This window comes from Dasypus novemcinctus, chromosome 18 (assembly GCF_030445035.2).
Source record: "Dasypus novemcinctus isolate mDasNov1 chromosome 18, mDasNov1.1.hap2, whole genome shotgun sequence".
In the NCBI taxonomy this organism is placed as follows: domain Eukaryota; kingdom Metazoa; phylum Chordata; class Mammalia; order Cingulata; family Dasypodidae; genus Dasypus; species Dasypus novemcinctus.
Window position 1 is genome coordinate 73,069,501 of NC_080690.1, and position 119,196 is coordinate 73,188,696.

Sequence of the window (119,196 nt, forward strand, 5' to 3'; positions counted from 1 at the left end):
TGATGGGGTAAACATTGTTGGGAGGGAGTTCTCTGGGGCATGTATATAAGGTACATAAAAATGTTCAGATATATGTTGGACATTTTCATAGTAGTTACTGTTACCGATGACAACTGAGGGAGTGCTGAATTCCTAGCCAGGGGAACTCTGTCACAATCCCCAATGGAATAGCAACAATCCCCCAAGTGCAAGGGCAAAGACAAGTGAAGATAGATGGTCTAATGATGAGCCCTTGATACTGATGATGATGCTTATGAGCCTGTGTGTCTGAAATTTGAACTAGGCCTAGAGCCGCAGGGTGCCTAAGAGTTACCTCCTGAGAGTCTCCATGTTGCTCAAGTGTGGCCACTCTCTAAGCCAAACTCAGCATGCAAATGCTTTACCTTTCCCACAGTGTGGAGCATGACTCCTAGGTGCCAAAGGATGACTACCAATCATTAACTGCTGATGCAACTAGAAAGAGTCCTTGAATAAAAGGGGGAAATGGTAAAGACAAATGAGTTTATATGACTAAGAGTCTTCAAAAAAGAGTCAGGAGTTCATCAGCTAGGTCACACTTATACATGCCTCAGCAGGATCCTAGAGACAGCCAAAGTAGATACAATCCCAGGTACTGTTGTTCCTGAAGGCTACAGAGACACACAGGTTCTATGATCATAGCAGTTGGCTCTGGAGTTCAGTGTCTTGTCAGAGGCCCCTAACTGGGAATTTGTGTTCCTGCATGTGATGCAGTTGGACTCAGATGTGAATTTTCTACACATCCTCTTCTATCACTTTTACTGAACCTGTGGTTGGTGCTGGAGTTGGTGTATACCCAGGAGACTTCAATCTCTGGACAGGCCATGTGCCAGCTGGGCCCAGAGCCTCAGCAGAGTTGCAGCTCCTACTCTCTGGTTTGTTGGACTTACACAGGTCTGCTAACAGGGAGGTGAAGGTGGTCAACCACCACACCATGGAACCGAGAGTACCTACAACTCCAAGCAGGAGAATTGCATCCATCAGCCACATGGAATCTAAGTCCCCTCTTGATATAGTGGTGGAGCAGACATCACCAACCCAAAGTCCACAGGATGGAGGAATAAAATATGGATTAGAGTGAACTTACTGGTATTCTACTATAGAACTATTGTGACTAGTAATGGAAGAAATTGTAGCATTGATCTGGAGGAAGTGGCCAGGGTAGTTGTTGAGGGCAGGGAGAGGGAAGAAGAGATGAGATGTGGGAGCATTTTAGGGACTTGGAGTTGTCCTAAATGATATTGCAGGAACAGATACTGGACACTGTATATCCTGCCATAACCCACCGAATGTACTGGGGGAGAGTGTAAACTACAATGTAAGCTATAATCCATGCGGTGCAGCAGTGCTGCAAAATGTATTCACCAAATGCAATGAATGTGCCACAATGATCAAAGAGTTTGTTGATGTGGAGGAAGTAGGAGGATGGGGCATGTGGGAACCTCTTATATGTTTTAATGTAACATTTTTTAATGATTTATGAATCTTAAAAAAAAAGACAATTTAAAAAAATATATAATCATGCTAGATAAGATTTTGCCATCCTGCATGCCAATGGAGCTACTTGGAAAGAGTGTAGTTTCCTAATAATATCAATAAAGATATTAAACATAAAAGAACATGACTATATCAAAATTAAAGACTTCTGATCAGCAAAAGTCTACTTAAGAAAAGTGAAATGACAAGCTATGCATCAAAAGAAGTTATTTACAATATACATAACTGACATAATTTGTTATTGCACATATATAATGACCTCCTACTCACCAGATAGGAAAGGACAAACTACCAATTAAAAAAATGGGCAATGGAGAGGACACGATTCATAGAAGAGCGATGCATATAGTCAACAAATTCATCACTGCATGCAGGGCAATTGGTAATCAAAAAAAGTAAATCAAGGCTGCAATGAGATACTATGTTATCCTGATTCTATTGGTAAAAATTGAAAAGTGTTGAAAAGCCAAGTGCTGGAGAGGTTGTGAATCATCAGAATCTCTGAGACAAAGGTGGCAGGCAGTGGGCTTTACCTTCTGTGGTAGGTTGAATTGTACCCCAATTTAGACATGCTCTGAATTATACTCCACAGTCCTGTGTGATGAATCCATTGCAAGTAGGACCTTTTGAAGGTCTTTTTAGTTAAGATGTGGGCCACCTGGATGAGGTTAGCTGTTTACCTAGCTGCCTGGGGTCCTTTAGAGGCAGAAGAAATTCAGCCACAGCCAGAGAAAGCCACGGGGAGAAGCTGGAAATCAATGGAACCCAAGGAGGAAAGAGAGGATATCACCATGTACCATGAGGCGGGGACACAAGTCAAGGGGCCAGCCAGCCCCAGAACACTACAGACTTTGGGAAGAAAGCATTCCCTTATTGATGCTTTGGTTTTCTACTTCTTCTAGCCTCAAAACCATGAGCCAGTAAATTCCTGTCTTTTAAGCAGACACATTCTGTGGTGTTTGTCAGCCTGGAAAACCAAGACACTTCTAAAGACATTCACAGGAAATCAAAGAAGACCTAAATAAATGGAAGAATATTCCCTATTCATGGATAAGAAGACTAAATATTATTAAGATGTTTATCCTACCAAAATTAATCTACATTTTCAATGCAATCCCAATAAAAATCAACACAGCATTCTTTAAGGAACTAGAAAAACTAACTATGAAATTTATTTGGAAAGGAAAGAGGCCCTGAATAGCCAAAGACATATTGAAAAAGAAAAATGAAATTGGAGGAATCACACTATCTGACTTAAAAACATACTACAAAGCTACAGTAGTGAAAACAGCATGGTATTGGCACAAGGAGAGACACACAGACCAATGGAACCGAATTGAGAGTTCTGATATAGATACTCATATATATATTCATATAATATTCAATAAAGCCACCAAACCCTCTCAACTGGGAGAGAATGGCCTATTCAACAAATGGTGCCTGGAGAACTGGATAACCAAATGTAAAAGAATGAAAGAGAATTACCATCTCACACCTTACACAAAAATCAACTCAAGATGGATCAAAGACCTAAATATAAGACTCAAGACCATAAAGACTTTGGAAAGCAGTGTTGGGAAGCATCTACAGGACCTTGTAATAGGAAAAGGCTTCATGAACTTCCCACCAAAAGCATGAGCAGCAAAAGAGCAAATAGATAAATGGGACTTCCTCAAAATTAAAGCCTTCTGCAACTCAAAGGAGTTTGTCAAGAAAGTGAAAAGAGAGCCTACACAATGGGAAAAAATATTTGGTAACCATATATAGGATAGGAGACTTATAACCTGCATATATAAAGAACTCCTATACCTTGAAAATATCTTGAAATTTAAAAAATGGGAAAAAGATTTAAAGAGATACTTCTCCAAAGTGGAAATACAAATGGCTAAAAAGCATATGAAAAAATGCTCCAAATCTCTAGCTATCAGGGAAATGCAAATCAAAATAAAATTGAAATACCATCTTACTCCCATAAGATTGGCAGCTATGAAAAAAAGAGAAGACTACAAATGCTGGAGAGGATGTTGAGGAATGGGAACACACATCCACTGCTGGTGGGAATGTAGAAAGATCCAGCCATTCTGGAGGACAGTTTGGTGGTTTCTCAAACAAGTAGCCATAGATTTGCCATATTGTGGGGAGCCATCCGCTGTGAGACTTATTTACAGCCTTCCACAACATGGCGGATTTCACAACATGGCGGAGTTCACAAATCTGCCCTGTCATTTCCTTATTCTTCTTCCTCTTTGTTTCTTTGTTCCCGTTTTCCCACCACAACTCAGGTGACCACAGCAATATGCATGCGCAAGGTGTGAAACTCCGCAGACCCGGTGCGAACTGTTGGTCAATCCCCTCTTGTGGGGACGTCTGCCACCCACAAGACCAGCCTATCACCTATAGACATGTTCCCTTCCCTCTCTATATATCCCCGTGTTTTACCCCCAATAAACAAGGCTTGATCAGAATCCTGTCTTGCCTCCATTCTTTGTGTCTCTTGTCCCTGTCTCTGTGTCATTTTCTTTGTTTCTAGATGCCCGAGCTTGGTCGGACAGGAGACATCCTGTCGTATTGGCCTGACCTGTGGGCGGGTCCAGGTCATTTGGTGCCCAATGTGGGGCAGGAACTGAGCAATGATATAGAAAATGCCAATTGATGGGCCCAAAAGAAAATATTTGAAGAGACACCACCAGGAGCCTGCGGTCAGGATCTCAGAGAACAAAGAGACACTGCCAGGAGCCTGCTGTGAGGTTAGGATCTCGGTAAGTGATCAGCGAAAGTATGGGACAAGCAATGAGTGAGCATAAAGTGTTTGTAGAAGGTCTACGTGAGGCTTTAAAGGCACGAGGAGTAAGGGTTAAAGTTAAACAGCTCCTAGAATTCTTTGATTTCCACAGGAAGGGAGTATAGATGCAATGATATAGTTTGTGTCCGCCATAGAGATGCAGTCATGGCAAATGTAATTACAAAGGGCAAAGAGATTCTGTCACAGGGCAGGATTCCCCCCAGATCCAGTCCTTCTACCACTCTTAGCAATCACACGGTCAGGATCTCAGAATTAAGGAGACACCGTGTAGAATCCCGCCTCCTATCGATTCAGATTCAGTTTCTATTAAGATAGAAAGTGAGGAGGAAATACCCCAAATAGGTAGGAGAAATAAAAATAGGTGCAAAAAGAAAACTGGCACAAGCTCAAGCTCCGAAACCTCTAATTCTAACCGCAAGTCAGAGTCAGTGAAACTCACTGCCATTGACTACCCGCCACCATATGCTCCCTCCCCCTCTGTGCCACCACCCAATTGTCCTACCGGTGCTGGCAATTTTGAAAGTCAGGATAACCAAGAAGTCATAGCAAATATAGAGAAAACAAAAGAGCAAATTCGCTTACAGAGGGAACATTTACAACTCCTAAAGGAGCTAGAGCAGCTAAAAGAATTAGAACATCATAAATGCAGAAAGGCAGTTAACCACACCCCTTTTATTGACTTCCCGCCAACCTGTGCCTGTTTACAAAGGCCACCCAGGCGTGCATCCCCTGCGGTGATAAAAAAAAAACACACTTTTTTTTTGCATAACCAGTCACCGAGAGGCAAACCAAGGGGCAAAACAATGAGGCAGATGGTGAGGTGAAGGTACTTTGTGTGCATTCCACTTTCCCCTTTAAATCTTTAAAAGAGCTTAAAACTGCTGCCTCCACCTATGGGCCCACTGCTCTGTAACAGGCTCGGGAGATTATGAAGGCACTGTACAGCATATGAATTATAACCCTGGCCTATTCACCCAAATTCAAACTGCAGCCCTTAGGGCCTGCAAAAGATTGCCCACAAAAGAATGTCCTGCCTCCTCCCTCACTAATATTAAGCAGGGACCAGAGTAACCCTTTTCAAATTTTGTAGGCAGATTGTGCACGGCTGCAGAAAGACTGTTTGGCAATACCAACACAGAAACAGACTATGTAAAGCAAATTGCCTTTGATAATGCAAATGCGGCTTGTCAGGCCACGGTTAGACCTTATAGAATGAAGAAGGACTTCTCTCATTACATCAGGCTTTGTCCTGAAATTAGCCCCGCCTACCAACAAGGCCTTGCTATGGCGGCTGCTTTAAAAGAGGTTTTACAGCTGCAGCAAAAAAGAACTTGTTTTAAGTGCGGTGATCCCGGCCATTTCGCCCGAGACTGTCCCATCCCTGGTATTTAACAAAAAGCCTAGTAGTGCCCCTAGAGTCTGTCCTTGTTGCCGACATGCAGGGCCAACCTCTCCCTCCCCATCAGGGAAACGGGAGGCAGGGCCAGCCACAGGCCCCGAAACCAAAACAAACTTATGAGGCAATCAACTTTCTTCCAGCAAACACCAATCCCTTTTGCAACTCTTCAAACTCCCTGCTGTCTACATAACAATGTAGCTCTGGGCTAGTGAAGGCTAATATAGTTAAGCCACTGGAATGAGAGAAAAGCATGGCAACATTTGTGTTTTGTTTTGTTTCCATGCTAATTCTGATTGGGCTTATTTAACCAAGATACTAAAATTAGTATAAAATTTTTATCAAGGTTTAAAAAGGAATTTTCAGTTTTAAATCAATAGTTTTCTCCAGAACTTCAAGTCTCAGTATAGTCTTACAGTAATAATCCAAAAATGTGTGTTAATGGTCTGTCTAAACTGCAAGATAAAAACTTAACTACATTTATGCTGCTCAAGTTATTTTAACTAATTGCTGATAACTAATAATGTTTCCAAGCACAAGCTTGCATATTACAGGCGACATGAATTCCAGAAGAAATCTTAAAAGGTACAATCTAAGATGTGATATATAACAGAGGATTTAAAAGCAGCTATACCAAGAAAGTAAAGAATTATGAGTCAATTGTAAATACATTGTATGTTTCTGTTAATGTGTTGTAATTGTTTTGTGTTTGTCTGTCTGTTCATTCAATGTCAGTGTATATTGTGATACCTCTGGATGGTAAATATAAATTAGTAGATACTTTAAAAAGAGCTCTATTCAAATGGCCAAAAATTAAATAAATGCTTATATTAATACTTAAGTTTATTATATTAATACATAAGTTTAAATGTTAATAAGATATCTACAATAATAAAAATTGTAAGCCTTGATTAACAAAATTACTATGCCTTTTCATAAAAAAATGGTTCTTGCCTAGATTGAAATGAATAACTTATATTTCTTCACAGGATAATATGAAGAATGCAAAACTTAAATGAATATTTGGTTAAAAGTTTGTGAAAATGCTAACTGAAATTTAATAAGTTTTTGCAAAAAGGTGTATTTTGTCCTAAAGTAGGATGGCTAATTTTTCATAAACTCTTGAAACTCAATTTGCATGCGGCAAGTTGTAGGAGGTATTGTGATAACTTTAAGTAAGGGAATGTGTTCTGTAAAGATAAAATTTGCCTTAAAATGATATAATTATAGTCTATATGGTTATAAATAATTATAAAAGGTCTTATGAAGCATTGTTTACATTAAAGTGTTTAAGTGGCTAATTCCAAAAGGTCATTATTAAACAAACCTGAATTATTAATAATAATAATAATAATAAAAGGTAATTTTATTACAGGAAAGATTGGCAGCAACCAGACTCCCCTGCCAACTTGCTTCTAGGAAACTGTTTCTGATATTGCATGCTACTAAGTTTTTAAAGTAAAGAAAAGTTCATTATTTTAACAAGCTTGTTTAGTGTTCACGGTATTATGTTATAAAAGGTTTGCTTGATAACTTTTAATGTAGGCTATATGGAAGGTGTTTTTATTATTAAGGAAACAGGAAATGATTTTGTCCTAAGATAAAATGATTGGTTATTAAGAAAGAGTAAAATATGGAACAAAACCTGAGTGAATACTAAAAGTGCAGAAGATTAGTGGAAAAAGAAATTTTACAGTTAAAGTTGAATAAGATTTGATGGGTCTATCTATAAAATTTTAAAGGCTTTAGTATCAAGTAGTATGCTGATGCAAAGTTGAAAATTTTTATTTTTTCTCAAAGCCTCTCATAATTAATCTGTTTTGGTAAAAGTTCTTATCTTCAATAATCAGTATACAAAGAAAGTCTGTTTTATCAAAATAGCTTCTTGTGTTCATCATTTAACAATAGCCTTTTATTCCAAACTAATTATAAGAGATTTGTTCTTTTACCTTGAAAGAAAAATTAAAGTGATGATTGAGTTCATTTAATATGTTGTAAGTTAAATGAAAGTTGTTTAAAAGTGTTACAAAATTAACAAGTTTTTCTTTCCTTTAACCCTCTGTTAATTAAAGTTGTATGAGTAAAAGGTTTCTATAAATGCTTAAGAGTGTATAAAGTTACCAATATTTCAGCATAATATTTAAGAAAAGTACACTGTGGTTATTTATAGTTTTAATTATTATAAAAGAGTATGTGTCACAGAAACAACCTCTTATCATAGATTAAATTAACAACACTAGTATACAGCAATCCCAAACACTGCTAGTTTGTTGCAAAAAGTTAAGTCCAGCTGTATTGCTATCACTTTGTTTTAAAACTTGCTAAGACTTCCTTTAGTTTCTTCTTACACAAATCAAGCCAGCTGCATTCCTCTATCTATAAAAAACCCAACAATAAACTTTTGCAGTACTTTTCAGGACTATGTGCATAGCCCAACCATCTCGTACAGTATTTACTGATAGTAATAGTAATAAAAAAGCAGCATACATTACTTCTTGAAAAGAACAGGCTTGGCAGACTCCATTCACATCTGCCCAGCGTACTGACCTTGCTACCATCATTAAGGTGTTAACAATATTTAAGGAACCTTTGAATATTGTCTCTGATTCTGAATATGTATGCCTTACTGTTAAGCATATTGAAACAGCTCATATCTTTGCTACTAATAAGTTATCTCGACTTTTTGCTGACTTGCAACATCTCATTAAGTTAAGGCAGCATCCTATTTACATTACTCATATACGCTCTCATACCTCTTTGCCTAGTCCTATGACAGCAAATAATGCTCAAGCTGATTTATTAGTAGGGTGTTTACAAAGTGCTCATGATTACCATGCTTTAACTCATATTAATGCTAAAGGCCTGTGAAATAAATATCAAAAGTTAACAAGACTACAGGCACAAGAAATTATTAGCTTTAACTCATATTAATGCTAAAGGCCTGCAAAATAAATATCAAAAGTTAACAAGACTACAGGCACAAGAAATTATTAGCATTTGTCCTACTTGTGGACCACTAACAGCGGTTCCTTTTCAGGCTGGAACTAATCCCAGAGGCCTGACTCCTAATCAATTATGGCAGATGGGTGTTATTCACATACCATTCTTTAGTAAACTACAATATGTTCATGTTTATATTAACACTTATTCTCATTTTTTGTGGGCTACTGCTCAAAGTGGGGAACAGTTTCATCATGTTCACTCACACCTCTGGTCTGCTTTTGCTGTAATGGGATGCCCTTTGAAAATTAAAACTAATAATAGACCTTCCTACATTAGTAAATCCTTCGAATCTTTCTGTTTAAAATATGGTATTAAACATGTTACCAGCATTCCTTATAATCCTACAGGTCAAGTCATAGTTGAATGCAGCCATCATACCCTAAAAACTATGCTTTTAAAACAAAAAGGGGGAAATAATGGTATTATAACACCAAAAGATCAATTAGCAAAAGCTTTATTTACTTTTAATTTTCTTAATGTTTATAATTCATTGACACCTGCGGAATGTCACTTTGGAAAATGTCAAATATCTACAGTGGATGCAGGAAATGAAGATCAACCAATATTCTGGAAAGATATTTTAAGCAATGAATGGAAAAAAGAGCAGGATTATAGTAAGGGGGTGAGGCTATGCTCTTATCATTTCAGAAAATGGAGAATGAATTTAGTTATCTGTGAAAAGGATTAAACCCCAGAATGAAGAGATGGAGTCTTCTACAACTTCTGATGATGGTGATCGTAAGTAATAAGGAAGCTGCCAGTAATTACACTTATTAGGCCTATATACCTAACCCCCATTACTTAAAATGTTAACCTGGAAAGATTCATTCTTTCATATATATCTGAATAAAACCCATATATTACCTGGACCAATTGATTATTGATTGCCAATTAAACCCTATAAAGAAAGATTAAGACTCATAATACCATATTACCATTTGATTATCGACCCTTATGCATTGGTAACCATCCTTCCTGTATGTATGTTAAAAATTGGGCCATAATTATCTTTAAAAATAATAATGCTCAGGTTATTGTGACTTTATTTCCCTCTTCCAATTTATTCATAACCAAAAATCCTACTTATGATTGTCTGCAAAAAGACAGTAGGAATAAAGAAGGATGGCAAGAGTGCCATATAGGAAGAGAATCTGTCATTTTTAATGATTCCTATGGAATAGTGTGGGAAAGTGCCCCTATGGGGAGTCCCATTGAATATAATAACAGATTTATTTGGTATGGTCTAAATAGTAAAGGACAACAAAAAATAATTTTTACTAAAAATAATAGTGTTTGGAAACAGAAAGGGAAATGGATCCCTTCTCCATGGTGTAATATTACATCTATACACAAGCAGAAGAATCTGTGGAAAGTTTTTCTAGGAATAGCTCCTACTATAGTATGGATTGGGAATAATAGTAAGAATGGTCAATATTTGCATTTAAATCAAATTCATCTTCAGGCATGTGTAAGAGATCCTTATGTGTTTGTGGTTGGAAAATTAACTATAACCCAAAAGTGCTCTATTTTATAAAAATGAGGCCTTGCATCCTAGTAGCCATTACCCCACAACTAACATACTATGGAGAAGGCAAACTAAAAATTTTTACTATCCCCATCTGTGTCAAAGAGAGCCACCTTCCTCCCTATATTGGTAAAAAATTAGCCTCACAGGTTCAGTCGCTGCAGCTGCCACAGCAGGTGGTGCTCTTGGTCATGGCTTCATCAGCTTGCAATACTTTAAACAACAATGACAAATTAGCCTAGAATCCAGTGCACAGTCTCTTGACTCTCTGCAGCGGCAACTAACATCCCTCACCCAAGTATCCTTACAAAACCGTAGGGCCTTAAACTTACTCAGCTAAAAAGGGGGGATCCTGCCTCTTTCTCCAAGAGGAATGCTGCTACTATATAAATGAATCTGGAATTGTTTAGCAAAATGTTAAGAAGTTGCAAGAATTGTGGGAAGGAATACTGCCTCCCAATCAACCTCCTCCTTATCTGCCTGGCTCACTTCCCCTCTCGTAACCTGGCTAGGTCCCCTCCTCAGCCCCCTAATCACTTTCCTTTTAATCTGTGCATTTGTGCCTTGCTTCCTTAAATTTCTCCAAGAAAGGATGAAGCAAATCTTGGCCCACATGATGTATCTTGCTGCTGTTCATCAGTACCAACCTATCCGGACCAAAGAACGAACAACCAACCTTTGAAAATGCAAATTTTTTATGTTGTCTCATTTGCTATCCTGTACCCTAATAGCATTTCTTTCCCTGTTTTCCCCTTACAGTCACCACCTCCCTTATCATGGCTTAACCTTCTCTGTTTAATCAATATCACTGAACAGCTTCGGCAAAGATCCAGCAGCTTGAACGAGCAATGGGCACCCTGGACTGACAAGATCGGGGTGGGTGTGGCCACACCCACCAAGCTCAGTACATCATGCTTGTCATACATGGTCTATGAGGGCTCCCGTTATAGCTTGCTGTAATTGCAAGCCATCTGTCGCTGAGGCGCTGGACTGGTTAGCCAATGATGGGCAACTGGGCTGACCCATCAGTCAACCTAAGACAGGGATGTGGCCTTTTGCTGCCATGATTCCCAATGACGGGTAAGATTGATCGCATACCGGGTAAGACGAATTGCTTACCAGGTGCAGCCCCGACCTAAGACAGGCACAGCCCCCCTTTCAGCAGGGGAGCACCTTGCAGCTGCATGCCACTACTGAAAATAAGCCCTGCTCTATCATGAGCCATTGCCAGCTGTTCCTTTCTTCAATTCATAACTCATTAAACAGAAAAGGGGGACCTGTGGGGAGCCATCCGCTGTGAGACCTATTTACAGCCTTCCACAACATGGCGGATTTCACAACATGGTGGAGTTCACAAATCTGCCCTGTCATTTCCTTATTCTTCTTCCTCTTTGTTTCTTTGTTCTCCTTTTCCCGCCACAACTCAGGTTACCACAGCAATACACATGCACAAGGCGTGAAACTCTGCAGACCCGGTGCGATCTGTCGGCCAATCTCCTCCTTGGACGTCTGCCACCCACAAGACCAGCCTATCACCTATAGACACTTTCCCTTCCCTCTCTATATATCCCTGTGTTTTACCCCCAATAAACGAGGCTTGATCAGAATCCTGTCTTGCCTCCGTTCTTCGTGTCTCTTGTCTCCGTCTCTGTGTCATTTGCTTTGTTTCTAGATCCCTGAGCTTGGTCGGACGGGAGATGTCCTGTCATATTGGCATGACCTGCAGGTGGGTCCGGGTCACCATATGACCCAGCAATTCCACTGTTGGGTATAAACCTAGTAGAACTGAAAACAAGGACACAAACCGATATATGCACACCAATGTTCATAGCAGCATTGTTCACTATTGTCAAAAGTTGGAATCAGCCCAAATGCCCATCAACAGATGAATGGATAAATAAAATGTGGTATATACATACCATGGAATACTACTCAGCTTTAAGAATGAATACACTATAAACACATGTGATAACATGGATGAATCTTGAGAACCTTATGTTGAGTGAAGCAATGGAGGCATTGAAGAACAAACACTACATGACCTCAAGGATATGAAATAAGTAAACCAAGCTGCCTCAGAGAGCTAGAGACACTGAGGAAAAGATGGAAGTAGTTGCCTTGCCAATTTGCATATAGGGCAACACTTATTGCCATGATGGAAGGCAAAACATCAAAAACAAAGCTTTTGCATTTTTAAATTTTTTGATACCCTAATTTATTTTTACCTTAATTTTTCTAAATTAATATGTATTCTATATCTAACCTTTAAACTCGTCATTGTATTCCATTTTACTATTTTGTTTTGCTTTTTTAAAAAAATTATTTATTTATTTATTTTTTAATTACATTAAAAAAAATATGAGGTCCCATTCAACCCCACCGCCCCCGCCCCCCCACTCCCCCCACAGCAACACTCTCTCCCATCATGATGACACATCCATTGCATTTGGTAAGTTCATCTCTGAGCATCACTGCACCCCATAGTCAATGGAACCTGGCAATATATTGGGCTTCACTTTTCAGGAAGTATTGGATCACAGAGGTTCAACAAGGGCAGTGGAGGAATACTAGTGTGGGATGTTATTGACAGAGGACACATGGTGGGCACGGAGTTCTCCAGGGCATATATCCAGGGTACACAAAAATGTTTGGATATTTTCATAGTGGATACAATTAAAAACAACAGCTGAGGGAGTGCTGAATTCCTGGCCAGGGGACCTCTATCACAGTCCCTAAAGGAACAGCAACAATCCTCCAAGTGCAACGGCAAAGACCAAAAAAGAAAGAAGGTCCAACAATGAGCCCTTGATACTAATGACTATGCTTGTGAGCCTGTGCACCTGAAATAAGATCAAGACCTAGAGCTGTAGGGTGCCTAAGAGTTACCTCCTGAGAGCCTCTATGTTGCTCAAATGTGGCCAGTCTCAAAACCAAACTCAGCATGTAAATGCATTGCCTTCCCCCCAGCGTGGGACGTGACTCCCAGGAATGAGCCTCCCTGGCACTGAGGGATTACTACCAAGTACCAGCTGATGATGTAACTAGAAAACGACCTTGAATAAAAGGGTCAACTTAGACCAGCAGAATATCTCAATCTACATATAATACCAGGAGTTACAAATGTTTTTTGACCTGAATAAAAGGGGGAAATGGAAAGGACAAATGACTTTATATGACTATGTGTCTCCAGAAAGAGCTGGGAGGTTATTAGAGGGGTTGCCCTTGTGCACACCTGTGCAGAGTCGCAGAGACAGATAAAGTAGATACAACCCAGGTATTGGTTTTTCTAAGGGCTACAGAGATCCACAGGTTCTATGGTCATGGCAGTTGGAGTTCATTGCCATGTGAGTTGGCTGTACTTTGGAGTTTGTGTTTCTGTGTGATGGAGCTGGACTCAGATGTGATATTTGCTCACAAGCCTCTTCTGTTACTTTTACCAGAACAGTAGTTGGTGCTGGGGTTTAATATAAACCCAGGGGATCTGAATCTCTAGACTGACCATGTGATAGCCAGGCCCTGAGCTTCAACAGACTTGCAACTCCTACACTCTGGTTTATTGGACTTACATTCTGGTTTATTGGACTTACCCCACTCAGCTAACAGGGAGGTGAAGAAAGTCAACCACCACACCATGGAGCCAAGAGTGCCTACAACTGAAAGCAGGAGAATTGCATCCAGCATCCATGTGGAATCTTAGCTCCCTCTTGATATAGATGTGGAGTGGACACAACCATTCCAAAGTCCACAGGATGGAGGAATAGAGTATGGATTAGAGTGGACTTACTGATATTCTATTCATGAACAATTGTGATTAGTAATCGAAGAAAATGTGGCGTTTGTGTGGTGAAAGTGGCCATGGTGGTTACTGGGGGTGGAGAATGGGAGGAAGAGATGAGATGTGGGGGTGTTTTCAGGACTTGGAGATGTCCTGGGTGGTGCTGTAGGGACAGTTACTGGACATTGTATATCCTACCATGGCCCACTGGGTGGAATGTGGGAGAGTGTGGGCTATAATGTGGACCATTGACCATGATGTGCAGCAGTGCTCAGAGATGTATTCACCAAAAGCAATGAATGTCTCATGATGATGATGAGACTGTTGTTTTGGGGGGAGGAATGGGGTGAGGGGGGTGGGGGTTTATAGGGACCTCATATTTTTTGAATGTAATATTCAAAAAATAAAGATAAATATTGTCTTTCAAAAATGAGAGTCAGATTAGAATATTCACAGATAAACAGAATCTAAGAGAATTTATAAGCAAGAGACTAGATTTTTAGGAAATAGTAAAGGGTGTGCTAGAACCTGAAAAGAAAAGATAGGAGAGAGAGGCCTGGAAGAGAGGTTAGATGAAGATTATATCAGTAAAAGTAACTAAAAGTGTCAAAAGAGTGTTGAAAATAAAACTCAAATAGTCAGGAATAAACTTAACCAATCAGTAAGGCACTTGTATTCAGAAAAGTACAACTCCATGTTAAAAGAAATAAAAAATGACCTAAATAATTGGGAAAAAATTCCATGTTTATGGATTGGAAGACTAAATATCATTAAGATGTCAGTTCTACTCAGATTGATATACAGATTCAATGAAATTCTGATAAAAATTCCACCAGCTTTTCTTTTTTAAATTGAAAACATGATTATCAAATTTATTTGGAAGGGTAAGTTGTCCTGAATAGCCATCTTAATAAGTAAACATCTTAATAAGTAAAAGCAAACCCTCATCTTCAGACTTTAAATCATATTACCTAGCTATAGTGGTAGAAACAGCATGGTACTGGCATAAAGACAGACCCATAGACCAATGGAATTGAATTGATGGTTCAGAAACAGACCCTCACAAGTATCATGAAGTAATTTTTGACTAGCCTGTCAAACCCACCCAGTTGAGGCAGAACAGTCCATTCAACAACAAATTGTGCTGAAAGAATTGGATATCCATAACCAAAAGAAGGAACAAGGACCCCTATCTCACACCTTATCCAAAAATTAACACAAAATGGATCAAAAAACTAAAAATAAAAGCAAGAATCTTAAATCTTCTAGAAGAAATTGTAGGATATATCCTCAATACCTGATGGTAGGTGGTGGATTCTTAAAGGAGGTAAGAGAAGGACTGAGATGAACTACTGATATTTAATGTATGTAGAAGTTTTAATTGGCTTTACTGTAAAAGTTTGGAAATGTATAGAGTGGGTGGTAACAAATAGTGAGTAAAGCCAATTTATAAATGGGGATGTGACTTAAAATGGTAGTCTAGGTATGTAAATGCCAATTGGCACAATGCTTGAGAATAGTCTAAGAACTGAATAGCACAGTAAACCAAGCGATGAATGAAAATTGTTACTGATGGTACAGATGCAAGAATGTCCTTTGTGAACTAGAGCAAATGTACATCACTACTGCAGGGTGGTGGGAATGTGGAGAAGCATGGGAAAAATACAACTGGATTCACCTATGAACTGTGGTTAGCAGTAATAATATAATATTCTTGCATTTATGCCAAAATGTACTGTGTTGATAATGGGCAGTATGGAGAATGTGTGCCACATGTACACTATGGACGTGGTAACAATCAGATGATATTATCTTATCTGTAACAAATGTTCCACCACAGTGTGGTGTGTTGGCAGAGGGGTGTTGTTTGGAAATTCTGCACATGTGCATGATTGTTTTATAAATTTACAACTTCTGTCATAAAAATATATTTAAAAAACAACGTTAGGGTGGGTTGGGATAAAAATACACCAAAAGTAAGATAAGGATTATAATTAGTAGCAAGATTTTGACAATATTCTTTCATAATTTTTAACAAACGTTTCACGACAATGCAAAATGTTGTTGAAGGGTAGATGTTTGGGACCCCTGTATTATATTATCATGTTTGCTTTGTATGCTCACAACATTTACTATACATTTATTGTTTATGTATGTTCATATATAAAATGATATAAAGATAGTAATAATATGGTGGGTGGGGGAAAATACCTCGGTTAGCAGTAATATTTTGATAATGCTCTTTAATCATTAGTTAAAAAGGTTTAACGACAATGGAAAATATTGGTGGTAGGGTGAGTTATGAGAGTCCTGTAAGATGTTATGTTTGTTTTGTAAGTTCACAACTATTACCATACACTTATTGTTCATGTATATTTATGCATGAGTGATATACTTCAATAAATTAAACAACAATAACAACAACAACAAAAATAAAGACATTCACACGCTGTGACTTGTAATTTAATCTTAGGTATATGCCCAAAAGAAACATCTGCATATGAACACAAAGAGGGGTAAGTAAGAATGCTCAGGACAGCTCGCCTGGAGTCAATCTAAATGCAAGTCAACATGAAATAGAAAGCAAGTGGTTTGTAATAACGAACTGATATATTATTAAATGGCAGTAGAAATTAATGAACTACATCTACATATAACAATAGGGATGAATCTTCAGGTTAGTTTCAGTGGAAAAAGCAAAACTCCTAAGAGTGTATTTGGCATAACACCCTTGTTAGAAAGTCACTAAATTAGCTAATGCAGTTGATATATTGTTTAGGTAGAATGATATGAGATACAGTCCAAAAAGGAAAGGAGTGATAAACAGAATTCAAAAATCGAAGTTATTTGGGATGGACATAGAGAGATCAGTAATAAGCACAGCATTCATGGAAGTTATTGTCAGGATTCATGGTTTTATACTGTATTATAAATAAATAAATGGAGTAATGAAAGAGAAGAGGGCCAAGAGGAGAGCAAGCACTGGTGCTTATTTAATGGATCCAAGTGAATTAAATGGCTACACGCTCCTAGGAGAGGACAGGGACAGGGGCAGTGAGGGAGGCAAGCAGGGCCCTGTATCAACCTGGCCCTTGTCTTGCAAGTCCCTAGTGTGAGATCCAAGCCTGGATCTGCAGCTCTGACTTGGTGAATGCACAGGACAGGGATGTGCAATGGACTTATAGGGACAGAGAGAGCAGGGAGGTGTCACAGGGAATGGTTAGAATTTACTCAGTATCTTAAAGGATAGGTTTGATTTTTCCTAATGGAACTGGGCAATGAGTGGCAATCTAGAAGAGAGTTACACAGAGCAGAGTCAGGTCTGTTGGGGACAAATGAGAACACGGAGCCCAGAGCAGATCCTGAACATGGAGGGGAGGAGAGGGCTAGAGAGGTGCAGGACTGTCTCCCAGGACCTGACACACCTGCCAAAGATTTGGATGCAGCTCCAAGCAAGCAGAGATGTCCACACCACAGAGAAATGAGACAATAGCTATGTCTGAATGATGGGGCAAGAAAGCAGGGTGGGTCAGGCATCCAGGAGAGGGACAAAAAGGTACTCAGGAGATTCTGGCAGGGCCAGGGAAGGAACCCAGTCTGAGAATGACTCCAAGTCCTACAGATGTGGGACTTGCGGTTGCAGGACACTGAGTGCTGGGTGCTACCAGGGAAACCAGCAGTCCCTGTGAGTGACTGTGATGAAGGGAAGGCATCCCCACCATTCATCTGGGAGCCAGAACCCCCACCTGGGTGCCCATCCTTCATGCCTCCTGCCATCTGAGCTTCTTTCCTCCTGCAGGTTGACACCCTGAGGTGGCAAAATTGACAAGTTGGTCTGAGCTGGGTTGGGTGAGCCCAGGCTCCAGGGCTCCCCTTAACCACAGACCTCACTCCTGGCCCAGCTGGGATGGGCTGTGCTAGAACTAAACCTCAGAGATGAGCCTGGGGTCCTAGTGGAACCCTCTCAGCTGCAACACACCACCACCCTGAGTCTCAGGGGCTGTTGCCCCAGGGCTGTCTGGTTGAGCTGGAAAAGCCATTTCTCTTCAGTGCAGGGAGGGTGCTGCTGAACTGGGACAGAGCAGCCTCAGTGCAGACCCTCAGCCTTCTGGGAACAGGAAGGTTTGTAGGAAGTTAAGAGCGGACTCAGCAAGGAGGCTGTTGCTCCTTTAATTCCATGGAGTCCGGACCTCAAAGCTCCCCACTCATGTAGCACAGAGAGGTTGATCAAGAAGTGCAAGGAGCCCAGTGGGTGCTGAGCTCTGCAGGTGAGCTCTCCTTCACTACTCCCTACTCAAGGCAGCTCCAGGACCCCCGAGTTGGAGATGGGGAGGTGTGCAGGGCTGGGGACCCCCAGAACCAGCCCAGCTGTGCAGAGGGTTTGCTGTGAGCATCACAGACCAGCAGGAGAGCCTGGCCCTCCAGGACCAGGACGGGAAGGAATGAAGCATTTCTCAGGACCCTGAGGGCTTTGGGAGAGAGAAACAGAGACAGAATGAGTGCGAGCAAGGGCGGGTGGTGGGAGGCTGAGCTCCTGCCCTCCTCCTGGCCAGGCTCTGGGCAGCTCCCTCTGGCCCATGCCAGCCTGCGAGGGGGCCGCTCGGGTCCTGGGCCTTCATGAGAGGTGCAGGCAGTTTACCTAGCTGGGGTGTGGTGAGTAAGTGAAGTTAGAGGCCAAGGGGAAACCTAAGGGAGTTGGAGTGAGGGTGGAGCTCTGCTAAGTGGAGGGTAGTGAGGACAGCACAGTACTGTGAGTGCATGGACAGCGCTGAGTCACACACTTGAAGGGGCTCAGATGGAACCTTCAGGTTGTACAGAGGTGACCATAATTAAAAATGAAACACCGCAGAACTGCACAAGAGTGAAACCTAATTTAAACTCTAGACATTAGCTAATAATATCCCTGTACTAACATTGGTTCATCAATTGTAACAAATATTCCACACTAATGCGACATGTTGTAAATAGGGAAAATCTGGGGCAGAAGTAAAATGGGCATTTAGTATTTTCTGAGTAATTTTTCTGTAAACCTACACACACACTTAAAAATAGTCTATTACAGAAATAAAAACATCAAGCAGCAGGAGGAGGTAAAACATCAGACAGAAGTAAAAGGAGCTTCCTTTGGATTTGACAACATGAATCTGTGGTGAGTGAAGACTGACTGCGGGCTGGAGAGGTGGGTGGGTGACTCTGGTGGTCCCCACGTCTGATCCAATCTGGGCTCTCACTGCAGCTCTGAGCCCGAAGGACTTGCCTGGGTGGCGGCGACCCCACCTCCATCCACCCAGGAGAGGAGAAGCCTTTCCTACCTGTGCTGCTTCCTTGGAAGACGCTGATGGCCACGTCTGGGGAGCATCTGGGACAGAAGGGAGTTGGGCCTTGGGCCTGTCCCCTGGTAGGCATGGAAATGGGTTAGGGGTGCCCCTTCTGGGGGTGACCATGAAGAGGACTGTCCCAGCCCCTCCACCCACAGGGACCCGCCGTCCTGGCCCAGCACTCACAGGAGATGTTGAGCTGGACGGTCCTCTCCACAGTCACCCCAGCTCCAGGGAAGGCCACCTGGCAGCTGAGGCTGGTGCCGTGGTCCTGGGGCCATGGGGTGAGGGTGAGCATGGAGGAGAGGAGGGTGCTGGGGCCCAGGGTGGTGAGGGCAGCTGGAGTCCAGGAGAAGGTGGGGGGTGTCCCCCACTCACATGCCCAGGTCACAGAGCAGTTTATGTTCCTGGGATTGCCAGATTCTAGGGTCCCCTGGATGTGGATGTCAGGTGTCTTTGTCAGGGCTGGAGAGTAGAGAGAGAGAGAGGCCTGGGCCCTGGAGTTGGGACCCCACATGTGCCCCTGGGTGCAGCCTCTGCCTTGAAAATGCCATCTGCTCACAGCCAGCCCATCTGTCCTGTCCCCCTGAACCCCTCCCAGGACGAGGGGCAGGGGTCCCACGATCCACCTCCATGTCCTCGTCTTGGCCTGTTCCTTACTGTCACATGCACAGAGAGCTTGTCTGATATGTAAATCCATTTCAAACTGACCATCTCCACCCTAAAGCCATACATCCATGTGTCCCCCCTCCATGCATCTCTGATGTCCAGGGAGCAGTTTTAAATCCTGGGTCCCTGAGGAGGTGGAATTGGCCCTGGGTCACACCCTGCACTTCTTGATGTGGGTTGTTTGTGGCCACTGGAGCATCCTGGTCTGTATCAGTCCCTTCCCAAAACCAGTATTAGAGAGCCAGGTCAGAGCCAGTGCAGCCAACCCACGGATAGGAGCATTTGTAGGCACAAAGACACACAGGACCTCCTCACTTGAAGCCAAAACCTCAAATTCTGACCCAGGGACCCTGTGGAAACCAGGTCAGCCACAGCTCCAGCCCAGCACCCCCTGACCTCCCCAGGGGCACTCACCTGCCCACAGCAGAGGCAGCAGCAGCAGCATCTCTGAGGAGAGGGGCCCGGGGTTGCCTCTGACTGAGATGAGCAGAGGAAGGCAAGTGAATGGGGAGGCATGGTGGGGGACACCCAAGAAGCTGGTGAGGAGCATGAGACCATGGCATTCACAGAAGAGAAACTTCAGCTCACAGGCGACCAGAGCTTGTCCCCCCTCTAATCAGAGGGGATGAAAACCCCAAGCCCGGAAACCCTAGAGACCTGCCCAAGGGGGATGGCCAGAAGGGTAGAGCCCCATGTCCTGCCACCCAGTCTCCATGGCTTCCCAGTCTCCAGTTCTGGTGCACAGGAATCTCCAGGACATCTGGGACATGGGAGGAGGTGGGTGCTGCACATGTCCTCCCAGTCGAGGCGCTCTTCTGTGCACCATTTTCCACAGGGAGCTTGTCCACTCCTGCTCTGGCCCAGAGAACCCCAGCCTCATCTAGAGCCATGGGGCAGACATTACTGCCAGGGATGGGATTCTTCAGGGTGTTGTGAGGGTCTGGGACAAAGCAAAACGAAAGGATTCTAAGAAGGGAGGCCTCTGTTCTCATCACTTTTATTCTTTGCTTCAGATGCACTTCAGAATGAAGCGTGACCTCGGTACAGTCAAATGTTGATTTGATTACAGCTCAGTGTTGCTCCAACCTGGCCGAGGCTTCTATGGAAGTGGCCCCAGGGGGAGGTGGAGGCGCACAGCTTGGTGCTGCATCTCCTGTGTCACTCTGGCCTGGGGGAGACAGAGGCGCCCACAGGGCTTTGGTGCTGCACTGGATAAAGGTTCACTGTCCCTGGCTTGGGGGTGGAGCCTCAAGTTGTGATGCTGTGATTGGTTATTCATGGGTCCAAGCAAGTGCATTGGTTAGGGTTTGGAGGCTAGATGAGCATTTATTGTTAATGAGGTATACTACCTGGGTGGCATTGACTGGCTGATTATTAACTAGGGTAAGGGAGTCTATTGGTTAACATTCTCTTATGCTATTGGTTGGCTTCCTCCCTCTGCCAAGGGGTCACACTTCGCTTACCAGCGTGCTCCTTCATTCCCCTCTTTTCCTTTTATGGGAGATGGGGTGCAGTTTGAGTCCAGCTACCCCATGCAGTACGAGCCTGTGGTTAAAAGGGGGGGGGAGGGTTGGAGCAAAGGTTTGAGCAAAGGGTCTGGCAGCCTGATCCTGTTTCCCCAGGGCAGGTTGGAGAATAAGCTGAAATGAAAGGACCTGCACTTGGGAGGAGGTGAGTGGTGACAGCATTGAGCAGGGGTGGGCCAGGAGGAGCAGGAGCAGGAGCAGGATGATGATCAAGGAGTTAAAGTGGGGGAAGACAGGCAGGAGCCATTGCTGGAGGGAAGAGTTGGATTTGTCCTCCCGCCTCCACTTGTCAGCATCTTTTTTCACTTCTTGGATTATGATCCGGATTCTCCTAACCTGTTAACCTAAAAACAGCATTCCTCTCCATGAATGCAGAGAGAAGAGAAATGGGAGAAAACAACAGATTTTGGGTCCCAGAGAGTGAAGAAGGGACAGGAAAGAGATAAAGTGAACTGGGTTACAGACTACAATACCCATCACAGATTACACTTGCATAGGTTGACTTGTGTGCTGATCCAGGCAAGGGAAAAAGACAAGAATAGGGGACTTTTGAGTTTAACTTGCTTTTTAAGCAATTAATTACTCTGTCCTTTAAGAATGTTAGGGGAAGGGGTCCCAGTTGTTTGCTGTTCTGATTGGTAATCCCACCTATCAATCCCTTGGGAACACCCAGTAAAAAAACACCTGGAGTATATCCAGGGCTTCCCCTTGATTCTGGAGGAAATCTGTTCCAAAATCTTCTGTAGCTACTTCCTGCTGATTAGAGGTAGTAAGCCCTACCTGACAAGGTGTAAAACCCTCTTGCTATTCTACAGCAGTTGAGGGAAGATGAATCTGGAATCGTAGATGAAGCTGGATGGAGTCCCTATATGGCTAACAAAATGTTAATTCTTGAAGAAATAAACTTAATTAGAATATGGAGGATACATGGTCCCATTGAAAGGATATTGGAGCATGTAAGTAGAAAAGACCAGGGGCTTTTCTGATGCTGCACCTTGCTGAAGTTGGCGGGCTTTATTTGCAGAGTTTGAGTGCTGTTTAGCACTATTTCAGAGTGGTTTCCATAAGGAGAAACTACAGGAGTTGAAAGCTGGCAAGGTTTCTTAAGGGCTTTCTGGTTTGCTCTCCCCATAGCAACAGGCCCCTGGGCTAGAGTTAGAGGAAACAGTTTGCTTTGATACAGACACTATTTAGCTGCATTTCTTGACCTAGTTCAGTCCATCAGTGGCTGGTATGCGTGCATCCTGTCATATGCTTCTGGAGAGCTTCTACTAACTTGGACAGCTGGATATACTGGAGATAAGCACACAGAGTGCAATTCCTTTAACTTTGCAAGCTGTGGGTATGATCATAGCTCAGAGTAAAGTGCCTTCAATTTTGGATCTAATTGAAAGTGAGATTGTTTCATTTTTGTTTTGTGTGTGTGTGAGTGTGTGTGTGTGTTTTGCCAGGTTTTGATCAGAACCTGGTTTCCAGGCCCTGGTGAGGAAAGGTTACCCTTAGACTATCTTGAAGGGGCTAAGATGAAGTGGGTCCTGGCCACCTTGTTTGCTGTTTCCTTCCTGGTGGGAAATGCTTAGCCCTGGCAGAGGGCATACAGGTCAGCCAGTCGTCCCCAGGATATGAGTGGGACAGGTTCTGGAATAAGGGCTAGGAGGAGACCTGGGTTAAGCATGTTCTTTAACTAATTTTAAAATGAAGTTTACTAGGACTTTTAAAAATGTTCAATATCCTGCTGCATGTGATCTAGGAAAGGTATCACCATAATTATCAGGCATATGTCTAGAATTGGAACAATAGGGGTACATAATTTAATACTAATCAATGCACTAACTAATGCATAAATTTCTTTTTAAACTGAAGTTAATAGATCTAAGCTCCAGGTTTGCAATACCATATATGCTATCTCTCCATGGGAGCAGGCCATGATGCCAATTGTGCTTAAGTTCTACTGATATCACTCTGGTAATCACTGCTCCACCTAGTATGTCCTTCACATACCTAGCATGCTGCAGCACCGTTGATCCTAGAGAGAAGCTGGGAAGGTGGACTCCAGTATTCCACCAGCCTGGTGCATAGCACCCTTCAGCATGTGGAACAGACCCAGTCTAGAGGCAATATCCACTGTACGCCTGGTCATTTTCAGTCATCGCTGGCTGCTGCAACAGTCAGAAACTGTAATATAGTCTCTTTTGACTTCAGAAGGAAAACCAGAGGTGTAGTAGATACCTTTATTGTTTTAGAAGTCAGTGACTAACCTAGCCAATAACTCAAATGGAGAGGCAAATGCAGAGAATTGAGGGCCTGTACAAGAGAGTTTGACATGCTACAGTCTATCACTTTGGATATTTACACATTTTCTAAACACTTCCAATGCCATATGGAACATATCAAATAAAGTTAACTTTGAGTGCTTTCTTTTTCCTTCATTACCTCTACCAGGGGCAGAGACAGAAGTACCATAGGGGTTTGGGATTGTGCTAGATATAGCTTCACTGTGCTCCAGCCCTGGGGTGGAGCCTGAAGTTGCAGTGCTCTGATTGGTTAACCATTGGATCTGTGCAAGAGCATTAGGTAGGGTTTGGAGGTTAGATTAGCAGGTATGTTAATGAGGTGTGCTAACTGGGAGGCATTGCTTGGCTGATTATTAATTAGGGTAATTGATCCTATTGGTTGAAAATCTCTTATCCTATTGGTTGGATCTTCCTCCTGCCTAGGGCCACACTTTCCTTACCAGCCTGCGCCTTCATCATCCTTTCATCGATCTATCTATCCATCCATCTATCCATCCATCCATCCATCCATCCATCCATCCATTCATGTGAACATTTGTCTTTTGGTGGCTGGAGGAAAAGAAGAGTTATGACCTGTCTGGTCCATGACCTTGAGATTTTCCCTCTCCAGACAAATCATGTCCTCAGCAAATGCACAGGACTGTCAGTCTTAAAGGCTGTATTGTAGTACATTGTGGCTTTTTAAAAATGTGATGTTAGAATCTTTTCCCTGGCATCCAGGATGATGATTTCCAAAGCTTCAAAGTCATCTTCAGAATAAGAACCTTGCAGCAAATTTACACGTAAAACAAAGGAGAACACAGTGGAGAATATGAAGAAGCTATCAATCAGTGGAGAAGGAACTTCTTCGCCATAAGCACTGTCTGCATTTCAGTGCAGTGTGGGCTTGCATGATTTTCTGGATGTTCTCATCATATACATCAGCACTGATATTTCTGCAAAATACCTGTTTTTCAGAGGTAAATGGGGTTCAAAAGACAATATTCCCAGAAAACATGAATATATGGTTAAAATTAAAATTTTAGGCTCAGTTCATGCACTTTTCCCTCTTGATCTATGTAGCATGTATTTAAGTCCTTGAGACTCATGACATAAGAATATACACATTTATGTATTTGTACAATCTTTACCCCAAGTATCTAGGTATATTTTCATTCAACCTTATTAATGTAGGCAGAATTTTGCATCCTCATATAATGTATGAGGAAATTAAGTGCCTGATCTGTCAAATATTACCTTGTTCTAGGTTTAAAAAGTAAGAATATGTTTGGTGGCATGTAATAGAAAAGCCAATACCTTCGATTTAATGACAAAAAGTTATACCATGTTCATGGACAAGGCAAATATTATGAAGAGAGCTGTCATTGTGTTTTTTAATGAACTTTATGAGATATAATTTTCATAAATTAAAATGCTTGAAGTGAACATGTCTAAGAATTTGGACAACTGTGTACAAGCAGGTTATAACCTCCACAATCAAGATAGAAAATATTTTCACCAAGTGTTACCTCTTCATTCCATTCCCCTTTACATTTAGTCATTCCTAACTGCTGCCCCATTCACTATGACCTACTTGCTACTGGGACTGCTTTTGCCTATTCAGAAATTTGCTGTGCATATGCTCTTTGTGGTTGTCCTCTCTCACTTAGCAGAATATTCTTGAAATCAATCCAAGTTGTTTTATATACATGTGGTTCATAATGCTTAATTACTAAATAGTATTCCACCATATGGGTATACTGCAATCTTTTATCTATAGATATGTTGTTTGTCATTTGAAATTTTCAGTGTTCAGCTCTTATGAAGAAAGCTGCTATGATTTAGGTACAAGTATTTTTATGGACACATTTCCGTAGATATGAGTGCATACCAATAAGTGGAATTGCTAGATCAATGAATAACTTCATGTTCATCTTTAATAGAAATTGCTAATCTCTTGTCAAAAGGACTTGCTGTCTTTTACCAGCCCCATCAGCTGAGGTCCACTTGCCCCACCCCCTCATCAACAATTCGATAGTGTCAATCTCTTAAATTTCTACAATACCACTAGGAGTAGAGTGGAATGCCATTGTGTGTTTTCTCTTTTTACATTTATTTATATTTTTAATGTTACCATCATATATATTTCTCCATCCCTGTACTTTTAACCTATAAGTCTTTATATTGAATGCAGAAGGATCCAGCCATTTTGAAGTTTGGCGGTTTCTCAAAAAACTAGCTATAGATTTGCCATATACACAGTAGAATTGAAAACAAGGACACGAACTGATATATGCAAACCAACGTTCATAGTAGCACTATTCACTATTGCCAAAAGTTAGAATCAACCCAAATGCCCATCAACAGAAGAATGGATAAATAAAATGTGGTATATACATACAATGGAATACTACTCACCTATAAGAACGAATACAGTACAAACACATCTGATAACATGGATGAGTCCTGAGAACCTTATGTTGAGTGCAGCAACCCAGGCATGAGAAGCAAATACTACATGACCTCTCTGATATGAAATAAGTAAACCAAGCTGCCTCAGAGATCTAGACACTGGATGATAGGCTTAAAGGAAGATGGGGGATAGAGGAAGGTTGCGAGCTGACACCTACTTGGGTGAAATCTATGATAAGCTGGAGGTAAGTATTGGTACAGGGAAGGGATAAAATGGGGGCATAGGGATGACTTTGGGTAGGGCTTTGTGGACTTGAGGGGGGCTAGGAATGGGAGGAAGGGTCAGATGGCCCAAGAAATTGGGCGGAGAGTGAGGGGAACATTTGAACACAGGAGATTGTCAGGTATGTGGTTGAAATTATAATGTAGAGAAAACTCTAGAAAATATAATAAGGAAGGTTACCTGCTTAAGATGCTTTGGGGGGGGGGGCATCTGACACAGGGCAAGCTTCTAGGGAGTGTGTGAGTGCTCATTTTGTCATAGCGGTTTATGTCATTGGGTGGAGACCCAGACAATGAGAGTGAAGGTACACCCAAATCCTGGGGAGGACTGATGTTCTCAAACAGAGGGAATTGTGTCTCTCAGGAGAATTGGTGGCTTCCAATGGGTTAGGGCAGTCAAGTATGTCAAGCACTCAACATTGTTGGAAGTATCTCTGAATATGGTCCTTCAAGTAATGAAGACTGATTGTAACTATGGTTCCTGAGGTGAGGGGGAAAGAGGTATTGAATAGATGGAATTAGTGTAACTTTGGGGCAATGGAAGTTTCCACAAGATGATGCAATGATGGATGTGGGACATGTTAAATTACACCAAAAATGTATAAAAGTCTATAGGCTAAAATGTAAACCATAATGTAAAATATAAGATAGTTAAAAATTTATAAAATTATATAGTCTAAAATATAAACCATAATGGAAACCCAAATGGAAACATGTTTGAAAGCTACAGTTTTTCAGTATCTGTACATCAGCTGCAGCAAATATAATATGAACATGTAAAAAGATCAATGCTGGAGAAGGGGCAAAGTGTTTGATATTGTATATGAGGGAGTACCATATATTGTATATGTGAATTACTGTTATCTAAAACTTTTGTGAAGACAAATTTAATAAGTAGAAAAATAAAAGAAAAGATGTAGACACTGAGAATAAATGGAAGCAATTGCCTTACCATTGTACATACAGGGCAACACCTATAGCAGTGATGAAAGGCAAAACATCAAAAAACAAAGCTTTCATTTTTTTTTCATTTTTTGATGCCCTAATTTATTTTTACTTTATTTAATTTTTCTAAATTAGTATGTATTCTATATCTAACCTTTAAATCCATCACTATATTTCATTTTACTATTAATGGAACCTGGCAATATATTAGGTTTCATTTTTAAAGAAGTTTTGGACTACAGAAAGGTTCAACCATGGCAGGGGAGGAACACTGGTGTGGGGTGTTATTGATAGGGGGCACATGGTTGGGAGGGAGTTCTCCAGGACATGTATACAGTGTTAATTAAGATGTCTGGATATTTTCATAGTGGTTTCAGTTAAAAATGATTACTGAGGGAGTGCTGAGTTCCTAGCCAGGGCAACTGTATCTATTCCCCAATGGAACAGCAACAATCCCCCAAGTGCAATGACAAAGACCAATAAAGATGCATGGTCCAACAATGAGCCCTTGATACTGATGGCTATGATTATGAGCCCATGCACCTGAAATATGAACTAGACCTAGAGCTGCAAGGTGTCTATGAGTTACCTCCTGAGAGCCTCCATGTTGCTCAAATGTGGCCACTCTCTAAGCCAAACTCAGCATGTAAATGCATTACCTTCCCCCCAGCATGGAACATAACTCTCAGGGATGAGTCTCCCTGGTGCTGAGGATTACTACCAAGTATCAGCTGATGATGTAACTAGAAAAAGAGCTTGACTAAAAGGGACAATACAGACCAGCAGAATAGCTCAGCCTACATGTAATATCAGGTGCTAAAAACTGCTTTTTGACTTTGGATAAAAGGGGGAAATGGAAAGGACAAATGAGTTTATATGGCTATAAGTCTCCAAAAAGGAGTTGGGAGGTCATCAGTGGGGTAATGCTTATGCATGACTCAGCAGGGTACCAGAGACAGCCAAAGTAGATAGAAGCCCAGGTACAGGTTCTCCTGAGGGCTACAGAGACCCACAGGTTCTATGGTCATGGCAGATGGCTCTGGAGTTCAGTGCCATGTCATTTAGCCCTACTTTGGAATTTGTGTTCCTGAGTGAGATTGAGTTGGACTCAGATATGACCTTTCTACACATGCCTCTTGTTACTTTTACCAGACCTGTGGTTGGTGCTGGGGTTGGTGTATACTCAGGAGACCTGAATCTCTGGACTGTCCATGTGACAGCCAGGCCCTAAGCCTCAGCAGACTTGCAACTTCTACCATCTGGTTAATTGGACTCACCATGACCAGCGAATAGTGAGGTGAAGAAGGTCAGTCATCACACCAGGGAGCCAAGAGTGCCTATAACAGCAAGCAGGAGAATTGCATCCATCATCCATATGGAATCTAAGCCCCCACTTGATATAGAGGGGGAGTAGACATAAAGACATAACCATCCCAGTGTCCACAGGATGGAGGAATAGAGTATGGATTAGAGTGGACTTAGTGGTATTCTACTATGGAACTACTGTGATTAGTAATGGAAAAATTTGTAGCATTAATGTGGAGAAAGTGGCCCAGTAGCTGCTGAGGGTAGGGATAGGGAAGAAGAGATTTGATGGAGAGAATTTTCAGGACTTGGAGTTGTCCTTGGTGGTGCTGCCAGAATAGGTGCTGGACATAGTATGTCCTGCCATGGCCCACTGGCTGGACTGGGGGAGAGCATAAACTACAATGTAAAACACTATCCATGTGGTGCAGCAGTGCTCCAAAATGTATTCACCAAATGCAATGAATGTGCCACAATTATGAAAGAGGTTGTTTATGTGGGAGGATTAGGGTGAGGGGGGTGGGGGTATGTGGGGACCTCATATTTTTTTAATGTAACATTAAAAGAAAAAAAATAAAGTGAATTTCTTGTAGAAAACATATATTTGGGCCTTGTTTTTTATCCAAAATGACAATATCTGTCTTTTAATCAGTGTATTTAGTCTATTCAAATTTAAAATGATTATTGATACAGTTGGATTAATATCTACATACTGTATCTGTTTTCTATTGCATTTACTCTTTATTTTACCCCCTCTTCTCCTGTGTTCTTTGATTGTTTTTTAAAAATGTATTTATTGAAGTATATCACTCATTCATAAACATACTTAAACAATAAGCATATAATAATAATTGTGAAGTTATAAAACAAACATATAACATCATACAGGACTATCATAACTCACCCTACCACCAATAACTTGCATTGTAGTTAAACTTTTTTAACTAATGATTAAAGAGCATTGTCAAAATATTACTACTAAGTAAGCAGTTTTTTCCCTCCAACCAACCCTATTATTATTAACTTTATATCATTTATATGTGAACATACATAAACAATTAAGTGTATAGTAAAAGTTGTGAACTTACAAAGCAAACATGCATAACATCATACAGGGGTCCCATACATCAACCCTCCACCAACACCTTCATTGTCATGAGACATTTGTTACCAATTATGAAAGAATATTGTCAAAATCTTATAACAAATCATAGTCCTTATCTTATATTTGATGTGCTTTTCCCCAATCCACCCTATTATTATTTTAAAAATATATTTTATATGATAGAGGGTGTAAACTTATAAAACAATCATGTACATGTGCAGAATTTCCAAGCAACACCCCTCCATCAACACACCACAGTGGGATGGAACATTTGCTACAGATAAGATAATATCATCTGATTGTTACCATGTCCATAGGGTACATTTGGCTCACATTTTCCTAACTGCCTATTTATCAACACAGTACATCTTTTGCATAGATGCAAGAATATTATATCATTACTACTAACCACAGTCCGTAGGTCACTCCAGTTGTATTTTTTGCAGCTTTTCCGCATTCCCAGCACCACGGTAGTGATGCACATTTGCTCTAGCTTACAAAGGACATTCTTGCATCTGTACCATCAAAAAAAATTCTCATCCACCTCTTGGTTATTGTGTTATTTGGTTCCTAGATTATTCTCTAGCATTCTATCTATTGTCATTTACATACCTAAACTACCATTTTCACTCACATCCCCATTTATAAACTAGCTATTACTCATTATGTGTTACCACGCACTCTATAGATTTCCACACTTTTACAGTAAAGCTAATTAAAACTTCTACCTACCTTAAACATCAGCAGTCCATCTCAGTACTCCTTTTATCTATAAAAATCCTATAAAAATCTATAAAAATCCACGACCTACCACCAGGTCTTGAAGATATTTTCCTACAATTTCTTCTAGAAGTTTCATGGTTCTTGCTTTTATTTTTAGGTTTTTGATCCATTTTGAGTTATTTTTTGGAAAAGGTGTGAGAGAGGGGTCCTCTTTCCTTCTTTTGGCTATGGACATTCAGTTATTTCAACACCATTTTTCAAGTGGATTTTTCTGTCTGAGTTGTGTGAGTTTGACAGGCTAGTCAAAGATCATTTAACCATAGATGTGAGGGTCTGTTTCTGAACCATAAATTTGGTTTCATTGGTCTATGTGTCTCTCTTTATGCCAGTACTATGCTGTTTTTACCACTATAGCTAGGTAATATGATTTAAAGTCTGGAGATAAGGGTTTGCTTTTTCCGTTTTAGAATGTTTCTGGCTCTCCAGAACCCCTTGCTCTTCCAAATAAATTTGATGATAGTGTTTTCATTTTTTAGAAAAATGCTGGTGGAATTTTTATTGGGATTGCATTGAACCTGTGTATCAATTTGAGTAGAACTGATATCTTAATGATATTTACTCTTCCAGTCCATGTGCATGGAATGTTCTTCTAGTTATTTAGGCCTTTTAAAATTTCTTTTAACTTTGAGTTGCAGTTTTCTGAATACAAATGTGTTACATTATTGGTTAAGTTTATTCCTGACTTTTTGAGTTTTATCTGTCATATTTTATTTTCACCACTCTTTTGACACTTTTAGTGACTTTTGTTGATATAATATTCACTTCTAGATTTTCATCCAGGCCTCTCTCTCTGGTCTTTTCTTTTCAGGCTCTAGCACACCCTTTAGTATTTCCTGAAAATCTTGTCTCTTGCTTAGAAATTTTCTCAGTTTCTGTTTACCTGTGAATATGCTAATCTCACCCTCAGTTTTGAAAGACAATCATCCTGGATATAAGATTCTTGGCTGGAAGTTTTTCTCTTGTAGTACCTTAAATATATCAGACCACTGTCTTCTTGCCTCCATGAATCTGGTGAGAAATCAGCACTTAATCTTATTGGATATCCCTTATATGTTATGCATTGCTTTTCTCTTGTTCTCAGAATTCTCTCTTTGTGCTTGACATTTGACATTCTGATGAGGATGTGCCTTGGAGCTGGTCTATTCAGCTTTTTTAGGATGGGGCTATGTTGTGCTACTTGGACATGTATATCTGTTGAATGAGGGGCTATAGACTCACTCCAGAGATGGGTTCATGACACATGTCTGCTTTATTGAGGAAGTTGCAGCGTTTATATAGCAGATTGGCTTACCGCGCATAGCTGATAGGTGGAGGGCTTACGAGAGGAGGGTGAGGTGGGGCTGGAAACATTTGGCTCAGTGCTGGTGTGCCATCTTTTGGGTGTGCCCAAAAGCGTGTGGACTAGAGAGTGTGCTCACTACACAGCCAGGCTGAATGTCTCTGCCGCTCTACCTACATCTCCCCCTCTGTTATTAATTAGAGCCAATTGTGCTAATTTCAGTTTTTCAGTTTTTTGGGATAAAGCTTGAAGGCTTTTGTTGGTACACCGATAGACAATACATATGACAATAATTAAAATTCTCATTATAAGCCATAGCAGAAGTTTGGGAGGTGATAGGAGGGACTGTACATGCTTTAGCATTGCAGCTAGTAAAGAGGTGTTTACTCCAGAGGCTCGGATGTTGTTAATTGATAAGATTTGGGATGTTAATAGTTGGGTGAGGTTGAGGAACTGCTGGATCCAAGGGCCAAGAAAGTGGGTCCAGAGCAGCTGTCTGCGAGTGGAGTTTGCTGTAAGGATCAAGCAAATGAGGAGGAAGAGGGTTTTGGGTGTTGCAGGGGCATGTGCCTCATGTTAGGCTTCTGTGCATAATGATTTGGTCTTTCTCTATGTGATGTAATGCGTGGGACAGGCAGGAGTACAGCGTTGACAGTGTTGTTTTACAGGGCCGCTTCCTTCTTGCTTTTCTTTCAGGGACAGGTTATTTATGTTACCTGCAAGTTGAGTGATTGTCTGGGGGGTCATCTTCGGCAGTGGAGGATCGGCCATCTCATTTTTCAGTGGGCACTGAATGACTTATTGGCGTCCGTAAAGACAAGGGTTTCATTTGGGAGTGGTTTGGACCACGGGTAAGCGTTCTCATGGAAACTGCACGGCAATTGCTCGGGGATGGAGAGAAGTTTGTGAGTGGGCAGATGATTATTTATTTGCCCAGGAAATCCTGCTACAAGCATTTGCATTTCGAGGTTGGTTTGGAGGAGGTGGGTGATATGCTCTCCTGTAAGAGGCAAGATTAGTTTTTCTGGCTTCTGGCCATAAATGACTTTTACTGTGTGATGTAGCTTTCTTCCTAGTAGGCAGATGGTTGTTACTTGGGGTGTGATTTTGCTTAGACTATTGAAGGAGAGGTGAACCCAATATAGGGGCTCATCCTGACACAGAACTCCAGTGGGTGTTCCTGGGGTTACTAACACTATGGCAAGGAGAGGTTTATGAGGATTAAATCTGGCCAGTTCTGTGTTTTGCATTTGGGGATTGATATATTTTATGACATCTTCAGCTTCAGAAGAGAGGACATGATGACTCATGGGATTGGGGTCTCCCTCTAAAAGGGAAAAGAGGGGGGCTAATTATGTGATGATAGGGATAGATGTGGTCTGATCCAGTTTATGTCCCCGGAGATTTTCTGCAGTTTATTTAATGTGCAATTTTGTGGTATTGTTAGAGATGGTGACAAGGGCTTGATGGATGTATTGACACAATATCTTAGAAAGCTGAAAGGTGATTTAGTTTGCACCTTTTTGGGGGGCAATTTGTAGTCCCAACTGTTCTAGATTATGGAGTAACAGCTTAAAACAGTTTGTTAGATGATCCTGATCAGGGCGTCCTATGAGAATGCCATCCATGTAGTGGATGATTTGGTAGTAGTTTTGTAAGAGTAATGTCTCTTTCCCTACAAAATTTTGGCATATGGTAGGACTGTTTTACATGCCCTGGGGAAGGACCATCTATTGGTATCGCTCAGTTGGCAAAGCATGGTTAATTGCTGGAATTGTGAAGGTGAAATATGGGCGGTTTTATTTGTGCAATGGGATGGAAAAGAAACAATCTTTTATGTCTATTAAAAAAATACAACTATTTTCATGTATAGCTGAGGGATGAGGGAGACCCGGTTGTGGTGAGCCCCTTGTATAAGTTTAGACATTTGGATGGGTTTTCCTTTTGGATTTATTTATTTTTTGAATGCTCTCATAGCGCATAAATGGCATTGATCAAAATATTGGGGGGGGGGGGGGGAGGGCTTGTGGCCTGGACAGTAGGAGATGTATATTGGCCTCTCCTTGTAGGGATTCTGTGGGAATATTAACTCCAGCCACCACATATCTTTCTCCCAATATTTCAGCCTCATCATAATAGAGTGCTTTCCATTGGATATAATCCCTAGTGGGTAATATAGCGTGTGCTAGATTTTTCCAATCAGTGGCATAATTAAGGTTTACACTGAGGTTTTCTAATAACATTTGTGCATATGGACTGTTAAGGCAATCCTCCTGCATGGCACGGCATAAAGTGGTGATTGCTTTTTATTCATGGGGATACCATTGTACTGGGCGGGCAGCAGTGGGGTTTACATGAACAGGATAGCAGTGGGGCCATGATTCTGCTCCTGTGTTAGAATGAGTATCTTGTTGCTGGCCAAGCTGGGAGTAGTTAGTTAACCATGGACTGCTGGTAGGAGAGCCTGAGGTGTCACAGGGAGTGCCCACAGCCCAGGCTTCCTGGGGAGCTGGGTTCCTTGGAGGGGGAAGTTGTGAAGTGGGAAGTGTTGACACAGGGAGTTCTGCGGTGGAGAGTCCCTTTGGGGTGGGTACTCTCATAGCAGAAAGTTCCTCGGCCTCGGGGAGTTCCGCAGCAGAAAGTTCATGGGCGGGGGTGTGGGTTTCAGAGTGGGAGGTCCCGGCCCGGGGGGCTTTCACAGCGGGAAGTTTATGGGCGGGGAGTCTCCTATTGAGGGACTTTGCCTCCGTCTTAGAGGCAAACCCATGCATCTAGGGGGCGCACGGGTTTGACAAGCTGATTGTTTGTGTGCTCAGGAGGATTGGTAGCATTGGGTTCTGAATTAATGGCTCCTATAAACTCTGATAGTGGAGGGTGTAAAGCAGGAGCATTGGACGATGTAGCCAAGCCCCATAACTGTGTGGGGGTTAAGGTATAAGGCGGCACTGCTGGGGAGCAGTCTGCAGGCATTATATCAGGGATAGAGGCTGGTTTGTCTACCGGAGCCCCTGTAAGGCAAGCATGAATAGCTAGGGTACAGGGTTAAGGCCAAGAGGGAACACTTTTGCTTTCATGAACCTCTGCAGAGTGCACGTGCTTTAACAGTTTATCCTAGGTCTGAGGGTCCCATAGAGATGCCGTAGAAAGCCAGGGATTAAAGCAGACTGTCATATCCCAGTACTGGTTAAGTTCTTTTTCTGATATTTTAATATGCCTACTTGTCAAGAGAGCGTTCAAGGCTCGAGCCTGCAGGGCTGGAGCAGAGGAGGGGAGGTTACCCATGGCAAGGGTCACTTATTGGAGTCATAGATGGTAGGAGCGTCGGCTGCAACAAGTCCCTGTTTGGGAGCCACTTGTTGAACAAGGGGCTCATTGGGGTAAGGAAGACAGAGATAGACTCACTTTGGAGACGGGTTCATGATGCACATCTGCTTTATTGAGGAAGTTGCAGCGTTTATATAGCGAGTTGGCTTACCGGGCATAGCTGATAGGTGGAGGGCTTATAGGCGAAGGGTGAGGCGGGGCTGGAGACATTTTGCTCAGTGCCAGTGCGCCATTTTTTGGGTGTGCCCAAAAGCGTGTGAACTAGAGAGTGTGCTCATCTAGTTGCTCGCAACACAGCCAGGCTGAATGTCTCTGCCACTCTACTTACAGATATCTATGTCCTTCTGTAGGGCTGGGAAATCTTCTGACCTTATTTCTTCAAATATTCCTTCTGCCCCGTTTTCCTTCTCTTCTCCTTCCAGGATACCCATTACACATATATTTGCATGCCTTTTTCTGTCATTTAGTTTCCTGAGACCTTGTTCAATTTTTTCCCATTCTTTTCTTTATCTGTTCTTTTGTATGTTCACTTTCAGAGGCCATTTCTTCAAGCTCACCAATCCTTTCTTAGTCCTCAAATCTGCTATTATATGATTCAAATGTTTTTTTAAATTTCATTTCCTGCACCTTTCATTCCCATAAGATACGCTATTTTTCTATGTATGTTTTCAAATTCTTCTTAGTGTTCATCCAGTCTCTTCTTGATCTCTGTAATCTTTTTAGCCATCTCATTGAATTTATTAAGGAGATTTGTTTGAATATCTATGATTAGTTTTCTTAACTCTTTTATGTCATGTGGAGGCTTATCTTGTTCCTTTAACTGGGTCATAGCTTCCTGTTCTTTGGGTGGATTGTAATTTTTTGTTGGTGTTTTGGCATCTGGATTACTAGAATATTTAGTCTAGGTGCAATTTTTCTCTTTAGTTTGGGGCTTCCTGCCCTTTCCTCCTTGCTGTTTCTGCAGTAGGAGCCAAGCATGTAGTTGGTGCTGTAAGCTGTGGAGGCTCAAGCTGCTCTCATTGCCCCAGACACTGATAAAAAGTCTCCCAACTTTCTCCTTTGCCAGGGGTAGGGTCAGAGTCACCACTGTGTGGAATAATCCAAATCATGCAGGCCTAGACTATAATTGCCCAGAGAGACTGATGAAGCTTCATGCCCCTTTCTCCCCTGCCAGGGTGGGCATGGAGCTGCAGGTGTGGGCAGCAATCTATGCAGTGTGGGTCCAAGATGACCACAGTTGTCCAGGTATACTTCTGATTTTCAGTCGTACCAGCCAAAGTTACCTGCAGTTACCTGGATAGGCTGGCCCAGGGTCCACCAACCTCCTCCCTGCCGGAGAGAAGGGTGAAGCTTAGGCTAGGCTGTGAACCAGCTTCCCCTCAGGCTGGGGGCAGAGTCAAAATGGTGGCCACTGGTCTCTTCCTCACTGAGGCTGATTCACACCAGAGCTGTTCCAAGGATTATATCTTAGCCAACTGAATCTACCAATCGTTAACCAAAATTGGCAGCCATCCATCTCCTCCTCCCCTGTTTGTGGGAAATGTAGCTTCCAATTTCAGCCATAGAATAGCTCCTGGAGTGTCTCATGCCACCAGAGTAGAATAATCACCCACCTCTGGGGCTTGGCTGGTAATTTCCCAGAGAGGCTGGTGCAGGTCCCAGCAGCCTCCTCCCTGCTGGAGGTGGCACTGGGGCCTACCCGAGAGCTGCCATCTGCCCTGAATGGAAAGAAGCCAGTTGACACCACCACCATGATTTTCAGTCCACTCTGCTTCTCCTTGTGCCAGGCCTCTTTCTGACTTGTACAGGCTCTAACTCTAGCTGTCCTCAGCATTATGTTTTAGCCCAAGAATTTACTCATCAGTTGCTGAAATGGATGCCAAACTGTCTCTTCCTTCCCTGTTTTGGGGAAGTGGAGCTTTCAATTCCAGCCACAGAACAGCTCCTGAGGTGGCTTGTACCTCCAGTGGATGATGGGCACTGAGCTCCAGGGCCTGGAGCTCTATACTTATGAGTCTTCTCTGCAGATGGGCAGTTTCCTCCTTCCATTCCTTCAAGGATGTTGCAGGATTCTCTTCTGGCCTCCTTGAGCCCCCAATCAGGTGCTCCAGCCAGCTCCAGAGAGCTTTGGGTGTTTACTAACTGTCCTATAGCAGGAACTGACTCTAGGATATCCTTATTCCACCGTCATCTTGCTGGTTCTCTCTTTTTACATTTATTTTTAAGTTTACATACACTAAAGGTGGTTTTTGTGGTGTACAATTCTGTGAGTTTCGACAAGCATATAGACATATACAACCACAACCACCATCAAGATACTGAAGACTTCCATCACCCAAAACATTCCATCCTGCCTTTTCCTGGCAATCAAAGCCCCCCACCTGAATCCCTGCAACACACTGATCCTGTGTCCATCCCTATTGTTTTTCCTTTCACTGAATGTCATAAAAAGAAAATCAGATAAAATATAGCCTTTAAAGTTCAGTTTCATCCACTTAGCATAATGCACTTGACATGCATCTACATAATTGGGTAAATACATATTTTGACTTTAGTCCAGTAAGGCCCATTTCACATTTCTGACTTCCAGAACTCTAAAACAATAATTTGTATTAATTTAAATGACAGAAGTTATTGTAATTTGTAACAGCTAAAATAGAAAATGAATACAGGTGGTAACAATTTCATTGACTCCTCCAGATAATTCAGTATAAGTATTGTTATTTTCTTCACTTTATATGGAAGAAAGTTAAGGCTGAGAGAGGTCAGACCATTTTTCCATGTGGTAATGATGGATTCAGGATCCAAAAAGGGACTAGAAAATTATGACATATGACTGAGGGCCTCCTAAGGATCCAAACAGGACTAAAAAGTATGATACCTGACCAAGGACTTCCTAATTATGATATCTTTGGTCACCTGGTGTTGGTGCACAAAACAAACACAAGCCCAGACCTTAACAATTCACTTTCTGGTATAGAAATCAGACATCACACACAAAACTAAACTAAAATCTGAGGCTGTAAATTATTATATGATGGACAGAAACCTAGTGCAAAGGAGACAATATGAGGTCCCCATCTGACCCAACTCTGCCCCCCAGGAGGTGCCAGTTTGTGGGAACTGGGCACTGAGTCACAGTACAGAGACCCAACAGGATTAAGGTGAGAGAGAAGATTTCACGGTTCATCCAGCCCCTTCAGAGCAAAATACATTAAAATGTGGTTTGCCCTTCCTCTCCTCCAGTTCTCTGGTGTGTGGTGTTATTGATGGGGGACACATGGTTGGGAGAGAGTTCTCCAGGGCATGTATGCAGGGTACATAAAAATGTTTGGATATTTTCATAGGGGTTACAGTTAAAAATGACAACTGAGGGAGTGCTGAGTTCCTAGTCAGGGAAGCTCTATTACCTTCCCCAATGGAATAGCAACAATCTTCTCTCTTTTGAACTTCCAGCCCCTTTCCCATTCAAACTGCTGCTTCTAAAGGAGTGAGTGATTTTACCTTTTAAAGTAATGAGAATGTTTAAATTCATAGAGGTGATAACAGCACAACTCTGATAAAAAAGAGAGCCAACAAGTGCGCACTTAGAATGGATTTTACACAACATGGGACTGTATAACACAGGGAGCCCAGTGTAATAGGAAACTATGAGGATGTTTTTTCCTGAATGATAACAAATACATAATACTAATAATAGTAATATTACTTGGGTGGGATGGGTGAAAAATACACCAAATTTAAGACATGAACTATAGTTAGTAGAAATATTTTGATGATGCTATTTCATGCTTTAGAACAAGTGTTTCACAACAATACTAGGTGTTGATGTTGGGGAGATATGTGGAGCCTTTTATGATGATATGCATATTTGTCTTGTAAATTCACAAATTTTAATATATACTCTTTGTTTATGTATGCTCATGTATGAATGATAGACTTCAGTGAAAAACACAAAACGTATTTCCAGGGTTAACCATCCCTTTTTCAACACTCACCCAATATATATCACATCCACAACATGGACTCACAACTCACTCTCCTCCTGGAAGAGACCTCTTCACTAGCCTCCAAGAGTGCACACTCTTACCTCACCCTGCACTCCTTGCTGCTTCTACCTTGCTACCCCTTTCTCATTGGGCTGCCCTGGGGCTTGTCCCCTTTCCTTCTGCACCTAAATCACCCCTATTTCACATTGTCCACTGTCATCACTCTACTCCAACTCCACACCATAACACCTCCAGCCTGGATGCCTCTCCTGCTCTCCAGACATTTAGACTCAACGTCCACCTTGCATCCTGCCTGGAGATCAAGCAGCCCCTCAAATCAGTGTTGCTCCTCAAAACCCTACTCTTTGATGTCTTCTGTGTTAGACAATTCCATCCACCCACTGGATCAGGGAAACATGCTGCCTTCAACCTTACCCTTCTCTTTCCCTTACCCCCCTTCACTGGGAAATCCTTTAGCTTGACTTTCAAAACCTATCAAACCTCTATCCTCACTGCCAGTACCACTTCCCTTTATAGCACTATCACCTCCTGCCTGGCAAGTCCTGCAATATTCTTCTCATTGTCCTTTTTGCTGGTGTTTATCTGACCTTTTCTTAATAGTGAAGCCATGAGACCCTGTTCAAATAAAAATCCAGTCATCTCTCTCCTCTCTCCAAGTTTACAATGTCTTGCATTGTACTGCAAGGCCATTTTCAGTCTCCACCATCAGGCAGGTGCTCCAAACTCCTTTGGCCTCCCTTTGCTCTCAGACATTGGCCTCCTTGTTGTTTCCACAACGCACAGGACCTGCTTCTGTCTCAGCAAATGCACTCACTGTCCCCTCCATTCCCTTTTCCCAGGATGCTTCCTCTGAGGTCACTTCAGAGCCTGCTTCTTCCCAGAGTGATTAAAATACCACCTTCACACATGACAGAGTGGAGAAAATCATCCTCAATGTGTCTTAACCTGCTTTCTCTGAAGTATTTTCTTCCAAACATGTATCAACAGCCAGCTCAATTTTATTTATTGTTAATTTATCTTTATTCTTCTCCTTCCTGTCTTTAGAATGTAGGCTCATATATTAGTGAATTTGACTAGGAGTGCAACTGAAATTGACCAAGTCAATAGTGCAATTGAAATCGAGCTCTGATTTCAACAGGGACAATGGGATGCTAGAGTGGTGGAAGCAGAGTGGCAACACTGAAGCCCTAGTGACAAGGTGGGCACATTGATTGTAAAGAGGTCCAGGGGTGAATTGGCAATCACCCTATCCTACAAAAGAGGCCCTTGCTTGGTCGGCATCTTTGTATTTTAGGGGCAAGGGATACTCTACTTGATCTGCTGCTCTAAACCATTTATCATATATCCCTTAAGGCTTCCAGTTTGACTTAGGTACAGAGCAAGGGAAGGTATTACAGAAAGCCCAGGTTTAAAGCTAGATGGTTTACATCTTCAGGGTTAGAATTCAGAAGATCAAATGATACTTGAAGTATCTATGACATTAGGAGTGCTGTGTGCATTCTCTGGAGAGTCCCATAGTTCAGGCCCTGGCATATTTCTTGCAAAGCTATGCTTGATTTTCAGAACATGGTGGACCTTTTGAGAAAGAGCTTCTGATGTATTACTGACCATGGGCTATGAAGTGAATATATGATATGGACCGCCCATTAGGAACGAGTTGCCTGCATTGGGAATGTGGAGCAACAGCCCATCATCAGTTAAAATGTCCATGACCTCGGCTTCAGCAGGTCCACAAAGCACCAATAAGGCAAAGGAGCAGGTGGTACAGACCCCTTCAACACCTAATTCTTGGAAGTGTCCTCTTTTATATGAAATAACACCCATCCCTTAGGGGAAGTTCTTTATAATCATTGTCGGAGGATCAGAGTGTTCCCCATCGTGGTTTATACTTTGTTTTGCAATATCTTGGAAACAGTCACAGTTTATTGAAGCCAATCCCCATGAACCCTGCAGTGCTGAAGGGAATTCTCCCTGCAGCAGAATTTCATGAATTCATCTTGTTCATTTTATCTGGGCTGAGAGAATGGTGAAAAGTACAGATCCACACTGAATCATAACTAAAAGCTTGGGAAATATTTTTTCTAGGAATTTTTCTATTTCTTACAGAATTTCAGCTTCATGGAAGTAAAGCTTTTTGTAATGTTCATTGCTTTCTGTCTGATTTCTGTAGTATTCAGAAAAGTCTTCTCCTTTATAATCCTGGATACTAGTTATTTTTGCCTCCTATCTTTAATTTTTTAAAGATTTATTTTATTTATTTCTCCCTGCCACCCCATTGTTTGCATTTGCTGCCTTTGCTATTGTGTGCAGGTCTTCTTTTCAAGAGGCACTGGAAACCAGACCTGGGACCTCTGACATTGGAGGACAGAGCCTAATCACCTGAGCCAACTCCTCCTGTCTTTACGTATGGATGAATCTCAACTGCGATTTTCAGTTCTATTTATTCACATCAAAGAAACAAGAGTTCATGATATTGACCCTCATTACTGAATATTTCCTAAGATATATGCTTTTATAAAAAACTGTAATTTTTTTATTTTTCAAAAAAGATACTTGGATTCCATAAATGTTGCATTAAAAATATGAAAAAAAAATCTAAGGGATTCCCACATGCTGCAATCCCAGCCATTCTCACACTTTCCCACATCAACAACACCCCCCATCAGTGTGGCACATTTGTTATAATTGATGAACACATCTTGGAGCATTGCTGATAAGTGTGGATTATAGTCTACATTGTAGTTTACACTCTCTCTCATACAGTATTGTAAATTATGAGAAGATATATAATAGCCTGTGTCTGTCATTGAAATGTTATTCAGGACAACTCCCAGGTCCCCAAAATGTAGGTATGCACCAGGTGAAACTCCTCCCATGAATCCCCTGCCACTGACACCCCACACCTGTGATCCTCTCCTATCACAGTTGAAACCCTTCTGTGATACAAAACTTCTTCAAAAAAGAAGCTAAGAAAATAACCAAATACAATTACTAAGAAAATGAAATAAAAAGACAAACAACCCGTTTTAAAAATGGGCAAGTGATTTCAATAAACACTTCTCCAAAGAAGAAATACAAATGGCTAAAATGCACTTGAAAGGAGGTGGGGCAAGATGGCATTTGAGTGTGTGCACCTCATAATCTCTTCTGCAAAAGAGCAGCTGAGGACAGTCAGAGTCCTGCTGGTCCGGTTGTCTTGGGTGCTTGCAGGGCAGGAGGTGTCATTGTATGCAGAACCCCTCCCCCTAGAGCTGGCAGCCTGGCCACTGTGATCCCTGAAATCTTTTTTTTTTTTTAATTTTTATTAATTTTTTTAAAAAATATTGCATTCAAAAAATATGAAGTCCCATTCAACCCCACCACCCCCAATCCCCATTCCCCCCACAGCAACACTCTCTCCCATCATCATGACACATCCATTGCACCTGGTAAGTACATCTCTGGGCATCGCTGCACCCCATAGTCAATGGCCACATCATAGCCCACACTCTCCCACCTTCCATCCAGTGGGCCCTGGGGAGATCTACAACGTCCCGTAGTTGTCTGTGAAGCACCACCCAGGACAACTCCACGTCCCGAAAACGCCTCCCCATCTCATCTCTTCCTCCCATTCCCCGCACCCAGCAGCCACCATGGCCACCTTTCCCACACCAATGTCACATTTTCTCTGTGGACATTGGATTGGTTGTGTCCATTGCACATCTATGTCAAGTGGGGGCTTAGATTCCACATGGATACTGGATGCAATCCTCCTGCTTTCAGTTGTAGGCACTCTAGGCTCCATGGTGTGGTGGTTGACCTTCTTCAACTCCATGTTAGCTGAATGGGGTAAGTTCAATAAATCAGAGTGTAGGAGCTGAAGTCTGTTGAGGCTCAGGGCCTGCTATCATATTGTCAATCCAGAGATTCAAATCCCCTAAATATATCTTAAACCCCAACACCAACTGCAATTCCAGTAAAGTAGCATGAAAGTCTTGTGAAAAGAAATCCCATCTGAGTCCAGTTCCATCACGCAGAAACACCAGCTCCAAAGAAGGGCCATCTGAAATGGCAGATCCCTGAAATCTTTGTTGTACTGTGGTATTACCAAACCCTGAGTGGGCTGTTTCAGTTGCTTGCAGGGCAGGAGGTGTCTGGATGTCAATTTGGTGAGACAGTGACAGAAGAGATTCTTGTGAAAGGTGGAATTTTGGGTTTCTGACATGAAGGCCAGATTTGTGGGTGGGAACCTTCCACCTAGGGCTGGCGGCCCAGCAGAAGTGATCCCTGAAAACTTTTTTGTGCTGTGGTGTTCCCAGGCCCTGTGTTAATCAGATGCATGGTTCCCAGGCCTGTGTCTCCTAAACCCTGGTGACCCATGCTCTAGAGACTCACACACCTTGAGTCTGCAATATCACAGACTTCCCATTCTCGAATCCACCATGCCCTGAAGCCCATCTGAGGTCCTTGATAACCCTGGCCCTCCACGGTTTCTGTTTTTTTTTTTTTCTTCTTGATCTTGGAGGAGTGTACCTGCTGACTTGGGGGAACCTTGGAAAGAAAGGAGAGGTGAATCTGCTGAGAAAGCCCAATTTACCTTAATGTCCTGAGATAGGAAACTTGTACTGGGGGAAGGTGGAGTCAGATTATCAGTTAGACCTCCCCTAGCACACCTAAGGGGGAGGGACTGTAGGAGGTGCTATCCAAGCTTCCAATAGCATATTTGGGTTTCTGATGAGGTATAGGTGCTCTCACGCTGGAAATAAAGAGCCATAGTCTTCTGTGTTGAGTTGGTTCAACAAGGGCCCACTTGAATCTCCTACCGGACCTCTCAGGCAGCTTTCTTGCTGCCCTGGGAGAAACAGAAGTGAGGAAGGGAGAAAGGGGGAAGGTCAGATCCCTAAATGTATTATTTAACTGCAAAGAGGATTCCTAGGTTGAAACGTTGGTTCTTTTTGTGTGTGTGTCATGGTTGCTAATATTGCATTGTCTCCTGGTCTTTTCTCCCGTTGTATCCCCCAAGGTTCTTTTTCATTTTTTTAGATTTTTTTTCTTTTTCTTGCAAGTTTTACCCCCTTTTTCTTTGCCCCCCTTTTCTCTTTTTTCCTTTTCTCTCTTTTTCTTCTTTTTTATTTTATTTTCTTTGTAAAATAGGTGCTACAGGGAGCACTTCACATTTGCTCTGCTTCCTCATCCTCCATTTCCTCTTTTCTGTGTGTATTGATTTTGGGCACCTACACTATCCCACTTCCCCTACATCTTTCTATCCTCCACCTATTGTTTCTCATACATTCCACCTCCCTGTCTTTGGCCCCAAATTGTCTGACTTCTTATTTCTAATACCTTTGTTCTGTTTTCTATCTTTTATCCACTCTTGATATTATTGTCTTTCTTTTCTCTTTCCCTCTCTCATGAAAACACTGGCTTTTTAATTCATACTATATTCCTCCCATTATTCAGTTGACTGTTTCATTATAGGTCCTCTACCTACTGCTATAACTCTACACAACTTACATGAGTCTAATATCCATTTTCCCAGATCTCACATTGTTGTTCTGTTAACATTTATTACCAATACTACTTTATACATTTTCCTTTCTTACACATTTTGCTTTCACTGGCCCTAATATTTTCCTTCAAAGTGAACTTAGCCAGCAACAAGAAAATAGAGCAAGAAGAACAAAGTGACAAAGAGAAGACATAATGCTTATGCATGAACAACTCATTAATCCCCAAGACTAGACAAAGAAGCTAAGGAACTGATTGAACCCATCAAGATAAAATGACGACCAGACAGCAACAAAAAATGAAACCAATAATCAGGAAAACATGGCTGAATCCAATGAACAAACTAAAAACCAGGAAGGGGAGCCGAACATCAGACGTGTAATCAATAAAGAAACAAAAACTTTGAACAGTATATTAGAGGAGCTGGATCTAATAGACATATACAGATCATTAAACCTGAATACAGCAGGATATACATTTTTCTCAAGTGCACATGGATCATTCTCCAAGATAGACCATATGGTAGGTCACAAAGAAAGGCTCAATGAGTTAAGAAAGACCAAAATCATACAAAAAAAATCTCTGACCACAGTGGAGTGAAGCTGGAAATCTGCAAGGGCCAGAGGCCCAGATTTCACACCAAGATATGGAAATTAAACAGCACACTCTTAGAAAAATAGTGGGTCAAGGAGGAAATCTCAAAAGAAATTAGTAACTACCTTGAAACTAATGAAAATGATAATACAACATACCAACACTTATGGGATGGAGCAAAAGCAGTACTGAGAGGGAAATTTATAACCATAAATTCTTACATCAAAAAAGAAGAAAGAGCAAAAATTGAAGAACTAACTGCACATTTGGAGGAATTAGTTAAAAAACTACAAAGTAACCCCACAGGAATAAGAAAGAAATAAATAACAAAGATAAAAGTGGAACTGAATGAAATAGAAAATAAGAAAGCACTTGAAAAGGTAAAAAACAAAACAAAACAAAAAAAGACCAAGAGATGGTTCTTTAAGAAGATCAATAAATTTGACAAAACCTTAGCTACACTAACAAAGAAAAAAAAAAGAGAAAAGATGCAAATACACAAAATAAGAAATGAGAAAGGAGACATCACCACTGACCCCACAGAAATAAAGACTATCATAAGTGGATACTTTGAAAAACTACATTCCAACAAAAATGACAATTCAGAGGAGATAGACAAATTCCTAGAAACATATAAGCAGCCTATATTGATGAAAGAAGAAATTGATGATCTCAAAACCAATCACAAGTAAAGAGATAGAATCAGTCATTAAAAACCTCCCAACTGAGAAGAGCCCAGGGTCAGACAGCTTCACCAGTGAATTCTACAAAATATTATGGAAAGAACTAATGCCAATCTTGCTGAAACTCTTCCAAAAAATCAAAACAGAAGGAGCATTACGTAACTCATTTTATGATGCCAACATTACCCTGTACCAAAACCAAACAAAGACACCACAAGAAAGGAAAATTACAGACCAATTTTTCTAATGAACTTACATGCAAAAATTCTCAACAAAATACTTGCTAACCATATTCAACAAAACATTAAATGAATTACACTCCGTGACCAAGTGGGATTAATTCTGGGTATGCAAGGATGGTTCAACATAAGAAAATCAATCAATGTAATACACCATATAAACAGATTGAAGGGAAAAAAAACACAAATGATTATATCTATAGATGCAGGAAAACATTTGACAAAATACAGCACACATTCTTGTAAAAACACTGCAAATGATTGGAATACAAGGAAATTTTCTGAACACGATAGAGTATATATGAAAAACGCACAGACAACATCGTTTACAATGGTGAAATCCTAAAATCCTTCCCTCTAAGATCAGGAACAAACAAGGTTGCCCACTATCACCTCTTCTATTTAACATTGTCTTAGAAGTACTTGCTTGAGTACTGAGGCAAGAACCAGATATAAAAGGCATTCAAATTGGAAAAGAAGAAGTCAAATTTTGTTATTTGCAGACGACATGATCCTATACATAGAAAACCCTGAGAGGTCTAAAACAAAGTTTCTAGAACTCATAAATGAGTTTAGTAAATTTGCAGTTATAAGATCAATGTGCAAAAATCAGTAGCATTTCTGTACACCAATAATGAGCAAGCTCAGGAGGAAATCAAGAAACAAATACCATTTACAATAGTAAATTAAAATATCAAATACCTAAGAATAAATTTAACTAAACATGTAAAAAAATTATACACAGAGAACTACACAACACTCCTCAAGGAACTCAAAGGAAACCTAAATAAATGGAAGAATATTCCTTGTTCATGGACAAGAAGACTAAATATTATTAAGATGTCTATCCTACAAAACTGATATACACATTCAATTCAATCCCAATAAAAATCAACACATCATTCTTTAAGGAACTAGAAAAACTAGCTATGAAATTTATTTGGAAAGGAAACAATCCCCGAATAGCCAAAGACATATTGAAAAAGAAAAACGAAATTGGAAGAATCACACTACCTGACTTCAAAACGTACTACAAAGGTACAGTAGTGAAAACAGCATGGTATTGGCACAAGGAGAGACACACAGACCAATGGAACCGAATTGAGAGTTCTGATATAGATACTCATATATATATTCATATAATATTCAATAAAGCCACCAAACCCTCTCAACTGGGAGAGAATGGCCTATTCAACAAATGGTGCCTGGAGAACTGGATAGCCATATGTAGAAGAATGAAAGAGGATTACCATCTCACACCTTATACAAAAATCAATCAGGATAGATCAAAGTCCTAAATATAAGAGCTAAGACCATAAAGACGTTGGAAATCAGTGTAGGGAAGCATCTACAGGACCTTGTAATAGGAAATGGCTTCATGAACTTCCCACCAAAAGCATGAGCAGCAAAAGAGCAAATAGATAAATGGGACTTCCTCAAAATTAAAGCCTTCTGCACCTCAAAGGAGTTTGTCAAGAAAGTGAAAAGAGAGCCTACACAATGGGAGAAAATATTTGGTAACCGTATATCTGATAGGAGACTTATAACCTGCATATATAAAGAACTCCTATATCTCGAAAATAAAAAGACAAACAACCCATTTTAAAAATGGGAAAAAGATGTAAACATACACTTCTCCAAGGAAGAAATACTAATGGCTAAAAAGCACATGAAAAAATGCTCCAAATCTCTAGCTATTACTGCAATGAGAGTCCATCTTACTCACATAAGGTTGGCAGCTATGAAAAAAACAGAAGAATACAAATGTTGGAGAGGATGTAGTGGAATAGGAACACTCATCCACTGCTGGTGGGAATGCAGAAGGATCCAGCCATTTTGGAGGACAGTTTGGTGGTTTCTCAACAAACCAGCCATAGATTTGCCATATGACCCAGCAATTCCCCTGCTGGGTGTATACCCAGTAGAATTGAAAACAAAGACACAAACCGATATATGCACACCAATGTTCATAGCTGCATTGTTCACTATTGCCAAAAGTCGGAATCAACCCAAATGCCCATCAACAGATGAGTGGATCAATAAAATGTGGTATATACATACAATGGAATACTACTCAGCTTTAAGAATGAATACACTGCAAACACACATGATAACATGGATGAATCTTGAGAACCTTATGTTGAGTGAAGCAATCCAGGCATTGACAGACAAATACTACATGACCTCAATGATATGAAATAAGTAAACCAAGCTGACTCAGAGAGCTGGAGACTGGATGATAGGCTTAAAGGAAATTGGAGGATAGAGGAAGGATATAAGCTGACACCTACATGGGTGAAATCTATGAGAAGCTGGAGGTAAGTATTTGTACAAGGAAGGGATAAAATGGGGTAATAAGGTTACCTTTGGGTGAGGCTTTGCGGGCTTGAGGGGGGGCTAGGGATGGGAGGATGGGTTCTATTGCCCAAGAAATTAGGGGGAAGGTGGGGGGAACATACGAACATAGGAGATTGTCAGGTATTTGGTTGAGAGTATAATGCTGAGAAAATTTTTAAAAATATATAATAAGGATTGTTACCTGTTTAAGATGCTTAAAGGGGATAATCCGGCACAGGACAGGCTCCTAGAGAGTGTGTGAGTGCTCATTTTTCCATAGTGGCTTTTATCATTGGATAGAGACCCATATAATGAGAGTGAAGCTAGACCCACATCCTGGGGAGGACTGAGGCTCTCGAATAGAGGGAATTGTATCTCTTGAGAGAAATGGTGGCTCCCAGTGCATTAGGGCAGTTGAGCATGTCAAGCCCTCAACACTGTTGCAAGTATCTCTGAACATGGCTCTTCAAGCAATGAATATTGACTGTCACTGTGGGCCCTAAGGGGAGGAGGAAAGAGATATTGAATAGATGGAATCAATGTAGATGTGTGGGCAATAGAAGTAAGTGTTCCACAAGTTTACACAAGGATGGATATAAGACATGTTAAATTACAACAAAAATATATAGGGGCTGATAGGCCAAAATGTAAATCATAATGTAAAACATAAGATAAATAAAAATTTAGACAATTATATAGTCTAAAATATAAACCACAATGTAAATCCAAATGCTACCTTGTTTGAAAGCTATTGTCTTAATATCTGTATGTCAATTTCAGTAAATATAGTATGAATAGGTAAAAAGCTTATTGCTGTGGAAGGGAATAGGGTTTTATGTTGGATATGTGGGAGTACTGTATATTGTATATATGAATTACTGTGATCTAAAACTTTTTTGAAGAAAAGCTTAATAATTAAAAGAAAAAGAAAAAGGAAGTTCATAGACACTGAGGAAAAGATGGAAGATGATGCCTTGCCAATTTGTATACAGGACAACACTTATTAGAGTGATGGAAGGCAGACCATCAAAAACAAAGCTTTTGCATTTTTAAATTTTTTGATGCCCCAATTTATTTTTACCTTAATTTTTCTAAATTAATATGTATTCTATATCTAACCTTTAAACTCATCACTATATTGCATTTTACTATTAATGGAACCTTGCAATATATTGAGCTTCATTTTTGAAGAAGTTTTGGGATCATAGAGAGGTTCAACAATGGCAGGGGATGAATACTGGTGTGGGATGTTATTGAGAGGGGACACATGGTTGGCAGGGAGTTCTACAGGGCATATTTCCAGGGTACATAAAAATGTTTGGATATTTTCATAGTGGTTACAATTAAAAACAACAACTTAGGGAGTACTGAGTTCCTGGCCAGGGGAGCTCTATCACAGTCCTTAAAGGAACAGCAACAATCCCCCAAGTGCAATGGCAAAGACCAAAAAAGAAGGAAGGTCCAACAATGAGCCCTTGATACTAATGACTATGCTTGTAAGCCTGTGCATCTGAAATAAGAACAAGGCCTAGAGCTGCAGGTTGCCTAAGAGTTACCTCCTGAGAGCCTCTGTGTTGCTCCAATGTGGCCAGTTTGAAAGCCAAACTCAGCATGTAAGTATGTTGCCTTCCTCCCAGCATGGGACATGACTCCCAGGGATGAGCCTCCCTGGCACTGAGGGATTACTACCAAGTACCAGCTGATGATGTAACTAGAAAATGACCTTGAATAAAAGGGTCAATTCAGACCAACAGAATATCTCAATCTACGTATAATACCAGGAGTTAAAAATGCTTTTTGACCTGAATAAAAGGGGGAAATGGAAAGGACAGATGAGTTCATATGGCTATGAGTCTCCAGAAAGTGGTGGAAGGTTATCAGAGGGGTAGCCCTTATGCACACCTGAACTGAGTCCCAGAGACAGATAAAGTAGATACAACCCCAGGTCCTGGTTCTTCTGAGGGCTACAGAGACCCACACATTCTATGGTCATGGAAGATGGAGTTCAGTTCCATGTCAGTTGGCCCTACTTTGGAGTTTGTGTTTCTGTGTGATGGAGCTGGACTCAGATGTGATCTTTGTCCACAATCTCCTCCTGTTACTTTTACCACAACTGTAGTTGGGGGTTAATATATATCCAGGGGACCTAAGTCACTGGACTGACCATGTGATAACCAGGCCCTGAGCCTCAACAAACTTGCAACTCCTCCTCTCAGGTTTATCGGACTTACCCCACTCAGCTATCATGGAGAGAAGAAGGTCAACCACCACACCAGTGAGCCAAGAGTGCCTACTACTGAAAGCAGAATTTCATCCAGCATCCATGTGGAATCTAAGCCCCTTCTTGATATAGATGTGGAGTGGACACAACCATTCCAAGGTCCACAGGATGGAGGAATAGAGTATGGATGAGAGTGGACTTACTGATGTTCTATTCATGAACTATTGTGATTAGTAATTGAAGAAAATGTGGCATTGTTGTGGAGAAAGTGACCATGGTGGCTGCTGGGATTAGGGAGTGGGGGGAAGAGATGTGATGTGGGGGCATTTTCAGGGGTTGGAGTTGTCCTGGGTAGTGCTGCAGGGACAGTTACCAGACATTGTGTATCCTCCCATGGCCCACTGGGTGGACTGTTGGAGTGTGCGGTATGGTATGGACCATTGACCATGAGGTGCAGCGGTGCTCAGAGATGTATTCACCAAATACAATGAATGTCTCATGATGATGGAGGAGATTGTTGTTATGGGGGTAGGAGTGGGGTGAGGGGGGTGGGGGCATATGTGGATCTCATATTTTTTGAATGTAGCATTAAAAAAATAGATAAAGACCAAAAAATGAAAAAAAATGAATATGCTCCATCAAAAAAAAATGCACTTGAAAGAATGCTCAACATTACTAGCTTTTTGGGAAATGCAAATCAAAACTACAATGAGCTATCTTCTTATACCCATTCGACTGGCAGCTATTAAAAAATAGAGGACTACAAATGATGGAGAGGATTTGGAGGAATGGGAACACTCATATTCTCCTGGTGGGAATGTAGCATAGTGTAGTCATTGTGGAAGACATTTTGGTATTTCTATAGAACTGTCATATGATCCAGCTATCTTAAGTGTTGGGGATATACCCAATAACTGAAAGCAGGTATAACATGAACAGATATATGCTCAGGACAGACATATGTTCAGAGTGGTATTATTCACTATTGCCAAATCCATCAACCAATGGATATAGAAACTGTGGTATAAATATACAATGGAATATGACTCATTTGTAAGGAATGCAGTATTAACACATGGGATAACATGGATGAATCTTGAAGACCTTATGTTGTGTGAAGCTAGCTGGGTACTGAAGGACAAATATTATATGATCTCACTGATATGAATTAAGGAAACTGAGTAGACTCACAGAGATAGAGTCTGGAATATAGGTTTATAGGAGACAGAAAGGCAGAAGACGGTTGTGAGCCAGTGACCATATGGGCAAAAACTATGATAAGATGGAAGTGTGTAGTTGTGCAATGGATGAGCATGACAGTGCTGTAGTGATACTATTAGGTTGGGTAGTACTGGTTTGTGAGGGCTAGGGTGGGAGGGTGGGTGGAATTTTCCATGGAACTGGGGGGAGGGCTGGGAGATGGACCAGGGAAACACTTGGGATTTGCTGGTACATGGTTCAAAGTACAATGTTCGGAATGTTCTTTTGGCAATATGGCAGGGGAGGGTTACTGGTTTGGGGTGTTGGATATGGGATAGGGTTCAAATGGTTCAGGATTCTAGGGAGCGTGTGAGTGTCCATCTTAAAGTGTGCTGTGCAAGTGAGTGGAGACCCACATAATGAGGAGGAAGGTGTTGGACTCCCATCCTGAGGAGTCCTGCTATGTTCTTAAATTGAAGGGCAGGAGTCTCTCGAGAGCATAGGCAGTGCCTAATAGGGGAGGACAGGCTAGTATGTCATACCCTCAATGTTGTTGCAAATAACTATGAATCTTGTTCTTCAGGGAGTAAAGCTTGGTGGTTGTCATGGGTCCCCAGGGAAAGGAGAGGGAGGAATAGAATAAATGGAACATGGGGCATTTTGGGGGCAATGCAAGTGTTCTACATGATCTTGCAATGATGGATACAGGACATGTTAAATTTCATCCAAATTTATAAGTGTGTGGTCCAAAAGGTAAACCATAATGTAAATCACTCTCCACAGTTAGTAGCAATATATCAATATTTATACATCCATTGTAACAAATATTCCATCCATTTGTAAAATGTTATTAATTGGGGAAAGGGAGAAAGGTGGAGGATATTGGGTATATGAGAATCCCCTCTATTCTGTACAGAACTTTTCTGTAACCCAAAGCTTATTTGAAGGCAAAATTTTAAAAAAAAGTAAGACACTGGGGGAATAAATGGAATAAAATATCATTGTACATACAAGATAACAGATCTTACAGTGATGAAAGGCCTAAGGTCAAAAAACTTTCTAATTTTATATTTTAAATTATTTTTTATTATTCCAAAATTTTAAAAATGTTTGTTTTTTATTTGTTATTTTTACAACTACTTTTATTATTTCATTTTCTTATTAATTGTATTTTGGTTATTTTTTTAGATTTATGGGTTTTTTTTCCAAGGATCTATGGTTTTATACGAGATCTACGGTTTTATACAAGGAAATTGTATTTCTATTTGCTAACAGTGAACTGTTAAATTAAAAGCTATAAAAATTAATATTTACAGTAGCAACACAAAACAATAAATACTTAAGGATTAACCTGAAATAAAAATGTGAAGACATGTATACTGAAAACCATAAAAAAAATTGAGAGATTTCAGAGTATTTTATATAATTTGAAACACAAACTGGGTTCACAGTTGGGAAATATTAATTTTTTTGAAATGCCTTTTTTTTTTCAAACTTATTGTACAATTTAACATCAATCCCAATCAAAATCCCAACATAGCTTTTTAGACGCTATTGATGAATTGTTCCTAAAATTCATGTAGAAATACCACAAGAGGAAAAAATAAAAGCAAAAATATAAAAGAAAACTATATTTGTTAAAACACATTTGAAAAATAAAAAAGTTAGAGGAGAAAAATACCTGATTCAAGACTTACAAAATTGGAGTAATCAAGCTAGCATGGTATTGGTGGAAAGAGAAACAGAACAATGAACCATAAAAAGTCCTGAAATCAATCCTGTGTGTGTGTATATAAATGACTTTAAAATTTTTTATTTTTCTATTTTTAAAAAAATACATAGATCACAAACAATGTTACATTAAAAAATATAAGAGGTTCCCAAATGCCCTATCCCCAACACTCCCCAGTCCTCCCACATCAACAAGTTCTTTCATTAGTGTGGTAGATATATGCTTTTATGATTTGATATATCCTTCCTTCAAATTCCTTTTGGGGAAGTGGATGTGGCTCAAGTGGTTGAAAGCCCACCCCCCACATGGAAGGTCCTGGGTTTGGTACCTGGTATCTCCTGAAAAATCAATAACAAAAAAACCCCACAAAAACATAAACAAAAAAGGAATTTGAAAAAAAAACACAGCAAAACAAAACAAAACAAAACAAAAAACAACACAGGGAAGCTGATGTACCTCAGTGGTTTAGTACTAGCTTCTAACATGAAAGTCCTGGGTTCAATTTCTGGACCTCAGTACCTCAACAAAAATTCCTTTTGTTTTATTTTACTGTTCTTTTTTCTAAGTTCTTGAGATAAAAGCTTAGCTTAACAAATCTTTTTTTTTCCCCCATTAGTAACATCTTTATTTATTTATTTTTCTTTTTTTAATTGATTTTGTAAAAATATTACATTAAAAAAACAATATGAGGTCCCATTCAACCCCACCACTCCCCCCCCCCCCCCCCAACAACACTCACTCCCATCATCATGATACATCCATTGCATTTGGTAAGTACATCTCTGGGTATCTCTGCATCTCATGATCAATGGTCCACATCATGGCCCATACTCTCCCACATTCCATCCAGTGGGCCCTGGGAGGATTTACAATGTTCAGTGATTGCCCCTTCAGCACTATCCAGGGCAACTCTAAGTCCCAAAGGCGCCTCCACATCTCATCTCTTCCTGCTATTCCCCATACCCATATCAGCCACCATGTCCACTTTTCCCACTCCACTCCAATGCCACCTTTTCTCTGTGGACCTTGGATTGGTTATGTCTGTGGCATCTCTATGTCAAGAGGTGGCTCAGATTCCACATGGATAGTGGATGCAATCCTCCTGCTTTCAGTTGTAGGCACTCTAGGCTCCATGGTGTGGTGGTTGTCCTTCTTCAACTCCATCTTAGCTGAGTGAGGTGAGTCCAATAAATCAGATTGTAGGAGCTGAAGTCTGTTGAGGCTCAGGGCCTGGCTATCATATTGTCAGTCCAGAGATTCAAATCCCCTAAATATATCTTAAACCCCAACACCAACTACAATTCCAGTAAAGTACCATGAAAGTCTAATGAAAAGAGATCCCATCTGAATCCAGTTTCATCATGCAGAAACACCAGTTCCAAAGAAGGGCCATCTGACATGGCAGTGAACCCCATCTGCCATGACCATATAGCCCGTGGGTCTCTTTAGCCCTCAAAGGAACCAATACCTGGGGTTGTATCTACTTCATCTGTCTCTTAGATTCTGCTCAGTTGTGCATAAGGGCAATCCTTCTGACAGCCTCCAGACTCTTTTTCAGAGACTCGTAGCCATATAAACTCATTTCTCCTTTCCATTTCCCCCTTACATTAGGTCAAACAGCATTTTAAAGTCATGTTATTATATGTAGACAGGGATATTCTGCTAGATCCGCATTGATCCTTCAATTCAAGGTCATTTTCCAGTTGCATCATCAGTTGGTACTTGATAGTGATCCCTCGGTGCCAGGGAGGCTCATCCCCGGGTGTCATGTCCGACACTGGGGGGAAGGCATTGCATTTACATGAGCTTAACAAATCTTAACATTTCTTCCTCTCTCATGTCCACATCTAAGATTATATATATTTCCTCTAATAACTCCTTTAGTTTTACTGTAAAAGTTTCATAGTTAGTATTTGCATTATCATTCAGTTTAAAATAATTTCTAATTGCCATTATGATTATTTAATCAATGACTTATTTATAAGAGATTTTTTACATTTCCAGTAATGTGGAAATACATATTATTACAATTTTGTTTTTGATTTCTAACTTAATAACATTGGGATCAGAGAATATATTTTATTTGATTTCAGTCCTTTGACATACATTGAAATTTCCTTTATGGTACAGTATATGGTAAAAATACTTGACATGTTCCATGTGTGCTCAAATAAAAATTGTATTTTTGGAGGCAGTGGTGTATTTTTGGAGGTATCTGTGGTGTTTGAGCAATATTTTTACCATTTTTTTCTACATATCTTAGATAGCCTTAATGGTTTACTTGTATGCTACATTGGTTACTATAAAAGGTGATATAGAGATTGTATGAACATCATCATCCCAGGGTCCAGAGGATGGAGGAATAAAATATGAATTAGAATGGACTTACTGATATTCTACTATAGAACTATTGTGACTCTAAGCAATTGAAGAAGTTGTAGCATTGATGTGGAGACAGTGGCCATGGCAGTTGCTGAGGGCAGGGAGAGGGAAGAAGAGCTGTGATGTGGGGGCATTTTCAGGACTTGGAGTTGTCCTAAATGATATTGCAGGAACAGATGCTGGACATTATATATCCTTCCATAACCCACTAAATGTATTGGGGGAGAGTGCAAACTACAATGTAAACTATTATCTGTGTGGTGCAGCAGTGCTCCAAAATGTAGTCACCAAATGCAATGAATGCACCACAATGATGAAAGAGGTTGCAGATATAGGAAGAGTGGGGTGGCAGGGGTATGTGGGAAATTCTTATATTTTTTAAGGTAACGCATTTTGTAATCTATGTATCTTCAAGAAAATACAATTTAAAAAAAATGATGGGTTGGGGTGGGCAATGAGGTATATGGGAACCTCTTATGTTTTTTAATGTAATGTTTTGTGTGATCTATTAACTTTTAAAAAGATAATTAAAAATTAAGTTAAATTAAAAAAATAAATGAATAAAAGACAAAATTATAGACCTATAATGGCTATAATTTTAGAATCAAAGAATCTCACAGCTCAAAGAAACAGTATAGATGATCTTAGACTTCCCAGGAATGTGGTTAAGACTTACCCAGGGGCAGACAACACATAAAATCACATCACATAATCTAACACTTCAGTCAATTGCAACATGGACATCTACATTGGCTCAAATAGAAGACATTCTTTTGACAACTAGGAAAATTTGAATATGGAATGGATATATAATAGAATTATTGTTAATTGTCTTACATGTAATAAAGTGTTTTCACTGTGTTTAAAAAAATAAATAAAAAGAAAATGTGTGACAAAATTATCCTTTATGAATGTGGATTTGTCTAGGACTTTCTGGTCAGTTTTTGCCTTATATATTTTGAGGCTCTGTAGTCATAAGCATACATGTTTCAATTGTTATATCTTCTTGGTAGATTTAACATTTGTTCATTTTGAAATGCTCCCACTTATGAGTATCAGTTGTAACTTATATATAATTTTTATGTTGAGTTATGATGGTCAATTTTCTGTGTCATTCAAATATTAATTAATCTAGGTGTTGCTGTGAAGGAATTTTGTAAATGTGATTAAAGTATACAGTTAGTATACTTTAAGGAAGGATGATTATCCTTGTAATCTGGGTAGACTTGATTCAACCATTGAAAGACTTAAGAATTTAAGGATTGCAGTGGCAGCTCCTGCTGGAGGGTCCCAGCTTGCCCTTCTTGGTGGCTTTGGAGGTGCTGAGCCAGCCCCACAGCATGTCCACCAGCACCTTGTAATAAATCTCAATATATGTGTTTGTATCTTAGTAGTTCTGTTAGAAAGAAAGCTGTACCTATAAGAGAACAAAAGCTTACCCAATTATGGAGAAGAAAAGACTTTTATAAATGATCTTGCAAGAATGGGCCCATGACCTGGATAAAATGACCAGTGTGCCAAACAAGAAACAACAAAATTTAAACCCTAAAACTAACATGCATATCCCTCCCCAGTTCCCCATTGATTGGGTACTTCAGGGATTACAGCCTATGGGAGAGGTCTAATTAACTTATGTGGGTTCCCAGTCTCCATTGCCACTCTCATTCCTTACGTTCTGGTGGCTTGGTGCTGATTTCAAACCTCTCACCACTTCAAATTTGGAGCTGCCCTCACATTTAGAGCCACCTTCACTTCAGTCCTACCTTCACTTTGGCACCACTTTCAAGCTTTGGTGCCAAAATCACTAGAGACCCTTTACCTCCCTCCTTCGAATGCAAAGCTGGCTTTACCTTCACCTTTAAGTGAAAGCTAAGCTTAACCCTTTCCTTACAAATTCTCCCCTTTCTTTTGACTCTTTTTAGTTTTCACAATTTAGTTTCTCATATCTGCCTAGAGCCTCCTCACATTCTTCATCCCAGAGATCTTCGCTTTAAGGATGTAAAAGTTGTTTTGTTTGTACTGTATGGACATCTGTATGGTTAGAGCCATTTCAATAAGTTTTTGAGCGAACCCTCAGGCACATAGGATGATGCAACATCCAACTGCTGTGGGTAATCCAGTTACAATGATAAGGAGTCAGGACAGACAGTGCCACTCTTCCTATTTTCAAACTAGCTCTCTAACCATCCCGTAAGTGGGTTATCAATGCCAGGATTTTCTGCCAACTCTTGAGAAAAAGCTGTTAAGCCTCGCAAGGCTTTGGAGATAGTTCCCTCTGGGGCTGTATTATTGGGGATGAACATACAGTAACTACCTCCAATCATAATACAGACTCCTCCTTTTTCTACTGGCATCATATCTAGGGCTATCTATTTTCCCATACCATTCAGCTAGTAGCATCCAACTCTTCTGGTATTCCCTTAATTGTGTTTCTGATAAATCTTTGTTGATTTTAATATAAATAATTAATCCAATCCACGTTTTTAACAGTAACCCACCAGAACAAGAAGGACTCAAATCCTACAACCACCTGATTTCTAGATTTAAATTCTCTTGGGACTCCCTGGGAAACTCCTATATTATCTAGATAAATTCAATCATCAAAGGAACCAGTAGAAACTTCTTTACTTTCTCTTTCCCTGGTTTTTGTGACCTTCCTCTTTCTCAAATGCCAGGGCAAATGGGATGGCCTATTGAACCAGAGCACAGGTTCCTCCCTATTCTCAGGTAACACCAGTTGGAGGACACCCTTTCCACAGAACCACCAAAGATCTGCTTGGCCTATGGCCAAACTTGAGAAATTGCCAGTACTATCCTCACTCATGTTCCATACTTGTGTACACAAGGCCATGGTCCCAAGGTACTGGAGCTCTTTCACTCATCTAGAGAGACAGGTAGAGTGACTTCCAGGACCAAGGTGGGAAGCCAGTATGGCTTTGATGTTTCCATTTTGGACAGGAGGGAAGAGAGAGGACAATGTTCTACAATTTTCACCAGGAGTAGCATCCTGGAAGAGGAGCACCATGCACCTAAGCTCCCTTTCATGATCTAATGGAAAGGGCATGATATGAGCAGTGGGCAGGCTTGTTGTGAAAGCCTAACTGTTACTTTTATTCAGATTGTGGACAGTTTTTTTGATCCAATCTACCCAGGCATTTGCATCCCTATATCCTATCTCTGTTTCTATGGTTTGCTTTAGATCTTCTGCCTTAAGTATCCAGACTGCTTTCGGATCATTCTGAGTTGCAAAAATGGCCTTTGATTGGTTTTCCCTTGGTATCTCTGAAGAATTAGCTGGAGGGAGTGTTGTTGATGTCATATCCACAGGGGGAGGAAGGACTCAGATATGGAACCTCCCCAGAGGTCCCACCCCATTCCATTGACTTTGTTGGGGAAAGAATAATGGTTGTTGTTGCAAAATCTGTCTGCCTTTCTAATGGTTATTACCACCAGGTTGCACTGGAGATTTTTGCAGTCTGATGGGGTATCACCTTTATAAAAGTATATTTTGTCTTCCACTGGTGTCCAGTGAGTATGGTCTCTGCCATTTCCAGTGGTCCACCCCTTGTATTCAGTAGTCCACACCACATGGTACCAATCAACACAAGGGAGAATGTGGAGATAACTTCTTGGTGTCTCCAGGCATAGATATTTGTTTTGCCCACTAGCCACCAGTGATATTATAAATTCCCACAATCGATCACCACACAGTTTGGGACTCCAGGTCTTTGGTTACATTTACAATCAATTTAACATGGCTTGTCATGTCCTGAATCTGTAACATCATAGTAATTATAATTATTCTCATTCTGATACAGAATCTTAAATCCTTCACCTGTCAGTCTTCCAAGGCACTAGACACAGTGGGTACAGGTGATAGCCTACCCTCTAAATGGAGGGGTATCTTCCTACAAAGTACACTGATAGAGAGTCTGATCAGTCCCACCATTTTTCCTAAATGCCTTCACAACTATAATCTTTTCAGAGTAATCTTTAAGGGATCTGAGGTCAGAGTTATTTCCCAGGACCCAAATGGTGTTGTTGGGTACTTACTGTTTGGTTTCAGGTACTGGTCCTTTTATTGGGCCCAGCATCTTTATGCTGTTTGGAGTGCAGTTTCAGTTGTCACCAACACTTAATAGGGTCCTTCCCAGGTTGGTTGAAGTTTGGACTCCTCCCACAACTTGATTAGGACACAGTTGCTGGGTTGGTGTTGATGGACAGTGAATTCAAGATTCGGGGTCTGGACCAGCACACCTTGATGCCTGAGGGATTACCAAGTAGAGGGCAAAACCAGTATATAATTCTTAATGAAGCAATCCTTCAGCTCCAAGGAAGGGAGTTTTCCGTTCCTTCTAGGAAAAGGCAAGCCAAAAGCATTTCATATGAAGACATTCCCAGTTCCTTCCTAGGGGCATTTCTAATCCTCAGCAGGGCTATGGGTAAGCACTTAATCCTGGGTACTTTGTTTCTAAGACCAACTTAGAAAGATGCTCCTTTAAAGTCTGATTCATTCCCTCCACTCTCCCTGAAGATGGTGGGTGCCAAGGTGTATGGAAGTTCCATGTTGCACCCAGGCTTCACATAGTATTCTGCAGTACATGTGAGGTAAATTGGCTACCATTGTTTTAGTCTATAATTTCCACTAACCTGAAATAAGGAGTGATTTGTTCAAGGTTATTTTAGAAGTTCCTGATGCTGTAGCTGAAGTCAGAGGATATGCATCCATCCATCTGATAAGATGGTCTACAATAACCAGAACATACTTTAACCAACCCATTGGGGGCATTTCAGTGTAATCAAACTGAATGTTCTGGAATGGCCTGAAGGTTGGCTCCCTTCCCCCTTGCTCTTGTTTCCTTAAGACTTTCTTGTTGATCTTTCATCAAATTGTACATTGTTCAATTACTTGTTTAGCTACAGTATAAAGGCCCACACATCCAAAATACTTAAGAACTAGATCACACATGGCCTGTACGCCCCAGTGACTCCCTTCGTGTAAAACTGCTAGTACCCCTATCATTATTTGCTTGTTCAACACTTGCCTGCCATCTGGGAGTTGCCACCTCCCTTGATCATCTGGAGTCACTCCTAACTGCTCCAGCTAATTCACCTCCTTTTCAGAGAATGTGGGGACCCCAAACTTTTTGGGAGTGGAGGGTATCAGGACCATCAACTTCAAAAGGGAACTAAGGGAGTCTTCCCTAGCCTCTTCATCTGCCAACCTATTGCCCTTTGCCTCAAACATATGACCTTTCTGATGTCCATTTACATGCACCACTGATATTTCCCTGGGTAAGAGTAGATTGGCCAATTCTTGTTTAATTAATTTCCCATGGACTAGACCTTTTCCTTTGCTGTTAATCAGTCCTCTCCCCAAATTTTCCCAAAGTTGTGGACTATGCCAAAGGCATACTTAGAGTCAGTGTAGACTGTTCCTTCCCTTTTCTTTAATAATTTGAGGGCTTGATTTAATGCATAAATTCACAAGTTTGAGTTGACCAGTCATTGGGCAATTGGTAAGTTTCTTTCACCTCACAAGTTAGTCCATCTAGAATTGCATAGCCATTATGCATCTTTCCTTCTAGGAACCTAGAGGCCCTGTCTATGAATAATTTTTCCCCTGGTTGCAGGGGAAGATCCCCTAGGTCAGACCAGCCTTGGGTCTGGTACTCAATCAGGTCTAAACCATCATGCTCGGGAGCCTGCATTAGGTAAGATTCCTTCCAAAGGAAGGAAGCTGGGTTTAGGCTATGGTCTGTTGTCAATATAAAGTCATTTTTTTCCCATCAGGATAGCCTCATACTTCAAAATTAGGGAGTCAGTCAGTCACCTTTCCACTCTTTGAGACAAAAAAATCCTGAACAGATGAGGGGCGCTAAGGACTAAGACTCCTCCAAAAGTCAGCTTCCTGTTTTCTTCTACCAGGAAAGCAGTTGCCACCACACCTTGAATGCATCCAGGCCATCCCCTGGAGACAGGATCTAGGATTTTTGAAAGGAAGGCTATATGTTTCCCTTGACCTCCCCAGATTTGGGTCAGAAGCCCCAAGGCTATCCCTTTATCTGCTATAACAAACAGGTGGAAAGGTTTCTCAAGGGAAGGGAGGGCTAGAACAGGGGCCTGCACCAATGCCCATTTGAGCCCCCCTAAAGCCTTTATTTCCCCTTCTTTCCATTCTAATTTGTCAGGCTTTTCCTCCATCAATTTTTGATATAATGCAGAAAAGCCTATCTATAATCTCCAATACCTCACCAATCCCTAGAATATCTTTAGTTCTCTTTTTATCTGAGGATGAGGCAATTCAATTATGGCCTGAATTCTGTCCAGATTTTCCTACCTCCTTCCCTCACTGATGAGATGGCCCAGATATTTGACTTCCTTTTCTAGAAATTGTAGCTTAATTTGGATATCCTTAACACTAGCTGCCTCCTTCCAGTGAAGGGATACTCCCATTCAAATGCAAACAGGTCTCTGCTCTCTGGGTCAATGGGACAGGCCCAAAAAAGCATCTTTCTGACCTACTATACTAAACTATTTATGATAACAAGGAATCTTACTGAGGAGGTTGTAAGGGTTAGGGACTACAGAGGGCTGAACCTGGATAATTCAGTTGATGGCCCTTAGGTTCTGTACCATCCTCCAGCTACTATGCAATTTCTGGTGGGTAAGATAGGAGAATTTAAGGGGGATATACAGTTTTCTGAGAGTCCATCCTGAAGAAGATCCTCAATGATGGGTTGGAGTCTCTGCCTCCCCTTTAGGGAAATGCAATATTTTTTTCTGACAATTTCCCCTTCCTCATTCAATTTGATTTTAACAGGGGGAACCTGTAGCCCCCCAGTTGTTCCATTCTTCACCCATACTTTCTCCTTGATGTCCTTATCATCTTCCTCAGTGAGTAGGGCTAAAGCAACTTCTGTCTCTCCCTCTCTTATTTCCAAATCCAGCTGCCTGTGTACTATCAGGTCCCTTCTAGCATGTTCAATATCCCTCTTTATATGATCTAGAAAAGATACCACCACAATCATCAAGCATGTATCTAGAATTCTTATTACTTATTTGGTACAGTAGTTAATACTAATTAATGTACTAAAGAATGCATAAGTTTCTTTTTGAGTTGTAGTTAATAAATCCAAGCTCCAGGCTTGCAACACCATACAAGCTGCCTCTACATGGGAGCAGGCCACAATGCCAACTATGCTCAAGCTCCACTCACAGCTCCCTGGCAATCACTGGTCCCCCTAGCACATCCCCCACACAACCAGCATGCTGCAGCAATGCTGATCCCAGAGAGAAGCTGGAAAGTTAGGCTGCAGTATTCCACCAACCTAGTGTACCTTGCCCCCAAGTACCATGGAGCTTTTTACATTTAGATTTCCTCCATGACATCAACCAACAAGTACTTTACTGCAGCAATACAGATGCCCAATGGAATCAAAATTCTATTCCCTTACCACCACTTGAACATGCAGACTGAGGCAGCCCCTGACAGCACTCCTGCCATGAAGTCACTCTTTGTCACTAAAACCAATTCAGTTTCTATTCAACAACACCTTCCTGAAATTAGCCATTCACATATCTTGGCATAAACACTGATTCTACAAACTCCCCATAACCATTCATAACCACATAGACAACAGCCACCCTTTCTCAGGACAGACCCCAACCTCAAAGAACACACTCCCCCACTCAATACCACCTTCACCAACATGCCACATGCATGCAAGCTTTGCCACACACACTTTCACTCCAGTCTCATGAAAACCAGCCTTCCTATCCCAGGAACAAAACACACAGTCCCTCAAACAAGCCCATCGAATCCCAGTCAGCACTCCCACAGACCCCACTTCTATAGCTACCCGAATATCATATCCCTCCTTCTGTTCTGTGAAAAACATTAACTACTCATCTTAATTTAGGTGTTTCAAAGATTTCTGTGCTTTATGTATCAATATAAGTGCTTATTTAATTTCTAGCCATTTGAAGAGAACTCTTTTAAGAATTTTCATTTGTCCATTTTAATATTACTGTCCAGAGGTATTAAAACATACACTGAACAGTTAAACACTAAAATAATTATGAAAGCAAGTTTGGCATACAGCTGATCCTCATCTGCCCTATAATTTGTCCAGAATACATTGGAGGGTCATTTTTTTGGTCCCTTTCCCTTGGCCCAATCACTATAGGTCCAATGTTTGAACATACTCCATAATGGACTATCAGGAGGAATGTCCCCAGGGAACCCTACAGATACATCTTTCCCCTTTTCCTGACTGGCTGACTGTCCCTATTCCCCATTCTGAGTCTTTTCTGGGTTTCTTTCAAGCTCAAACTCATCAGAATTTCCCAACCTCCAAGGCAATACTTAATAGTCCTTTTTGTACCTTAGTCCATGCACAGAGTCAACTGATCCCTGAGAGGCAGGTTTTTCCTTCCCCTTTTCTCATCCTCCATAAGCAGACATAAATACCTCATCTTGGGTCCTTCCAGCTGTCAAAGGCAGGCCCCCAACAGTGGAGTCCAAGACCACTCAATCAGCAGGGCATGCCTTCCCCTCATCCACCCTGGGGGGCCCCCTCTGAAGCTTTGTATCCTGGATGAGCCCCCAAAATTGTTAGAAAGAAGGTTGTACCTGTAAGAGAACAAAAGCTAACCCAATTGTGGAGAAGAAAAGAATTTTATTAATGATCTTGCAAGAACACACACATGACCTAGATAAATGGCTGGCATGCCAATCTACAAGAAACAATGTTTACACCCTAAGACTAATACACAGGTCCCTCCCCTGTTCTCCACTGATTGGGTACTTCAGGGGTTACCACCTATCTGGGAGGTCTAACTAACTTACGTGGGCTCCTATTCACAACTGGAAATCCCATGTCCTAAAGTCTAGCAGCTTGGTGCCACTTTCAAACGTGGTGCTGCCCCTTACATTTGGCAACACCTTCTTTGGTGCCACTTTCACTTTGATGCCACTGATGGATATAGGATAACAGAATACCTGAAAGTAACTTATTTCTGTTCCTGTTACTAGGATATGAAGGAAAGAATTCTGTGTAAATTAGAAGGTAATGAGATTCAACCCTGTCTTGGTGACAAATTCTGCTTTTGGTGGTCAAGAACATCCTTTTGAAGCCATGAAGTATGAAAACCATCTTAATCAGTTGTCCAGACATGTGCAGAAAAGCCCCTTGCTGTCCTCACTTCAACTTGCTTAATTAACATAGTAAAATTTGAACCCAGGGGTGGAGTTATCTGCCCCTTTCTTGATCATGCAATGTATGTACAAGTGTGATTTCCTAAACATACTTATAATACAATTATGTAATCAGCTATGTGTATTCATCCATATGCATAAAAAGTAATGCATAATCAAAGCAAATATTAAGTGATAACTTAGGTATTTAAGCAAGAGGAAAACTGAAGCACAGGGAGTTGGGTCTAAGTCCCTTTAGACTGACCTTGGCTCCTTAACTCTACAGATATAATAAATATGAATTTCCCTAACTCTCACGTTGAAATTTACTTCATGCCATCTCTGGTTATCTATAAAGGCCCTGCCTCAAGGCCTAACACTGTTGAGAATTAGCAGAGCATGACCTTGCAGGAGACTATCTACTGGACCATTCCTGACTCCCACTTCTGTAAATTTGCCTGCAAGAGCATGACCTTATAAGAGACTAACAGATCACTCCTGCCTTCTGCTTCTATAACTCCATTGCAAGAACATGACCTTGCAAGAAACTATCTAATTGATCACTCTTGCTTTCCACTCTGTAACCCTGCTTGCACATTCCAGTAGAAAATTTGCCTGCCAGCCTAGCAATGCATTAGCCAATGAGCGAGAACCATGCCAAATGTACATAAGACCCTATATAAACCTGTGAAATCTGTAAGACAGGGCTCAGAATTCAGAGACTGATTCTCCTCTGGACCTGCACATAATAAAATTGTTCTTCTGCCTCTCCAAGTGCTGTTTGGGTTTCTCTGCCACTCAGGTCTTCTGGCTTTGCTGCAACAACACCACTTTCAAACTTAGCTCCAAAACTGCTAGAGCCACTTTTCCATCTTCTTCAACTTTTGAAGTTCTTTTTAGCTAAGATGTGAACCACCTGGATGAGGTTGGGTCCTTATCCAGCTGACTGGGGTCCTTTAGAGGCAGAGGAAATTCAGACAGAGCCAGGGAAAGCCACAGGGAGAAGCCAAAGCTGGAAATGAACAGAACCCAGAGGAGGAAGGAGAGGACATCGCCATGTACCACAAGGCAGGGACACAAACCAAGGGGCAAGCAATCACAGAATGCCACAGGTTTTAGGAAGAAAGCATTGCCTTGTTGATGCCTCAGTTTTCTACTTCTCCTAGCCTCAAAGCCATGAGGCAGTAAATTTCCGTCATTTAAGCCAATCCAGTCTGTGGTATTTCTCAGCCTGGAAAACCAAGAAAACTGTAAAGACATTCACACACTGTCACTTGTAATTTAATTATTATGTATATGCCCAAGAGGAACCTCTGCATAGGAACACAATGAGGTGTTAATGAGAATGCTCAGGACAGCTCACCTGGAGTCAATCTAAATGCACAGCAGCAGGAAAGACAAATGAAGTGTGCTGTAACTACAAACTGACATGTTATTAAATGGTAGTAAAATTAATGAACTACAGCTACATATAACAATAGGGATGAATCTTCCAGGAAGTTCCAGTGGAAAAACCAAGATGCCTAAGAGTGTTTTGGGCATAACATTCTTGTTAGAAAGTCACTAAATAAGCTAATGCAATCAATATATTGTTTAGGTAGAATGATATGAGTTGTAGCCAAAAAATCCAAAGAGTGATAAACAGAATTCAAATATGGGATGGACATAGATAGAGAGATTAGAAATAAGTACAGTGTTCATGGAAATTATTGTCAGCATTCGTGGTTTTATAGTATATTACAAATGAAAAAATGGAGAAATGAAAGAGAAGAGGGCCACAAGGACAGCAAGCCCTGGTACTGATTTAATAGACCTGAGGTGAATTAAATGATCATATGTTCCTAGGAGAGGACAAGGACAGGGGCAACTAGGGTGGTGAGCAGGGCCCTATGTCAACCTGGCCCTTGCTCTTGTGAGTCCCTAGTATGAGATCCAGGCCTGGATCTGCAGCTCTGACCTGGTGAACCTATAGGATGGGGATGCACCCTGGCCTTATAGGGACAGAGAGAGCAGGGAGTGACAACCTCTACTTGGAGACGTCACAGGGAATGGATAGAATTCACTCAGTATCTTAAAGGACAGGCATGATTTTTCCCAGTGGACCCAGGCCCTGAGTGGTAAATCCAGAAGAGAGTTACACAGAGCAGAGCAAGATCTGTTGGGGACAAATGAGAACAAGGAGCCCGGAGCAGATCCTGAACATGGAGGGGGAGGAACAGGTTGGAGAGGAGCAGAACTGTCACCTAGGACCTGACACACCTGCCAACGGATTTGATTCAGCTCCAAGCAATCGGTTCAAGCAGAGCAGTCCATGGCATGGAGAGATGAGACAATAACTATGTCCGAATGATGTGGCAACAAAATGAGGTGGGTCAGGCATCCAGAAGAGGGATGACAAGGTGCCCAGGAGGGTGGGGCAAGGCCAGGGAAGGAGCCCAGTCTGAGGACTCCAGAAGTGGGACTCGTGTGTGAAGGACATGGAGCACTGGGTGCTACCAGGGAAACCAATGGCCCCTGTGAGTGACCGTGATGAAGGGGAGGCATCCCCAGAACTCACCCGGGAGCCAGAACCCCCTACTGCGTTCCCATTCTTTGCAGCTCCTGCCATCCAAGCTGCTTTCCTCCTGCATGTCATCAGCCCGAGGTGCACAGCTTGGTGCTGCAGCTCCTTTTGTCATTCTGACCTGGTGGAGACTGAAGCACCCACAGGGCTTTGAGGCTGCCCTAGATGTATATTCACTGTGTGGTCGCCCTGGGGTTGGAACCTCAAATTGCAATGCTCTGACTGGTTAATCATTGGGTCTGTGCAAAAGCATTGTTTAGGGTTTGGAGACTAGATTAGCATTTTATGTTAATGAGGCATGCTAACTAGGAGGAGGCATTGACTGGCTGATTATTAATTAGGATAAGGGATGCTATTGGTTGAAAATCTCTTACCCTATTGGTTGGCTTTCTCCCTCTGCCAAGGGGTCACACTTCCCTTACCAGCCTGTTCCTTCATTCCCCCCTTTTTCTTTTATGGGAGATGGCGTGCAGTTTGAGTCCAGCTACCTTTTGCAGTATGGGGTTGTGGTTTAAAGGGGGGGGGTTGTTGGGAGCAGTCAAAATAAAGTACACGCCGAACTCAGCAGAGCCAGCAGCATGGCTGCCAGAGAGGAGCCAACTTTCTCATTTGAGTAAACTATAATTAGTTCACCACAACATGGTGGGTCCCACATCATGGCAGAACTCAAATCTGCCCTGTCACTTCCTTGTTCTTCTCCCTCCCTGCTCCTTTGTTCTCCGTTTCCCGCCACTGCCCAGACTGATAAGATAGTGCGCAGGCACAAGGCATGAAGCTAAAGTCTGCCTCCCACCCCGGCAACAGCAACCACCAACCCCCAACCTCTACCTCCTCACTCCCTGCTCCTCCCCTTCCCAAGAGTATATATGCTTTGTTCCCCTCAATAAAAATTGCAGCTTGATCAGAACACTGTCTTGCTGTCATTCTTCATGTCTCTTGTCCCACCATTCTTTCTCGGCAGGTTTCAAGCCCTCGTTGCCGTCCCGCGGGCCGGGGCAGTCTGGCGCCCGACGTGGGGCTTGACGATTCCCTGTAATCGAGAAAAGAACGCCGCTTCACCAAGGAGGGGAGCGCTCCCTGCATATCGGCCGACGAAAGGCCACATCTCAGCGGTGGAAAGGAGGACCTCAGCATCAACCCATGAATTCTTCAGTCATTGGCAGTGGCCAAACGGGTAAGTGAAATACTTCATTTCACTTCATTTCTTTATAATCATGGGACAAGCAGAATCTTCGCATTCATTGTTTATTTGCCAGGTAAAAGAGGCACTCAAGACATGAGGAGTTAAGGTTAAAAAGAAAAGTTTAACTGAGTTTTTCAAGTTTATTATCAAAACCTGTCCATGGTTTCCCGAGGAGGGCACAATAGATGCAAAGTGTTGGAGTAGAGTAGGTGACTGTTTAACTGACTATTATAAGACTTTTGGACCTGAAAGTGTCCCCGTCACCGCCTTTAGCTACTGGCGGCTAGTACAAGATGTACTAGGAATCACCCCCCAACTAAATATAAAGAATTTAGTTATAGAAGGGGAGACTGCTTTAAAATTAAGTTCTCAACCCCCTTCGGGTTGCAGTAAAAGGCCCGAGCATCACTCGCAACCCCATCCTTCATGCCCCGGCTCGCCCCTCAGCTTAATTTCCCTTGATGATGTTGATATTGAGGCCCCCCCCCCTGCCACGCCTTCCGCCCCCTCTCCTGAGGATGGAAATGGCGAACACAACCCAAAGACTCTTGATAAGAACATGGAATGCAACCTTGAGCCGCTCCCACTCCCGCCCTTTAAACGCCCCCCATATGGAATCTCTTCCAATCTAAATCCTCCGTTTTTATATCCTTTGGCTTTAATGCCTTCTCTTACAAACCTCAAACAACCTCCCACTCTTTCAGGTTCTTCTGAAATTAGCGAGCTTTGCGCTGAAATGCGCAGTATTCGGGAACTCACTCAAACTCTTATAAGCATCTCACTTCCCGACACCAAAGGCAAAAACCCTCAGCTCGCCTTCCCGGTTCTGGCCAGAATAACCCTTTTCAAAGTTTGTAGGCAAATTGTGCATGGCTGCAGAAAAACTGTTTGGCGATACCAACACAGAAACAGACTTTGTTAAGCAAATTGCCTTTGTAAATGCAAATGTGGCTTATCAGGGAGCAGTTAGATCTTATAGAAAGTAGGAGAACTTGTCTGGTTACTTCAGGCTTTGTTCTGAAATTAGCCCCACCTATCAACAAGGCCAGCCACAAGCCCCAAAATCCAAACAAGCTTATAAGGCAATCAACTCTGTTCCAGCAAACGCCCACCCCTTTCACAATTCCTCGGGCTCCCTACTATCTACATGACAATGTAGCTCTGGGCTAGTGAAGACTAATATAGTTAATCCACTGGTATGAGAGAAAAACGTGGCAACATTTGTGTTTTGTTTTATTTCCATGCTAATTCTGATTGGGCTTATTTAACCAAGATAATAAAATGAGTACAAAATTTTTATCAAGGTCTAAAAGGAATTTTCAGTTTTAAATCAATAATTATCTCCAGAACTTAAAGTCTCAGTATAGTCCTACAGTAATTGTCCAAAAATGTGTGCTAATGGTCTGCCTAACTGCTGCTCAAGTTATTTTAACTGATTGCTGATAACTAATAAAAATGTTTCCAAGCACAAGCTTTCATATTACAGGCAACATGAATTCCAGAAGAAATCTTGAAAGGTACAATCTAAGATGTGCTATATAACAGAGGATTTAAAAGCAGCTATACCAAGAAAGTAAAGAATTATGAGTCGATTGTAAATAAATTGTATGTTTCTGTTAATGTGTTGTAATTGTTTTGTGTTTGTCTGTTCATTCAATGTCAATGTATATTGTGATACCTCCAGATGGTAAATATAAATTACTAGAAATTTTTAAAAGAGCTCTATTCAAATGGCCAAAAATTAAATAAGCACTTATATCAAAACTTAAGTTTATTATATTAATACATAAGTTTAAATGTTAATAAGATATCTACAATAATAAAAATTGTGAGTCTTGATTAACAAAATTACTATGCCTTTTCATAAGAAATGGTTCTTGCCTAGATTGAAATAAATAACTTATCTTTCTTCACAGGATAATATGAAGGATGCAAAACTTAAATGAACATTTGGTTAAAAGTTTGTGAAAATGCTAACTGAAATTTAATAAGTCTTTGCAAAAAGGTGTTTTGTCCTAAAATAGGATGGCTAATTTTTCATAAACTCTTGGAACTTAATTTGCATGTGGCGAGTTGTAGAAGGTATTGTGGTAACTTTAAGTAAGGGAATGTGTTCTGTGAAGGTAAAAGTTGTCTTAAAATAATATAATCTATATGGTTATAAATAATTATAAGAAGTTTAATGAAGCATTGTTTAAATTAAGGTATTTAAATGGCTAATTCCAAAAGTCATTATTAAATATATATAAAACTGAATTGATGATGATAAATAATAAAAGGTAATTTTATAACAGGAAAACTTGTTGGTGGCTAGTCTTCCCTGCAAACTGGCCTCTAGGGGACTGTTTCTGGTATCACATGCTACTAAGTATTTAAACTGAAGAAAAGTTCATTATTTTAACAAGCTCATTTAGTGTTGATGGCAGTGATATGTTGTAAGAAGTTTGCCTGGTAACTTAGTACGTGGGATATATGGAATGTGTTTTTATTACTAAGGAAACAGGAGATGATTTCATCCTGAAATAAAATGATTGATTATTGAGAAAGAGTAAAATGTGGGACAAATGAATACTGAAAGTGTAGAAGATTTGTGGAAAGAAATTTTTATGGTTAAAGTTAAGTAAGATTTGATGGGTCTGTCTATAAAGTTTGAAAAAGCCTTAGTATCAAGTAGTATGTATCAAAGTTAAAAATATTGTTCTTTTTCAAAGTCTCTGAAATCATTAGTCTGTTCTGGTGAAAGTTTATGGAAAGTTTATATCCTGAATAATCAGTATACAAAGAGTCTGTTTTATCAAAACAGCTTCTTATGCTTTAACCTCATCATTTCCTCAGTGTTCAAGGAAGAAAAGGTCTTATCTCTTTTAAAGGAAATAATGTTTAAACCTGCTTTCTAAAAATCAAATCCTGAAAAGCATCTTTTTATTTCAAACTAATTACAAGAGATTTGTTCTTTTACCTTGAAAGAAAAAACAGTTAAGTTCATTTAATGTTATAAGTTGAGAGTGTTTAAATGTTATAAAATTAACAGGATTTTTTAACCCTCTGTTAATTAAAGTTGTATGAGTAAAAGATTCCTATGAATGCTTAAGAGTGTATAAAGTTACCAATATTTCAGCATAATATTAAAGAAAAGTACAATGTGGTTGATTATGGTTTTAATTATTATAAAAGAGTATATGTCACAAAAACAACCTCTTATCATAGATTAAAGTAACAACACTAGTATGCAGCAATCCCAAATACTGCTAGTTTGTTGCAAAAAGTTAAAGTCCAGCTGTATTGCTATCACTTTGTTTTAAAACTTGCTAAGACTTTCTTTAGTGTCTTCTTAGACAAATCAAGCCAGCTGCTTTCCTCTATCTGTAAAAAACCCAACAGTAAACTTTTGCAGTGCTTTTCAAGGCTGTGTGCATAGCCCAACCATCCTGTACAGTATTTACTGATAGTAATAGTAATGGAAAAGCAGCATACGTTACTTTTCAAAAAGAACAGGTTTAGCCAACTCCTTATTCATCTGCTCAATGCACAGAGCTTTAAGCCATCATTAAAGTTTTACAAATGTTTTAAGAGCCCTTGAACATTGTCTCTGACTCTAAATATGTAAGTCTTATTGTCAAGCATATTAAAACAGCTCATATCTTTGCTACTGATGAGTTATCTCAACTTTGTGCTGACTTGCAATATCTCATTAGGTTAAAACCTATTTACATTATTCATATATCTCTCATGCCTCTTTGCCTAGTCCTATGACATCAAATAATGCTTGAGCTGATTTATTAGTAAGGTGTTTACAAAGTGCTCACAATTGCCATGCTTTAACTCATATTAATGCTAAAGGCCTGTGAAATAAATATCAAAAGTTAATAAGACTACAGGCACAAGGGATTATCTGTACCTGTCCCACCTGTGGACCCTTAACTACAGTGTCTTTTCAGGATGGGACTAATCCCAGAGGCCTGACTCCTAATCAATTATGGCAAATGGATGTTGCTCACATACCATCCCTTAGTAAACTACAATCTGTTCACGTTTATATTGACACTTATTCTCATTTTATGTGGGCTACTGCTCAAAGTGGGGAACAGTTTCATCATGTTCACTCACACCTCTGGTCTGCTTTTGCTGTAATGGGATGCCCTCTGAAAATTAAAACTGATAATGGACCTTCTTACATTAGTAAATCCTTTGAATCTTTCTGTTTAAAATATGGTATTGAACATGATACCAGCATTCCTTATAATCCTACAGGTCAAGCCATAATTGAATGCAGCCATTATACCCTAAAAACTATGCTTTTAAAACAAAAAGGGGGAGATGATGGTATTATAACACCAAAAGATCAATTAGCTAAAGCTTTATTTACTTTACACTTTCTTAATGTTTATAATTCATTAACACCTGTGGAATGTCACTCTGGAAAATGTCAAACATCTACAGTAGATACAGGAAATGAAGATCAGCCAATATTCTAGAAAGATATTTTAAGCAATGTATGGAAAAAAAGGCAGGATTAAAGTAAGGGGGTGAGGCTATGCTCTTATCATTTCAGAAAATGGAGAACAAATTTAGTTATCCGCGAAAAGGATTAAACTCAAGAATGAAGAGATGGAGTCTTCTACAACTTCTGATGATGGTGATCGTAAGTAATAAGGAAGCTGCCAGTAATTACACTTAATTAGGCCTATATACCTAACCACCCATTACTTAGAGTGTTAACCTGGAAAAGTCCATTCTTTAATATATATCTGAATAAAACCCATATATTCCCTATACCAATTGATAATCAATTGCCAATTAAACCCTATTAAGAAAAAGAATCGATAATCTCATATTACCATTTGATTATCAATGCTTATGCGTTGGTAATCATCCTTCCTGTATGTATGCTAAAAATCGGGCCATAGCTATCTTCAAAAATAATAACTCAGTTTATTGTGACTTTATTTCCCTCTTACGATTTAATCATGACTAAAAATCCTGCTTATAATTGTCCGCAAAAAGACGGTAGGGATAAAGAAGGATGGCAAGAATGCCATATAGGAAGAGGATCTGCCATTTTTTATGATTCCTATGGAATAGTGTGGGAAAGTGCCCCTATGGGAAGTCCCATTGAATATAATGACAGATTTATTTGGCATGGTCTAAATAGTAAAGGACAACAAAAAATAATTTTTACTAAAAATAATAGTGTTTGGAAACAGAAAGGGAAATGGATCCCTTCTCCATGGTGTAATATTACATCTATACATAAACAAAAGAATTTGTGTTAAGTTTTTCTAGGAATAGCTCCTAATATAGAATGGATTGGGAGTAATAGTAAGAATGGTCAATATCTGCATTTAAATCAAATTTATCATCTTCAGGCATGTGTAAGAGATCCTTATATGTTTGTGGTTGAAAAATTAACTATAACCCAAAAATGTTCTGTTCTATAAAAATGAGGCCTTGCATCCTAGTAGCCATTACCCCACAACTAACATACTATGGAGAAGGCAAACTAAAAAATTTTACTATCCCCATCTGTGTCAGAGAGCCGCCTTCCTCCCTATATTGGTAAAAAATTAGCCTCACAGGTTCAGTCGCTGCAGCTGCCACAGCACGTGGTGCTCTTGGTCATGGCCTCATCAACTTGCAATACTTTAAACAACAACAACAAATTAGCCTAGAATCCAGTGCGCAGTCTCTTAACTCTATGCAGCAGCAACTAACATCCCTCATCCAAGTAGCTTTACAAAACCGCAAGGCCCTTAACTTACAGCTGAAAAAGGGGGAACCTGCCTTTTCCCCAGGAAGAATGTTGCTACTATATAAATAAATCTGGTATTGTTGAGCAAAATGTTAAAATACGAGAATTGCGGGAAGGGATATTGCCCTCCCAGTCATCCTCCTCCCCGATGTTAGTGTTATTAATAGAACTGAACCTGTACCTATCCCCAGCATGGACTACATTGCCGGCCACTCTAGAAGAGCTGTGCAACTTATCTCACTTTTTGTTACCTTAGGCATTTCTGGAGCCCTAGCCACTGGTACTGCAGGGTTAGGACTCTCTCTTACCCAATATACAAAATTATCTAAGCAATTAATTGATAATATCTAGGCTTTGTCGAGCACTATACAAGATATTCAAGATCAAATAGACTCTCTAGCTGAGGTAGTGTTACAGAACAGAAGAGGGTTAAAGCTGCTTACAGAAGAACGTGGAGGAATATGTCTAGCTCTGCAGGAACAGTGCTGCCTTTATGCCAACAAGTCTGGCATTGTTCAAAATAAAGTTAAAAGGTTTCAAGTGCAACATTCTTAATACCCCATAATAATACAAAATGGCTGTGTCCCTCCACCGGCCTCACCCCATGTCTTAGCGTCCAAGCCCTCAACACCACCCATGAAACCTGCATGCTTGCTATTATACTCCCCTGCATTTATTTTCATAATGATAACCATTTCTTTGACTCCTGGCAGCGCCACCTTCTACCGGCCTATGTACAAAAAAGAGAAATCATTACCGCCATCACAATCACTTCACTTTTAGGTCTCGCTGGAGCCGGCACTGGAGTAGCAGCCCTAACTATACAACAAACTTCTTTCTCCTCTATCAGGCAAGCCATCAATGAAGATATAGCCCACATCGAAACCTCCATTTCCCATCTAGAAAAGTCCCTAAATTCATTATCTGAGGTTGTCCTCCAAAACCGCAGAGGGCTAGACCTCCTCTTCCTTAAGGAGGGAGGGATTTATGCGGCATTAGGAGAGGAATGCTGCTTTTATGCTAATCATTCTGGCCTTATTAGAGATAACATGGCTCAGCTCAGAAATGGACTAGCAAAGCGTAAAAGAGAAAGGGAAGCCCAGGGAAACTTCTCCTGGGGATTCAATGGAATCCTTCCTTACATCCTCCCTATACTAGGCCCATTAATAACTATACTTCTCATACTGTCTTTCGGACCTTGGGCCATAAAAAGAACTATCAAGTTAGTCAAGGACCAAATTGACTCCGCTCTTGGCAGGCCTATCCAAGTGCATTACCACTGGCTCCACCTCACTGACCAGGTTGTGTCTATGGACCATCCAGACTGCCTCCCCTCCTGGATGAACTCTCCCTGCCAATAAGCTGCTGAGTGCAAGGCACAGCACTGCAGGAGACAGTTAGAGGTAAGCACAACCTAACTGATCTCTGAGAAGTATGCCTCATTGTTACAGGGGTGTGCTCTGTTTGCTAAGGCCACTAGGCAGGGTGCTTCGACCGCACTTGGCCTGCATAGATGGGTGGGATGCGTTGATAGCATTCTGACTGCTCAGGGAGCTGGGCTGGCTAGCCAATGATGGGCAACTGAACCAACCTAACAGTCAACCTAAGACAGGGACATGGCCTTTTGCTGCCATGCCTCCCCATGACGGGTAAGACTGGCCACGTGCATGAGTGAGCTGAAACGGCTCACCGGGTGTGGTTCCAACCTAAGACAGGCACAGCCCCCCTCATTCCATTTGCCTTTGCTGCACACTCAATAAAACCCCTTCCCGAAAAATCAGAGCCGTCTACATCAGGGAAATGAGGCCTCTACTTCCCTCAGCTAGCCTACGAGAAATAATGTGCTAATAAAAGAAAAATGGAGGAGATGTTGGGAGCAGTCAAAATAAAGTACATGCCGAACTCAGCAGAGCCAGCAGCATGGCTGCCAGAGAGGAGCCAACTTTCTCATTTGAGTAAACTATAATTAGTTCACCACAACATGGTGGGTCCCACATCATGGCAGAACTCAAATCTGCCCTGTCACTTCCTTGTTCTTCTCCCTCCCTGCTCCTTTGTTCTCCGTTTCCCACCACTGCCCAGACTGATAAGATAGTGCGCAGGCGCAAGGCGCAAAGCTAAAGTCTGCTTCCCACCCCAGCAACAGCAACCACCAACCCCCAACCTCTACCTCCTCACTCCCTGCTCCTCCCCTTCCCAAGAGTATATATGCTTTGTTCCCCTCAATAAAAATTGCAGCTTGATCAGAACACTGTCTTGCTGTCATTCTTCGTGTCTCTTGTCCCACCATTCTTTCTCGGCAGGTTTCTAGCCCTCGTTGCCGTCCCGTGGGCTGGGGCAGGGGGTTGGAGCATAGAGTCAAGCAAAGGGTCTCACACCCTGACCCCATTCCCCAGACCATCTCTCCAAAACTTTCCAATGTCTTGGATTGGGCTCCAAGACCACTGTCAATCTGCACCATCAAAAATGTCTCCAAACTCCTTTGGCCTTCCTTTGCTCTCAGAAATTGACCTCCTTGTTGTTTTCACATTGCATGGGACCTGTTTCCATCTCAGGAATCACACTCACCATTACCTGCATTCCCTCTTCCCAGGATTACTTCCTCTGAGATCAACACAGAGCCTGCTTCCTCCCAGGTTGGTTCAAACACCACCTTCTCACAGGACAGAGTGGAGAAAACCATCCCCAATGTCTTACACTACTTTCCCTGAATACTTTTCTCCAAACATGTATCAACAGCCAGCTCTAATTTTATTTATTATTAATTTATCTTCATTCTTCCTTTTCTTTCTCTGTTCTTCTTTTTCCATCTCATACATGACAAAGATTTTAAAGTTGTTTTCACTGATGCACCCCCAGGACTAGGACAATTCACAGAACCTAAGAGTTGATGAATAAGACTGCATATATGGTTGCACATAGTTACATACATTGAATTACACACACACATGTCACAGGGTGGCATGCAGGATGGATCCTGTGGCATAAGCACTGCTTGGATAGAAGAAAGTAGACATGCAAAATCACAGTTACCAAGGGCTTGGCTGGGAGCAGTTGAGAGAGGAGTGGTCAGCCTGGAGAGCCCAGCAGAGGACACCGCACCGGGCATGAGCCCAGGCTGTGGCAATGGCTCTGTATCCTCTGGCAGTGGAGAGGAAACATCAGTGTCCAAAGGTGGACCTGCCCACATTGATTCTGTAAGCACTGTCTAGAGGCCTGTGGGGGGAGAGTGGGGGTGGCAGGGAGGGAGGTGGTTTCTATGATCTGGGAAGAGCTAAGGCCATGGTAATGAAAAGGTCAGGGTGGAGAAGAGAAGGTCAGAAGAGGAGCTGTGAAAACAAGGACGGGCAGCAGAGGGTGCACTGGATCTGCAGGAGGGAGGGAGGCCAAATGGGAACCACACTCTAGATCTACCGTGAAGATGGGGGTGGCGTTGTCACCATGAGATGGGGCGCCCAGAGGAGAAGAGGGCTGGCGGGGAGGACAGGCAGTTCAGTCTTGGCTGTGATGGGAACAGCAGCCTTGGGCCCAGCATGAGAGATGACCAGGTAGGATGCTGGGTGGTGGGATGCCCACATCACTCACCTGAGACTCTAGCCCGTGGCTGCATTTCATCTTCTCACCTGTACCCTCCACTCTGCTGCTTTTCTCCTGCAGGACATCACTCTCCGAGTGAAGAAACAAGGGCCTTTCATGCTAGCCATCAATTGCCATGGAAGACTGACCCCTGGGTTCCCTCCTATGGGGCTGGAGGGTAACTGTGGGGAAGGGCCAGATCTACTCCCGACCTCCTTGATGAGAGCAGGTGCTTCCCCAGCCTGGACGCATGGCTGGACTCCAACAGGCACGTGTGGACTCTCAAAGCCAAGACATCTCCCTGCCCACCCCCACCCCCTCCACTCCCTGGCACTGCACTCACAGGGCAGCAACAAGGCAGACAGAACAGTAGGGTCTTCACAGCTGCTGTCCCAATGGCCACCTTGACCATGTCCACCATGGGCCCTGGTCTCCCTGCAGACAAGTGGGATGAAGACTGCACAGTGTCCTAAACCATAGCCCTTTGTCCTTCCTCTCCCTACAGGACCCTGTGGTTTGTTCTACAGCCCCTACTCTCCTCCCCGGTATCACTGGATGTGGGATCATGTCCACTCAGACTTCACCCTGCACATGCCCTGCCCATCCAGCAGGGGGACAGAGAAAAGATAGGCAACTTGGACTTCATCAAAATTAAAAGCTCCTGATCCTCACAAGACTCTATCAAGATAGTGAAAAGAAACCTATAGAATGGGAGAAAATACTTGCAAATCACATATTAGATAAAGGTATAGTTTCCAGCATATATAAAGAGCTTTTACAACCCAACAAGAAACCAAACATGCCCCAGGTCATAACCCACCCCATGCTCTGACTGTCCAGCAGTTGGTCAGAGAGCTCTGGGCTGCTGGCCTTGAAGCTGAGGGCTGTGTGCTCATGGCCAGGGGAGCTCAAGGTCATTGGGGGAGTGGGATCAAGTGTGTACCCCTGACACTCCCTATGCAGGGAGAGGCTCATGGAAGTGTGCTGGGTGCCAGCGCATTCTCAGTTCGGCAGGTGAACCTTCCCCCATCCCTAAAGTGCACTCAAGGCAGCTCCAGGACTCTGGGATCTGATGGCTGGGAGGGGCTCAGCGTATGCACCCCTGGGCCCAGCTCGGGCCCACTGGTAGGGGGTTACTGTGGGCAACACAGACAAGACACAGGGACTGGCCCTCCTGGACAGGAAGCCACAAGCCATTTCCTAGGAACATGGATGCTGGAGCGTGGGAGAGACAGACAGGTGGGGCGTGAGAGAGAGAAAAAGGAGGGAGAGGGAAGGAGAAAGGAAGAGAGGGAGAGGAAGAGAGAGGGAGAGAGGGAGGGAGAGGGAGGATGAAGGGCGGACACACAGTGGGGACACAAAGATGTAAACCAGAGAGTGGGGTGAGCATATCAGGCCCCTTCTCCCCACATGTAACCTGGATTCCTCTCTGCGCAGTCCCTCAGGCTGGATCCACCCTGGAAGTCCTGGTGGGGAGGACAGGCCCCTGAGCTTCCCAGGACACCTTGACAGAGCCCACCGGAGTCGTGTCCTGCCAGGCCACACATGGTCCCAGCTGCTCGGGCTCATGACTCAGAAGCCAGATTGATGCAGAAAGGACTTGCCTTCTCTCCACGGCTTCATCTGACCTCAGGTTCCTGATTTAATGAGGCACCTCCAACAGGGGGCTCTGGTCTGAGAAAATCCCAGTCTGGTGAGGACAGGGTTTCAGAAATAGTTGCTTGACCTGGTCAAACCCTGGGGGTGAAATGTGGGAGCTACTGGCCGTCTAGGAGGGCTTTCTGGAGGAGGCAGCATGTGAAGTAGAGGGTGGAAGAGCAAGCATGGGTTGCTGGTGGGGGCTAGGGTGTGGAGGAGGAAGAGAACGAACGGGACAAGAGGTCCAAGGCCAATACACACCATGGAAAAGTTAACCGCCCTGCAGGCCTGGAGTGAGGGGGATTGGGAGGATTGGGGGGAGGGGGATGGTGTTCTTCAGAGACGAGGCCACAGGAGAGGAGTGGCGAGAGCTCATTTTATAAATTCAGAGCAGGACAAATCAGGAGCCATGAAGGAAGCTTAGCAACCGAGTACAGAAAGAAATCCATCCCTATAGCCATAAAAACCACATTATCCAAGAAGGAAGGCGAGTGGGCTGCTGGGAAAAGTCCCTGCTCCTCCCACCACAGACCAATTCCTCTAACCTGGGAAGAGCTCCCGACGTGAATGATGAAAGTCAAGTCACTGAGCAGAAAACCAGGCCCAGGAGGGACAGAGTTCCGGCGTGAAGGACACGCAGGCCCTGGACGACGGGAAGGAGCTCGTCTCTTCCTGCTCAGGGACCTTGCGCCCAGACCAGCAGGTGGAAGCCTCTGCTCCTGCTGCGCTGAGGCCCAGGCAGCCCCGCGGCGCCCCCTGCTGGTGAACACGTGCGCAGCTCGCTGGGCCCAGCTTGGCCGCCGCCCTCACTGCAAGGACCTGACTCCTTCTCAGGCAGGACCCCACAGACCCGCGCGGGCAGGTCACAGGGACTCGGGGCGGCCTCTGTGCCGGCGGGAACGTGCTGCCTCGGCCCGAGCGGAGCTGGAGCCTGTGCGTGGCGGGGCCAAGCAGGCGCCCCCCTGGCGGGGCCTCAGGGGACCCGGGGACCTCGGGGCTCCTGGGGGCGGGGCTGGAGCGAGACTCCGCGGAGCATCTGAGCTGTGACCCTAGGAGCATCCAGGTCTCCAAAAGCTCCTGAGTAAACGCTGTGTGGGGAGGGGGTCACAGAGGAGGCCGAGGGGTTCCGAGGCGGGTGACGAGGGGCCGCGGGAGCCAGCGCTGCCCTGTCCTCCTGAGCCGAGGGGGGATCCACGGGGGAGGCTTGAGGGGCAGATTCCCAGCGCCATGGGGTCTGCGGGTGGAGGGGCCCTGGGCTCCCCGACGAGGGGCCTGAGGTGAGGGCAGGCTGAGGAGGGGTCTGAGCCGGCAGAGCCCCACCCCGAGCCCCCAGAGGGGAGGCCTGTCCTACCTGTGCCGTTTCCCTGGACGACGGCCACGGTCAGGTTCTGGGGGGCGTCTGGGCAGAGCCGGGCAGACCCGCGTCAGTGGGAGGGCTGGGAGAGAGCGCCCCACCCCAGGGCCAGCGAGGGGAGCAGGGCGGGGGCAGGCGACCCCTTCACCCTCGAGCCCAGATCCCAAGACCAGCGCCCAGTGTCCAGGCCCTGACCCTCTGCCTCCTCTGCCCACAGGGACCCGGCGTCCTGGCTCAGCACTCACAGGAGACGTGTAGCTGGACAGTCCTCTCCACGGACACCCCAGCTCCAGGAAAGGCCACCTGGCAGTCAAGGCTGGTGCCATGGTCCTGGAGCCGTGGGGCGTATGTGAGCACAGAGGAGAGGTGGGTCGTGGGGCCCAGGGCGGTGAAGGTGGCCCTGGAGAAGGTGGGAGGCATCCCCTGCTCACAGGCCCAGGGCACGAAGCAGGTAAGGGTGCTGGGGCGGCCAGACACTAGGGTATCTGGGATCTGGACATGGGGCATTTGGGTCAGGGCTGGTGAGGGGAGGGGGAGACACAGGACCAGGAGGAGGGGGTGCTGAGGTGAGCCCCAGAGGAGACTCAGGCTTGCTCTAGCCCCTTCCCTGAGCCCAGGTTCACTTTACCCTCTGCCCCTTCCCTGAGGAGCAGCAGTCCCAGGTCAGCCCTGCCCCAGGGCCACTCAGGATCCAGCCCCTGTGTCCTCTCCTTGACCCACTGCTTACCTGTTACATTCACCGACAGCTGGTTTTCTTTGTAACTATATTTCAACATAGGTCCCCTCTCCACCCTAAAGAAGTACATCCCCGTGTCCCCTTTCCATGTGTCTCTGATGCCCAGGGAGCAGTTGTCAGTCCTGGGGTCCCCGAGGAAGCAGAATCTGCCCTGTGTCTCCTCCTGAACTTCTCGATTTGGATCGTTCGTGGCCACTGGAGCATCCTTGTATAAATTGGCCCAGTAGCCGTGAGCTGGGTCGGAGTCGGTCCAGCCGTCCCCGGGGTTGAAGACTCTGAAGGACATGGGGATGCACAGGCCCTCCTGCACCACTACTGGTGCCCGCACTTGCAGCTTGTAGCTCTGCCCACCCACCCCCCAACCTCCCCCAGAGCAGCAGCAGCAGTAGTTGCATGTTGGGCTCAGAGAGAAGAGTGACCATCAGAGGAGGAAGCTCAGGCATGATGCCATTGTCAGCACCCCACATCCATTGGTTCTTGCTCAAGGTAGAATTGCGGGTGTCTAACACTGAACTTGAAAGTCATGGGAAGGTAAATCCTTTCTCCTAGGGCTAAGAGCTGAGGTATTCACTGAGAACTGCAGGTTGTGGGGCAGAGTTTCCAAGCCCCATGTTCCCCAAACATGTGAACCCCAAGCCTGTGTCCCCTGAACCCCCATGGCCCACATTTCACATACCTACATACCCTGAGTCCACATTCTCCCAGGCCTCTGTTTCCCAAGCTCAGCACTCATCAGAAATCTGGCATTGCCCTACTCCAGTTGCAGACTAACTCTGGGAGTGGGAGAGTTTAGGTGGTAGGTGCAGAGGGGCCCAAGGAGTTCAATTTTCTGGTCCCCCCATTTTAATGAGTTTGGAGGAGCAAATCAGCTGACTTGGGGAGAGCCTAGGAAGAGAGGAGAGGCGAATCTGGTGAGAAAGCCCAATTTACCTAAATGCCCTGGGATAGGAAACTTGGTCTAGAAGAAGGTGGAGTCAGAAAATTAACTAGTCCCGTTGTAACACACCTAAGGGAGAGGGACAGTAGGACATGCTTTGAAGGCTTCCAATAGCATAGTTAGGGTTCCTGGCAAGGGGTGGATGCTCTCTCAAGAAATTAAGACATTATTTTCTGAGGAGAGTTGGTTCACCAGGGACCCATTTGAATTTCCTTACAGGAGCCCTCATGCAGCCTTCCTTGGGAGAGAGGGAAGTGAGGAAGGGAGAAAGGCAGAAGCTCAGACTCCTAAGCAGTTTATTCAATTGCAAAGAGGATTGTTTGCCTCAGGCCTTGTCTGGTCTCTTTTGTTGGTTTGTTTTCTTGTTTTTTCTTCCTCTTTATCCCCCCCACCAGCTTTTTTTTTTTCTTTTTCTTTTTTCTCACTTCTGTTTTTCTTGCTCTGCTTTTTTTCCTTCTCTTTCTTTTTTCTTTTTTTATATTAGTGCTGAAGGCAACACTTCTTATTTGCTGTGCTTCCTCATACTCAATTATCTCTTTTCTGTGTGTACTGATTTTGGCTACCAATGCTATACCCTTTCTGTTACATCAGTCTCTCCTCCATCATTTATTGTTTCTCTTACATGCCACCTCTCGGTTTAGCCCCCAATATTTCTGACTTTTTATCTCTAATACCTCTAATCTGTTTTCTATCATTTATTCACTCTTTTTTAAAAAAAGATTTATTTATTCCTTCTCTCCCCTCCTGTTATCTGTTCTGTGTCTATTTGCTGCACCTTTCTTCTTTGTCTGTTTCTGTTGTTGTCAGCAGCACAAGAATCTGTGTTTCTTTTGGTTGTGTCAGCTCTCTGTGTGGGTGGCGCCATTCTTAGGCAGACTGCACATTCTTTCGCACTGGGTGGCTCTCCTTACGGGGCACATTCCTTGTGCATGGGGATCCCCTGTGTGGGGGACACCCCTGCATGGCATGGCACTCCTTGTGCACATCAGCACTGTGCATGGGCCAGCTCCACACAGGTCAAGGAGGCCTGGGGTTTGAACCACAGACCTCCCATGTGGTAGATGGATGCCCTAACCACTGGGCCAAGCCCAACTCCTTATTCACTCTTTATGTTACTGTTCTTTCTTTTCTCTTTCCCTCTCTCCTGAACACACTGGCCTTTTAATTCACACTGTATTTCTCCCCATATTCAGTTTAATATCTCATTATAGGTACTCCACTTTTTTATGGTTATAACTATACACTGCTTACATGAGTTCTATATCCATTCTCCTAATCTCACATGGTTCTTCTGCTAACATTCACTATCAATACTACTATTATATATATTTTTTCTTACCCCTTTTGCTTTCTCTGGACCTAATATTTTCCTTCAAGGAAACTTAGCCAACAACAAGGAAATAGAATAAGAAGAAAAAAGTGACAAATAGATGGCTTAAAATGCACACAAAAACAACTAATTAAACCCTAAGACTAGACAAAGAAGATAATCAACAGAATAAACCCAACAAGATAAAATGATGACAGTCAACAAAAAACTACAGACCATACCAATAATCAGGAAAACATGGCCCAATCCAATGAACAAACTAAAAACCAGGAAGAGGAGTGGAACATCAAACAAGTAATTAAAACTCTCAAAATATATATCATGGACCAATTCAATGAAGTAAAGGAAAAGATTAAGCATATTAAGAAAACACTTGGGGAGCATACAGAAAAATTGTGATCATGCACAAAAAGATCATAGATATGATGGGGACCAATAGCACAATTCAAGAAATCAAAAATACACTCTCAGCAAGATTTGAAGAGGCAGAGAAAAGAATTAGTGTTGTGGAAGACAGTACATCTGAAATCAAACAGATAGTAGAACTGATAAATAAAATGATAGAAAAAATCCAGCAGGGACTTAGGGACATGAATGACAATGCAAAATGCACAAATATATGCATTATAGGCATCCCAATAGGACAAGAGAAGAGAAGGGGACAAAAGGGGTTTTGGAGGAAATAATGGCTGAAAACTTCCCAAACCTATTGAGGGAGAGGTATGTACATGTCCAGGAAGAATAATGCACCACAAACGCATAAATTCCAACAGGCCTACCCCAAGACAGATACTTGCCAAATTATCCAATGCATAAGACAAAGAGAAAAGAGAATCATCACATACAAGGGAGGCTCCAAGAGGTTAAGTGCTGATCTCTCACCTGAAACCATGGAGGCCAGAAGGCAGTGGTATGACATAGTCAAGGTACTAAAAGTAAAGAATTTCCAACCAAGAATACTCTATCCAGCAAAGCTAGCATTCAAAAATGATGGAGCATTCAAAATATTCACAGATAAACAGAAAATAAGAGACTATGCTAACAAGAAACCTGCCCTTCAAGAAATACTAATGGGAGTTTAGCAGGAAGAAATAAAAAAACAAGAGAAACAGAGTTGGAAGAGAGTGTAAGAACAACTAAAACTATAAAAAGAGAAAAAAAATCAAACAACATAAGACAAACACAAATTCAAAGAAAATATGGCTAATATAAATAATTCCTTGAAAGTAATAACACTAAATGTAAATGGATTAAACTCACCTGTTAAGAGATGCAGTTTGGAATATTGGATAAGGAAATATGACCCATCTATATGTTGTCTACAAGAAACTCGTCTTAGACCCAGGGATTCAAGGACATTGAAAGTGAATGGCCGGAAAACAGTCTTACAGGCAAACAATAGCCAAAAAAGGGCAGGTGTAGCTATATTAATATCAGACAAAGTATACTTTAAATGCAAAACTACTGTGAGAAACAAAGATGGACACTACATATTAGTGAAAGGGATAATCTTTCAAGAAGAAAGAACAATCATAAACATTTATGCACCTAACTGGGGCACCTCCAAATACATGAAGCAAACACTGGAAAAATTAAGTGAAGGAATAGATGCCTATACAATTATGCTGGGGGACTTTAACACACCACTATCATCACTGGACAGAACATCTCAAAAGAGAATCAATAAAGAAACACACTTTCAACAATATATTAGAGGATCTAGACCTATTAGACATATACAGAACACTACACCCAAATACAGCAGGATATACATTTTTCTCAAATACACATGGATCATTCTCCAAGATATACCACATGCTAAGCAACAAAGAAAGTCTCAATGAATTCAGAAAGATTGAAAGCATAGAAAATAATTTCTCTGACCACAGTGTAATGAAGCTGGAAATCTGCAAGTGTCAGAGAAACAGATTAGGCATAAAGATAAGGAAGATAAGCAACACAATCTTAGAAAACCAGTGCGTCAAGGAGGAAATCTCAAAAGAAATCAGAAACTACCTTGAAACCAAAGAAAATGACAACATAACATATCAAAACTCATGGAATGCAGCAAAAGCTGTACTGAGAGGAAATTCATGGTCATAAGTTCATACATCAAAAAAGAAGAAAGAGCTAAAATCGAAGACATAAGTGCACCCTTGGGGATTTAGTTAAAAAACAAGAAACTAACTCCAAAGGAAGAAGAAAGAGTTAACAAAGATAAGAGCAGAACAAAATGAAATAGAAAATAGGAATGCACTTGAATAAATAAACAAAACAAAGAGCTGGTTCTTTGAGGAGATCAATAAAATTGACAAACCTTTAGTTAGACTAACAAAGAAAAAGAGAGAGAAGATGCAAATACACAAAATAAGAAATGAGAAGGGTGATATCACCACTGACCCCACTGAAATAAAGACTATCATATGAGGATACTTTGAAAAACTGTATTCCAACAAGAAAGACAATTTAGAGGAAATGGACAAATTCCCAGAAGCACATAAGCAGCTTATGTTGACAAAAGAAGAAATCAGTGATCTCAAACCAATCACAAGTAAAGAGATAGCATCCATCATTAAAAACCTCCCAACCAAGAAGAGCCCTGGGCCAGATGGCTTCATAGGTGAATTCTAAAAACATTCTGGAAATAAATAACACCAATTTTGCTTAAACTCTTCCAAAAAATTGAACTAGAAGGAACATTGCCTAATTCATTTTATAATGCCAACATTACCCTAATACCAAAGCCAAAGACACCACAAGAAAGGAAAATTACAGACCGATCCCTATTATGAACATAGATGTGAAAATCCTCAACAAAATACTTGCTAATTATATTCAACAACACATTAAACAAATTATACACCATGACCAAGTGGGCTTCATTCCTGGTATGCAAGGATGGTTCAACATGAGAAAATCAATTAATGTAATACACAACATAATAGATTGAAGGAAAAAAATCACATAATATCTGTAGATGCAGAAAAAGCATTTGACAAAATGCAGCACCCTTTCTTGATAAAAACACTGCAAAAAATAGGAATAGAAGGAAACTTTCTGAACAAATACAAATGGCTAAAAAGCCAATATATGATAAAAGTTATATATGAAAAACACACAGCTACCATCATTTACAATGGTGAAATCCTAAAATTCTTCTTTCTATGATCAGGAACAAGACAAGGATGCACAATATCACCCCTCTATTTAACATTGTGTTAGAAGTACTTGCTCAAGTACTGAGGCAGGACCCAGATATAAAAGGAATCCAAATAGGAAAGGAAGAAATCAGAATTTCACTATTTGCAGATGACATGATCTTATACATAAAAAGCCTTGAGAAGTCTATGACAACACTTCTAGAACTTATAAATGAGTTCAGAAAACTTGCAGGGTATAAGATCAATGCACAAAAATCAGTAGCATTTCTGTACACTGGTGATGAGCAATCTGAAGAGGAAATCAAGAAACAAATACCATTTGCAATAGTAAATTTAAAAAATCAAATACCTAGGAATAAATTTAACTAAAGATGCAAAAGACATACACAGAAAACTACACAAAAAATTGTTCAAGAAGATCAAAGAAGATGTAAATAAATGGAAGAATATTCCCAGTTCATGGGTAGGAAGACTAAATAATTTTAAGATGTCTAGCCTACCAAAACTGATCTACAGATTCAATGCAATCCCACTAAAAATCAACACAGCATTTTTTAATGAACTAGAAAAACTATGAAATTTATTTGGAAAGGAAAGAGGCCTGGAATAGCCAAAGACATATTGAAAAAGACAAATGAAACTGGAGGAATCACACTACCAGGCTTTAAAACTACTACAAAGCTACAGTAGTGAAAACAGCAAGTTATTGGCCCAAGTATAGACACACTGACCAATGGAACCAAATTGAGAGTTCTGATATAGATCCTCATATATACAGTCATCTGATATTTGACAAGGCCACCAAGCCCACTCAACTGGGAGAGAATGGCCTCTTCAACAAATGGTGCCTGGAGAATTGGATATCCATATGCAAAAGAAGGAAAGAGGATTATCATCTCACATCTTATACAAAAATCAACTCAAGATGGATCAAAGACCTAAATATAAGAGCCAAGACCATAAAGACATTAGAAAATAATGTAGGGAAGCATCTACAAGAAGTTGTAATCAGAAATGACTTCATGAACTTCACACCCAAAGCATAAGCAGCAAAAGAACAAATAGATAAATGGGACGTCCTCAAACTTAAAGCCTTTTTCACCTCAAAGGAGTTTGTCATGAAAGTGAAAAGAGAGCCTATACAATGGGAGAAAATATTTGTTAAACATATATCTGATAGGAGACTTATATCCTTCATATATAAAGAACTCCTATATCTCAAAAATAAAAAGACAAACAACCCATTTGAAAAATGGGCAAAAGACTGAAGAGATGCTTCTCCAAAGAAGAAATACAAATGGCTAAAAAGCACATGAAAAAATGCTCAAAATCACTAACTATTAGGGAAATATAAATCAGAACTACAATGAGATACCATCTTACTCCCATAAGACTGGCAGCTATCAAAAACAGAGAAGACTACAAGTGCTGAAGAGGATGTGGAGGAATGGGAACACTCATCCACTGCTGGTGGGAATGTAGAAGGATCCAGCCATTCTGGAGGACAGTTTGCTGGTTTCTGAAAAAGCTAGCTATAGATTTGCCATATGACCCAGCAACTGCACTGCTGGGTATATACCCAGAAGATCTGAAAATAAGGACACAAACCAATAAATGTGCATCAATGTTCATAGCAGCTTTATACACTATTGCATTTTGGAATCAACCCAAATGCCCATCAACAGATGAATGGATAAACAAAATATGGTATATACAATGGAATCCTACTCAGCTATAAGAAGGAATACAGTACAAACATATGTGATAATATTGATGAATCTTGAGGACCTTATGTTGAGTGAAGCAAGTCAGGCATTGAAGGACAAATACTACATGTCTCTGATATGAAACAAGCAAACCGAGCTGTCTCAGAGAGCTAGAGACTGGAAGATAGGCTTAAAGGAATTTGGGGGGATGAGGAAGGTTGTGAGCTGATGCCTACATGAGCGAAGTCTGATAAGCTGGAAGTAAGTATTTTCAGAGGGAAAGGATAAGATGGGGGCATAGGGATACCTTTGGGTAGGGCTTTGTGGGCTTGAGGGGGGCTAGGGTTGGGAGGATTGGTCAGGTGACCCAAGGAATTGGGGGGAGGTCTGGGGAAACCATTGAATATGGGAGAATGTCAGGTATATGGTTGACACTATAAGGTTGAGAAAACTCTTTAGAAAATATAATGAGGAAGGATCAAGTTTTAAGGTGTTTAAGGGGGGGTCATCTGGTATAGGGGCAAACTTCTAGGGAGTATGTGAGTACTCATTTTGTCATAGTGTGTTATATCACTGGGTGGAGACCCATGCAATGAGTGTGAAGGTGTACCCACATCCTGGGGAGACCTGATGTTCCCAAAGAGAGGAAATTGTTTCTCTCGAGAGGATCACTGGCTCCCAATTAGTTAGGGCAGTCTAGTATTTCAAGCCCTCAGCATTGTTGCAGTATCTGTAAATTTAGTTCCTCAAGTAGTGGACATTGTCACAGTGTACCCTGAGGGGAAGGGGGAGAGGTATAGCATAGATGGAAGCAGGGCAACTGGGGGGGGGGGCAAAAGAAGTGCTCCACAAGATCATGCAATGACGGATGTGTCAACTTACACCTAAAATGTATAAAAGTCTATAAACTAAAATGTAAACTATAATGTAAAACATAAGGAAACTAAAAATTTAGAAATTTGTACAGTCTAAAATATAAACAATAATGTAAACCAAAATGGAACCATGTTTGATAGCTATGTTTCAAAATTTGTACATCAGCTGCAGCAAAAACTATATTCAAACAAAAATGACAATTTAGAGGAAATGGACAAATTCCTAGAAACACATAAGCAACCCATATTGATGAAAGAAGAAATTGATGATCTTAACAAACCAATCACAAGCAGAGAGATAGAATCAGTCATTAAAAATCTCCCAACTAAGAAGAGCCCAGGGCCAGATGGCTTCACAGGTGAATTCTACAAAACATTCTGGAAAGAACTGACACCAATCCTGCTGAAACTATTCCAAAAAATTGAAACAGAAGGAACATTGCTGAACTCCTTCTATGATGCCAACATTACCCTAGTACCAAAGCCAAAAAAAGACACCACAAGAAAGGAAAATTACAGACCGATTTCTCTAATGAACCTAGACGCAAAAATACTTAACAAAATACTCGCTAATCGTATTCAACAACACATTAAATGAATTATACACCACAACCAAGTGGGATTTATTCCAGGTATGCAAGGATGGTTCAACATAAGAAAATCAATCAACGTAATACACCATATAAACAGATCGAAGGAAAAAAATCATGATTATATCTACAGATGCAGAAAAAGCATTTGACAAAATACAGCACCCTTTCCTGATAAAAACACTCCAAAAGATCGGAATACAAGGAAACTTTTTGATATGATAGAGAGTATATACGAAAAACCTACAGCCAACATTGTTTACAATGGAGAAATCCTAAAATCCTTCCCTCTAAACTCAGGAACAAACAAGGATGCCCATTGTCTCCGCTCCTATTTAACATTGTCTTAGAAGTAGTTGCTCGAGCACTGAGGCAAGAACCAGATATAAAAGGCATTCAAATTGGAAAGGAAGAAGTCAAAATTTCCTTATTTGCAGATGACATGATCCTATACATAGAAAACCCTGAGAGATCTACAACAAAGCTTCTAGAACTCATAAATGAGTTTAGTAAAGTGGCAGGTTATAAGATCAATGCACAAAAATCAGTAGCATTTCTGTACACCAATAATGAGCAAGCTCAGGAGGAAATCAAGAAACAAATACCATTCACAATAGTAAAGAAAAAAATCAAATACTTAGGAATAAATTTAACTAAAGAGGTAAAAAACTTATACACCGAGAAATATACAAGACTGTTCAAGGAAATCAAAGAAGACCTAAATAAATGGAAGAATATTCCTTGTTCATGGATAGGAAGACTGAATATTATTAAGATGTCTACCCTACCAAAACTGATCTACACATTCAATGCAATCCCAATAAAAATCAATACAGCCTTCTTTAAGGAACTAGAAAAGCTAACTATGAAATTTCTTTGGAAAGGAAAGAGGCCCCAAATAGCTAAAGACATATTGAAAAAGAAAAACGAAATTGGAGGAATCACACTTCCTGACTTCAAAACATACTACAAAGCTACAGTAGTGAAAACAGCATGGTATTGGCATAAGGAGAGACACACAGACCAATTGAATCGAATTGAAAGCTCAGATATAGAACCTCACATATATAGCCATATAGTATTTGATAAAGCCACCAAACCCTCTCAACAGGGAGAGAGTGGCCTATTCAACAAATGGTGCCTGGAGAACTGGATAGCCATATGTAGAAGAATCAAAGAGGATTACCATCTCACACCTTATACAAAGATCAACTCAAGATGGATCTAAGACCTAAATATAAGAGCCAAGACCATAAAAACCTTGGAAAGCAGTGTAGGGAAACATCTACAGGACCTTGAAATAGGAAATGAATTCATGAATATCACACCAAAAGCACGAGCAGCAAAAGAACTAATAGATAAATGGGACTTCCTCAAAAGTAAAGCCTTCTGCACCTCAAAGGAGTTTGTCAAGAAAGTAAAAAGGGAGCCCACACAGTGGGAGAAAATATTTGGCAACCATATATCTGATAAGAAACTTATAACTTCCATATATAAAGAAATCCTATATCTTGAAAATAAAAAGATAAACAGCCCATTTAAAAAATGGGAAAAAGATTTAAACAGACACTTCTCCAAAGAAGAAATACAAATGGCTAAAAAGCACATGAAATAATGCTCCAAATCTCTAGCTATCAGGGAAATGCAAATCAAAACTACAATGAGATACCATCTTACTCCCATAAGATTGGCAGCTATGAAAAAAACAGAAGAATACAAATGCTGGAGAGGATGTGAAGAAAGGGGAACACTCATCCACTGCTGGTGGGAATGCAGAAGGATACAACCATTCTGGAGGACAGTTTGGCGGTTTCTCAAAAAGCTAACCATAGATTTGCCATATGATCCAGCAATACCACTGCTGGGTATATACCCAGCAGAACTGAAAACAAGGACACAAACTGATGTGAGTACACCAATGTTCATAGCAGCATTGTTCACTATCGCCAAAAGTTGGAATCAACCCAAATGCCCATCAACAGATGAGTGGATCAATAAAATGTGGTATATATACACAATGGAATACTACGTGGCTGTAAGAACAAATACACTACAAACACACGTGATAACATGGATGAATCTTGAGAACCTTATGTTGAGTGAAGCAACCCAGGCATTGAAGGACAAATACTACATGACCTCAATGATATGAAATAAACAAGCTGCCTCAGAGAGCTAGAGACTGAACGATAGGCTTACAGGAAATTGGGGGGTGGAGGAAGGATGTGAGCCGACGTCTGCAGGGGTGGAATTTATGATGAGCTGGCGGTAAGTATGAACACAAAGAAGAGATAAAATGGGGGCAAGGGGTTGCCTTTGGGGGGGCTTTGTGGGTTTGAGGGGGGCTGGGGATGGGCAGATGGGTAATATTGCCCAAAAAGTGGGGGGAGGGAGGGGTAGCATACGAACACAGGAGAGTGTCAGGTGTTGGTTGAGAGTAAAATGCTGAGAAAATCGTATCAAAATATAATTAAGAGGGTTACCTGTTTAGGATGCTTGGAAGGGATGGTCTGATGCGGGACAGGCTCCTGGGAATGTCTGAATGCTCATTTTGCCAGAGTGGGTGATACCATTGGGTAGAGACCCAAGTAGTGAGAGTGGGGGTGGACCCACATCCTGGGGAGGGCTAATGCCATCAAGAGGGAACTGTATCTCTCAAGAGAAAGGGTGGCTCCCAGGGCATTGGGGCAGCTGAGCAAGTTAGGACCTGAACACTGTTGCAAGTATCTCTGGACGTGGCTCCTCAGGAAAAGGAGGTTGGCTGTCACTGTGGGCACCATGGGGATGGGAAAATGGATGTTAAATGTGTGGAACCAAGGTAAATGTGGGGTAAGAGAGGATTTTCATGAGAGTACACAAGGATGGATATAAAATATGTAATATTACATCATAAACATATAGGGGACGACAGAATGATAATGTAAACCATTGTAGCTGAGCGAGAGGGTTTCGTCCTTGCTCACGCCCAAGAGTCGGGGGGGCTTGCTCCTGCCGAACCACCGGTGGAGGGTGCCCCAAGAGGGAGCACTGGTTCTCCAGGCATGGGGGACGCACGGTTGGGGAAAAACCACGGAGACCGCTTGAGCGCAAGAACAGGTCTGCTTTATTACGGAAGTACACTTAGCTATATAGGGTTGGGTAGAGGGAGGGGCGTGATGAAGGGAGGGTTGGCTAAGGGGCGGCTGTGGACAGGCTGAAGCTGATGGATAGACCTGAGGTAAGCAGTTACTGGGGAAGAGGGCAGATTGTGGGTTGGCAATATGGGCGGGACTGGCGGGAAGGACGGCGGGGGCTGGAAGGGGAGGAGGGGTGGAGAAAGGCGGCAACAAACCATAATGTAAAACATAGGATAACTAAAAATGTTAGAAAACTGCGTGTCCTAAAGTATGCACCACAATGTAAGCACAGATGTCACCTGGTTTGAAGGCTATTGTCTCAGACTCTGTACATCACTTTAAGTAAATATGTTGTGAATAGGTTGTAAGAGTATCGCTGTGGAAGGGAAAAGATTTTGTGGTGGATGTGTGGGAGTGCTGTATATTGTATACATGAATTGCTGTGGTCTAGGGCTCCTGTGAAGAGAAGTTCAATAATTAGGGAAAAAAAAAGAAAAAGATAGGATGTAGAATTTTTCCAAGTCAACACGTATTCTATATCTAACCTTTAAACCCATCGCTATATCCCATTTTGCTAGTAAGAGATCCTGACATTATATTGGGGCTTCAATATTCAGGAAGTTCTGGAGCACAGAGTGGTCCAACAATGGCAGCGGAGGAATACGGGTATAGGCTACTATTGACAGGGGATATATGGCTGACAGGGAGCTATACAGGGCATATGTCCAGGGTGCATGGTAATGTTTGGATATACTCATAGTGGCAACAATTAAAAACTACAGCTGGGGAGGTACTGGGTCCCTGGCTGGGAGTGCTGTGCCATGGTCCCTAGGGGAGAAGCGGCAGTCCCCCAAGTGCAGCAGCAAGGACCGAGAAGAAATGGGGGTCCAACAGTGAGCCCCTGATACTAATGACTATGCTTGTGAGCCTATATGCCTGAAATAAGAACAAGGCCTAGAGCAGCACTGTGCCTGGGAATTTCCTCCTGACAGCCTTCATGTTACTCAAATGTGGCCAGTCTCGAAGCCTAACTCAGCATCTAAATGCAATGCCTTCCCCCCAGCGTGGGACATGACACCCGGGGATGAGCCTCCCTGGCACCGAGGGATCACTATCAACTAACAACTGATAATGCAACTGGAAAATGACCTTGAATTGAAGGTTCGATGCGGATCAGTAGAATATCCCTGTCTACATAGAATAATATGACTTTAAAATGCTGTTTGACCTAAGGGGGAAATAGAAAGGAGAAATGAGTTTATATGGCTATGAGTCTCTAAAAAAAAAGTGTCTGGAGGCTGTCAGAAGGATTGCCCTTATGCACAACTGAGCAGAGTCTAAGAGACAGATAAAGTAGATACAATCCCCAGGTATTGGTTCCTTTGAGGGCTAAAGGGACCCATGGGTTCTATGGTCATGGCAGATAGGGTTCACTGCCATGTCAGATGGCCCTTCTTTGGAGCTGGTGTTTCTTCATGATGAAACTGGACCCAGAGGGGATCTCTTTTCATAAGACTATCATGCTACTTTACTGGAATTGTAGTTGGTATTGGGGTTTAAAATATATTTAGGGGATTGAATCTTTTTACTGACAATATGATAGCCAGGCCCTGAGCCTCAACAGACTCCAGCTCCTACAATCTGATTTATTGGACTCACCTCACTCAGCTAAGATGGAGTTGAAGAAAGACAACCACCACACCATGGAGCCTAGAGTGCCTACAACTAAAAGCAGGAGGATTGCATCCAGTAACCATGTGGAATCTGAGCCTCCTCTTGACATAGAGGTGCAATGGACACAAACAATCCAAAGTCCACAGAGAAAAGGTGGCATTGGAGTGGGAAAAGTGGACATGGTGGCTGATGGGTATGGGGAATGGCAGGAAGAGATGAGATGTGGAGGTGCCTGTGGGACTTGGAGTTGCCCTGGATGGTGCTTCAGGGGCAATCACCGGACATTGTAAATCCTCCCAGGGCCCACTGGATGGAATGGGGGAGAGCGTGGGCCATGATGTGGACCAATGACCATGAGGGGCAGAGATACCCAGAGATGTACTTACCAAATGCAATGGATGTGTCATGATGATGGGAGTGAGTGTTGTTGGGGGGGGGGAGTAGTGGGGTGGGGGTTGTGGGGCTGAATGGGACCTCATATTTTTTTAATGTAATATTTTTACAAAATCAATTTAAAAAAATTAAAAAAAAAAAAAGAGCCAAGACCATAAAAACCTTGGAAAGTAGTGTAGGGAAACATCTACAGGACCTTGTAATAGGAAATGGCTTCATAAATATCACACCAAAAGCACGAGCAGCAAAAGAACTGATAGATAAATGGGACTTCCTCAAAAGTAAAGCCTTCTGCACCTCAAAGGAGTTTGTCAAGAAAGTAAAAAGGGAGCCCACACAGTGGGAGAAAATATTTGGCAACCATATATCTGATAAGAAACTTATAACTTCCATATATAAAGAAATCCTATATCTTGAAAATAAAAAGATAAACAGCCCATTTAAAAAATGGGAAAAAGATTTAAACAGACACTTCTCCAAAGAAGAAATACAAATGGCTAAAAAGCACATGAAATAATGCTCCAAATCTCTAGCTATCAGGGAAATGCAAATCAAAACTACAATGAGATACCATCTTACTCCCATAAGATTGGCAGCTATGAAAAAAACAGAAGAATACAAATGCTGGAGAGGATGTGAAGAAAGGGAAACACTCATCCACTGCTGGTGGGAATACAGAAGGATACAACCATTCTGGAGGACAGTTTGGTGGTTTCTCAAAAAGCTAACCATAGATTTGCCATATGATCCAGCAATACCACTGCTGGGTATATACCCATCAGAACTGAAAACAAGGACACAAACCGATATATGTACACCAGTGTTCATAGCAGCATTGTTCACTATCGCCAAAAGTTGGAATCAACCCAAATGCCCATCAACAGATGAGCAGATCAACAAAATGTTGTATATACACACAGTGGAATACTACTCGGCTGTAAGAACAAATACACTACAAACACACATGATAACATGGATGAATCTTGAGAACCTTATGTCGAGTGAAGCAACCCAGGCATTGAAGGACAAACACTACATGACCTCAATGATATGAAATAAGCAAGCTGCCTCAGAGAGCTAGAGACTGAATGATAGGCTTACAGGAAATCGGGGGGTGGAGGAAGGATGTGAGCCGATGTCTGCAGGGGTGGAATCTATGATGAGCTGGCGGTAAGTATGAGCACAAAGAAGAGATAAAATGGGGGCAAGGGGTTGCCTTTGGGGGGGGGCTTTGCGGGTTTGAGGGGGACTGGGGACGGGCGGATGGGTAATCTTGCGGAAATATAACATGAAAATGTAAAGAGATCATTGATGGGGAAGGGGAAAAAAGTTTGATGTTGGATATCTGGGAATACCCTACATTGTGTTATTGTATTACATAGTAAATTACTGTGATCTAAAACATTTTTGAAGACAAAATTAAAATTAGGGAAAAAAAGGTATGTAGAGACTGAGGAAGAAATGTAAGTGCTTTGCCACTGTACATACAGGGCAAAACCTATTACAATGAAGAAAGGCAAAACATTAGAAACAAAGCTTTATAATGTTTTTAATTTTATTAATACACCAATTTACTTTTACTTTATTTTAGTATTTCTAAATTACTATGTATTCTATTTCTAAACTTTAAACCCATCATTGTATTTCAATTTCCTATTCATTGAATTTGGCAATATATTAGGATTCATTGTTGAAGAAGTTTTGGACCAGAGAGGTTCAACTATGGCAGAGGAGGAACTCTGGTATGGGGTGTTATTGATGGGGGCACATGGGTGGGGGAGAGTTCTCCAGGGTGTGTATATAGGGGACATAAATATGTTATGATATAGTTGGGTATTTTTATAGTAGTTATAGTTACAAACATCAACTGAGGGAGTGCTGAGTTCCCACTGAGGGGAGCTCTGTCATATTCCCCAATGGAACAACAATAATCCCCCAAGTGCAACAGCAAAGATCAACAAGGTAGGATGGTCCAATAATGAGCCCTTGATACTGATGACTATGCTTAGGAGCCTATGTGCCTAAAATATGAACTAGGCCTAGAGCTGCACAGTGCCTAAGAGTTACCTCCTGAGAGTCTACAAGTTGCTCAAATTTGGTCACTCTCTAAGCCAAACTCAGTATGTAAATGCATTGCCTTCTCCCCAAATGGGACATGACTCCTGGGGCTAAGCCTCCCTGGTGCCAAGGGATTACTACCAATTACTAACTGGAGAAGCAACTAGAAAGAGACCTTGAATAAAGGGGTCAACTCAGACCAGCAGAATATCTCAACCTAAAAGTTGGATCAAGTGTTAAAACTGCTCTTTGACCTAAAATAAAAGGGGTAAATGGCAAAAAAAAAAAAAAGAGTTCATATGGCTGAGTCTTCCAAAAAGAGTTGGGAGGTCATTGGAGGGGTCGTGTTTATGCACACCTCAGCAAGATCCCAGAAAAATCAAAGTAGGTACAACCCTATGTACTGGTTCTCCTGAAGGCTATGGTGATCCACAGGGTATATAGTCATGGCAGATGCATTTGGAGCTCTGTGCCATGTCAGAGGGCCCAACTTTGGAATTTGTTCCCCTGAGTGTGATGGAGCTGGACTCAGATGTGGCTTTCCTACATAAGCCTCTTCTGTCACTTTTACTGAACCTGTGGTTGGCACTAGAGATGGTCCATACTCAGGGGACTTGAATCTCTAAACTGGCCATGTGCCAGCTGGACCCTGAGCCTCAGCAGAGTTGAGACTCCTTCTCTCTGGTCCATTAGTGTTACCCAGGTTAGCTAACAGGGAGGTGAATATGATCAACCACCACACCAGGGAATCAAGAGTGCCTACAACTGTAAGGAGAGGAATTGCATCCATCATCCATGTGGAATCTAAGCCCTGTCTTGATCTAGAGGTGGAGGACATCACCATCCCAGGGTCCACAGAATGGAGAAATAAAATATGGACTAGAGTGCACTTACCGATATTCTACTGTAAAACTATTGTGATGGGTAATAGAAGAAATTTTAGCATCAAGGTGGAGAAAATGGTCACAGTAGTTGCTGAGGCAGGGAGAGGGTAGAAGAGATGTGATGTGGGGGCATTTTTGGGATTTTGAGTTGTCCTTAATGATATTGCAGGGCCAGATGCTGGACTTTATATATCCTGCCATAACCCACTGAATGTACCAGGGGAGAGTGCAAGCTACAGGGTTAACTATCATCTATATAGTGCAGCAGTGCCCCAGAATGTGTTCACTGCATGTGATGAGTGTGCCACATGATGAGTGGGGTTATTGGTATGGAAGGAGTGGGGTGGGGGGGTGGAGGGTATACAGGAACCTCATATTTTTTAATGCAACATTTTTTTGTGATATATATATATCTTCAAAAAATACAATTTACAAAAATGATGTGGTGGGGGTGGAGAGTGGGTTATGTGGGAACCTCATGTTTTTTGTTTGTTTTTTTTACATTTTTTTAATGTAACATTCCTTGTGAACTGTTAACTTTAATTTAAAAAAAGCAGACATGGGGAGCAGATGTGGCTTAAACAGTTGAGTGCCTGCCTCCCACACGAGAGGTCCCATGTTCAGTTCCCAGTGACTCCTGAAGAAGACAAACAATGGGCAGATAATGAGCAAGAATAAGGAGCAAGAAGATAAGTAAAACAGTGGACAGACAATGAGCAAAAACGAATGAGCAGGGAGTGAATGTGGCTCAAGCAGTTGAGGACCCATCTCCCACATGGTAGATCCTGGGTTCAGTTCCCAGTACCTCCTAAAGAAAAAACAAAAACAAACAAAAAAACAGACAATGAGTGCAAACAATGAGCAAAAACAATAAGCAAACAGAAAAGGGAGCTATCTTGGGTGGGCCGGGGGATGTGTTAGACACAACGTATTTTTAAATTCCACATTACATGGTAAAAGTACTTTCATGGACTAGTCCTACAACATTCCAATGCTCCCCTCCACTCTCCAGAAAAGCATAGATGCTGAGCTTCCAGATGCCTACTTGCAGAAAAAATAAACCTTTCTCATTCTTATTTCTTCCAGTAGAGCTCAATTACTTTTTGAGAAAATCAATATTATTAAAAACATGAATTTAACTAATAAAAAAATATATAAGAGGTTCCAATACATCCCACCCCCACCTCCACCCCCACTCCTCCCTTCCTCTCTCACCAACAACCTCCCTCATCATTGTGGCACGTTCATTGCATTTGGTGAATACATTTTGGAGCACTGCTACACCACATGGATTATAGTTTACATTGTAGTTTACAGTCTCCCCTAGTCCATTCAGTGGGCAATGGCAGGCTATATAATGTCCTGCATCTGTCCCTGCAATATCATGCAGGATAACTTCTAGTCCTGAAAATACCCGACATCATGCCACTTCTTCCTTCTCCCTGCCCTCAGCAACTCCCGTGTCCCCTGTCTCCACATCAATGATATGATTTCTTCCATTGCTAGAGTCACAAGAGTTCTATAGTAGAAAGCAGTAAATTCACTCTAATCCACATTTTATTCCTCCATCCTGTGGTCCCTAGGATATCCACTCCACCTCTAAATCAAGAGGGGACTTAGGTCCCACATGGCTAATGGATGTGATTCTCTTGCTTGCATTTGTAGACACTCTTGATTCCCTTGTGCGGTGGTTAACCATCTTCACCTCCCTGTTAGCTGTCCTGGGTAAGTCCAATGAACCAGAAAGTAGGTGTTGAAACTCTGCTGAGGCTCAGGGCCCATGTGGCACATGGCCAGTTCAGAGATTCAAGTGTCCTGAGTATACACAGGTTCAGTAAAAGTGATAGAGGAGGCATATGTAGAAAGGTCACATCTGAGTCTCACTCACTCACACTCAGGAGCACAAATTCCAAAGTAGGGCCCACTGGCAAGGCACTGAACTCCACAGTCATCTACCATGACCATAGAATCTGTAGCCCTCAGGAGCAACAGTATCTGGTATTGTATCTACTGTGGCTGCCTCTGGGATCCTGCTGAGATGTGCATAAGTGTGACCTCTCTGATGACTTCCTGACTCATTTTGAAGTCTCTTAGCCATATAAGCTTATTTGTCTTTACCATTTCTCCCTTTTATTCAAGGTCTTTTTCTAGTTGTGTCACCAGCTCGTGATAGGTAGGAATCCCTTGGCCCCAGGGAAGCTCATCCCGAGGAGTCATGTCTCACACTGGGAGAAATGTAATGCAGTTACATACTGAGTTTGGTTTAGAGAGTGGCCACATTTGAGCAGCATGGAGGCTCACAGGAGGTAACTTTTAGGCACCCTGAAACTCTAGGCTTAGTTCAAATTTCGAGCACACAGGCTTATAAACATCATTATCAGTATCAAGGGCCCATCACCAGACCATCATTCTTCTCTGGTTTTTTCTCTTGAACTTGGAGGATTGTTGCTGTTCCATTGTGGGATGTGACAGAGCTCCCCTGGCTAGGAACTCAGCACTCCCTCAGTTGTTGTGTGTAACTCTACCTACTATGACAATACCAAAGAATATCTGAACATTTTTATATACCCTATATACATGTCCTGGAAAACTCCCTCCCAACCATGTGTCCCCCATCAATGACACACCATATCAGTTCTCCTCCCCTGCCATAGTTGAACCCCTCTGTGATCCAAAACTTCTTAAAAAATGAAGTCTAATATATTGCCAAATTCAATTAGCAAGAAAATGAAATAGTAATGATAGGTTTAAAGATTAGAAATAGAATACATACTAATTTAGAAAAACTAAAATAAAGTAAAAAATAAATTGGATGATTAAAGGGGTTTTTGATGTGTGCAGAGTAGGGGGTGGGGGTGGGTTATATAGGAACCTCATATTTTTTAATGTAACATTTTTTTGTGATCTATGTATCTTTTTTAAAAGACAATTAAAAATAAATTCATAAAACAAAAAATTAATTTAGGGATAAAAAGTGAAAAATATCGTAAAACTTTGTTTTTGTTTTTTTGCCTTTCCTCCCTGTAATAGGTGTTGCCCTGTATGTACAGTGGCAAGGCAAACTCTTCTATTCCTTCCTCACTGTCTACATTCTTTTTTTAAAATTTTTAATTTTGTCTTCCAAAAACCTTAGATCACAGTAAAGTCACCTGAACAATATAGGAGACTCCCTTATATCCGCATCAAACCCTTTCCCCCTTCCTCAGTAATGATCTTTTTACATATGGATATTATATTTGCTACAGCTGGGGACAGATATTGAAATATAGCAACTAACTATGGTTCCATTATGGTTTACATTATGGCTTATATTTTAGACTGTACACTTTTCTAAACTTTTAGTTACATTATGGTTTGCATTATGGCTTACATTTTAGACTATGTGCTTTTATAAATTTTTGGTGAAATTTAACATAGCTTATCCATTGCTGCATGATCCTATGGAACACTTCCATTGCTCCCCAGTTACTCCCTCTTCCATCTATTCCTCTCTCCCCCTCCCCTCAGAGCCCACAGTGACAGCTAAGCTTCACTGCTTGAAGGACTAGATTCATAGATACTTGCAACAATGCAGAGGGCTTGACACGCTAGTCTGTCTTCCCCAAGTGGGAGCCACCCATGGTCATGAGAGATACACTTCCCTCTGTTTGAGAACATTAGGCCTCCCCAGGATCAGGGTAAAACATCTTCCCACTAATTATATGGGTCTCCACCCAAGGATATATATAACACATTATGACAAGATCAGCACTTACTCTCTAGAAACCTGCCCAGGTGCACCCTGTGCCAGATGCCCCCCATCAAACGCCTTAAACAAGTAACCCTTTCTTATGTTTTCTAAAGAGCTTCCTCAACATTATAGTTTCAACCACATACCTGACAATCTCCCATGTTCACCTGCTCCCACCCAAACCCTCCCCAATTCTATGGGCCATCTGACCCATCATCCCTTCCCTAGCCACCATCAAGCCTGCAAAGCCCCACCCAATATTATCCCTATGCTCTTGTTTTACCCCTTCATTGCACAACTACTTACCTCCATATTATCATAGATTTTTGCCCATGTAGGAGCCAGCTCACAAACTTCCTCTCACCCCCAATTTCCTGTAAGCCTATCATCCAGTCTCTAGCTCTCTAAGACAGCTTGACTTACTTACTTCATATGAGAGAGGTCATGTAGTATTTGTCCTTCAATGCCTGGCTTGCTTCACTCAACATAAGGTCCTCAAGATTCATCCATGTTATCTCATGTATTAGTACTGTATTCCTTCTTATAGCTGAGTAGTATTCCATTGTATGTATATACTACATTTTGTTTTTTCATTCATCTGTTGATGGGCATTTGGGTTGATTCCAACTTTTGGCAATAGTGAATAATGCCGCTATGAACATTGGTGTGCATATATCGGTTCTTGTCTTTGTTTTCAGTTCTTCTGGATATATACCTAGTAGTGGAATTGCTGGTCATATTGGAAATATAGCTAGTTTTTGAAGAACTGCCAAATTTTCCTCCAGAATGGCTGGATCCTTTTGCATTCCCACCAGCAGTGGATGAGGGTTCCCATTTCTCCACATCCTCTCCAACAAGTATAGTCCTTTTTTTTTTTTTAATAGCCACCAAGTCTAATGGGTGTAGGATGGTATATTATTGTAGTTTTGATTTGCATTTCCCTAGTAGCTAGTGATGTTGAGCATCTTTTCATATGCTTTTTAGCCATTTGTATTTCTACTTTGGAGAAGTGTTTGTTCAAATCTCTTGCCCAGCTTTTTCCTTTTTCTTTATTTTTAAAAAAATGTTACATTGAAAACATCAGGTCCCCACATACTTCCACCCCCTGCACCCCACTCCTCCCATATCAACAACCTTCTTCATCATCATGAGACATTCAAATGCATTTGGTGAATACATTTTGGAGCACTGCTGCACCACATGGATAATGGTTTACATTATAGTTTACAATTTCCCCCAGTCCACCCAGTAGGCCATGGTAGGACATACAATGTCCAGAAACTGTCCTTTCAGTACTACCTAGGGCAACTCCACATCCTAAAAATGCCCCCACTTCATATCTCTTCTTTCCTCTCCCTACCATAAGCAGCTACCATGGCCACTTTCTCCACATCAGTGCTACATTTTCTTCCATTACTAATCACAATAGTTCCATAGTAGAATATCAGTAAATCTACCCTAATCCATACTCTATTCCTCCATCCTGTAGGCCCTGGGATGGTTATGACAAATCCACCTCTATATCAAAAGGGGGCTTAGATTCCATGTGGATGATGGATACAATCCTCCTGCTTACAGTTGTAGGCACTCTTGGCTCCCTGGTGTGGTGGTTGACCTTCTTTACCTCCCTGTTAGCCAGCTGGGGTAAGTCCAATAAACAAGAGAGTAAGAGTTGCAAGTCTGTTGAGGCTCATGGCCTGGCTATCACACGGACAGTCTAGAGACTCAGGTCCCCTGAGTATACACCAACCCCAGCACCAACCACAGGACCAGTAAAAGTAACAGAATAGGCATGTGTAGAGAGATCACATCTGAGTCCAACTCCATCACACTCAGGAACACAAACTACAAAGTAGGGCCAACTGACATGGCACTGAACTCCAGAGCCATCTGCCATGACCACTGAACCTGTGGGTCTCTGTAGCCCTCTGAAGAACCAATACCTGGACTTGTATCTACTTTGGCTGTCTCTACTGAGACATGCATAAGCATGACCCCTCTGATAACCTCCCAACTCTTTTTTGGACATACTTAGCCATATCAACTCATTTGTCCTTTCCATTTGCCCCTTTTATTTGAGGTCAAAAAGCAGTTTTTAACACCTGATATTACATATAGACTGAGATATTCTGCTGGTCTGAGTTGACCCTTTTATTCAAGGCCTTTTTCTAGTTACATCATCAGCTGGTGCTTGGTAGTAATACCACAGTGCCAGGGAGGCTCACCCCCAGGAGTCATGTCCCATGCTGGGGGAAATGTAATGCAGTTACATGCTAAGTTTGACTTAGAGAGTGGCCATATTTGAGCAACATGGAGACTCTCAGGAGGTAACTCTTAAGCACCCTGCAGCTCTAGGCCTAGTTCTTATTTCAGGCTTGCCCAGTTTTTAAATGGGTTGTTTGTCCTTTTATTTTCAAGATGTAGGACTTCTTTATATATGCTGGATAGTAGTCTCCTATCAGATATATATGGTTACCAAATATTTTCACCCACTGGATAGGCTGTCTTTTCACTTTCTTGATAAGCTCCTTTGAGGTTGCAAAAGGCTTTAATTTTGAGGAGGTCCCATTTATCTATTTTTTCTTTTGCTACTTGTGCTTTGGGAGTGAAGTTCATGAAGTCTTTCCTATTACAGGGTCTGGTAGATGCTTCCCTACATTGTCTTCTAAGGCCTTTATGGTCTTGGCTCTTATATTTAGGTTTTTGATCCATCTTGAGTTGATTTTTGTATAAAGTGTGAGATGTTAATCCTCTTTCATTCTTTTGGATGTGGATATCCAGTTCTCCAAGCACCATTTGTTGAAGAGGCCATTCTCTCCCAGTGAGTGGGCTTAGTGGCCTTGTCGAATATCAGATGAGTGTATATGCAAGCATCTACATCAGAATGCTCAATTCAGTCTCATTGGTCAGTATGTCTATACTTCTGCCAATGCAATGATGTTTTGACCACTGTAGCTTGGAGTATGTTTTAAAGTCAGGTAGTGTAATTCCTCCAATTTCTTTTTCTTTTTCAATATGTCTTTGGCTATTTGGGGCCTCTTCCCTTTCCAAATAGATTTCATGGGTAGTTTTTCCAGTTCATTACAAATGCTGTGTTGATTTTTATTGGGATTGCATTGAAGCTGTAGATCAGTTTGGGTAGGATAGACATCTTAATGTTATTTAGTCTTCCTTTACATGAACATGGGGTATTCTCCCATTTATGGAGGTCTTCTTTGATTTCCTTAAACAGTGTTGTGTAGTTTTCTGTGTATGTCTTTTATATCTTTAGTTAAATTTATTCCTAGGTTTTTTTATTTCTTTATTTACTACTGTAAGTGGTATTTGTTTCTTGATTTCCTCTTCAGATTGCTCATTATTGATGTGTAGAAATGCTGCTGGTTTTTGCACATCGAACTTATAACCTGTTACTTTACATAACTCATTTATAAGTTCTAGAAGTTTTGTTGTAGATTTCTCACTGCTTTCTATGTATAGAATCATGTCATTTGCAAATACCGAAATTTTGATTTCTTCCTTTCCTATTTAGATCCCTTTTCTTTCTGCTTCTTACCTCAGTGCTCAGGCAAGTACTTCTAACATAATGTTAAATAGGAAAGGTGATAGTGGGAATCTTTCTCTTGTTCCTGATCTTAGAGGGAAAGATTTTGGGATTTCACCACTGTAAATGATGTTAGCTGTGGATTTTTCATACATACCCTTTATCATGTTCAGAAAGTTTCCTTCTAGTCCTATCTTTTGTAGCATTTTTATCAAAAAAGGGTGCTGTATTTTGTCAAATGCTTTTTCTCTATCTATAGATATGATCAAGTGATTTTTTTCCTTCAATGTTTATGTGGTGTATTGCATTAATTGATTTTCTTATGTTGAACCATCCTTGCATATCAGAGATGAAAACCACATGGTTATGGGTTATAATTCATTTGATGTGTTGTTGAATACACTTAGCAAGTATATTGTTCAGGATTTTTGCTTCTAGGTCCATCAGAGAGATTGGTTTGTAATTTTCCTTTCTCGTGGTGTCTTTGTTTGGCTTTGGTATTAGTGTAATGTTGGCAGCATAGAATGAGTTATGCAATCTTCATTTTATTTGGATTTTTAAAAAGAGTTTAAACAAGACTGGTGTGAGTTCTTTCCAGAATGTTTGGTAGAATTCACCTGTGAAGCCATCTGGCCCAAGGCTCTTCTTAGTTGGGAGGATTTAGTGACTGTTTCTTCTCTTTACTTGTTTTTTTTTTTTTTAAATATTTATTTATTATTATTATTTTTTAATTATATTAAAAAATATATATGAGGTCCCATTCAACCCCACCGCCCCCGCCCCCCACTCCCCCCACAGCAACACTCTCTCCCATCATCGTGATACATCCATTGCACCTGGTAAGTTCATCTCTGAGCATCACTGCACCCCATAGTCAATGGTCTACATCATAGCCCAGACTCTCTCACGTTGCATCCAGTGGGCCCTGGGGGGATCTACAGTGTCCCGTAATTGTCCGTGAAGCACTATCCAGGACAACTCCACGTCCCGAAAACGCCTCCACATATCATCTCTTCCTCCCGTTCCCCACACCCAGCAGCCACCATGGCTACCGTTCCCACACCCATTCCACATTTTCTCTGTGGACATTGGGTTGGTTGTGTCCATTGCACACCTATGTCAAGTGAGGGCTTAGATTCCACATGGGTACTGGATGCACTCTTCCCGCTTCTAGTTGTAGACACTCTAGGCTCCATGTTGTGGTGGTTGACCTTCTTCAACTCCATGTTAGCTGAGTGGAGTAAGTCCAATAAGTCAAAGTGTAGGAGCTGAAGTCTGTTGAGGCTCTGGGCCTGGGTGTCATATTATCAGTCCAGAGATTCAAATCCCCTACATATATCTTAAACTCAGCACCAACTACAATTTCAATAAAGTAGCATGCAAGTCTTGTGAAAAGAGATCCCCTCTGAGTCCATTTCCATCACGCAGAAACACCAGCTCCAAAGAAGGGCCATCTGTCATGGCAGTGAACCCCTTCTGCCATGACCATAGAACCCGTGGGTCTCTTTATCCCTCAAAAGAACCAATACCTGGGGTTGTATCTACCTTATCTGTCTCTTAGACTCTGTTCAGTTGTACATAGGGGTATTCTCTTCTCTTTACATGTGATTTGTTTGTTGAGATTGTCAATTTCTTCTTTCACCAATGTAGTCTGCTTATGTGTTTCTGGGAATTTGTCCATTTCCTCTAAATTGTCTTTCTTGTTGGAATACAGTTTTTCAAAGTATCCTCATATGATAGTCTTTATTTCAGTGGGGTCAGTGGTGATATCACCCTTCTCATTTTGTGTATTTGCATCTTCTCTCTTTTTTTCTTTGTTAGTCTAACTAAAGGTTTGTCAATTTTATTGAATCTCCTCAAAGAACCAGCTCTTTGTTTTGTTTATTTATTCAAGTGCATTCCTATTTTCTATTTCATTTTGTTCTGCTCTTATCTTTGTTAGCTCTTTCTTCTTCCTTTGGAGTTAGTTTCTTGTTTTTTAACTAAATCCCCAAGGGTGCACTTATGTCTTCGATTTTAGCTCTTTCTTCTTTTTTGATGTATGAATTTATGACCATGAATTTCCCTCTCAGTACAGCTTTTTTTTTTTTAAGATTTATTTATTTATTTATTTCTCTCCCCTTCTCCCCTCACCCCACTTGTCTGTTCTCTGTGTCTATTTGCTGCATCTTCTTTGTCCGCTTCTGCTGTTGTGAGCGGCATGTGTTTCTTTTTGTTGCATCATCTTGTTGTGTCACTTCTCCGTGTGGGAGGTGCCATTCCTGGGCAGGCTGCACTTTCTTTCACGCTGGGCAGCTCTCCTTATGGGATGCACTCCTTGTGCGTGGGGCTCCCCTATGTGGGGGACACCCCTACATGGCACAGCACTCCTTGCGTGCACCTGCACTGCGCATGGGCCAGCTCCACACGGGTCAAGGAGGCCTGGGGTTTGAACTGTGGACCTCCCATGTGGTAGACGGATGCCCTAACCACTGGGCCAAGTCCACCGCCCTCAGTACAGCTTTTGCTGCATTCCATGAGTTTTGATATGTTATGTTGTCATTTTCTTTGGTTTCAAGGTAGTTCCTGATTTCTTTTGAGATTTCCTCCTTGACGCACTGGTTTTCTAAGATTGTGTTGCTTATCTTCCTTATCTTTATGCCTAATCTGTTTCTCTGACACTTGCAGATTTCCAGCTTCATTACACTGTGGTCAGAGAAATTATTTTCTATGCTTTCAATCTTTCTGAATTCATTGAGACTTTCTCTGTGGCCTAGGATGTGGTCTATCTTAGAGAATGATCCATGTGAGCTTGAGAAGAATGCATATCCTGCTGCAGTTGGGTGTAATGTTCTGTATAAGTCTATTAGGTCCAGATCCTCTTTGATATTATTCAAAGTTTTTGTTTCTGTTTTGATTATCTGTTGAGATGTTTGGTCTAATGGTGATAATGGTGTATTGAAGTCCCCCAGCATAATTGTATAGGCATCTATTCCTTCACTTAATTTTTCCAGTGTTTGCTTCATGTATTTGGAGGTGCCCCAGTTAGGTGCATAAATGTTTATGATTGTTCTTCTTCTTGAAAGACTACCCCTTATACTAATATGTCATGTCCATCTTTGTCTCTTACAATAGTTTTTCACATTTAAGTCTATTTTGTTCAATACTAGTATAGCTACTCCTACCCTTTTCTGAATATTGTTTGCTTGTAAGATTTTTTTCCAGCCTTTTATTTTCAAACTCCTTGAATCCCTGGGTCTATGATGGGTTTCTTGTAGACACCATTTAGATAGGTAATGTTTCCTTATCCATTCTGCCAAGCTGTGTCTCTTGACAGGTGAGTTTAATCCATTAACATTCAGTGTTATTACTCTCAAGGAATTACTTACATTAGCCATAATTTCTTTGGAATTGTGTATGTCATATATTGTTTTTATTTCTCTTTTTGTCTTTTTAGTTGTTCTTACATTCTCCTCCAAATCTGTCTCTCCTGTTTTTTTCTTACCCCCTGCAGAACTCCCTTTAGTATTTCTTGAAGGACAGGTTTCTTGTTGGCATACTCTTTTAGTTTCTGTTTATCTGTAAATACTTTGAACTCTCCATTATTTTTTCTAATATTTATTTATTTATTCCCCCCCCGCCCCAGTTGTCTGTTCTCTGTGTCTTTTTGCTGTGTGTTTTCCTTTGTCCATTTCTGTTGTTGTTAGAGGCATGGGAATCTGTATTTCTTTTTGTTGTGTCATCTTGTTGTGTCAGCTCTCTGTGTGTGCGGTGCCATTCCTGGGCAGGCTGAACTTTCTTTTGTGCTGGGTGGCTCTCCTTATGGGGTGCACTCCTTGCATGTGAGGCTCCCCTATATGGGGATACCCATATAGGCATGGCACTCCTTGTGTGCATCAGCACTACATGTTGGGCCAGCTCCACGCAGGTCAAGGAGGCCTAGGGTTTGAACCACAGACTTCCCGTGTGGTAGACAGATGCCCTAACCACTGGGCCAAGTCTGCTTCCCTCCATTATTTTTCAATGCCCGCTTTGCTGGATAGAGTATTCTTGGCTAGAAATTTTTCTCTTTTAGTACCTTCACCATGTCATACCACTGTCTTCTTGACTTTATGGTTTCAGATGAGAAAACAGCACTTAATCTTATTGAGCTTCCCTTGTACGTGATGATTCTCTTTTCTCTTGCTGCCTTCAGTATTTTCTCTTTGTCCTGAGCATTGGATAATTTGAGAAGTATTTGTCTTGGAATAGACCTGTTCGGATTTATGCTGTTTGGGTGAGTTGCATTTCCTGGACTTGTACATCCATCTCCCTTAATAGGTTTGGAAAGTTTTCAGCCATTATTTCTTCCTAAACCCCTCCTATCCTCTTTCCCTTCTCTTCTCCTTCTGGGGTGCCTATAATGCATATGTTTGCATGTTTTGTGTTGTTATTCAGATCCCTAAGTCCCTGCTGGAGTTTTCCTATCTTTTTGTCTATCAATTCTACAATCTGTTTGATTTCAGATGTACTGTCTACCACATTACTAATTCTTTCCTCTTCCTCTTCAAATGTGCTGTTATTTGCTGAGAGTGTGTTCTTGATTTCTTGGATTGTGCCATTCATCACCATCATATCTGTTATCTTTTAGCATATGTTTACAATTTCTTTGTATGCTCTCCAAGTGTTCTCTTAATATCCTTAATCTTCATTAATTTGGCCCATGATATTTGTTTGGAGGACTTTGACTAGTTGTTCAATATTCTCTTCCTCCTCTTGGTTTTTAGTTTGTTCATTGGATTGGCCATGTCTTCCTGGTTATTGGTATGGTTTGTAATTTTTTGTTGCTGCCTGGTCATCATTTTATCTTGATGGGTTTGTTCAGTTGATTAGCTTCTCTGTCTAGTCTCAGCTTTTATTTAGGTGCTTTTTTTGGTGTAGTAAGTCTTGTCTTTGACACTTTGCTTTTCTTATTTAATTTTCTTATTGTCATCTAAGTTCCCTTGAAGGAAAAAGATTAGGGATAGGGAAAGCAAAAGACGTAGGAAAAGAAAGAGAAAAAGGGGTGGCAGCCTTGGCCCAGTGGTTAGGGCGTCTGACTACCACATGGGACATCTGTGGTTCAAACCCCGGGCCTCCTTGGCCCATGTGCAGCTGGCCCATGCACAGTGCTGATGCATGCAAGGAGTGCTGTGCCATGCAGGGGTGTCCCCCGCATAGGGGAGCCCCATGTGCAAGGAGTGTGCCCTGTAAGGAGAGCTGTCCAGCATGAAAGAAAGTGCAGCCTGCCCAGGAATGGTGCCACACACACAGAGAGCTGACACAAGATGATGCAACAAAAAGAAAACACAGATTCCCATGCCGCTGACAACAGAAGTGGACAAGGAAGATGCAGCAAATAGACACAGAGAACAGACAACCAGGGGGAAGGGGAGAGAAATAAATAAATAAATCTTTAAAAAAAAGAAAGAAAAAAAGTATAATAGTAATATTGATAGTAAATGTTAGCAGATGAACCATATAAGACCTAGGAGAATGAATATTAAACTCATGTAAGCTGTGTAGAGTTATAACAATTGAAAAATGGAGTACCTACAATGAGATGGGAAACTGAATATGGAGAAGACTATAGTATGAATTAAAATGCCAGTGTGATCCAGAGAGAGGGAAAGAGAAAAGAAAGGACAATAACATAAATAGTGAATAAAAGATAGAAAACAGAATAGAGGTGTTAGAAGTAAAAAACCAAAAAAAAAATTAGGGGCTTAACAAATAGAGGTGGATGTAAGAGCAACAACAGGAAATGGAAGACAGAAGGATGTAAAGGAAAGGGGATAAAATTGGTAGCCAAAATGAGTACACACAGAAAAGAGGAAATCAAGAATGAGGAAGCACAACAAAGAAGAAACACTGCCTGCAGGACTGAATAGAAAAAAATAGAAAAATGGAGGGTGGTAAGGCGGGATAAAGAGGAAAGAAAGACAAGAAAACAAAGAAACAAATCAAAACCAGACAAACCCTCAAGCAAGGAGTCCTCTTTGCAACTGAATAAACTGATTAGGGATCTGTCCTTCCCCCTTTCCCTTCCTCACTTCCGTCTCTTCCAGGGCAGCAGGAAGACCTTGTGAGAACTCCCCTCCAAGATTCAAATGGGACCCTGGTGAACCTACTCAGCCCAGAAAATAATGACTCTCTCTCAGTCTCTTTGAAAGCGAGCACCCACACCTTGTTTGGAACCCTAAATATGCTATTGGAAGACTACCAAGGCATTCCTACTGTCCCCCTCCCTTAGCTGTGTTGCATAAGACTAGTTAATTGCCTGACTCCACCTTCTCCCAGACCACTTTTCCCTATTCCAGAACATTTGGGTAAATTGGTCTGCCTCCACATATTCACCTCTCCTCTATTCCTAGCCTCTCCCGAAGCCAGCTGGCATGCCCCTCCAAGCTCAAAAAGAGGGAAGCTGACAGTTGAACCCACACTCCTTGGGCCCCTCTGCACCCCTCACCACAACCTTCCCACTCTCAGAGTTTCTCTGAGACCAGAAGGCTTGGGGAATGCCAGGGTTTAGGGAACGCTAGGTTCGGGGAACGTGGGCTCAGGGAATGCAGTATTCATGGAATGAGGGGTTCAGGGAATGCATGTTTCAGGGAACATGAGATTCAGGGAGCACAGTGTTTAGGGGTTTGGGAAACAATGGGCTTGGGAAAGCTGCCATGCAACCAGCGATGTTCAGGGAATGCTGTGGCTACCAGCACTAGGGGAAGGGCTTAGCCTCCACAACTTCAGATACAAGAACCAGAGCCCATGGTTTTACCTTGAGTAATTGCTCCTTTTTTTTTTAAGATTTATTTTTTAATTATTTCTCTCCCCTTCCCCCCCACCCAGCCGTCTGCTCTCTGCATCCACTTGCTGCGCACTACTCCATCACTGCTTCTATCCTTATCAGCGGCACTGGAAATCTGTGTTTCTTTTGGTTGCATCATCTTGCTATGTCAGCTCTCCGTGTGTGGGCAGGCTGCACTTTCTTTCACGCTGGGCGGCTCTCCTTATGGGGTGCACTCCTTGCATGTGGGGCTCCCCTATGTGGGGGACACCCCTATGCAGGGGACACCCCTGCATGGCAGGGTACTCCTTGAACACATCAGCACTGCACATGGGCCAGCTCCACATGGTCCAGGAGGCCTGGGGTTTGAACCATGGATCTCCCATGTGGTTGGCAGATGCCCTATCCATTAGGCCAAGTTCACTTCCCCAATTGTTCCTTTTGTCACACTCTATCCAGATTGATGGCCAGAAACCTCCTACTTTGTAGTTCCCAAAACAGCTCACTCAGGCTGGATTCTGTCCCCACTCAGCTGGTTTTTGGCAGAAGAGATGGTGAGGGTGCACTCACTCAGACGCCATCTTGCCCCACATCCTATCAATTTTATTTATTCACATCAAAGAACCAATAGTTCATGATATTGATCCTTCCTACAGATTATGTTTCTTAAGATATATGCTTTTATGATTTTATATTTCCTTCCTTCAAATTCTTTTTATTTTATTGCTTTTTCCTAAGTTTCTGAAATAAAAGCTTAGCCTAACAAATCTTAACATTTCTTCTTCTTTCATATACACATCTAAGATTATATATATTTGCTCTAATAAGTACTTTAGTTTTACAGTAAAGATTTCGTAGGTAGTATTTGCGGCGGCTTGCTCGGTCGGTGGCGGTGGGGTCTGGCTGCGGATGAGGGGTCAGTCCAGCTTTGGACGAGGGGTTGGTCCAGCTTGGGATGAGGGGTCGGTCCGGCTTGGGACAAGGGGTCGGTCCGGCTTGGGATGAGGGGTCGGTCCGGCAGCAGACGAGGGGTCGGTCTCACAGGGGTTGCGCGGTTCGGCTGATGGGGTCGCCCGGCGAAGCGGGTGACGAAGGGGTCGCCTGGAGAAGCAGGCGATGAACTGGGGACAAGGGAGGCCAGGCCCTTGTCGGGGGCTCTCAGGACTGGAGGGCGCATGGCAGAAGAACTACCGCAGAGACGAGGTAAACATGCAGGTCCAACTTTATTGAGGAAGTGGCTACAGTTTTATAGGGGCTGGGGAAGGCTGAATGGTCGAAGTTATGCCGTGTTCTGATTGGCTGCTGCAAGCAGTTACTGGGGAGAAAGGTCTGTGGGAGGTACTGGAAGGGGGAGGGGTGGTTAGGGATTGGCTGTTGCTGTTGCTGGGGGAAGTGGCAGGGTTTAGGGATTGGTGGCTGCTGTTGCTGGGGGAAGTGGCAGGGTTTAGGGATTGGTGGCTGCTGTTGCTGGAGTGGAGGGCAGACTTGAGTTTCCTGCCTTGTGCCTGGCTGTTGCTGCTGGGGGGGGTGGGGGAAAGGCAGACTGGAATTTTCCACCCTGCGCCTGCGCAGGGAGAAAGAAGAAGGGTGTTGCCTCATAAGGCATCGTGTGGCGCTATCTGGGAGGAAGGGTGGCGGCGGAAGCATGGCTGCCAAGAAGGGGAGACCCAAGGGCACTCTGCGCCCATGCCGAGCTCCCTTCAGGGGTGGCGGTGAGTCCGACCAGCCACCCTATTATGGGGGCAGCGGCTTGGAATTAGGCCTACCGCGGCTGCTCCCCCGCCAGGCCAGCAAACCACACTTCAGCCCGAGGGGTGACCGCAGTATTTGCATTATCATTCAGTTTAAAATAATTTCCAATTGAAAACATGGTTATTTAACCAATGACTTATTTATAAGGGATTTTCTACTTTTCCGTTAACATGGAAATATATATGATTACATTTTTGCTGTTGATTTCTAACTTAACATTGGGATCAGAGAACATATTCTGTATGACTTTGGTCCTTTGACATATGCTGAAATTCACTTTATGGTGCAGTATATGATAAAAATACTTGACATGATCTATATGTACTCAAATAGAATATGTATTCTTGGAGCACTATACTATCTTTGGTGTTAGGGCAATATTTTTATTCAGTTTTTGTTTACTCATATTTTATATAGCCTTAGTGATTTTCATGTCTGTTGCATTGGTTACTATAAAATATGGGATAAAATTACTCTAAATGAATATGGATTTGTCTAGATCTTTGTGGTCAGTTTTTGCCTTATGTATTTTGAGGGTCTGTAATCATAAGCATATATGTTTCAATTGCTATATCTTCCTGGTAGGTTTAAGATTTGATCATCCTGAAATTCTTCCACATACCTGTATTGGTTGTAAATTATATATATTTTTATATTTACTTATAATGGCCAGGTTTATGTGTCTGTCAAACATTAGTTAAGTTAGATTTTGCTGTGAAGGAATTCTGTAAGTGTGAGTAAAGTCTACAATAAGCTTACTTTAAGGAAGAACAATTATCCTTGTAATCTGAGTAGACTTGATTCAACCATTGAAAAAGACTTAAGAGCTTCCCTGACAAGGAAAAAATCTGCCTGTGGATTGCAGTGGCAGCTCCCACTGGAATGTACCAGTCTGCCCTTCCTCATGGCTTTGGAGGTGCTGAGCAAACCCCACAGCATGTCCACCACCTCCATGCAGTAAATCTCAATTTATGTGTATATCTTAGGGGTTCTATTCTCCTGGTGGAGCCTGGCTGACACAATCCTATGTTAGTTTTCTTTTGGTTAGTATTTGCTTGTTATATCTGTTCTTATCTTTTTCCATTTATCCCTTTCTATCTTCATATTTTTAAATTGGTCTCTTGTAAACAGCATATTGCTTCTGTTGTAGAAGTTGAGAGAGGTTTAATTATTTGTGAATAGAAAGGCCAGGACTCAGGAAAGATTTTGAGAAGGAAAAATGATTTATTGATGGCCCGCTGGACTCGGGAGCTTTCTGTTTCAAACCCCAGCCTGGAACAAGATTTTCAAGTTCCTTTTATACAGGGTGGGGAGTCAAATGGTGCTTTTATCAAAGAAAACTACTTTCTTTGTTAGTTAAGTCTTTGCCTGAGTACCAGGTAGGTTTTGAATTAACATATCTTAACATATCACCCACAACTCAAGTGAGCTTGAATTAGCATCTTGCCCACATTCTGTCTGGATGCAACCTTGAATATACTTTCAGTCATACATCCTTTCTGAACATTCAAAGCCCATATCACTTAACTGGATTTCTAGAGTCTAGGCACACTTGGATACAGAATTAGATGATTTTTACTTTATGCACAGGCTATATTATACTTCTCATTCAAGGCCAAGTCCAAGTTCCCTTAAGTTGTGACATCACTACCATCAGAGTTTCCCTGGACTGACTGGCATGTATATAGAGTTTGCATTGCTATATTGCCTCCCAGAACTGGAGTCATTGCCATGGTCACCAAGGGCAAGACTGCAGTCTTTCAATGTCCCACACCCACAAGTCAGGACACAGACTGCTTAGGTTATTTACAAAGGGATGAACAGCCTCCCAACCATAGCCTAAATCAACTCTACTTTTTGTCTGGAGCATTCAGCCCATTTTTGCCTAATGTGACTTTTGTTGGCTATTCGTTGTCTAAATATAGCATCTTATATTTGTTCTCTTTATATTCTATTCATTCTTTTTTTCTTAATCCCTCATATTTTGTTTTCTCTGGTTTTATTGCCTAAAAATTCCAACAGCTTTGATACTTCTATTTTGAAGATGATAAACTTGGTTTCAAATATTTTAGTAAATTTACTTGAGTTTGTAACATTAAAAAATTGAAATATAAATTTATCTTAACATTTTATCTTCTCCTGAACAATACAAAGATTTTAAAGAAAATATAAATTCTATTTGCTGTCTCCTGAATTATATGTTATTGTTGTCTGGTAATTCAATATTATATTTTATACACACCCTCTACAAACTATCATTATTTTTTACAAGAAATGTTTGTGTTCTTTTGCTCACATATTTACCAATTTCTTAAGGTTTTCATTCCTTTTTGCCTCTGAAAGCTTCTGTATGGGATCATGTTCTTAATACCTAAATTATACCCTTTAGAATTTCTTTTGAAGATTCTTGTTATGAACTCTCACATACCACCCACCCCCCTTGTGATGGCTCCCTGGTCTGTCTGCTTGTTGTCTCTGCTTGTTGTGTCCACTCATTTTCTGCTCTTCTTTTTTAGGAGGAACCAGAAACCAAACCCAGGACCTCCCTCATGGAAGATGATGCCCAAATGCTTGAGGCACATCTACTCTCCAATTCTCACATTTTTGGTCTTAAAATATTTTTCTTTATCCTGTAGTATAAAACATGTTTTGATTGAGAATGATTTCTAAACTACCTTAGCTCTTTACAGGTATTAAAGATATCATTCCATGCAGGCTTCTAATGTTGTAGAATTTGAGAGAGGTTCAACTATTTGAGTATAGAGAGGCCAGGACTCAGGAATGAATTTGAGAAGGAAAAATGATTCATTGATGGCCAGCCAGACTTGGGGCTTTCTGTTTCAAACCCGAGCCCCAAACAAGATTTTGAAGTGCCTTTTATATAGGGTGGGGAGTCAAATGGTGCTTTTATCAAAGGAAACTACTTTTTTTGCTAGTTAAGTTTTTGCCTGAGTACCAGGTAGGTTTTGAATTAACATATCACCCACATTTCAGGTGAACTTGAATTAGCATCTTGCCCACATTCCATCTGGATGCAACTTTGAACACACATTCAGTCGTACATCCTTTCTGAACATTCAAAACCCATACCACTTAACTGGATTTCTAGAGACTAGGCACACTTGGATTCAGAATCAGATGATTTTGAATTTATGCACAGGCTATATTATATTTCCCATTGGAGACCAAGTCCAAGTTCCCTTAAGTTTGGCATCACCACCATCAGAGTTTCCCTGGACTGACTGGTATGTATATAGAGTTTGCATTGCTAACTTGCCTCCCAGGACGGGAGTCGTTGCCATGGTCATCAAGGGCAGGACTGCACCCTCTTACCATCCCACACCCACTGATGTGGGCTATGGGTCGGAGGCTCTTTGTCTCTTCAGAGATAACCTAAACTATCTGTGACTTGTGGGTGTGGGATGATAAAAGGCTGCAGTCCTGCCCTTGGTGAGCAGGAAACAGCTTAACAATGCAAGGTCTATAAACTTTAAGTATTCAGGGGAAATGCAAACCAAATGTGCTAAAAGTTTATTGAATGTCTGAGGTCCATGCTAAAAGCTTACCTAAAATGTGGAAATATATGCTAATTCAAGCCTGTTGAGAACTGAAACAAAAGGACCATTTGGCCTTTCCTCTCTGTATAAAAGGGACTAAAAATCTTGTTCGGGGCTTGGAATTGAAACAGAAAGTTCTGGGCCATCAATAAACCATTTTTCCTTCTCAAAATCATTCCTGAGTCCTGGCCTCTCTATACTCAAATTACTGAACCTCTCTCAAATTCTACAACTTCCCCTCTGTATAAAAGGGACTAAAAAATCTTGTTCAGGGCTTGGGATTGAAACAGAAAGTTCCTGAGTCTGGCTGGCTGTCAATAAACGATTTTTCCTTCTCAAAATCATTCCTGAGTTCTGGCCTCTCTATACTCAAATAATTGAACCTCTCTCAAATTCTACAACACCACAAGTCTGAACAGACAATGTAGGTTATCTCCAAAGAGACAAAGAGCCTCCCACCAATAGCTCACATCAGTTTTACATGTAATTCTTCATTGATCTTTTGCAAGATTGGTGAAAGATTGGGCTTACTTCTCTGCTCTACAGAATAGTAAAGTGAGGCCCAAAGCCTCACAGAGAGAGAAAGTGATTTGCTCAATAATTGGCATAGGTGGATTTTAATCAGTTCTCCTGGACATAAATCCCATGGTTCTTCACATATATCATTGGATTTAAACATCCATGGCCAAGAAGACCATTGATTTTTAAAGCCATGAACACTGAGAACGCCATGTTCCTTCCAGGCAAGGCTGTGGTTTTGAGTGATTTCTCATGTGGGTCTTATCTCCATGTACTCAGTGTTGTTAACTTTCTGTTTCTCAGGCTTTGACTTGTGAGATCTGATAACAGCATAATAGAGCTCCTGTTCTCCAGAGGTAGGCCCAACCCCAACAGGGGCTGAGTGGTCAGCAGGGCTGCTTCTGCAGAACTGGTGCTGGCGCCCCTGAGTGGAAGTGATGTGGGTTATGGGTGGGAGGCTCTTTGTCT

At 41.7% G+C, this 119,196-nt stretch overlaps 1 pseudogene; it reads right to left on the reverse strand.

Moving 5' to 3' along the window:
* Positions 1-18,104: 18,104 nt before the first annotated feature.
* On the reverse strand, positions 18,105-82,407 carry LOC101430991 (sialic acid-binding Ig-like lectin 6; annotated as a pseudogene).
* Positions 82,408-119,196: the final 36,789 nt, after the last annotated feature.